Below are 144,179 nucleotides of genomic sequence, written 5' to 3'. Positions count from 1 at the left end.
AGAGAATTCACATATAATCATACATCGTGTATACATGTTCAATTAAGTTGTGATCCACCAGATATCTTTATGTAGCTTACCCCGAGCAAAAATGACCACATTCAAAGAGGTCCTGTGTTTGGATCTCCACATTAAAATGCTAGAACTACATTAATTCAACATGAGAATCCACACATAAGGTTTGTATTATTTTTCTGTCTATCGTTATCCAACACTTTTTGATTTTACTAAATTATATATAGTATACTTACATATAGGGGCTTTCAGCCACCTCTCTTCAGTCATTGGTCTGTTGTGTCATTCACAATTTGCTTCCCCCCACTACAGCATATAGCACAGGGCAGTGGGTCAGCCTATTTAAGCCACTGTTTAACTTAAGTTTGAGTGACTGCAATTTGCTCTCTCACAAGGAACACATCCTCACATAAGCTAGTTCCTTTCAGTGCCAGTGTTTTCGTTTTTACTTCATGATTACTCTATTATAGCCTCTGTGTTTAGAGCCTTTGATAGCAAGATGCTTCTGATGCACATTCCATCTTTACCAGATCCCATGTCCTAGCAACGCTGTTGTAAATTCGTTTTGGAGGGTTTTGCTTTTCAGACTGCTGCTCTTTCACAGCATACCAGATTGTGTCCATGTGAAGCTGTTCTGTATTGTTATGCTCTTCTTTCTTTGTTTGTTTCTTTCTTTGTTTCTTCTTTTCTTTCTTTGTTTCTTTCTTTCTTTCTTACTTTCTTTCTTTCTTTCTTCCTCTTTCCTTCTTTCTTTCCGCTATTTTCTTTCCTTCACATCTTCTTTTTTCCTTCTTTTTCCTTCTCTCTTTGCTTCCTTTCTTTCTGTGTTTCTTCCTTTCTTTCTACCGTGAGACAGATTAGATCAAAAACCCAGCATATAGACTTCCTGACACGAGAATCCAATACAAAGCTAAACAACAAAGGAGTACACATCAGGGACTCCTAAGGTGGTTGAAGAACATGACAAAATAAAGGGGGTTCAAAAGCACTGAAACACATCCTTGGACAGATGATCTCAAGCAACACAAGCTTCCACCTTCAGTGGGAGCAGATATAAACATTACCAAATCCATCTTCTCAGGAAGGCCCTTTTATTGCAGGTGCCAAAAGGGAAAGTGATTGACATTCTCCCATGATCCATCTTGTGCCTCTGACCCTCCATACAATGATGATCCTTTTTCTGACTTCTCAGCCTAGTTTTCTGCACCATTTGCAACCAAGTTCACTACCAGCCAAAAGTCTTTGAGGTATACAGGGCTGCAGACACATGGATTGTGGTCATGGGCACACGAATTGCGGTCATGAGCAAACCAGATAGGGAATCCTTAATACATAAACTTAGTCTGCTGAAGAGGGGCCAGACGACCATCCTGCCACCTCCACAGACTCAAAGCAGCTCTCAGAATTCCATCTGCAGTTGTAGAAGAATACACCCTCCAGTAGCTCCTGGGTTTATCAGTAAGATGCTGGAAGATGCAACAAACCAACAGGGACGCATGGACTAAAGAAGCATCTTCCGAAGAAGTGGGTATTCTTTCTGATGGATCAAAAATTGAAGACGACCATAGAAGATAAAGGAGTCTCAGATTTCTCAAACCTCATATTGAGGTTTACCTTGTACCATGATGGGAATTGGTTCAGAATGTAAATTAAGGAAAGCAGAACGGCAGAGTAGATTTTCTAAGCAGATGGTAACAACAGTTAAAAGGCCACAGAACTGAGTTAATGAATGATGAAAAAAGTACCAAATATAAGGAACACAGAAGTAGGCTTAGAGTTTCAATATCCCACTAGCAGATAGCAGAAGGGGATTGTGAGTTGTATTCCTGTAACCTTATGGCAGACCAGACTCTGGGGTCAGTTGTTTGGGACTTCTGGGGCACTGCAGGTGGCAGTGCTCTTTAGGCCATTGTGAGAAAGTGGTTTATTTGTTGGGGTGGATTTGTGTCCACCACAAGTAATGAAGTTACTATCTCATTGAGTCCAGTCAAATGGTTCCGTAATTTAAACCTGAGCACAAGCCCTGGTTACTATGCCACAGAACAGACAGCTTAGAAAAATGTGTAAAGTATTTATAAATATCAAAACTGTCAAAAAGTCACAGATACAGCACAGTAAATATCTATTTTCCAAAATGTTAAATATAGAAAAATGTAATAAGCAAAATGTTACCAAACAACTAAAAAACAATAAGTGAAAAAGGACGTGTGATTTTTTTTTTAAAGAGTTAAGAGAAAAAAAAGCCAAGAAGTCTAAAGTGCCAAGTAGATTCACACTGCTAGGGCATGAACGTAGAAAGTTCAAAAAAGTTTCTAAGTCCCAATCTGAAAAGGGAATCTGATTCTACATTGGTCGCTCCAATTGAAGCTCTGGAACTCTGGAGCAAAAAGTTTCTAAAAAGTTCACAAACTTACTTTGGTGTCCAAAGAACCACAGGAATCCATTTCCAAGGCCACCAGGGCCTCCAGATGAATGTTTAGAGAGCCTTTCAGTATATAATGAAGAGGGCAACAGCAAAGTTGAGTCCAGTTGCCGCTTGTCAGTTAAGATTCTTCACAGAATCTTCTACACAGTTATGTGTCTGGTCCCACCCAGGTGATCATCCTTATGATCCTTGGGGATTACTCTGCATTTGGATTTAATTTGGAAGGTTTGTTGAATTTACCCAGGTCCTATCTACAGGTCACGGATGCCAAGTGCAGGAGGTTCAGTCCCCCTGCTATCCTTCCCTATGCAATTAGTCCTGGTAGTGAAAAACTCCAAAATTAGTTTTTCTCTACTGTGAGGCCTACCCATCTTATAAGTTAACAATGGGGATTCCTGCAATCTATTTCTTATCAAAAATACACAAACATACATTAAAACCACCAGGCTGTCCTATAGTTTACAGGTGTAACTCCAGCCTTAAGCCATTGACACAATACACCGACTTTTTCATAAAACCTTTCTCCTCCAACCACCCATCTTTCATTAGAGAGTCTACTACAGTCTTCAACTTGATTGAAGGCTACTCATTTGACCCTAATAATGAGATAGTTGTCACCATGGATATTGAAAGCCTATACATGAATATACTTCAGAATGAGCTCTTGGGGGCACTCCTAGAAAGCAGACCCAGACCCAGTCTACATCAAGTTCCTACATCATTCATACTCAAATGCACTGAACTAGCGCTTACTCAGAATTTATTTCATTTTTGAAAACCAATTTTATCAACAAATAAAAGGCGTAGCAATGGGGGCAGTTTTGGCACACAGCATAATGAATATTTATGTGGGCAATTTTGAATCGCAATTCATTGAAAATGAACAACACCCTTTTAAATCACGAATCAGGATATGGATGCTTTACATTGATGATGTGTTCATGAAATGGGAAGATGACTCACAAAAACTTACTTGAAAAACAATCAGAATGCCAATCTCAGATTCACCATTGAACACATATGAGTATGAATTTCATTCACATTACCATTAAAATAGAGGTCAATAAACTATATACTACTCTTTTCACCAAACCTACTGCTAGAAACGCATTACCCAAATATGACAGCCATCATCCAAAAGCTCTCAAAGACACTCTTCCATTCAGACAATTTTTCCACCTATGGTGCAACTTTTCTGCCTCGTTACAAGAAAGATGACTGTTTGCTTGAGGCACATAAACTTTTGGGGAATGTGCAGTTATTCACACAAAATACTTAAGTGATCGCTCAAAAGACAGTGATACTGAGATAGGGAAGCTCTTCTTCAGACAAGTGAACATCTAGTCTGTCTCTCCATCTTTGGTACATTCTCTAACAAACTCAAAAAGATAATTCACAAACACTGGAACCTGTCGGCGGCAGATCCCACATTTGGGGGAAAGCTGCTGTTTGCATTTGAGAGGAGTTCTAATATCAGGGATTGCCTTTGTCAAAGCACAAATAAACTCCCGATTAAAACCATCAAACAGATTTTTAATTTACTACCCATCATGAGTCATTATAGATGCAACAACTGTAGTGCCTGCAGCACCACCGCCACAGTAAAACATTTCAGTATTAATGGACTCAGTTTCACAGCTAAATATTTCTCAAATTGCAACACCACCAAAGTCATCTACTCCACAGAATGTCCCTGTGGGCTACCCTACATAGGGAAAACAACACAACCAACAGGAAACACATTGTCCAACATCATTCTAGAATAAGATGTAAGGTGGAAAATGCTTTAAGGTTGAACACTTTGTACAATGCAAGCATGGATAGAAAGATATCAATTGGTAGGTCACTGACATTATCAAACCCTCAGTGAGATCACCTAATGTAGATCACTTATTTACTATCAAAGAAAACCATTGGATCTGGAAAGTTGAGTGTTAAGAAAGGACTTGGGGGTCATTACGAGTTTGGCAGTCACAGGACCACCATGTTGGTGGCGGTGGTCGTACTGCCAACAGGCCGGCGGAGAAGACTGACATATTATGACCCTGGCAGTATTCACAACTGAATAAAGCCAATCCACTGCCGACACCACCACCGTGGTCAGCCCGACACCGACAGTGGTAGCCAACTTTAGGCCAGTGGAGACCATGTTCGTGCTGGACTGATTATGAGACTGCACACCGCAGTCGCACCACCACAGAAACCGTGCCGGAAACCAACTCTATAAAAGGAGACACCCACCTTCAGGAACACATACCTTTCTGGAGCGGCCATGGAACGTGAACTGCACACCCTCCCACTGCTCCCGCTCGCCCAATGACTCCGGAACCAGCGAGTAAGACACCAACCGTAAGTACACATACTTACCTGTCACTGTTGTAATTTGTGAAAGTACCTATGCACACACAGCATATACGAACGGGTAGTGAGGGCGACACACACACACACATACCCTCACACTGATATGCACTTTCACACACAGCCACACACTCAGACATACTACACACATCACAGCCAACACAAACTTCCAACACACACAAACCAACCAGCAGACACACAGCACTGGCACAGTCAAACACAACACAACACAACACAACACCAGCAATTCACACAACTACACCACAACTGCAGCACCTCAAACGCATCGTCAAGCAACCACAATGCACACCTCCAGCTGACCTTACATACATACAACATGTAACAACACCTGACAACCAATACACAATCACACAACCATACAACAAAGCATACGTCATACCACACAAACACACCACACAACAGTTCTGATGTACCAATCACCATACACACATATGCACACAGTAAAACCACACAAGGGCACACAACACTACGAAAAATACGTCAACACAAAAAATACACCCAATATCAACATACATGCATGTTCCAAACACAAACATGTCCTTCAAACAATACACAGCCATTACTGAGGGAAACATGCTAAGGCCACACCCACACATGCTGCCCAGACACAACTGGTATGCCCAACCAACACACACACAAAAGTTGCTCACACACAAACCAAAGCAGGCAAGACCAAAACACTCATGTTGAAAGAAAGGCAGGACAAATATGTGACCAACAACTGGGCAGCCCAGATATATTACAAATATAAATGTGCAAATAACTAAGGCACTATCTACAAAATAAAAGGCCATAGGCCAGTCCAAACAACAATGTGCACAATCCACATATGGCTCATCAGTGTGCCCCTACATGACTCCTGACTGCTCTATGGCCTCCACTGGTTAAGGGCATCAAGGGGGCAGGCAGGCACCTCAAGGATTAGGAGGGGCAGGGGAGATTTGGGCTTTGGTTTGGGAGGGGGGTCTTTGGGCTTGGGCTTGGGAGGGGGCTTAGGGTGAGGTTTAGGGGAGGACTGAGAACACTTGGGAAGGGTTGACTTCTTCACAGAAGGAGGGGCATGGGTACTACCGGGGGGGGAGGTCTTGGAGGTGGAACGGCTGGACTTGGGGAGGGACACAGAGTGTTTTGGGGTATCACAGGGTGGGAGAAGATCAGGGAAGAGACTCTGAGAGGAATACCTTTTAGAAATGGAGGGAGAGGGAGTGGTTACAGGAGGTGTCTTGGTGGATGTCTTGGGTGAATATTTGTGCAAGGAATGTTTGTGGGTACTGGGTGTCTGTTGGGTGGGTGAGTGTGTGCGCTTATGTGTCTTGGGAGGAGGGGGAAGGAGGTGCTGGGAGATGCCATCATGGATGGGTGACTGTCTGTTGGGGTGGTGTCTTCAGGTATGGACGATGTGCTGCATGTGGGTGTGTTGATGGTTGTGGTGTCTGCGGATGTGGTGACTGGTGTGGATGTCTGCGGGTCTGTTATTATGCTGACTGTGGGTAGAATTGGAGTGGTGGATGGATTGGATAATGTTGGTGTGGTGTCTACAGGTGTGTCCAGTATAGTGTCTGTGAAGGTGGGGATTTTGGGAGAATCTGTGCAGGTAGTGGATGTTTGTGTGTCTGCAGGTGAGTGTTGTTTGTGTGTATGCTGGTGGTGGGTCTTGTGGTGCTTGTGTCTGTCAGCTGTAGCCTTGGATTTTAAGATTGGTGCATGCTTGTCTGTCTGTGTGCTTTGGCTGGGACGGGGAAGAGTGTTGTGTGATTGGGAAGAGGTAGGTGGAAGGAAGACAAAGGGTGACTGGCTGCCATCAATGTTGGGGCGAGAGCCTGAAAAGATCTCTGTAGGCCATCCAGTGCACTTTGAATACCCTCCAGGAGATACACTGCTCTGTTGTACTTGAGTTGCTAATCCCTAGATGGCATTCACGTTGGTTGATTGACACACAGAGATGGACCTCAAGAGCTCAATAGCCTCCTCACTGAAGGCAGCAGGGCTGACAGGGGCAGGGGCAGAGGTGCCTGCTGCGAAGGAGACGCCCACCCTCCTGGGTGAGCAGACACGGACTACTGGATGGGGAGCTACAGGTAGGGCGGCAGTAGTAAGTGGAGTGGCGGACAAAGATGCTGCAGGGCTGGTCCCAGAAGGGTCCGCCACTGCCAGGGAGTGTCCACTGGAGGAGGATTTCGAAGATGAAGTGGAAGATCCAGTCTCCCCTGTGGCACTCCCCTCGCCCTCCGTGCTACTGGGTCCCTAGCTGTCGCTGATCGCAGCACTCCGGGTCCCGTGGCCAGCAGCATCCCTGCTCACCTGTGCCCCGTCTCCTTCGCCTCCTAAAGCTGATGCATACAAATAGAGAGGGAGGGAGAGAAAGTAAGAGGGAGAGAGAGGGTTAACATATTCCTCACATACACAAATACACATCTGTAGGTAAACATCTCCTGGCTAGGCTATCTCTATTTGCATTACACACATCCTACATCATGTCACAACATGTCACTACTTGCCACCCCTGCATGTCAAGCCTCACACCCACATCAAATTCCAAGTAAGTTAGCACGACTGGAGTAATCCACATGATCACCAGCAAAGTCATGTCTGCAGGTACATCATGCCCCGGCTTCAGTACAAATGGCTACCTGATTCCTGAACATATCTCTCCATACTCCTACCACCTATTGGAAGACCAAGTGACTTAACAAAACACATCGTGCTTGTACTGGAACTACACCTGATCAGTCCATGTCCATTTGTAATGTCCCTTGAAAGTGAAGACTACTCCACCCACAGACCACACAGCTCCTGCCAGTCACATAACATGGCTGACCTAACACTCTGCGCAGAAATGCCAATATGGATCCATAAACCGATGTGGCCACTGCCAGTTGGACTTCCATACAGGTCACATCTGATGTGTAGGATACAAGTCTTGGGTACAGCAATGTGATTAGTTTGACCCAATCACAGAGGAAGATCTGCAGACACCAAACACATATACACCACAACTATCCAAACATCTATGTGCATCTACAATGGCCTACATTTCCCACATGATACAGCCACAGACAATTACTGAGTGCAGTGTCACAACTAATGAACTTCAGGAAGCCACTTATTACATCATAGGTCACCCACCATTCCACCTGACATGCAGTTACAGTAGTTTGACTTGACAACATAAGCAAACCTACATCACTCACACCATTCCTGATGTGTAGTTAAGTCCAGACATGTCAGACGCAAATGCCATTGCACTGACAACATATCCCACTACTACAAAGGGCAGCTACAGGAATGATGATACAACATAAAGTTCATATCACCATTTCAAAAGTCAAAGAAAACCTATCCTGTCAAAATTACCCGCATCATCTAGGTCAAGGTTAGCAGTCATTGTCCCACTTCTTCAGATGTGACCCCAAGTAACCATAGAGACATGATGTATGCTGCAACTGAGCTATGTTGCACTGTAATTTGTAGGGCATTGGCACACATGACATTGACATAGCACATTGTCAAAGGCGAGATCTCCCTAGGCACTTACCTCCTCTAGAACAAACCCAATGGGTTCAAGGAAATATCCCCACAAGTCGAGCACATGGAAATGGATGGTGAGTCCAATTAACCAAATCAGACACCTAAATCATATTAGCCTACTGTTTCTACCTTCACATCCCACATAGATTGAAGATGAACAGACAATGTGGATACAACTACTAAGCCTATACAGGACATATCTGTGGTGTAAATGAGATGGCTGCCTCACATGGAGTCTATACATGTAACAGTACTAGATGTCAATAGTGTCTGTACCAAAAATGAGAGTCAGCCACTTACAAATACATGTGATCAATACATATGGGACTGGACAGACACTTAATGCTCAAATGCTGATGGATGGACCAATGGGTGCTCCACCCAATGTGGACCCCCAGGGTCCACACTTGTTTGGTGATGGCAAGTCAGATCCCTTTCTTCTGATGGGCGTTCACCCCTGGAAGACACAGACAAAAGGAGAGAGTCATGTACACATGCACCATACCAACAGGGGCGGACACTACACATCTGTCACAGCAAGTGCCCACACATACCAATCCTTTCTGCTCACACTCCTTCACCATATGGCCTATTCCTGCATATTCTCCCTCACCAGTACACATGCCCAAATCAACATTACACGCAACCCCTATCACATTAGGCTGGTCCATTGGACTCACCTGTTTCTGTCCCACATAGCAGTTCATATAGGGGTAGGACCTCCTCCACCAGCTTCTCCACTTCTTCCAGGGTGAAGGCAAGGACCCTATCACCTGCAGGAAGTGGCATGATGGCTCCCAGAGGCAGTACACAGCAGCTCAGGTCGTAGCGGTCTTGCTAGCAACAGTGTCAGGAGTCAAGTATGCATGGCTGCAGAAAATGGCGATCACGGCTGCCACGTACAGGACCGTCACCGCCATTTGCTGCAGTCCACCACATGAAGCAAAGTTAACCAATGACAAGGTGCACGGGGTTGCGACCTCCTACTGCCATGCCGACTTCCATCAGCGGACTAAGGTCACTTACAATTATCCACTGCAGTAGGACAGGTGGCCACCATTTTGTGCATATTTAATCGATGGATGAGCCTCATTAAGATCGCCATACACATACTCGCCCAAATGGTGTAACCCTATGTTGTGCCATCATGGTAGTGCTTCAAATTGTAACATTCTTGACACAATGATGTTTTGAGGCTGTATAATTGTTAATAGCTATGTTTAGATACTCGGAAGTACATAGGTGGGGGCTATATATAGGTTGATTCCAATAATAAATGTGTGATCAGTGCAGGACAGCTCAGACAGCCACATATGTTCAATTACGCATGTGATATATGTCCTGTATGACTTACATGTAAACCAATGTGCAGCAAAGAGGGTGTTACATGCGCATAACCATCGCCGTTATTGTATATGTCTACAGTGCAGCACAGCCCTTATAGAGTTAGGTGTGAGCTAATATACCATGTGGTGCTTACATGTGCCTACTGCTTTACTCATTGTACATTCTCTCCTCTCAACATAGATATCCTGCCATGAGGAGTTTGAGACAACCCCCAGTGTACCATCCACTAGTTGACCTTGCAACCATGGAGGACAAGCATGTAATTCAGACATATCAACATGGATCTATGTACACAGTTACAGCAAGCTCTCTTGTAAGCTGTACGCAATCCCCATTGCATCCCTCCCATTGTACAAGTCTTGTCCGTGCTAGACTACCTGGCCACAGGCTCCTTTCAGAATACAGTGGCCTTAACAGCAGGGATGTCTCAGCCCATGTTCAGTCTTGTCTTGAAGGATGTACTGTGTGCTTTGTTAAAGAACTGGACAGCTACATCAGGGTCCCCCGATGTGCAGACTTGGCCCATGTGAAGGCAGACTTTTATGATATGGGACACATTCCTCATGTGATAGGGACTATAATGGCACCCATGTAGCCCTGGTCTCTCCAAGTGCCAATGAACAGGAGTATAGGAAAAGGAAGAACTACTACTCCATAAATGTTCAGGTGGTGTGGCTGGCAGACCAGTACATCTCACAAGTGACAGCCAGGTTTCCAGGATCTGTGCATGACTCCTAAATTTTGTGGAACATCATTGTCCCAAACATGAATGCACGACTACACACACAGAGAGGGCATGGCTCCTTGGTATGTATGCATATTATGGCACCTGTTATTTCACTGTTATGGCACCTCGTCACATTCTGGCCAATCGCTGAACCTATTATTCACATGTCCTACATTTGTGCACACAGGTGATTCTGACTATCGAAACCTTCCTTGGCTGTTGACACCAGTGAGGTACCCTGCCACGGAAGGGGAGCTCAATTTCAATGAGGCCCACAGGAGAACAAGGTGTGTAATCAAGCGCACTTTTGGCCTCCTAAAGGCAAGATTCAGGTGCTTGGACCTATCTGGAGGTGCCCTCCTCTACTCAGCCCGAAAGGTGTGCCAAATCATCTTTGTCTGCTGCATGCTCCACAATCTTGCCCTGAGACATCAGGTACCGTTGTTAGCTGATGAGGGTGAGGACGCTGGGCCAGTGGCTGGAAATGCTGAAATGGCAAGCCATGAAGAGCCAGAAGAAGAAGGTTCAGTAGACTGTAGGATAGACCTCATTAATCAGTACTTCCAGTGACATACAGGTATGTAGAGTGGGGGTTTTCAAGTCTTGAATGTCCACATTCAGAGGTGGATTGGTGATAATACTCCTCCTGACGTGATTCATCAGTGGGGGTGTAATGTGGTACTATCCCTATGTGTGAGTTGTGGAAGCTGAGTGATAAAATGTAAGCTGCACTGTAACAGTGGTTCAGCTCTGACATGTGTGTTCACTACAGTTACCTACATTTACTTCTCAAATGATTAGACCAGTATTGAGCTATGTTTGCTGCATTCTTCTGTTCTCATGCCATTCCACCTACTGACTGTGGTTTTTAATATCTGTGCCTCTGCTACCTATGGCTTGAGGCATTCATAGTCATTAGCCATTGCTAAATGATTATAGACATGAGGGTTGTATTTGACAGGTAAATGATCTGTGTGAATAGTCTATGACTGGTGATGTCTGGTAATATCTGGGGCACCCTGCTCAGGAGGTATTCTACACTGGGCACACCATCTATGACCTGCATATGTGCACATATGTACCTTTGGCACAATTCCTTACATCCTGATGGTACTCTCTGTCACTGTCTTTTTGCAGGATGGAATACTGACTATACTCTTGTGTGGCCCTGAATTTCTACCTATCTGACATCTGTCCCATATCTGTTTTTTGTCTCCTGCTGAGGGAACCTCCCTCTGATGTCCATTACACTGCCTGTTTGATGTAGGGGTGCATCACCAGACTGCAGTTGACAAGCATGACAAATTTTGCTGTTTTGTTAAAGTCACACATACAGTAGCTGTGTTCAATGGTAATTCATTGCATCTCATATCATAATATTGAAAGTAACAATAAAGCTGCGCACATTGACGTAAAGGTGATGAGTGAGGTCATGGTAGATGGAATCAGAGTAGCAGCTACAGCAGTTGGTTGCACAGGTCCAGTATCCAAGTGCCATGGGAACATGGAGTCATGTTTCTGAACAGTCAACAGGGCGTCTCAGTGGAACACAAGGGAGACAAATCAGGTGAAGTTCACTTCCTGGCAGTGGGTTTGGTTCTTGGCATTTGCTCCAGCCGGATGTCTCGGCGGATGTCCACATTTGCGGGGGTGGGGGTTATTCTGCTACAGAGGGAGGGGTATCTGAGGCATGTGGCAGGGCCTCCATCCCACTAGCTGCCGCTGATGTAGAACGTTGCTAGCGGAAGGGGCCTAATGGTGGGTCAAGGAACCACACAGGGTGGTGTTGATATCCCTCAGCACCCCTTCAAAGGAGGCCATGGTGGCACTGTTAGCCTGCCACTGCTGTATGACCTCTTGGTGGTATTCCCTCTGCAGCCTTTGGTTTTCCTCCAACATGGTGATAATCTGGCCCATCCTGTCCAGAGAACTTTGGTATGCTCTCAGGACTTGGGATATGGTTTCCTGGTCGGTCAAGTCCCTTGGCGGTCCCCTCCTCTGGCCCACAGCTTTCCTCCCACACCCCCTGCCCCATGATGCCTGTGCCACTGGGACATTGTGCCCACTCCAAGGGTTAGCAGGATCTTCATTGTCTGGGGTGTCATGGATCGACTCAGGTCCCTGTACTGTGGGGCACACAATAGTTTGAACAGTCCTTGGGACACAGGTTTGGAGATGAAGGGTTGGCTGTGATGTTATAGCAACATGGGGGGATTGATGTGGGCAGGGAGTTGTAGACTGACCTGGTGTCCTAGATGGGCCAGGTAGGTCGTCACTGTCCAGACATCCAGGCATTTTGTCCTCACTGGGGCATTCATCCTGAGGAGGGTTGGCATTCTCTGGTATCCTCCCCATGGTGGCACTGGCAGGGATACCTGTAGATGGAGTGAGACACAGAGTTAAAAATTGAAATTGTGTTTGGTTATCTCTTTGTCAGATGCATACAGTGTCTTAACATGACTCCCAGCTATGACAATAACAGATGCTGTACAGCATAACTTTGGTGGTACATACTGGTCTGTGACATGTGTTTCATACTCCATGTTGGGTGCTGTCATTCAGGTGGGTTCAGGTACTGTCTGATACTTCACATGACTGTTCAGCACTGTTACCTAGTTAATAGACAGGCTTGCTAGATGTCACACATAATGGCTGGACATTGCACCATGGTGTAACAGTGGGAGGACAGTTTGTGAGTATGCACAGTAAAATTTCCTGTCTCTGCTTGTTTTGCATGTGCATGGAGTCTGCCATCTTACATTCAGTACCATGGTCAGTCCATTTCAGGGTTGGAGATCTAGATAAGTGGCCATTTGGATTTCTCACAGAGCTGTAGCTGTGTTTAGCCTTTGTTTGCTATTGTGGTGTGCCAATGCATTGCTGTCATTGCCATGATGCGGTCCTCAGTCGTACCAACTAGTTGGTGTAGCTCGTACAATAGTCATACATGCAAGAGATGTGATGTCATGTGCACATTTCAGGTTTTCGCGTAGATGGGCTAGCGCATTGTGGGAGTCATAGTGATAGCATTAGCCAATTCTATCCGTACCTTTGCCAAGGGCTTTGGGGTCAGTTGGGTTGGGTGGCGGTGTGGCATGCAAGAGAGGTGCATTAGGTTTATAGGTGGGAGGTGTAGTGAGAAATACAGTGAATTAGGGAGTATTTGGGTGGTGAAGAAGCATGCAGGACACAACAAATGTTTGACATGGAAGTTGTGGGTACTTGCCAGAGTCCAGTCCCCGAGGTATTCCAGTCAGGCCCTTGGGATGCAGGATGTCCAAGACCTTCTCCTCACAAGATGTGAACTGTGGGGGAGGAGGTGGGAGCCCACCACCAGTCCTGTGCATGGTGATCTGGTGTTGTAATGCCATGGAACGTACCTTCCCCCGTTCGTCCTTCCACCTCTTCCTGATGTCATCCCTTGTGTGTGGTTGGTTGCCTAATGAGTTGACCCTGTCGACGTTTCTTTGCCAGATCTCCATTTTCCTGGCAATTGACATTTGTTGGACCTGTGCTTCATACAGTTGTGGCTCTACCCTGACATTTTAATCCACCATGACCCTCAACTCATCATCTGTGAACCGTGGGTGCTTTTGTGGGGACATGGATGTGGTTGCGTTGAGGGGAGGAGGGTGTTGTGTGTGTGTGTAAGGGTGCAGTGTTGGGTGATTGATGGGGTGTGAGTGGTGCATTGTGTGTGATTGACGCTTGTCGTGATTTGTGTGTGCTCATTATGTGTGTTGCGTGTTAGTTGTGCTAGTGTGTGTTGTGTGATGCGTGTGGTGTGTGTGTGTGCCTATGGTGTAAGGGTGCATTTTCTCTTTGGCTGCCTGCTCTTGGTGTATGTGAATGTTGTTTTTGTTGCAAAGAATTGTGGGTTGTGTCTGGGTGTGTTATGTAGTGCAGGGAGTAGGTGTGTCTGGTCTGCGAATGTGTGGCAAATGTAGTGTTCTGACAGTAGTGGGTTCTGATGGCAGTGGTTCGCACCACCAGTGGTTTTCCATCATGGAAGAACTGCTGTGGTGATTTGTGGCTCGTATTGTGGTGCTTGGATTTGTGTCAGCCTGGTGATGCTGGAGGTTGAGCTGCTTCTTTCCTGCCCTCCAGTGTCGTGGTGGTCTCGGATTTTTGGCTGTTTTTTGGGGGTCTTCACTGTGTGACTCTTAATACAGCGGTTGCTTGATCGCAACATGGTGGTCTTTTCGTGGCCACCATCGTGGCGGTCTTCTGAAAAGACTGCCAAAGTCGTAATGAGGCCCTCAATGTGTCTATTAAATGCAGACCTTGTCAACATGGTAACATCTGTTTTTTCAAATACTTAAAGATGTCTGTATTGTATGTTTAAAACAAAAAAACATGCAAACAATGCTGTTTTTATGATTTTATTCTCCAAGCAGGGAATACGTTTATTACTTGTGAATTGATTAACATACACTGTATTTTCTGTATTTTGTATTCTTTAGCCCCGTGTATATAATGTATGGTTTTAACTTGTGTTCATTTCAGAGCAATATGCCCTATCAAGCATCAAAGAGGAAGTGGTATGCACGACACTGTGACATGACGTCCATGCTGCAACATCTTTTAGCGTAAGTCTGCTCCATCTGATAGAACTTAGCACTTCTCTTTCTTTTTGCTTTTTTCACTTCCTTTCTTCATCTGTCAGAATTTCACCTTTAAATTTTATATTAACTGTATGGATACATATTAACACAGATCCATTTCAGTTAATACCCCCATTTCACTATCATGGCTGCTGTCCAGTGTCTGCATTGTTAATCAGTAGTTATCTCCCATCATGGCTGATCTTGATTTCCAGCCGAGTGATCAGTGTGCTTTCCATTTGTTCTTCCTGATGGCAGTTTTAACCTTCCTTCCATATAGCTGTCTTCGGTCAGCAGCCTAGTGGTTCAGATATTTAAATACATTCTGCCACCCATACACTTTGCGCCAGAAGTCACAGAACACCAGATGCACCACCCCATTACTGGATGATTGAAAGTAAAGCAATGCCTCCTAACAAGTAAGAACACCAGTTTGCAGCCTTTCCTTCCTGGCTATGGCCACAGATTCATTTTTCCTCTTTTTTGTTTATAGACTTTAAAGAACCAAGTCCCTCTGGAACGGCAGTCATTTAATTTCTGAAGTAAGTCTCTAGTACGCCTAGTGTTCATTATGAGTAAGTGCATTGCACACATGGATGTAACTTATTTCCTTTTGATTTTTCAGAATTATTCCCATTGGGCTTGTATTCAATACTCACACTCCAGTAAGTCCAATCTTTGCATTGCTGTTGTCTTCACTAATTTTGGCAAATTGCAACTATTAGTGTTGCGCTCTCCCTGTTTTATGCAACCCACATTTTAGTAAGTGAGTGTATCCCATTTGATTGTTTTTACTATATGCATCTGTTCACCAAGAGTTCCTTTGCGACTTATTCTTTTCCTCATATGTAGCTCAGTGCCCAATACGGTTTCAGGTGATTTCATATAAGACACTCCTACTTGTGAGAAACCTTGCTGACATCACTAACTGTAGTAAGTTACTACTTGTTGCCAATAGAACCATATCAAGCAAATCGTGCCCTCCTGTTTTCTTTTAGCCGAGCGCTGATGGGTTTTTAGGGTCTTACAGTAATTTCTGTCACCGGCATGAATTCGCTCAGACACATGTGACCGTTACTCTCACTGCTTCGGGAATCTTTTCCTAAAAGCATGAAGCTTGAATTGATTTTAATTAGGTGATGTTTTTTTCTTTTTCACCAACATTAGAGCTGTACTTTCATCTTCACTGCTCTGTTCAGCACAGGGGTGTTTTGTGAGAAGTAGGCAGTATTAGAGCCTTCTTTCTTATCATTTAGCATTGGGTCCTCTTTCTATCTATGCATAAACATAGTACTGATAATGGTCTTGTGTATACTTATCACTTGAGACTGATATGCTGATGCACAGCCCAGCTCTCCATTGAACTACTTGCATCACTCCAATAACTTTTTGTTTCAATACTTTGATGGACATTCTTGGGTTGATTTGAGAGAGTGGGCTACCAGTACATCTCCAAATGTCTAAAAATTGCCTATTTTATTCGCTGTTGTAGACAAGCGTATTGTCAATGTCCTATGCAATATTATTTATTTTGAATCTCATAATGTTTATATGTTTTCAGTACAATGTGATTTATTCAACATCTCATTTCAATGTTCCCTTTGACTGAATACAATAAATCAAGCAATCATGTCACTTTTGGGCATCATTTAATAATGGTTTATTTACTTGATTATTGTTTGCTAAAATAACTCTTGCAGGCACCTTTACTAACTTACTTTTAGGAAGTTGGGATTTTACTGTTCTTAAGCCCTGTGTGTCTGCAGCTTGTCTCCAATACATGTCTGGAGTGGGGTGATAACTGGGCTTCGTGCATTCCCTCTAGACAGCCACACACAACGGGAGCTTAGGTTTGACTGATGGACAATAACATCCTGATGGGCCTTCCTGGGTGGGATGGTAGAGAGGAGTTGGGTCCAGCCTCACACTTACACCTGAATAGGCAGTGTCCTGTCCCACAAAAAAGGGCCTAATAACCGCCTGTCTAGAGTGAGGCAAAGAAGAAACACCCTCTGTGCACTACAAAGACCCTTCTTTGAAGTCACCACCCCCATTTCAAAGGCAAAACTAGATATAAGTATTGGACCTCTGACCCCAACAACTCTATACACTTCTGGACCTGTGGATACTCTACCAGGAAGAAGGACTGATGTGCTGCTACAAGGACTGCTACTGCTACTCTGGAAAGCTTGCTTTCTTGCTGTGCTGACCTGTTTGCTTGGGTGAGAGGGACTGGACCCACATCACTTGAAACCAGAAACAGTGTAACTCCAAGGGCTTACTAGCTTGCCTCCTGTTCTTCTAAGGTTTCAGGGATAGAAAAGACTTCCAACTTATCAACCACAGCTCCTAGACCCACCTTCAACAAGCTCCTGACCTCCAAGTGGTGCCTCTCAGGTCCTGGGCCCTTGCAGGTGGTTTTTGGGCTCCTGAAGTCAAGCTTTTGGGCTCGCCGCGACCCACGAGAATGGGTCTGTTCGCTCCAGAAATGTGCCCCTCACCTGAAGAATTTGCACAAGTTACCACAGGTTTGTCTCTGCACAGCAAACATTGCCGCTCACAACCATGAGGCTCAAGTCTGCCCATCCGGATCTTCACACCCGCAGACCATTGACATCAACACTCTCCTTGTGCCCGGTGAACTTCTCTTGCCCCAATTCTTGAGAAGGTATAACTTCAGCTGGACTTGCCTGGGACTGTACCCAACCCACGCTCCATCATGGTTGGCCTGAACTTCTGGAGTTAACCAGGTCTAGTGTGACCAGAAACCCCCAGTGGGTCCTTATGCTTTAAAGCACCACATTGCAGTATATTCTTTGAAAATTCTTATCTCGACTTCTACTTGTTGGATATTTGTTACTTTGGTCTTGTTTGGCTCATAGAAATATATAATCTGTTTTTCTAATCTTTGGGGAAGTCCTTTTTTAGTGTTTTCACTGTATTAATGTTTGCAGTGTTATACACATACTTTACACATTTTCTTAAGTTAAGCCTGCCTGCTCTGTGCCTAGGTTCTACAGATTCTTTGGAATAGGAATATATCTTCTAGTAAAATTGTATTGTGGCTTGATGATTAATTGTACACTGTCAGTTCCACAAACATTATAGGTTTTTGTAATTAGCCCAAATTTCCTTGCTGCCTATCAGCAAATGTCTCCATTTGGGCGAAGCCATTTTCACAGCTAGTAACTCCCTTTCCAGAACTGAATATCTATGGCAAAATATGAAAAAAATAGTGTTCGAAATTACTGTCTTTTGTGTGGAAAACCCCAGATTTCTTCTTGTTCAACTGAACCTTTTTTTGTTGAACACAGGACTCTGCACACTATACATCTGCTAACGCGTGGTAAAGTGCTTGTGCTCTCACTTTTAAACATGGGAACATTGGCATAAGACTAATTGGCAAATGTAATATACTTATACGTCCCTAGTATATAGCAATATGGGTACCTAAGGCCTGTAAATTACAGGATACATGTGGGCTGCAGCACTCATTTTCCTACCCAATTAAGGAGCCCTTTAAAAATGTCTCAGGCCTGCCAATGCAGCCTCTGTGGGCAGATTTAAACTGTCATTTTGACCCTACAAAATAAACCCTTTGCTAGGCCTAAGTATTCATTTTTAGTACTTATATGTCACTCTAAGGTAGCCCCTAAATCTCCATAGGGCAGAGTGCATGAAGTTTAAAATGTAGGACATGTGTAGTAATGCTTTATAGCCCTGGCAGTGTGAGCCCACCAAAGTAATTTTGTACTGCAGCAAGACCGGCTCTCCAATAGAAAAAGCTCTTGGTTACATTATTATAATAACCGATGACGCTTAGTTCCAGATTGGGAGCAGATAGAAAGGTGATTCAAGGACTGCTTTTAATAGTAATTTAAAAGTCAACTTAATAGGGAAGCTAGACTTTGCAATACTATTTTGAAAATGACACTTTTATAACATTGTCATGTTGCTGCTTAAGTCAAATGTTCCCTTCTGACAATGCCCAAAATCACCTGACTGTTGAATAGCTTCCTTATGGTGAGATATGAATTGCTCCCAGACAGTGAACAGGAATTATAATCTTGTCACACACAACGAATATTGCACACATTCTATTATCAAAAATACAGGAATATTAACAATTTGTAAAATGAACAAATAACTATCCAAACTGACCAGAGAATATCCGATGTAAGAGAGCAAAAGCACACCTTTCTTCTTCTCTTTCAGAGAAATTGGGGTTTTACCTAGATTCTTTTGAGGACTTATATAGCACAAATGGGCAAATGTCCAGATCTGCCACGGTGTAGGCACAAACCTGCATTTTGTTTTTCTTCTTCCATTCTTTATCAGAGGACTCTGGCTGCCTCAAATTCCATAGGTTCCTCTTGAGGCGAAGAGTCACTATTCTTTGTGATTTAGAAAGAAAATGGATTATAGTACAGCCTATACACCCAACCCAAAAACTCTTTCTTTCTTTCACTTTACTTTCTTCAAGTCTATGTTCAATTAACATGGATATAGCAATGAGTGCAGAAAATGAAATGGGACAAAGAGTACTCATGAATGCATCATTGATCTCTTTTTATACTCAACATCAAAAAATACAATTGGCAAATAGTCTTGGGTTCCAATTGGGAAGAATGATTGACATGTGGCAGTGCATCCATACTACCTTGCTAGATATCACAAAGAGCAAGTAAAAAGGTAGCGCAACTCTAGCGAAGTGGTAAGTAATGGTCCAGTGAAAGCAGGTGCAATAAGACAGCCAGCTGTCTACCAAAACTTGCCCCAATCACGAGCATGGACAGAAGTTGTTTATAAATTATGTGTTATCCACTTAATGCATGTAATATGTAATTTGTCCTGTACATAGGACTTTTTTCAAGGTAACAAATAGGCAAGAAGATCAAGATTGTTTCTCATGATATTGTCCTTCCATTGCACAAGTGGGATTATTAAAAGATAGCGACATTTACTACTATTGTAATGTTGTTATGAAGTTAATTAGAAAATTACTCCTGATTAGCATGACTCTGGCCTATAAACTCCACCTAAACTGACACGAGGTTAGTGCTCTATTGTGTTAGGTTGGTTGATTCCTCAAGTTAGTTATACGCTCATATTTAATACATCAGTCACAAAGCTTCATAATAAGATACACTCTTTATGTCTCACCGGTCATCAACTCATCAGGCATTCAAAGTTAAGGTCATTAGTCAACAGTGCTGGCCGAAATGTAAAATGCACCGTTAGAGAATCCAAAACTTCTGTCAGTTTCTTGGGATCCCCAGAAAGGTGTAGCTCACAGAAGGGTCTAAAAGGACATCAGTAGATCTTTCTGCTGAGCTCTGTTTCTAGTCCGTCTTTTTAAGGCAGCGCGTAACTCTTGAGCTAGGTCCTGGGATGGATCGATGACTAAAGCAGACATATGAAATTGTTGGTGTGACTATCTGTGACACAGTGAAGGTTTCTCTCGTTCCTTTCTTGAGTGAAATGGGTCACTCCTCGCAGCAGCAAACGTGCCTCCTTGCAACTAATATGCATGTGATGACTGTTATATGATTCCTTAAAAGGAGTTCGTGTTAGAAAGAGATGAAAAGCCAGACAATTTATTGGTAATATTATTAGTTCTTAATTGAGGATGAAAAATATTAAATGAGTTAGAAAACTGAACCCAAACATTTTCCTGCCTCAAAACATAGTGTTGCATGTATGTATTTATAGAGGGCAAACCTAGTTGAAAGGAAGTGGAGTGCTACACAGGGTACAAGGCACAGGTGTTCTCATCCTGTGACTTGAGAAGTAGCAGGTTTCTAAGAGCAAAGGTGAATTGTTACTTCACCATGATGTACCACGAACAATCTGTCCCTTTCGCAGGTTTTCCAATATACTAAACTCTGTCTATTAAATCTCCCCATATCTTGATTCTGTCAATCACTAAATAAAAGAGGTACAGTCACAGATTACTTCCTGCGTTTATTATAGATGTGCTCACACGTTTGTAAACCAGACCTGTGGCGTGTTGAATGGTAATGCAGCCATGAGCTTGCAATAATATTTTTTACTACTTGTTACTGGGGACTAACGTGTGCACCCACAAAAAGGTATGACAAAAAGCTCTGGAGTCTGTACTTTTGATCACTGCTGTTAGATGCAGGCATTCTTGTCCAACACTCGCCATTTAAAAATGTTGACCTTTATATAATGTATGCTCATTCTTTATTGTGGAGTGAGTCTCGCTTGTATCTGCGCATAGACTGTGACATCTAAACACTGCCTTTTAAAACAACTACAAAATGTCTTGGATATTTTCTAAATGGAAAAAATGAAAATTCACTGCTAGTTATGCGCATTTTCTGCAGAGTTGACACATACAAATGCACAGAGATGCTTGTTGTGTTACCTCGACTATACTTACATTGGAGCAGCTGAGTGATGCCCTCAGAAAATAATCCACTCTCAAGCCATTCATCATAAACATGAATGTAGCCAAAAGCAGTTAAACAGTGATTGTCCCGATGCCTCACATTTGCTCCTAAAACACAGTAAACAGAAAAGCACATAGGACAGTTATTTATGAGCATTAGTGCAGTGATGCAACAAGGGCTGTGAAATATGTAGCTGTCATCCACATGCCTGCAAACACAAACATGTCTTTCATCATGCCAAATGATGCTAGTATATTAGGGTATAGTTCATTGTGCATCTCACAACTAATAATGATATTGGGGAAAAACACAGCATAATCCCTGGCCTTCAGGAGGGGATGCTCGGTTCACTGTGAGGGACTTCGTCAGCATTCTTCTTTCAGACTCAACACATAATTTCCCACCATTTGAGTAGCAAACACTTTGGCCACTCTTAATGCTCTACACACCAGCTCTTAATTACTTCCCTACGAGGCAGTGATTATTTTTTCTATGTGAGATTAGGCCAGCAGTACAGCAGCTATTGCTAGGGGAATGACTAATAAGTGGCTTTCAACTACCCATAACAAAGGGAATTATTGCTCTAGGACAGTGGTTCCCAACCTTTTGACTCCTGAGGACCCCCAATGAATCACTACTGGAAGCCGGGGACCCCCAAGCAATTTGTACAATTTACATTGCAAACATTAAAACAGTAATTTGTTAAAAAAAATACACAAGCAAGTACACATCAAACAAATACTCGAATTACTAGATATATAATTATTTTATATGGAAAAAACATGCTAAAATCGAAAAATGTTAATGGGAAGGTTGGTGCCACATCGTGGTGACTAACTTTCAATGTTTGGTTTAATTTAGGAATCCTCAGGTCAGATTCTACATTTCCCAAGCAATTTCTGTTTTTATTTTTTAGGTAGATAAGATCTGAGAAAGCTTTTTCACATAAATTTGTTGTGGGGAAAGAAAGTAAAATCAAAAGGGCCTCTCATCTCTCCACATTCTCTCTCTCACACCTAATTCTCTCTTTCCAGTGTAGGGTGTCGAAGCACTTTACAGGGGACTATAGGGTGTGGGATACATTTTCTAAGAGTACTTGGTCTGGAGAAGCACAAACACAGAATTCAGAACATAACACAGTGGTTAGCGTTGACTTTAGCATTGAATTTAATAATAAGAATGCATGTCTATCTAAGTAAACCTTTTTTTAGCAGCATAGGGATAATGAAAACTGGGGAAAAACATAACTTTCTAAGTTGTGCCATACAGTTTGCATGCAGCTCTTTGATGGCAGTTCATAGCTCACTGTGCTAGATTATGATTACAACCTATGGACTGCACAGTAACAAAATAATCTCTGTGACAAAAACAGATAACCCACTGTGCTATGCACATAAAATACTGTTCTCATGCATGATGCACATTCTTTACAGCAGGCATATTAACCATCTGCATTACCTTAGATGAGTCAAAACTGCCACTAGAAACAACTTGCATCTCTCTCTAGCAGATACATTAATCACCAGAGTTATCGTGACGCTTTTATTTTTGTCCTAAAGCTGCTGGATTTACAAAGAACTTTGCAGTGATTTTACAACTGCTGCAAACTTGAAGTAACAAACATGAAAACACACACGTGTTTCTGTCCAGAGGCCCCAGATGGAGAAGTGCCTTTTTGTTGGCCTAGGCCTGCAGACTCCCTGGGAATGTATCATGGACCCCTTGGAGTCTGCGGACTACAGGTTAAAAACTGCTGCTCTAGAATGTCCCATTGTTTGACTGACAGAGAGAGGTATTTTATCAGCATTAGAAGAAGCGTGTAGCAATCAATTTGCTTCCTAGCATAAAAGACATCACAATCGGTAGGATTATGATGGAAAATGAGAAAACCAACTCACCCTCCTTCATGGCAGCACCATGCAGAGATTGGTAGTGCGGGCACAATTAATTGTAAAAAGAGGCACAGTGAGGAAAAATAAGTACCAGAAATAAGGAGAAATGGGGCACATGCTGGTGGCAAGTGGCTAAAGAGCTGTACTTAGCCAAAGCTGTGGCCTAAGCAATTGGTAAGGATTTGCGTTCTGTAATGACCACACGTGCACTGGAGTCTAGAAATAGACAATGACAACATGCATGTTGCATAAGAAATTACCACTGGTACTGACCCTCACTTTGCAATAACTTGTCATCTGAAGTCTACAGGAGTGTCATGTAGAAGGCAAAATTGTTCCACCAGCACTGCCCCAGTAATTGAACAATGATTGCTTCCATGTTGTAATATCCTTTTCCAGAGGCAGCTCCTCTGTTAGGGCGGAGAAGTGTCACCCCCCCTGCCAGCAGCAGAAGCTGCAAAACCTTTAACAAACTAAATGATAATAACCCATGTTTATCATAATTTCATTTGTTAAAGGAGCAGGGCCACGGGGTGATGAGCAGTGAGGGGAGTGCACTGTGCACTCCCTTCACTGTGCATGTATGTTTGGCCGGCCGTCTCAGGCCGGCCAAACACTCATGCGCAGTAGGCTTTCTCCAGCCCAGCAAAACAGTTGCCGGGCAGGAGAGAGCCTGATTAGGCTCCCAGTCTGCCTGTGAGCACCCTGGCTGGGAGCTCACAGCCAATCCTGGCATTGCTTTAAGCCTGCATCAATGGGAGCAAGAGGAGCAGCACAGGGAGGGAGCAGAGCAGGTGCATTTTTTATTTAGTTTTTAAAATATTTTAATAAAGTTTACCCCCCTACCAACCTCACCACCCCACTGCGCCACACCCGCCCCTTTTGACTGTAGTGAGCCGCTACTGTCCTTTTCAATGTAATTCATTTTGTTGCCTCATGCACTCTTTCGCACATTACCACTGTCTTTTTCTCTACACCAGTTAATGCAGGGTCAGAAAGCAAATCCTTTCTGATTGCTTCACTACAGCTTTGAATACGTACAGCTCTTTAGCCACTTGTCAGAAGCAATCACGTGCATTTCTCCCTGTTGCTGGTACTGATTTGCCCTCCCTTTGCCCCTTCTTAAAATTATTTGAGTCCACATCACCAATCTCTGCACGGTGCTGCCATCAAGGAGAGTGAGTTGGTTTTCCACCATAATCCTTACCAATTACAACACAGGGACTTCTCTTTTTGTTTTAGTGACCAGCTGGTGATTCTTTCCCTCCTTTGTTTTTCCTATAAATTGAGTCACACATGTTTTCAAAGAAATTGGTGTGACAGTATTTCTAGTATGAATGCCCATGTAGTCTGTTCAAAGATATGATCTATATAGTTAAGGTGGGCAAGCCAGGCATGGCTCGTACCTCGCTTGGGCTGAATGTCAGGCTCTCACTCAGCCCTCATTCCTTGAGGTGCGGAGAGCCAAAATAGAACTAAGCTAAGCATTAGTGTATCTACGTTTTCCCTCCCCATTGCAGATTTAAAGGACAAAAGCCTCTATACACATGACGGTTGAGCACATAAAATCCCACATATGATTTCCTACTCTGTGTTTATTGTAAATATAAGCTGCAATTTGAGTATGTTTCACTGAAGACCTTTAGGAAATCAGTCCTCTTTATCTTGTTGATCAATATAATTGTTGTACTTGAGTTGCTGACCCTCTTCTTCTCTCTCTCTATATTGCTTTCTAAATCAGAGAAAGAGAATGAGATTAACAAAATTGGCAGCACCAGGCTGTGTCACTTCAGAAATGCAGAGATGTGCTGTATTTACAATAATATGGTGTACCCCTCGCGCTGGCGCTAAATTTAGCTGCCTAGCACCAATGCAGGGACCCTCGCACCATAGTGCAAGGGTGCCTGCGTTGCAGGGAGTGATTCTTTATGAGCAGTAAGGTGTACAGAAGCAGCAAATCGTCATTATTTAATGATTGCTTATGCGCAGATAGGGAAACCTTTCTGCACATGAACAATCATTAATGGCCTTTTTCTCTTTCTATGTGTGCTGCGGAATGCAGCACACATAGATAAAGCAAAAACTAGGAGAAATAAAAGTATTTCTCCTTGTTGCACCATTCTAACACCACCCCTTGGGCGTTGTTAGATTTTGGCACTGCCTCAGATTTATGTTTCCTTGTAAAACTGGGGCAGTGTCAACAGCAATGAGGGTTGCATGGGTACGCCCACAGCCATTGCACGCCCCTCTGCCATCAGAAAACTGCATCAAGGGCCCCATATATACAAGGTGGCGTTAAGCCATGCATGGTGGCTTAACACCACCTCATAAATATGAAGAGGGCACAGTGCCACTGGAGCATCACAAAAAGTGATGCTCCGGTGGCACTAGGGGCTTGTAAATATGCCCCTGTGTTTTCACCCATGAGATAGGCTACTTCCTTACTTTACCCTGGGAAAGAAAGCTATTTCTCTAGGATTTTAAAGATTTTTTTATTTTGTCAACTTCACCCCCTAAATATAGCAAGGGAACATTCCCTTTCACCTTGCTATACAATACAAAGCTAAGTTGTGCATGGTAGGAGAGTGACCTATGAGCAAAAGATTAACCAGGAATACAGGAATGTACTAGGGAATACATGGACTCAGAATAATGAGATTACTTGTAAGCAATCAAAGCATTACCAACTGTTTACTATATGATGATATACCAAGCTTTCTGCTAATCCTCCCTTATCAAATGCATGTAGAAGTCAGAAGCAAGTTCACAGTGAAATGTGAAAACCTCATGCAAACTACATCTACAGGCTTACCCCCTACGGACTACCACTTGAAAAAACCTGACACCACAGAAAAACCTCTTCACCAGGGCATCCTATGCCCATAGAGACATGACACACCCTCTTTACAACATAAAGCTGAGAATGAGGCTCTGCCTTTAGGGTCTCAGTCTCTCATGGAATCAATTCTGAGCAGAAGAAACATTGCAAAAATGTGATCATAATACAGAACAATCTCATAATAGTAATGTCTTCCACGTAGGACAATAAGCCCTAAATAGCCAAAATTCTATTACATAATTGGTTACCTCTCACACCCACTGGGCACTGTAAAGCTTCTTTTAACATCTGCAACTCCACGTTGCTTTAAGTGAAACTTTAACTGATCCACGTTGCTTTAACTGATCATGTCTCTTGTGGTTCTCTTTGACAATCTCCCACTATTCATGAGGTTTCGTATTAGAACCCACCAGCAAAACCATATTCTCATTGTTGGAAATTGGGGGACTGGTTGAGGGCAGCAACCACAATTTCCTTCCGGGTGAAATTCAAGCAAACCCCAAATTAACCTGTGCTTTACCCTCTAATAGCTTGGCACAAAAGCAGTTCGGCTTAACTTAGAGGCAATGTGTACTGTATTTATGCAACCCTTCAAAAAGTAATACAATGAAAAAACAACACAGGAAAAATCCCTTCCAATTAAGAAAAATATATTATATTTTAATAATTTTTTTTTTAATGGAACAGAGGTATGCAGTTTTTGAGATTTAAGTGAAAATAGTGCCCAGAAGCACAAAGCACCAACTGTGGTTATCAGGCCGTGCTGGACTGGGACAAATCCACAAGTTCAGGCTGACTGCGATGGAGCCAGATACAGGGACCTGGTTAAGCCTGTTAAACAAAATCCTGGTTTGTGGAGAGTTGTGAGACCCAGCGTCGTGGATGCATCCCACAGCAGCTGTTACGAGAAGCTGCTGGGCTGCAATGTGAAGTCCTGCATTGTTGCTGAGGATACCGTTGATGAGGGGCTTGCGATGCAAAGTCTGCATCAAAGATGCATCGTGCACCGGAGGTTCTGTGGAAGCTGCTGGTCTGTGAAATGGGGTCCTGAGTCGTGATTGAAGTCACTGTTGAAGAGGGGCTTGCAATGCAACGGCCTGTGTCGAGGATATGTTACACAGCGACGGTTCCGAGAGGCTGCAATGTGGAGTATTGCATAATTGTCAAGGATGTTATTGACTAGGGGTTTGCGATGTGAAGTCCTATGTCAAAGATGCGCCATGCATGTGAGGTTCCAAAGAGGCTGCAGGTCTGCGACGCTGGATACTGTCTTGTTGTCGAGGACTCCGTTAATGATGGGCTTGCAATGCAAAAGCCTGTGTCACAAACATGTCGCACAGCAGCGGTTAAGATGAGGCTGTGGGCTGGAATGTGAAGTCCTGCATTGGGGATGCGTTGCACAACAGCTGTTCTGAAGCGGCTGTGAGGAGATGCATTGTGTTGCATTGGTTCTTGCAACCTTCAAACCCGCCACTAGATCCCTCCACAGCCTCATCAGGTCCACCAGGAAATCCACCTCGCAGGACTGCATCAACTCCATCACACACAACACTAAAGAACTCTTCAATGTCATCAAAGAATTTGCCAAACCACAAGCCAAGACCACCAATATCCCTCCATCTCAGGATCTCTGAGACGAACTGGCCACCTTCTTCCATCAGAAGATCAAAGACATCTTTGACAGTTTCAGACCCCAAGACTCTCTGAGCTCACCAACAACACCATCACAATGGATGAGATGCACTCCATCATGATCAGCATTCACTCTGGAGCCCCGACCTACCCCTGCCCACACTACATCTTCAACAAGGCCAGCGCTTTAATCATGCCCGAACTCTGCAAGACCATCAACTGCTCCATAGAGTCAGCAACATACCCCGAAGGCTGGAAGCACGCTGAGATCCGCCCACTCCTGAGGAAACCCACAGCCGACCCAACGGACCTCAAGAACTACCGCCCCATCTCGCTGCTTGCTTTCCCAGCTAAGGTTGCTGAAAAAGCAACCAAGACTCAGCTACACCAACACATCGAAGACAACAACATCCTGGACGTTTCCCAATCAGGATTCAGAACTAACCACAGTACTGAAACTGCCTTGCTCACTGTAATAGATGACATCCACTCCCTCCTTGGCCGTGGACAAGCAGCAGCCCTCAACTGACCTTTGAGCCGCCTTTGATACAGTGTCTCACCGCACACTATGCACCAGACTCCATGCAGCAGGCATACGCCACAAGGCCCTTTGATGGATACACTCCTTCCTGACAGGCAGAACACAGAAAGTCAGGCTCCCGCCACACCTGTCAGAACCCACTGACATCAGCTATGGAGTACCCCAAGGATCATCGTTGAACCCCACGCTGTGCAACATCTACATGATCCCACTCACCACAGTCATCATGAACTACGGTACGAATATCGTCTCCTACGCTGATGATACCCAGCTGATCATCTCCCTGACTGAGAACCCCTCAACAACCAAGAAATTCTCAGGGACGGGATGGGAGCTGTCACCACCTAGATAAGGGAGAGGTGCCTTAAGCTGAACTCTGACAAAACCAAGATCCTCATCTCAGGACCCTCCTCATCAGCCTGGGATGACTCCTTGTGGCCATCAACACTTGGAAGGCCCCTCATCCCTACAGACTATGCACAAAACCTCGGCATCATCCTCGACTCATTGCTAACCATGACCAAACAGGTCAACTCCATCGCCTCCTCCTGCTTCCACACCCTCCGACTCCTAGGGAAGATCTTCAGATGGATACCAACGACTGCTGGAAAACAGTGACACACGCCCTAATCACGAGCAGACTTGACTACAGCAACGCCCTCTATGCCTGAACTTCCAAGAAGAACCTGAACAAGTTGCAACAAATTCAGAATGCCGCTGCCAAACTTGTCTTAGACATCCCCCAATGAGAGCCCATCAGAGAACACCTGAAAAACCTCCACTGACTCACAGTTGAGAAAAGGATTGACTTCAAAATCCTCGTACATGCCTACAGAGCCCTCCATGACAGCGGATCCAGCTTCCTCAACCACCACATCAGATGGTACTCCCCTTCCAGACCACTATGCTCGTCCCAGCAGTAGCTTGCCAACTTACCCCACATAAGGAAGTCCTCCGCTGGAGTAAAATCTTTCTCATACCCGGCAGCAAAAGGATGGAACACTTTACCTTCTCACCTCAGACAGTCCGCATTGCTGCCTCAGTTCAGGAAGGACCTCAAGACCTGGCTCTTCAACTGATCTCTGAGGACACACCCCTCAGTACCTTGAGACAAAATGGGTGAGTAGTGCGCTCTAAAAATACATGATTGATTGACTGATTGTTCACAGGACCACAGCTGGCCTCGCAGAGCACCTTCTGGACCACTTCAAAGAGTGTAGCACTGGGATGGCAGCACTTGAGGTCAAGACTCACATCAGACTGAGTCCAGGTGCAGCCAACCAGCCCTTGTAGTCACTTCAGTGTCCCTGGGATCAAAATGCAGGTCCAGTCCTTCAACTCAGACAGCAGGGCAACAGAGTAGCACTCCTTCTTACAGAGCAGCACAGCAGTCCTTCTAAGACTTCCACAAATACAGAGGTACACTGAAGAGTTGGGGCTGAGGTTCCACTATTTATACTTTGTGTTCACTTTGAAATAGGAGAAGATTCTGGGGGTTTCCACGCTCAGAGGTGTTTGGAATTTCCTACCTCCCAGCTTTGGTCCCAGCTTGTCTAGAATCATAATAGACCAGTGTCAACCCCTTTGTCAGTGTGCTCAGACAGAGTCTTTGTGTTATGCAAGTGTGTGGACAGCTCCTCCCCCTTGGCAAGTAAGAGATGGCCCAAACTGCCAACACCTATGTTCCTTTTTTACATTTTCTAGGAGCAGCACACTGATGCCAGCTACCAGCTACACCTAGTTGTGTGACCCAGGATCCAGGCAGCATACACCAAATGTTTGGCACAAGAAAATCTGACTTTACCATTAAAGAGGGCTTTAAATTATAATTTTATAGACACTAAACTTAACATTCCCACCTGTACCCAACTGAAAGTTATCATTTTTTTAATGTAATAAGGCAAACCAATGTTATCCTATAGGAGAGGTAGGGTTTGCAGTAGTGAAAAATTATATAAGAGTTTTTCACTAACAGGACTTATAAAAGTTAAAAGTGCATGTCCAATTGTTTAAGTAAAGTGCACTCTGCCCTTTCGGCTGTTTAGGGCCTGCCCTAGTGATGACATATGATTATTAAAAAGGAAGAGGTATGCCTGACAAAAAGGTTTATTTTGCCAGGATGAAATGGCAGTCAAAAACTGCAAACACAGTCTGAAATGGCAGGAATGTTTTAGAGGGCTACTTAAGTGAGTGGCACAATCAGTTCTTTGGGCCCACTAGTTGCATTTATTTACAGACCCTGTGTACATGCAGTACCACTTTACTGGGGTTGTACAAGCAAATTAAATGTGCCAATTGGGTTTAAGCTAATTTTACCATGGGTAAAAGAGGGAGCACATGCACTTTAGTACTGGTTAGGAATAGTAAAGTGCACAGAGTTCTAAGGCCAACAAAAAGGAAATCAGCAAAAATAGTGAAATTAGGAAAAATGGGGGAAGACGACCCTAAGGCTGACAGGTGTAACACTCATGCAAACACCACTACCTCTGAGTATGAATTTAAGTTGTAGTCAGGACCTGCACTTGATTAACAGTGGGATCACAAATTCTCCCAGTGTTTAGTAGAATATTGTTGTCTAGACAACCAATCAGAATACTTTTTAGCTGGCTATAGCTACAGGTATTGGCCTGATCATGAATCATCCTCTGGCTGCCAGCTCCCTAGGTGAGTTAGTGTGGGTTGGCCCTGCACCACTGGGTCAAGCTAATCTCCCAATGGCTTTTCCCTTCCCATTTGAGTGAAGGTACCTGTGATTCTGTTGCTCAGCTATAGCATAAAGTCACTTTTCTGAGAGGTACCTCAGTACCTGCTTCTTTCCTGGTAGTTCTGTTAAATGTAAAACTGTTTTCCCGTATCAACAGAAGTGACCAGTTGAAACACACTACATGCCATTGTATCAACTTTACAAATTAATAACTACTATTTTTCTATTTTCAGAGCTTTCCACTCCTAACCACTCAGTACAACATTTAATGATTTTTACATCAACCAAGGATTTTATTCTATTTTTGCTATTTCTGTATTATGGTGCATTTTGCTTGTTCTTGCCTTCATCCCCCAGCACCTCCAGTGTCCTGCTTCATAGCCTAAAGGTGAGCCAAAGAAAATCCTAGAATGCTTTTAGCATGCCTCTCCTTGTTTAGCATGCCTCTCCTTGACAAAAGTTGGTTTGGTTGTAGTGGGAACCAATGCTTAATTTTACTAAATAAGTGCCAGGGCTGTTGTCTGGAGGCTATTGTAGCTTGCACCATCCATTGCCCCAGGCAACACTGCCAATAAAAGTACAGACACAGCTAACCATCATACTCCTACAAGTGTGACAATTTGAAATTTTAAGATACATTAAAAATGACTGCGTGCCAGGTATTAGTCATTTAAATGTATATTGTATTATTAAACAACTATTGTTGTGATCATCACAAATTTAGACAAACACCACCAACATGTGGTAGGCTGACATAAGTGCCAGTGTTAACAAAGAGCCTGTGCCAAGCAACAGAAACCCCTGGCTCAAATTAAGCACTGGTGGGAGTTCAACTAATGTGGGTGAAGCTAGGGGCTATCCAGCTTGCTATGACTTACAACAAATGGAAACAGTAAGGCTCTGTAAAAAAAAATGCATTTTTAAGAGCAATGCCAATGTTCATGTTCTAACGCTACATATTGTTTTAGCTTGTCATTTACAAATCCATGAACTTAGATGGTAGAGCAAAAAGCATAATAAGAACAGAGGGATATTTTACCTTGCTACCTATCTACAATGAAGATAAATGGAAATGTTTACAATGAAAAAGAGGCGACACACTTGTATTATAACGTAATAGCTTTTTAAAAGTATTTTTAGAAAACAAATGAACATAAATTTCTCTACCGTGATCAATCAAAAGTCGTGCACCGTGTAGGTTTGATGCGAATACAGCGTAAAATAACGGAGTGCGGCATTCATCATCCTCTATGTCCACTTCAGCACCGCAGTCAAGTAGCACAGCCAGAATGTCATAAAATTCCAAGTCTAATGCAGCAAGATGCAAAACACTATTGGTCAAAAAGCAGAAACAAAAATAGATCTTAAGGTTTGTAAAGCTTCTTAGTAATAATACAGCAAGTTGATATGAATTACTATTTTAATTTTAATAATCAATTGGAGGTTTACCAATGGCACCAACATAGACAAATGAGGTTTTAATTGAGGTTTTAATTGCCTAGGCCATTGTTAGAAACTGAGTTACTCGTTGACTGAGCAAGGCACAAGCAAACTCTAAATTAACCTGTGCTCAACCCCCTGACAGCTTGACTCAAAGCAGTCATGCTTAACTTAGAGGCAATGTGTAAAGTATTTGTGAAACACTTCAAACAGTAAAACAGTGAAAACACCACACAATAAAAATCCTGGAAACAGAGAGCAAAATTTATTAAATAAAACAAGACCAAAATGAAAACAATCCAATCAGTAGAACCGCCGTTATGAATTTTTCAAGAATATATATTGCCTAAAAGTGTAAAGCTCCAACCCTTGGCTCTCTGGTCACACTGGACCAGGTCAAAGACAAAAGTTCAGGCCAATCACAATGGAGCATGGGTCGGATGCAATCCCAGATTAGCCTCAGTGAAGTTTTAGCTTCCATATTTTGTGCCAAGAGTCCTATTTGCATTGGAGAGGGCCACGAGCAGCAAAGGGAGTGTCACAGGCGGCACTCAACATGGTGCGAAGAGCAGCTGGGCATCACAGATGGGCAGGCTGGATTTTCATGTTGGCAGTACCCCACGGGCTGAAGATGCTGCTATGTGAAGAGACTGAGGGTGGCTCAAGCTGAATGTCAATGCCTGAAGTGCACTTCCAGTGCTAACAGGCCAGTTTGCAGTTTTAAACAGTCACAAAAAGCTTGATGTCAACAGCTTGAGAGCCACACCAAAGGTCCAGGATTTAAGAGGCACCACATGGAATCAGGAACTCGCTGAATGTGGGTCCAAGTGCTGTTGGGGAGGTTGTTTTGTCTCTGATACTTAGCTCAGGAGGTCAGCAGACTAGCCCTTTGAGACACTCTGGGGTCCTGAAGCTGAAAGTCCAGTTCTTCTTCCTCAGGCAAAAGGGCAGCAGGCATCAAGTCAGCGCAGCAGGGTAGCAGTTCATTTCAGAACAGCAGTCTAGCAGAGTGGCAGTCCCTGTAGCAACACAGCAGTCCTTCTTCCTAGCAGTGTATCCACAGGCCCAGAAGTGTACTGGAGTGGTATTGTCTGAGGACCTTTTTTTATACACAGCTGTTCCTTTGAAGTGGGAAGAAACTTTTAGAGGCATGCCTTCGAAATGTGCAGATGACCTATCTTGACTGCCCTGACTCCAGCCTACCCAGATTGGGTATGCAGGCCTTTGTGTGGATACAGGACACAGCCCATTCAAGTGTTAGTGAGGTAGGGCCTAGCTCTTCCTTTCTATCCTGTCAGTGATGGCCCATCCAGTCACACCTAAGTTCCCATTGTGTGTGACTATCTACGAGGAATACACAAAGCCCAACTGCCAACTACATCCAGTTATGTGACCAGAAGCAGGCTACAGGTACCAAATGATTAAGGCAAGAAAATACCAACTTTCTAAAAGTGGCATTTTCAGTCCAACTTCACCCTAAGTTAGGATTTTAAATTAGGGGTCCAGAAGCACCAAACATTAACCAGTTATCTCTTCCCATTTGGAAATTACACTTATAAAATGTAATAAGGCAAATCCAATGTTATCCTATGGGAGAGGTAGGTCTTGCAGTAGTGAAAATTGAAAAAGGAATTCAAGAGTTTTTCACTACCACGACATTTATAACTTAGAAGTTCATGTCCAACTTTTTAAATACGCTGCACTGTTCCCTGGGGCTGTCCAGGGCCTACCACAGTGGTGACATATGGATTAAAAAGGAAGGTTTAGCCCTAGTAAAATGTTTATTTTGCCAGGCGACATGGCAGGTCAAAACTTCGCAGACATACCTTGGGGCACGTGTGGTGCACTTTACTTTGGACTCATAAGTTAAATAAATACACCAGTTCCATATAAGCCAATGTTACCATGATTTGAGGAGAGAGCACAAGCAATTTAGCACTGGTTCATAGTGGTTAGGTGCAAAGACTCCTAAGGCGAACAAAAACAAATTCCGAAAAATAGGAGGAGGAAGGCAAAAAGTCCAAAGATGACCCTGAAGAAAAGACCAGCTCCAACAGTTGTGCTGTGGTTTGGGGTCATGAGACCAAGGCACTGGCTTCAGTAAATGGCAAGACTGTATTATTTAGTTCAATTAAGATACTTTGTAATGGCCAAGTAAATGAACGGATGTATTCAGTGAAGTATATTTCCTTCTGAGTTAGTATTTTTTAATGCTTAATGTTGATCAGAGATGGACAGAAATCATTATATAGCATAAATACATTAACGCCATTTCCTCCCTGCCACCATTCACAATGCATGTGTTACAAATTTCCCTCATACAAGACAGAAATGATGAAACTAAAGAGAAACACATTGTTACGTTTCATTACTTTAGACAGTATTATTAGATTATGGATAGACTCTAAATGGGAAAACTCAAAAACGATCTTCTAAAATTTAAAATACATTATTTGGCTAAAATAACTCATCTTAAAACAATCTAACAAATTACTACAGCAATTCAAAGGGATGGCCTCTTTCTGAAGACTTTACTCCATTCTGCCTTACCTCACTTAGGAGATGATGTCTCCCCATTTAATGAGATTTTATATTTAATAATACCATAATGTGACAGGGCTAGCAACAACAGGGCTTATAGGGATGGTGAAAACAAAAAAAATGGTGCCTGTCAACAATGGGCAAGCAATGGCGTGGGAGGGGGAGGAGGGAGATGGGCGAGACAACAACAGAGCTAGTAAAACAAGAAAGCACTGACATGGGAAGGGTACTGGGAACAATCAACAACAACAATGGGAGAAGAAGAAGAAAAAAAATTCTTCTAACAATGAGTACTTGGTCCATGGGGAAAAAAAGAGCAGCACGTGAAGCCTGCGCGCACTGACTAATCAGGGGCCAGAAAATAACGGAGACAATGAAGCCAACGAATGGTATTCCGTGAACAGGCTCCAAGCCCCCTTTTAGTTCACAAAATGTTTTGCAAGTTATAGTGCATGCACTGTCTCAGGCGAAACCTAAAAACGAAGGATGAACATGAACTTTAGCAGTCCTTGTCTACAATACACATTTCTTGGTCTTCAATGCCACTCTCTTTTTGATTCTCACAGTCAAGCTTTTAATGTGATAGAGATTCCAGATGAACCTATTTATATTGAATCAAAGGATGTCGGTAAAACTATTTAAGATGTTTCTAATTTCAACCATCTCATGCCCCGTAATTTGCAGCTATGATTGACATATTAATGTAAGACTCTACGTATATTAATTTATTTAATGGCAATACACGTTAAAGCATTGTATACATCAGAAGACGTGTGTATCCACATAAACCTAAGGTTTAGATAATGCTTCTCGTTTTGGCATTCAATATTGATACATTGTAGTTATTTATTGGATCACTTGATTATCCTTACTTGGTATTGATTTTATTGTCGGAGTTTGCTTTGTAGTCTCCCTACATGAGCCTGAGAGGCAGAATAGATTCGCTATTCTTCCTTATATCTTTTTTCTTCATTTATTTATTTGCAGCGCGGCTTAAAAACACTTGCCTTTATTATCAACAATATTATTAGAATGAAAAAGCACAGGGGAAGCATGACTGTCCTTCCGAATTTTGTCTAACGACTTGTGTTAGTTATTAGCAGGGTATATTGTTGTTCTTCAGTTCCAACCCACGCCACTAAAGTTTTTTTTGTTATATTCTGAGTTTGTTGAACTTCCGAAACTGGTGGATAATTATTTCTAACAGCTAAAGGCTGCAAGTAAACATACCAATGAAGATGAAAGATACATTAACAGTGACTTCTTTACAACTGGTTAAAGCCCATTAAAACACTGCTCACAAAACTGTAATATAAAGTCGTTTACCACCGAAATTACCGGCAGGTTATAAATGCTGCCTTTTACTTCAAAACTAGAGTACCAGTGAATTGTGCAAGCCAGTGATGGCACTGTGACCCTGCTACACCGAATACAATTTAAAGTGATTACTGTATTATCCAAAAAAGGGTGCATTGTGACGTCTACATTCCAAAAGTCACCAGCTCCAAAGTTCACAATAAAGTAAAAAACGTTCAGTGCTGTTTACACTTGATAAATTATAGCTCATCTTAATCCTCAGCAGATAGAACTATATTGTACCCTACGATTCTATACCTTCATGCCATCAAGAATGAAGGTTAGTGTTCAGTATTCCACCCCAACTCTTCCTCTTCCATCACTCGTCCTATCCGCCCCCCACTTCCCCTCTTCAAAGCTTGTCACACCAAACCTTTCATTGGGGTACACAGAATTAATTGTTGGAAAATGTCACACCAACTGCTTTCCACCCCATGTCTAGAAACAAGAAATCTGCGACTTCACTTCCCTTATTCCTTGCATTATTTGTCTGGTTGGCCTGCCTTCCTACACAGATAAAATCAATTTAAACGTCTAAAATTAATGATGTCCTTTATCCGCTATTCCCTTTTTCCCCAATAATGAAACTGCATTGTGGTTTACCGGTCATGACATGATAACATCTGCATCCGCTCCCCACTGTCAGGCTTAAGCTTGTGGATTTCTTTGCAATATCTATTCCGTGCGCTACAGTTTCTCTAGTTGTGAAGGATTTATATAAAATATCTTCTTTTATTGATAGTCGGTTCCTTGTTTTTCAGTACAATGATCAATGTTCAAATACGAGGCGAGGGTATCCACCGTTCGGCCTCACCTCACAGGCAAGCAACAAGCCCATATTTATTAACGGGGGAGAAGGGAGATGAGGTGATGGACAAATCATCGCATCCATAACGCACGGTCACAGGACAGCCATACAGACTGGCTACTGGAGACAGATCAGAAGCCAAGTATAAATAATGCGCAGTCCGTAACTACCTCACAGGAAGCCCTAAAGGGCGTATTAAAGCGTTCTCCGGGGGTGTTGTCAGATATTACTTCACGCTGCTCTTGGATTAGCACTCCTTGTTTGATGAAAAATAATTAGGCTCAATGCTACATGCTCATAGATCTGGAATCGTGCGTGGATCATGATACATGGCGCAGTATCATGCGTCCTTAATGTGGTGCCCTTTAGATGCGTAAGTGATACCATTTCTTCCTAACTACGTATTCGTTTTCTGGGGTTTTGTGGTATTTTCATTTTGACACTGCGTTGATTGGTTAAAAAATAATCGTGCGCCAACAATAATTTTCCACAGCAGACCCGCTCCCCAGAAAATATTCAGAGCCATTTGGCACGTCCACGTGCACAGCCTTGCTTGTGTACCATGGTAATGTATTGCATGTTTTATTTGAGGTTCGAAAACTATAAAAGCAAAGGTAGGATGTATAATTTAAGTAGGTAGGGAGCTCAGTGAGTTAAGCAGTAGCTTTTGAGAAGTTTGTGCAACCTTTATGGCACAGCTATAAGTTGTAGCAGGGCTGACTCAGGACTTCATTGTTTATGAGTGTGATAAATTAAGATCCGTGGATTTAGTAGTGAGAACATTTTAATGATAGAATTGCAAATCAGCAAACCTGAGGTAGTGTGTTACTCGTATATTAAACCAGGACGAACCAAAAGAGATAAACTATGTTTTTCTTTATGTTTTTAAAATAACTCAGTGTTAAAATGTCATTGCAAGGATCTGCATGAATTCCGCAGGTGACAAGCTGGATTCGAAGCAGGGGCAGCTCAGGCTTTGATTCTGAGCACATAGAGTGTGGTAATGATGTCACCTAGGTGCCAAGGGACAGGTCCGTTTGAGCTGCTTACAATATTAACATTCATCACTATTAGTGTCTAGGTGTCGCGAGTTTTAAGTCATAGGCCTATATAAGGCAACAGCCTATATGTATGTAATATATATATATATATATATATATAAATATGTTACCTACTGGTTCTCACCAGTAGGAAGTTATAATTAGGACCATGTTCCCATAGAAAATGTGTTTTTTGACTTGCTTATATATTTGGCAACATTTCACGAATCTTCACAAAATTTTCCCAGAAAAGTGTCCCAGTGATTCTTGGTGCGCATAGAAAGTTTTGGGGTGATCCGCCAAGCGGGAGCCGAGAAAAAGGGGCCTAAAAAAACCTTGTGTTTCCCATGTTAATTCAAATTGGATCTTTCAACACGCCTACAGCCCGAACCACTGGACAGAATTACACCAAATTTGGCAGATAGCTGTCGGTACGCAGATTGTGATTTTTTGTTAAATGGTGTAAATCTGTTCAGTAGTTTTAGAGCAATTTACAGAAATTCAAATTTGTATATCTTTGGCCGTGAAGTATTCGCGAACAAAGCCGAGCTTGAGAAGGGAAATGCACAGCTCTGATTGGCTGCCAACACTTAACCAGGAAGTGTTGGCAGCCATCCTGGTACTCGGCTTGAGCCGAGTGCCAGAAAAAAAGTAGAGAAAATAAAAAGGGTGAGGGTAGTGATACTCTGACCCCTTAGCACTGGCGGGAGCAAAGAAAACATTTTTTAAATTATTTTTTTGCTACGAGTTCACGAGATTCGAGAATTCTGGACAATTTTTTTTTTAAAAACAAGCGTGGGCCAGGTCCTGGAGGCATTAAAAATGTTGTGTGGGTGGCCCTCCTGGCCCACCTCACAGCTCTGGGGGCCACCACCTCCCCAGAGCTTTCATTTTTTTATATGCAGGGGTGGCACAGCCCCCTGCTGCCCTTGGACTGCGATCTCCCCAGGGCTTCAATTTTTATATATGGAGGGGCCTGCCGCCTCCTGTGCCCCAGGGACCACAACAACCAGGCTTCTGTTATATCATATGTATGGGGCCCACGCCCCGCTGCCCTGGGGTCCACCACCTCCCCAGGGCTGCATTATTTATAATATGTGGGGGGGGGGCCCGCATACCACCACTCCCTGGGGCATTGATGAAAGTATATGCTGGGGGCTCATGGCCCCCCCGGGGACCACCACCCAAGGGGCTTCTAAATAAATAAATGCAGGGGGCCCACAGCTGCCCCCATGCCCCAGGGACCCCTACCCCCCCACCCCCCAGGGCAAAGTGTAAAAAAATGAAAGAGGGGTCCCAAAGGGGCCACCACCCCCTGGGGCTTCTAATTCAATACATGCAGGGGGGCCACGGCCCCTTCACGCCCCAGGGACCACCACTCCCCCAGGTCAAAGTGTAAAAAAAAGAAAATAGGGACCCCCAAGCCCTGAGGAGCACCACCTGCGGGCTATGTAAACACTGGAGGGGGACCACACAACCCTCCTCGAGGAGCCTCTGATGGGCCTGGTGACCACCACCCCCCAGATCCGGCTCCTGCTCTGTCCTGGGGTGTCCACCCTGGGACATAGCTGTTTGCTATGGCTTGGCTGCAGCGGTGCAGCCAAGTCACAGCAAACACTTCGGGTTTTGACAGCGGGACCTTAAAGCAGGTTCCGCTGTCAAAATCTGAAGGTTTCATCTCTGTCCTTGCACAGCTGCAGGGGACAGTGATGAAATTCGTCAGCAAGCACGGAGCTGCTGTCAAAACAGCTCCATGATTGCTGAAGCAATGGCACTGCTAGGGAAGCCGTAAGGCTTTCCCCACTGTGCCCCATAGCCCGTAAGGGGCTTTTGCTTATTTTTTTTTATTTTAAATAAATTATATTTAAATACAAAATACATAGGGACCGCGGGGGAGCCCTTGAGGGCTCCCTGTGGTCCCTGAAAGCCCATAAAAAATAAATTAAAAAATAAACCCCCATAGCTGAGTGTGAAGGTCGCAGACCTTTACACTCAGCTATGGGGGTTCGAGTCCAGCTGGACTCATTTCCGTTTTGTTTTTTAAATGAAAAAAAATATTATATTTAAAAAAAATTTTTTATTTATTTATTTTAAATTAGAGACAAATAACTCATTCTAAGTATATCAGACATCAAAGCCTAAAAAATCTATCTCTCTCTCTCTCAGTTTCTTTCTTTCTTTCAATCAATTCTCCCACTCATACACCCACTCAGACACTTACACACCAACTCATACCTACTCAGACCCGCATGCACTCACTCACAGCCCTAGTCAGACCCTCAAGCACCCACTCAGACCCACTCAGACAGTTGCACACTTACTCACACACCCACTCAGACCGTCACACTCCCACTTTGGTTTTGTACGAGTAAATACAGAACCCAACAATTACGTCCCTGTAACCTTTGTTTTGTTTCAGTGAATAAATATATATATTTATATATATATTTATATACAAAACAGCACTCAACCAAAAGATGACTGTGAGTAGAAAAGTAAAGTGTAACAAAAGCCTACCTTGACATCATGACCATCTGGTATTTGAATGATCTAATATCACAGAACGATGTAGATGTTCTAAAATGCTCCTATATCAATGCCATTATTCCTCTAAATATGTTCAAAGCCCTAACTAATTGTGAACAAAAAAAGGTTTTATGCACACAAAATCAAATATTCCAGAAAAATTCTAATGGGTACCATCATGGAAAATATACTTTGATATGACCACACGAAATGAGCATGACTTACTGTGAGATGCATCTTTCTTGGGCTTGATTCTTCTCAAAGTGCATGCAACACATGGCTGCATCCTTTATTTAGTAATCTATTTTCAGCACAGTAGGGGAAGCAATTCTGAATGTGTAGTGCCCCAAATGCTCTGTGTTATTATGGATGACCTCGTGTGACCATAACAGTGCAAAAGACCATAATTTCATCAAACACAAACTAATGTGCTGGTTGAAGGCACTAGCAAATTAATCAAATTCTTCTTTAGGTTGTGGTTTTGTAGCTAAAAGACTCTCCCTGTAAACATTATGGATATATACCATATCATAAGATTTCTCCTGGTCACTTCTGCAGCCGTCCCAAAGACTAGTATGACCCACATGTTTATGTTAAGCATCCAGTCCTATAGGCTATAAGGCACACTTTAGAGGTGGCTTAGCTCACGTATGTACCTAGGTTTCTTTGATAAAGGTGTTTTTCCCTGCCATGGGTCCAGCAAAGCAGAATGTTCCTCTCCAAACACATATACTTTTGTCATAGATTTGGGTGATGTAAATATAGCCCATGTATAACATTTACTTACGATTGGTGCATATACTGCACCTTCTTCCAATCACAGTGCACAAAGTCATAAAACTAGACAAACCAGACAGAAACAAATGTGGTGACCACAATAAATTATGATGTCCTTTCTTACAATCTATACAGATGTTTTTTGGGGAGTTAATGGTAGTATTAATGGTTTCGTATTTTATTCAAATTACAGTTATATTTTATCTCCAGCAACACCTTAATAGTTGTGTGTGTGTTTTGTGTGCATGTGTTTGTATTTTAGAGGTGTGTGAAGTTGCAAAAAAAGAAAAAAGGACTTGTGCAACATCAGGGATATCCCTGCTGGCACTCAAGGCCATAAATGTGCAACCACTGTTATCACTGGTAGCTAATATTAAACCTGAAAATAACAAAGTCCCCTGCTAGAGACAAATAGGTGACCACCAGATGACAATCAAAAGAATTTTAAAAAGCTCAGATTTGACTATTTCACACATAAAATGAAAACAATATGCAGCTCTTTCTCTTTGCACACCCTAGAGCCGCTATCTTCACCTGCATTGCCACCTATTTCCCCTTCTTCTTTTAGAATTTTCTCCTCTGTTGAAGAACTTATGTCTTCCATTTAGCCTCCTTAGTGTATGTTCTTTGCCATGGTAGACCTTTGGCCTACCGGGCATTACAGGCTATCTGTGATACATCTATTTTGCCTGCTTTTGACACCTCTTCCATGTAAGCATGCTTTAGAGATCCCCTCCTCAAAAGACCTACTCTTGCCCTTCTATTTTGATTTTTTTTGTCCCATTTACATTTAGCATTCAAAATTCTAGAAAAGGCTATCAATAGGATCGCTCAAATCTTAAAATATCTGGGAGCCTATTTATAAACCCTTGCACCACTGGAGCGTCATTTTTACCAACGCTCCGAGGCGCAATGCCTTTCACCATGTTTACAAGGAGGTGTTAAGCCACTTCTTGTGGCTTAATGCTGCCTTGTAAATACAGCCCCTTTACATGCATCACTTAGCGTGAAAGGGTGTGCAATGGGTGTTGATGTGGGTGTTCCACCGCAACGGCCATTGTATTTTGAGGCTGTGAAATTGTAAACCTGAGGCAGAGGCAAAAACTAACGCCACCCAAGGGGTGGCATTAGCGTGACACAACAAGGAGAAATACTATAATTTGTCCTCGTTTTTGCTTTCCTATGTGTGTTGCATTCTACAGCACACATAGAAGGAGCAAAACGCCATCAATGATTCTTTTGTGCAGGATGGTGTCCCCACCTGCACATAAACAATTATTAAATAATGACAATTTGCTACTTCTATGTGTGCTGCATTCTGCAGCACACATAGAAGTAATAAATCACTGTCATTGATTGTTTATATGCAGGAAGGTACACCCTCCTGCACATAAATAATAATTCCCTGCAACGCAGACACCCTGGCACTACAGTGCCAGGGTGTCTGCGTTGGTGCTAAGCAGCTGACTTTAACCTCATTGCTAGGGGGAGCACAGGGGTGCACCATTTTTCATAAATAAGGTGCGTCCCTGTGTTTCTAAAGTGATGCAGCGTGGCGCTGCCAATTTTGGCGCAGCACCACACTGCACCACTTTCTTGTAAAAGAAGCCCCTGGTATTCAGTCCAATTTGGTTTCCTTCCTTTTCACAGCAATAAATCCGCCTTGATCCCTGTCTTTGACTATCTTCATTTGCTGGTGGCCCAGGTATATTTTATGCACTGGTCCTCTTGGACTTGACTGTCACTTTTGATATAGAGTTGCAAGTAAACATTTTTAAACACTTGACTGAGGCTGACATTCAGGGCAGCACCCTGGCCTGGATCAAGTCAAATCTTTCCAATCATGCACAAGCTGACTAGCTCTCCTGTTTTTATCCAAAGTTCATACCCTTTCAAATAGTGTCCCTCAGTGGTCATCTCGAAGCTCCACACGTTTCAGTCTGTACCTCTTCCCCCTGGCTCAGCTTATTCACTTTGTTGGGTTCATGTGTTATTCTAGTAACATACTGATTCCTATTTCCCTAGAACAGCCTGATGGTTCTAGTGCAAAACATCAATATTGCATGTTGATGGATGTGGAGAGGATAAGTGGCAACTCCTACAAACGTTACACAGACAAGGTTGCAATATTAATAGTTTTAGGTTACAATAGCCCTTAAGCTTCAATTGTTCTAGTTTCTTTGGTATGCAATTTAGACATCCATCTCAACCAATATCTCTCCATAGCCACCCAAGTCAACAAACGTTCTTCTATTTATTTACTCCTTCTAACTGTCTTTAGTCATCTTGCCTACTATAATTCTCTTTTTTTAGGTTCACCTGCCTATGTATTACAGTGCCTTCAACATATCTCAGTCTTTTCAACCGCTGTTTTTCTTCAGCCATCTAAAGCACTTTTTAGGCTGCCATTTGTCAACATTATTATTTTTAAATCCAATTTGGCCTTATGCCATTACTTGCTACCCACAATCTCAGATATTTTGCTGCACATCTCTGAGTTGTTTCCAGGATTTGTTGTGCATTTGTGGGTGGTAAGGTATTCTCACTCATAGCTGCTAAGCAATGTAACCCCTTGCCTAACCACCTGCGAGATATAAATCAGTTGACACCCTTTGCAAAGTCTTGAAAATCTGGCTTTTCACTGGGTAATTGCATCGGTATAAGTAATTTCTCAGTTTCTCTGACTCATAGCACCAGAGCACCTTATAGGGAATCTCATGCTTTAGTAAAGCTGTATAAAAAAAGAACAGGTGATGGATGGAATACTGAACAATGTCAAACATTCAACCCGATCACTGATCTGGACCTCAATCCATATTTTTTTTGCTCAACACACCATTTCCGGTTTGGACCCAGCCATATGCAAATCAGGCTTGACCCTGGTCCCTATGGAAACAGTCCAGCCCAGTCTGTCAGGCCAGGTCCTCCCTCAACTGGAAACAAGCATCCTGGGACTGGTTTTGGGGTATTACCTCTCATCAGCCAGGTTAGTTTGAATCCAGTGACATTTCGGGCCCAGGACCCACGTCTGGGGATACCTTTCTCACTTAGAGCAACAAATGCTAAAAGAAAAGATGATGGACAGAACGCTGAACAAAAGCCAAACACTCACCGCCAGTAACAGATCTGGGCTTAAATACATAATTTTTTTGCTCGCCACGCCATTCCAGTTTGGACCCAGCTATACTCAAATTAGTCATGACTCTACTTCCCCATGGGAGCAGTCCAGCCCAAACTGCAAGGCCATTTCCTCCCTGGACCAAAAAACAAGCATCCTGGAACCAGTTTAGGGGTATCAACCCTAATCAGCAAGGTTAGCTTGAATCAAGAGGTATAGCGAGCACAGGATCCATGTCTGGGCATACCTTTCATACTTAGTGCGACAAATGCAAAAAGTACATATGATGGATGGATTGCTGAACAATATCAAGCATTCAATCCCAGTTACAGATCTGGGCCTAAACCCATTGTATTTTTGCTTGCCACACCATTCCAGTTTGGACCCAGCCTTATGCAAATCAGGCTTGACCCTGGTCCCTGCGGAAACAGTCCAGCCTGAACTGCCAGGTCAGGTCCTCCCCAGACCAGAAACAAGCATCCTGGGGCTGTTTTTGGGGTATCACCCCTCTTCAGACAGGTTAGCTTGAATCCGGAGGCATAGCGAGCGAACACAAGACCCATGTCTGGGCACACCCTTCCCACTTAGGTCGACAAATGCAAAAAGAACAGATAATGGAAAATGCCTGTTTTTGTATGGTCACTCGCATATATTTGAACTGATACTGTGGTTTTTGTGACTTTGTGCACTGGGGCATTGATAACCAGACCCAGCGCAAGTTCTCTGGCCCCCCAAACATGGTTAAAATGTTGAAATTGGCTATACTCCTATTGGCCATAATAAACATATCTATAAGTCCCTAGCATGTGATACAAAAGTATCCCCAGGACCTGAAAGTTTAATGTCACTAGTGGACTGCAGCACATATTTTGTCATCACTAAAGTGACAATGAAAAACATGAGCCAGACATGCCCTTGCAGACTGATTGTGCTGTTTTAAAACTGCTTACTGCACCTGGCAAAATAAACCTTTTGCCAGGCCTAAAACTTCATTTCTAATATTCATAAGTCATCCCTAATGTAGGCTCCAAATGCCCGCAGGGCAGAGTGCAAGTAGGACAAGTACATTTTATATTTCACATGTCCTGGCAGTGAAAAACCTTAAAAGTCATTTTCACTGTGGCAAGGCTTACTCATAGGAAAGCACTTGGTTGCAGGTTCCCAAAACTGAGACAAAGGGAAAGTGGTTCACCTTCCACTGGCAGGATGGGCATCTGGGCTGTGCTAAGAAACTTATTTAACTTCAAAGGATGCTTACCCTGTCACTGTCGAATGTATCTTTCATTTGAGCCTGCCCTCATCTATGTTTTACTATCCAGCCAGGCAGGAGAGGAGCTACCCCCAACGCTCATCTGGGATGACCACAAGGGAGGGTTTTTTCAATTTGTATCATAAACACATTTCTGGGTGGACATAGAGAATTCTGCACAGGAGAAGAGAATGGTTTTATGTGGAGAGGGGCACTGTGGGTTAGTTTACCATGCTGAAAATGTGGGTAGGGTAATCTCTGAGAACATTTACCCCACTGGTAAGCGAGTGACCAGGCGATTGATCTACCAACAGGCTGGCACTGTGCATAATTGTGGCACCTTGACCTCAGAACACTGCAGGACCCGTTGTAAACTGGAAGGAGAACCCTAAGGGCAGACACGTTCCCATTTGTACTGAAGAGTTAAGTAATCTTAGATTTGCCCTGAAACATTTACTCCTTTTGGTCAAAGAGAGACTAGGAGTGTCTAAGGTGTTCCCCCTTTCTCAGGCTGGTGAACCCTGCAAACCTGGGCACTCACCCAGCCTTCCTCACAACCCTTTCTGGACCTATGGAAGAATAGAAGTGAAAGAGGAATGAACCTACTGTCTATGACCTGAGAGGAGTGCTGAAGGAGTGGAAGGTCTGGGCCTGATCCTCCTACTTCCCGAGACAAAGAAGTGGAACAGAAGTTTTGCAGAAGATTTGCAGACATCTTTTTGGTATTATTTCTATGCATTTCACATTTAAACCACATACTTTTGCCACTGACCATACACAAAGTTGGATACATAAAAAAATAACTGGAAGTACTCTGACCTGGGCAACTCTTTTGGTAACAGGAGGAGTTTGATTATTGGACTTTGTCTGGATTCCTGTATGCCTTCAAAGTTGAAGCATATCGACCTGTTGTTGCACACCATAAAGTGCTTTGTAGTGCCTAAGAAACTTCTAATAAATTTGGGCAGGCTCTTTCAACCTAGTTTCAGTTCCATTATCAAATAGGAAGATAACCGTATTCTGCGTCTGACACTCACGCGTCTGCCAGGCTAACAATATCCTGGCATACTCGCTCTCCTCATACACCTTTTAAAGATAGGTTGGATTTCCTACATAGCTGCTCTCATGATAATAATCTTGCATGTTCGCTCTAGCGAGCTTAAGCACTGCTTTATTAGTAGCTCCCTTATTAGGGAATATGCCAGATTTGCTTGTCGAAGAGTGGTCACCAAACTAGCCTGACGAGCGCCAAGTGCCCTTTTATGCCTGATGCTCCGTAAAGTTATTTGACTGTGTATTGTTGCCTTAAATGCTTCCCAGACACAATCTACACTAGTGGACCCAGCATTCAGTGCAAAATAGCTCATTATCTCACTGTTTATTTCCTTGCACCATTCTTCATTCTCAAGGTTAACCTTATCAAAATGCAACCTCAGAGTGGGCCTCTCAACCTTTATTCCAAGGATAGCCATCTCCACGAGGAAGGGGCTGAAAAACTATTTGGAGTCTGGATATAGTTACTTAGTTTCAACTCACAGTAGAACAAAAAATAATCTAGTCTAGCAGAGAAGTTATATTTCCCCTAGACAAAAGAATACTCGGGTTTTGTTGCATGCTTCCCACGCCACAAATCAGTTAAACTCAACATTTTCATGCATTCGGATATATGTTATGGAAACTGTGGATGATCTATGTGAACTGATGGTCCCATGCACTGTTCAGATGACGTTGTTTAAGGTATTAAAGGGTACAGGGTATGTTCTCTTACTTTAAATGGCCATAGAGGTGCACCTTAGGACTTTAAAAGAAGGTGGTCTTACCTTGCCAGATTTGAAATTACATTATTTTGCTAATTTTGCACATTGCTCTTATAGATTTTTCAAAGAAACTCACTGTAGTGTGAGTGTAGACAATTATTTGGTTAATTAGAGTTTTCAGGAGTGTAAGATTGTGGATTTTCTGCACCTCACAAGATTCCCAAAAAAGTTAGGTATAAGACCTTTGGGTGGCTTCTTAAATGTAAAGATCAACTGTGTAAACATTACAATATTCCTGTCATTAATGGTACAACTTGCCTGGCCAATATTTGGGTCAGGAATCATCTTGACCAGGTGAGATTCCAATGGATATAGTAAGGTTTTAGATTTATTAAACTCAGCAAGCTGGAAAACTTGGGAGGAACTAGAGCACTCAATTCGATACTGATGCAAGGGTCTTTTATTCGTATACAACAGTTTCGAAACAATTTAGACATTAACAAAATTTGGGACACCTTAGAGTTGGCTAAAGACTGGATAATGGAATAGGATAAATATGCTAAATTTTACATTAATAAAAGGAGCTGCATTTCATAGAATGTAGTTTTACGCAAAGTGGTTACTTTATAGATCTTCTGTATTTCTGCACAGAATAAATTCCCAGATATCTCATAGACGCGTAGGTGCTTAGCGAAGAACCGAGCCAATTGGACTCATATTATCTGGGGGGGGGGGCGTGTCCTCGAATAACCTCTTTCTGGGCAGAAATTCAGATGCACTGCTCACACACTTCAGGGTTAAATCATGATATAGATATTTACACTGCAGTCGTTGTGTACTTTCAAGATATAAATATTACACTTTGTTGAAAAAAAAGATTGCTCATAGGTGCATTGTAACCAGAAAATTAAAGAATTAGGACATCGGTATGCACTTAGATCTGGATTGCTGAAGAACTTTTGAAAGTATATGAGAAATTTCGGGCTAGGTGATATAGTGGCAATATTAATGTGATGTCTATTGGATGCTGTGGACTTGTGCAATTTGTTCTTTGAGGTAGTCATTCATTTTATTCCTTTGACACTATACTATTTATATTATATAATGTCATGATGCTGTTTATTCTTCTGCAACACTATTACCTTCTTACGCTATATGAATTCTCCCCCCACCCAAAATCTTGAAACTAAAGAATTACAGGCATGTTGAAAGATTAACATTTGATTTGATAGTAACTCCTCTTCATCTGGTAATTCTTGACATAAATTGGTTGGCTGTTCTTAATTGCTTCAATAATTGGTCAGCTAAAATGTTCTTTTTCGAATTTGAATTCAGTATACATCATTGCATTTGTATTGGAGAAGGTAGCCTGATTTCAATGCAAACAAACAGTATGTCAAAATCTCTGCAAATTGTAGCTCTCTTGAATGATGATATTCTGACAAAATATAATGACTAGATGTCATTTCTAAATCAGAGAATATAACCTTAACTGCTCACACAATATTGGACCATGCAATAGACTTAGATCTTATTTCTGTTCTTTTTTATATGTAAATCCCTTTATCTCTGATCCCAGCAGTAAAAACAGAGAGATGAAAAGAAAACAACAATACATTACGATATCACTGCATTGTTACAAGAGGCAACAATATCCAGAAACATCCTGTCTCATGGTTGTTCCTACCAACAGATAAGCTCACTACTCAGCACTTTCCTAAAAACTACATTTTCTGATACTTTTCATTGTTTGTTTTTATTCTCCCTTTGGGAGACTTTATCCCTGTACATTGCTATTTCCTCCCTTTAATCCATTTCTCACATACTAAATGTTTGCAGTTATTTCACAATTTCTATTTTGTACTTTAGAAGCTTTTTATTGGGAGAATTGTCAATCTCTTCTTTATTTTAATTATTTCTATTAAACTCTGTAAATCTCTATTTTGCATGTGAATGTTGAGTATAGTAAACAATCTTCTTTGGGCACTGAACGTTTTTTTCCTGATATTATAGTAATATGCTGCAACATCCAACACTGCCCTCCCAATTTATAATACCCATATTCATTGAAGTAGATGGATCACTAATTGAAGTTTGGACCTCCTATGCCTCAAATTCAAAAGCTTTTAGAGTAAGTAAGTGAATCCAACCAAAACTAGAAATTAGGATAAATGTCTTTTAGTTCTTCAGTGATGATGTTATTTCTAGTAAAGCAATTTTGTCTGATTATTTCTCAGTGAAAAGAGTGTTTTCACATAATTTATCCAATTTTGAATTATTGTACAGTGGTTTCATAAAACACAGCTGACTCATGTTTCGCCCCTTACATGGCTGAAAGCCTAGGGCTTTCTCAAGTCTCTAATTCCAGTAGACAAGTTGTATTTCTCATTCTTATTCCGTTAATAACTCCATAGCGAACGAAGATTCATGATTCAATAACACATTAGGGTCAGAGCCATATCTGAGTTAGGTACATCTAGTCCAGAGCTAAATCCAGAGTTAAAAAAAAGGGAGCACACTGCCTCACACTCCAGCAAAAAGTTGGCCCCAATGCATCTTGGTAAATGCAGTCAGATTCGTTTCACATTAACAAAAGTAATCAAAGTCTTTCACCTTAGTCGGTGCAGCAAGTGCTGTGTATCTCTGGACACGTGTTTCTGGGTTTTGCCCGTCATCAGCAGAGAGCAGCATATTTTGTGGGGTTGCTTGAAATGCCACCAAACGTCTTCTCAGGTTTATGTACCACTCTGGTGCGCAGGTGCCTCACCAAGGCTCGTCAGCCTGTTAGCTCAAGGGAGCCGTCATTCGACACAGTGCAAAAAAAAGGGAGCACACTGCCTCACACTCCAGCAAAAAGGTGGCCCCAATGCATTTTGGTAAATGCAGTCAGATTCGTTTCACATTAACAAAAGTAATCAAAGTCTTTCACCTTAGTAGGTGCAGCAAGTGCTGTGTATCTCTGGACACATGTTTCTGGGTTTCGCCCGTCATCAGCAGAGAGCAGCATATTTTGTGGGGTTGCTTGAAATGCCACCAAACGTCTTCTCAGGTTTATGTACCACTCTGGTGCGCAGGTGCCTCACCAAGGCTCCTCAGCCCGTTAGCTCAAGGGAGCCGTCATTCGACACAGTGCAAAAAAAAGGGAGCACACTGCCTCACACTCCAGCAAAAAGTTGGCCCCAATGCATCTTGGTAAATGCAGTCAAATTCGTTTCACATTAACAAAAGTAATCAAAGTCTTTCACCTTGGTAGGTGCAGCAAGTGCTGTGTATCTCTGGACACGTGTTTCTAGGTTTCGCCCGTCATCAGCAGAGAGCAGCATATTTTGTGGGGTTGCTTGAAATGCCACCAAACGTCTTCTCAGGTTTATGTACCACTCTGGGGCTCAAGTGCCTCACCAAGGCTCGTCAGCCCGTTAGCTCAAGGGAGCCGTCATTCGACACAGTGCAAAAAAAAGGGAGCACACTGCCTCACACTCCAGCAAAAAGTTGGCCCCAATCCATCTTGGTAAATGCAGTCAGATTATTTCACGTTAACAAAATTAATCAAAGTCTTTCACCTTAGTAGGTGCAGCAAGTGCTGTGTATCTCTGGACACGTGTTTCTGGGTTTCCCCCGTCATCAGCAGAGAGCAGCATATTTTGTGGGGTTGCTGAAAATGCCACCAAACGTCTTCTCAGGTTTATGTACCACTCTGGTGCGCAGGTGCCTCACCAAGGCTCATCAGCCTGTTAGCTCAAGGGAGCTGTTATTCAACACAGTGCAAAAAAAAGGGAGCACACTGCCTCACACTCCAGCAAAAAGTTGGCCCCAATGCATCTTGGTAAATGCAGCCAGATTTGTTTCACATTAACAAAAGTAATCAAAGTCTTTCACCTTAGTAGGTGCAGCAAGTGCTGTGTATCTCTGGACACGTGTTTCTGGGTTTCGCCCGTCATCAGCAGAGAGCAGCATATTTTGTGGGGTTGCTTGAAATGCCACCAAACGTCTTCTCAGGTTTATGTACCACTCTGGTGCGCAGGTGCCTCACTAAGGCTCGTCAGCCCGTTAGCTCCAGGGAGCCGTCATTCGACACAGTGCAAAAAAAAGGGAGCACACTACCTCACACTCCAGCAAAAATGTGGCCCCAATGCATCTGGGTAAATGCAGTCAGATTTGTTTCACATTAATCCAGAGTTCACGTAGACCATCAAACGATCGATACAGACAATATTGGTTTACTACCAATAAAATCATCACTGAAGAAGTAAATTACATGTATCCTAATTTCTAGTTTTGGTTGGATTCACTTGCTTACTCTAAATGTTTTTCCTGACATCTTTGGTGTAATTTCTCCTACATTTCTACCTATGTCCTTTCTTGGTGAGCAAATCCTTGCATTCTTAGGCTGTCTAGGCAATAGCTTTGCAGCCCCTTTCACAATTTCTTTTTTTTTTTGTTTTATTTTATATTTTGAGGAGTTTCAAACTGAGAGTTCATAAATATACACAGGAAAAATAATTGATTATATATTTGAAATAAATTAAGCAAATCAAATAATCAGATTGCCCTTAGCCAAATTACGCATCTGATAGGCACCACCCTTTCACATTACCAAAATCCATTAATGTAACTGTTGCAGTGCTATCTGCCCTCAACTAGCAATACTACTACTCAGAATCCATTCTGTCAATCCAATCAGCCACTGGTGCCTAGATGAGAATTTTCATGCTTTCTAACCTTGCTGTCCTTACAGTGATATAAATTATTCTGAAGATTATACGTATACAGTAATCTAGAATGCCATTGATGGTATGTAGAAGGTTTGGGGTTCAGCTATGTTGCAGCAATGCAAATATGAGCCATCACCATAGTTACATAAATGAAATAAAGTCCCCCTTTATCGTTCACAAATTACTCATCAATTCCAAACAACATCAGCCCAACTGCTTCTGTCCCTAAAAAGCACCAAATATCTTAAAGCTCTCCTCACCCTTTTATATTCCCATATAAAATTAGTGCCTATGACCTCCATTTTGCTGAACCATTGCTGCTCAGGCTCTAGTGGTACAGCGCTACATAGATATAGGACCTTTGGCAATATCAACATTTCTATTACGTTACACCGGCCTGTGAATGTGAAGCACAAGTTATTAATCCTCATTAGATCCTTCCTGCCTTTTCCCAACATTGCGCTAAATGTTAGCTCTGTTATGTTTTCCACTTTGGCTGCAATAATTATCTCCAGATACATTGCTCTATGGACTGTATGCTCATCTATCATTTGGATCCCTTTAATATACACTATTTGTTCCTTTATTCAAAATTATAACCCACTATTTTACTGAAAGTTTCAGCCTCCATTTCTACCTCTTTAATGGCTCCTTCAGAGTCTGATATCACAAGCGCAATATCATTGGCATATGGCAATATCTTAGTGTTCAAATCATTCACTGTCACTTATTAAACCATTTCCCTTGAGCCGGGCTATAAATGGGTCAATATAAAGTGCACATAAAAGAGGTGAACATAGACATCTGTGCCTTATTCCTATAGTACTGAGATCATATCAGATTCCCTCCCCATTAATTGCAGTCTAGCAGTAGGATTGTGATACAGTGTCTGTATCACTGTTATAAAGCCAGAACCTAACCCCTTTCTCTTGAATATCTCCTATAATTAGCTCCATGTGACCTTGTCAAAAGCTTTCTCAGCATCAAGCAGAATCATAGCCACTGGATTCACTAATGCTTCTGCTGCGTTAAATCACTTAATTACTTGCCTAATGTGGTCAGTGATCCTGTAACCAGGGATAAACCCATGTTGCCAGGGTAAGACCAATTTGTCTATAACCCTGCCCAAATAGGTTGCAAATAACTTTAAATTGATCTTTGCATCACTATTAATCAGGGAGATTGGTCTATATGAGATAAGATTCAATATAAGCTTCCCCCTCTGCCTAAACACCAGAATATTAGTAGATGTCCATAAAGCTGGAGTTAAACACCCTCCTTGTGCTTTGAGGAAGATACTAACAATGTCCTTAGCCAGTACAGAATAAAATACCCTGTAAAATTCCAGCGGTAACTTACCTGGCCCTGCCGCATTTCAGGTGCCAGAGAATTGAGGCTAGCTTCACTTCATCCAATGCAATCGAAGAATGCAGTCACCTCCTCTTTTTCATCCAGCCCCCACCATGCACTACATCCAAATATAGTTCACCCAGCAAAGGAGACACATCTTTCCGATAGAGTTTTTCATAGTAGTCCTTAAATACTCCAACAATGTTTTCTGGGGTACAAACCAATTGTGCTTCCTTGTCCATTATGACATTGCTACTGCTATGTCTCTCTTTCTGTCATATACGCAGTGCCAAGAGCATGCCTACACTGTTATTATACTAAAAGCTCTCCTCCTTGTAAATCTGCTATTTCTCTGTCATTTTCCTAATATAAAAACCATTGATGCTAGGCTTAACTAGTACACTCCTTCCACAGATCAGATCCCCCTGCCCTCCAGCAATCACCTTAATGTGCAGGGATTCAAGTTCTGTGAGTTCATTATAGTACTCCTAGGTAATATTGGCCTGCTTCCTCTGATCATGGAGACTAAAACTGAGTGTCTCACCCCTAATTTCAGATTTTAGTGAATCCTAAACTATTCTCCCTGGAGCACTACCACTATTAAAATCTATACAATCTATACAATATATATATGCTACCTTGGCCCTCTTGACCTGCCATTGAAGCCACCGACATTTATTGTACAAATATGCAGTTTTCTTGTTTGTATCAAAATGTCATGGCATTTAACAAATTTCCAAAGCCTAACATAGACAGGAGCTAACTTCACCACAACCTTAATAACTAGCCCCCTTACTTAATAAGTAGCCCCCTAACCTCCTCACGCCACCTGGGCGGTTACCTGGGCACCTTTCATTAAACATCCTTCACCACTCATGACATCCAAGCTCTTTGTTGTACTTCCATTTTCCCACCCCATGACACCTTGCCCTCTACATCAATCCTACCCCACCCCCAAAATCACTTCATCCCTTCTCTACTATAACACAGAAAAGGAAGAGAGAAAAACATATCCTACTGAGAGATACAGCTAAAATCAAAATCAAGCCAACTTCTTTTATCTTACTCCTGGATATCTATGACATACTACTCAGTTCATAGTCTCAAGGAAAACAAATTCCTTCACCTTTATCTCTGACAAGTAAATATGAGTTTTGCCATTCTATGTTATTTTAAGTCTTGCAGGGTTTACTAGAAAAGATTGTGCTCCTTTATCCTGGAATGGCTTAGTCACTTGCCTCAACATCCAGCATCTATCAACTGTGGTGTGGTCTAACAAAGAAAGAGTACCCTTCTGCATAGTGCCTAGAGTCTTTCCAATCACTGCCTGTCTAAGGAAGAATTTCCTAAAAAACACCAAAATAGGCCTAGGTTTTGTACTTCAGTGTTTCTCCTGTTTCAGCATAAGTTGAAATCTGTGCGCACTTTGAAAGTTGTGATCTCAGTTCCACCCTTCTAACTCTGGAAAGGCACTCCAAAGTAGATTGGCAACAAACCTTCTTACATCGCTACCCTCTGCACTCTCCTCTACATCCAAAATCCTTAGGTTGTTATGACGTTGCTAGTCTCAAATTCTTCCAGTTTTCACTGAGTGTCCATTAACTGTGCCTAATGTGCTACCGATTGACCCTTCACTGAGGTAAGGACCAACTCCAACACTGTAGCCTGACTCTATTGCTGACACCCTATCTGAAATTTCAGAACACATTTTGGTGATCCTGCACATTGCCCCTCTAAACTACCAGGTCGGAACCCTTTGCTCACCGACTGTCAAAGCAGGATTTTACCTGATGAAACATTGTCCCTTTGTAAATGGCATTAAGGGCTGGTGCCTCAGCTGTCAAAACAACTCCTGGACTTTGCGTTTTCGAGTCCCAACCAAGCTCTCAGAGATATGCTATGTTGTCGCATAATGCCATTTTAAGCACCCCAGAGTTACCTGACCTCTCTGACCTGTCTGACTTTGAAAAAAAGCATTCCATTACCTCTGGTTCTGAGCCAGTCTTAGTAGGAATTGTGCCTTCCTTCTTTCGATTTCATAGTTTTACCCACACGGGTGGCCCATGGCCACGGGTGCCCACCTTGGCTGCGAAATCCTCCTCTCCTTGACCTCCACCATTCATAACAGGGGGCGCTCCTGTGTGGTTCTCTGTATCCCCGGGGGTCCCCCCTGCAGCCACCCATTCACATCTTTAGGACCTTCACTGGCATGCAGACCTGTACTGATGGTGAAGGAGGACCAGTCTCGTACCAATGCAGGAGGGTGAGTAGGGTCACTCGTCTGTAGTTCCTTCATTAAGACCAGCACCCCCTCCCAGGTCATAATCAGGGTCTCGCCAACAAACATAGTCTCTGCACCAAGCAGTACCTGCTGTGCATGACCCAAAATTCCTTCCCCTTTCTGTTTTGGCTTGTTGGTCACGTATCCAGGCTCGTGTTCCTGACTTTCTGTCAATATTGTTGGGGTGCCTGTCTGCTGGGGTGGATCACCCTTTCCAACTGATGTTTGTCTCTGCTCACCAGCAGACATCCTCAGCAGGTCTGCTATAGTTGATCTGGCCCACGATCACAGGAGCCCCCATGAGCCGGTTTTGGCCAACCCAACAAAGCTTTCCACATCCTGACCCTGGCCCTGGGCAGAAGAGCACATAAGCCTTCAAAATCTTCTTTTCCTGCTGCTACTAGTTTCTGCGCTCCAGTAGCCACAAAGTACAGGCATTTGTGCTGCTCCTGTAAGAGGATGCCCCAGTGCATATTTGTTCACCTCCCAGAACCAACAAGCTAACCACCACAATAACATCACACCCAAATCTCATATCTGGGAGGGAAGCTTCATCTGAAGCTTTGACGGCTTGTCAAAAAATAGCTACCTTAAAATCGGCTCTGGAGGGGAGAAGGGCTTGCACCCAGCTGTCTTATGCGGCCACCATATTGCTTCCTGCCCCTTTCACAATTTCTACTTTATTCTGTTGTTCTATTTGGTCGAATCTACTCTTTGTCCATGAAAGAGCGAAGGGTCCACAAGGATTATTTAGAAATAAATTTAACAAATTGACTAATTGTTCCATCTAAATCCACCACTGAAACATCTCTATTCTTTATTTCAAGGAATATTTCATTTGAATAATGTCCATGCATTGACTAATGTGATCGTAATCAAACTACTATCAAATGTAGTTATCCTGTACCTTTGATTTTTGATATTTTTAATGCACTTCATGAAGTCAGGATTCACATCAAACTTGATCTTAGGTTGACGGATTATCCGCTAAGAATCGGAGATTGAGATGAGTGGAAAACAGCTTTCACAAACCCTTTGGGTCATTTCGAATTTAGGGCCATATATTAAAAAAATTGCAGCTACAAACTGACCAAAATGCAGAGTCAGCCTGCTTGTGAATCCCAAAAAACATTTTGGTATGTATGAATTACAAATTGCAATTCAGTAGCACATTTCTGAATCACAATTTGGAACTGCAAATACATGGGCGGTCATTAAAAAATTGGCGGTAAAAGCTGCTTACCGCCGTGCAGAAGACCGCTAACACACCGCCGCGGCAGCAGAATTCCGCCACAGCTATTATGACCCACATTTCGGAATCTGCCAAAATTCAGACACCCACACAAGTCCGCCACACCAAAGGTCAGTGATAAACTGGCGATAACAAAACCACCGTCACGCCAACAGAAAACCCCCCACACTATCACAACACACAAATCCACGCAGCGGTCTTTCCACCGCGGTATTCCATTGGCGGTACACATCGCCGCGCTGCAAATACCCACTCTTTTACAAAACACAGCCACATTGGACAATTCCAAATACACACACCTGATACACATACACAAACCACGCCCACACACCCATTACAATAGAAAACACACACCCATATCACCCACAAACCCTTACGACAAAAAATTCCAAAAGAAGGCCAGAGAGAAACAGAACCAGCAAGAACAACAGCATCCACAGGCACACAACACCATCACCCACAGAACTTCCACGCACCTCACACAACACACCACTACATATCACCACACTTATCACCACACTCATCACCTACACCACCCCATGGCACGGCAAAGACACCCCAGGTTCTCGGAGGAGGAGCTCAGGGTCATGGTGGAGGAAATCGTCCGGGTAGAGCCACAGCTATTCGGATCACAGGTGCAGCACACCTCAATTGCAAGGAAGATGGAGCTATGGCGAAGAATAGTGGACAGGGTCAACGCAGTGGGACAGCACCCAAGAAATCAGGAGGAAATCAGGAAGAGGTGGAACCACCTACGGGGGGAAGCTGCATTCCGTGGTCTCAAGACACCACCAGGCGGTTCAGCGGACTGGCAGCGGACCCCCACCTCAACCCACAACTAACAACATGGGAGGAGCAGGTCTTGACCATTCTGCATCCTGAGGGCCTCGCAGGAGTAGGTGGAGGAATGGACTCTGGTAAAACAAATCTTAATTATTACATCCCCCACCCTACCTGCATGCCAGCACATACCCCCACCCTCACCCTCACCCCCAGCACCCCAACTCCTCACATATGTCCCAACATCACAAACCACCCATCCCAACACCAAGCCCTGCATGTAACAACAAAGCATGGACACCAATCACTAAAGCATGCCCACTGCACATACCCATACACCCCCTTAAACCATCATAACACAAGGTCCCACACAGGAATGCAAGCACTGGGGTACACGGTCACCCACCCATTGCACACCATGACACACACAGATGTAATAACCATCCTTTTATACCCCTACCCAACGTCACTGGACAGGAGGGTCCACACATGTCCACACCACCAACAGAAGAGGCCCACAGTGATGACAGCAGCTCTGTCCAACTGGATCTAGATGACCAGCCCGGCCCATCAGGGACCTCGGGACAGTCGGTTCCCATCACCCAGTCACAGCCCACCACAGACCTTCCCCTCTCTGGAAAAACCAGCACAGCACCCACCCAGCGGGCCCATACCTCCGTCCCCAGGACACGTCAATCAGCTGTGTGTCCACCACTACAGGGAACCCAGGATAACCCACCACCCCAACAACAACAGGGACCTGGGGTCAGTGGCAGTGGGCACACGGTCCAGGGGACGGAGGACCAGGAACACAGGGGAACTGGGAGGGCTGCTGTGCGACAGGGGGCGGACAGGCCAAGGGAACCCACTCTCCACGAGGCCCTCTTCTCCATCATGGGAGCCTACCACCACTCCCAGGAGACGATGGCAATGGTGCTGGCCAAGTTTCAGGAGACCCAGCGCCTGCAGGAGGAACAGTATATGGGCTTCAGGGAGGAACTCAGAACCATCAGCTCCACCCTTCGCACCACCGTAGGGGTGCTGAAGGAAGTACTCAACACCAGGAGGGACACTGTGGCACTACAAGGGGCCCCTGACACTAGCATGGACGATGAACTGCCCACCAACTCCGCCGGCGCTAGTGGACAGGACGGCCCGCCACAGGACCACCACACCAGCACCCCACCCCCTGCAGAGGGAGAACCACCCCGCAAATGGTCCCTGAGATCCAGGACAAAGACAGAGCACGATGCCAAGACCCCCGCCAAGAAATGAGAACACCCTGATTGTCATCCTACTGTCCCACTTTGTCACCCTGTCCATACTTAAACTGCCCCAGCTCCACTTCTTATGCCCATATGGGCAATGCACCTGTCAGGCCAATAGACTGGACTCTGCCATGGACATTCCTCCACCATCACCCCTCACCATTTCACTACCCCCTCCAATAATGACCACTTAAATAAACACACTTAAAGCACAAAACAATCTGGAGTGTGTCTGTGATTTCGAAATAGTGTATTAGCAATTACAGTGACAAAATGCTCTTTCAATTGTAATGTCAACATACCTATGTCACACAGCTCTAGTCCATGAGGAATCTAAGCAGATGTCACACAGTGGGACCCACATCTGTGAAATCTTAAGGGAAAGTGACAACTCAGTGACCATACACTGGGTGAAAACAACAGACAGTAGAGAGGTAGTAGTGTTTAAGTACATGTAGTAGGCAGGTCTGTACTCTTACCTGTGTCTCACTGGAAATATTGCTGGATCACTGAGTCCCTGTTGCGCATGTCTTCTTCCTCTGCTTCCTCGTCTTCACTGTCCACAGGCTCCACAGCTGCCACAACACCGCCATCTGGACCATCCTCCTGCAGAAAAGGCACCTGTTGTCGCAAAGCCAAGTTGTGAAGCATACAGCAGGCCACGATGATCTGGCACACCTTCTTTGGTGAGTAGAATAGGGACCCACCTGTCATATGGAGGCACCTGAACCTGGCCTTCAGGAGGCTGAAGGTCCGCTCGATCACCCTCCTAGTTCGCCCATGGGCCTCATTGTAGCGTTCCTCTGCCGTTGTCCTGGGATTTCTCACTGGTGTAAGTAGCCATGACAGGTTGGGGTAACCAGAGTCACCTGCAAATGGCGAGGGACAACTGTTAGACACACACTAACCTGTAGGGATATCCCCAGACAACCATTCCCACTGACTTGCTTCCAGGTGCTCACCTAATAGCAACACACAGTGCCTCTGGAGTTGACCCATCACATAAGGGATGCTGCTATTCCGCAGGATGTAGGCGTCATGCACTGAGCCAGGGAACATGGCATTCACATGGGAGATGTACTGGTCGGCCAAACATACCATCTGTACATTCATTAAGATGATAACTCTTCCGGTTTCTGAACACCTGTTCACTCCTGTGGGGGGGGGCCAAAGCCACATGGGTCCCATCAATGGCACCTATGATGTTGGGGATGTGTCCCAGGGCATAGAAATCACCTTTCACTGTAGGCAAATCCTTCTCCTGAGGAAAAACGATGTAGCTCCGCATGTGTTTCAGAAGGGCAGACAACACTCTGGACAATACCTTGGAAAACATAGGCTGGGGCATCCCTGATGCTATGGCCACTGTTGTTTGAAAAGGCCCACTTGCAAGGAAATGGAGCACTGACAGCACCTGCACTTGAGGGGGGATTCCTGTGGGATGGCGGATTGCTTACATCAGGTCTGGCTCCAACTGGGTACACAGTTCCTGGATTGTGGCACGGTCAAGCCTGTATGTGATAATCACATGTCGCTCCTCCATTGTCGACAGGTCCACCAACGGTTGGTACACCAGAGGATGCCACCATCTCCTCACATGTCACAGCGGACGGTGCCTATAAAGGACAACATCGAGCACAGAGTCAACCAACTCAGCGGTACGTACACACAGTTTACACCGAACACCATTAAGATGGCCTGTATGTGTGTAGAGTCTAGGCCTATGTGTGTGTGACGCAGTTGAAAATGAAGCCAATGTGACCCCTGAAATGGCGGCTGCCTGACCTGTAAAGTGGGACAATGGGAAGTGAGGTAACTGCACTGGCGGTGTACACCGTCGCGGTAGGCGGTCGAAGACCGCGGCGCAATGCTGCATTGGTTATCATTGGACTCTAGGGGTCCCAGGAGCCAATGACGATGTACGCCAGCGGTGACGGTACGCACCGCCGCGGACGTGACCGCCATTTTCTATCTGTTCAATCACTCGATACCTGATCTTCGACGGGAGAGGACCTACACTGCAAGTGCTGCTGTGACCTCGGTCTGGAAGAGACAATGGCTCGTGTGTCTGGGGAAAGGGCCCCTGCCTTCACAACGGAGGAGTTGGAGAAGCTCGTGGATGGGGTCCTCCCCCAGTACACGCTACTCTACGGTCCTCCAGACAAACAGGTAAGTACACAGGGAGCATGTTGTATGGGCTATGCCTGTGTGGAGAGGGCTGGATGTAAGAAGGAAGGGGGGAGAGTGCTGCGTGCATGAAAGACGGTGAATGCATGTGCCACATGGCAGGGGTAGAGATGGGGGCCTATCAATTTGACGGTGCAGTTGGTAATAACTTTTCTTTTTCCCCTGTAAACTTCATGTAGGTCAGCGCCCACCAGAAAAAATATATTTGGTGTGCCATCGCCAAGGATGTCCGGACCCTGGGGGTCTACCACAGACGGAGCACCCAATGCCGGAAAAGATGGGAGGACATTCGCCGCTGGAGCAAGAAGACGGCGGAGGCTCAGCTGGGGATGGCCTCCCAACGTGGGAGGGGTGCCCGTCGCACCATAACCCCCCTGATGTTCAGGATCCTGGCGGTGGCCTACCCGGAATTGGATGGGCGCTTGAGGGCATCACAGCAGACACAAGGGGGTGAGTACACTCTCATTCTGCTGACTTTGCGCGCAGTGGAGGTGTCTGGGTGGGGGAGGTGGGCTGTGGGTTTCCCTAGGCCAGGGCGAGTTCCGTAGGCAAGGCCCCTCCGTAAGGCAGGCCATGTGGCACCCCACCCCACCTCTGTAGAGTGACAACTACACCTAGTCATGCCCCTGTGTCATCTATGTGTGCAGATGTCGTCCATAGCCTTGTAGACCATTTCCCAGGAATTGAATAGTGGACCCCATGAGCGCGGCGTAGTGGAGGGGGTTTCTGTGTCTGTCGTGTCCGCCAACGGTAGTGGTAATGCATGCACTCAACATGTCTTTCTTCTGTTGTCCTCCCCTTTTTGTGGTCTCCCTGTTCTTGTGTGCATTAGCATCATCAGGCGGAGGAGCAGCAGCACCGGAGCACGAGGGAGCTGCATCCCACATGGCCCTGGAGGGCGAGACTATGGACTCAGAGTTCACCAGTGGGACGGAGGGCGAGGGGAGCTCCACGGCGGGGACAGGAGCTGACACCAGCAACACAGACTTGTCCTCTGATGGGAGCTCCCTTGTGGTGGCGGCAACATCTGTGCCCCGCATCTACAGGTACAGCCACCACCCCCCCACCAGCACTGCCCTCCCAGCAGCTCCTCAGCCTTTGCCCCGTGCCCGCTCACCCAGGAAGGCGGGCATCCCCTTCGCCCCAGGCACCTCAGCCCTTGCCCCAGTCACCCCTGCTGCCTCAGTGAGGAGGCCATTGACTTCCTCAGGTCCCTCACTGTTGAGCAGTCTACCATTTTGAATGCCATCCAGGGTGTAGAGAGGCAGTTGCAACAAACAAATGCATTCCTGGAGGGCATTCATTCTGGTCAGGCGGCCCTTCAGCAAGCTTTTCAGACTCTGGCCTCAGCACTGATGGCAGCCATTGTCCCTGTCTATAGCCTCCCCCCTCCAACTTCCTCCACCCAGACCCAATCCCCTGTACCTCAGCCTATCCCAAACACACCTACAGACCAGCATGCACACACGTCAACGCACAAGGGAAGCCTTGGCAAACATAAGCACCACACATCCCACAGGCACTCACGCAGCATCACACACATGCAGACACACCAACATCCACTGCCTCCACTGTGTCCCCCTCCTCCCTCCCAGTCTGGTCTACACTCACACCTGTATGCACTACCTCTATAGTCACTACGTCACTCTCCAGCACACCCACCACCACACCCCGCTCACGTGCAATCACCACCCCCACTACCGTTCACACATTCCCTGTGTCCTCTCCCAGTATGTCTGTGACGCCCCCTCCAAAGATACACAAACGCAGGCACACACCCACCCAATAGCCATCCACCTCACAACAGCCTCCAGCGCATGCACCTTCACCAAAGTCACCAAACGTACAGCTCCTACAACCACCACCTCTTCCTCAACTCCCAAACCCCCTCCAGCTACCCATCCCAGTGTGTCCCAAAAACTTTTCCTGTCCACCCTTGCCCTCTTTACCACACCTCCCCCACCACGTCCATCTCCTAGGTCCTGAACTAGCACCTTAGCCACAACATCTCTGGGACCAGTGGTGCCTGTAGTCACCGGAATCTGGAGTGCACCGGCCACCAGGGCAGCCAGTGTGGCACGGAGCCACAGCACAGACAGACCCCCACCTGTGAAGCATCAGAAGTTGGCCAGTGCCCGGCGGGAGAGGGGGAATACTCCAGCCACCAAAGCCGCTTCCAGGGGTCCCGGTGGGAGTGTGCAGTCAGCTGTGACACCTTCCAAGGTGGGGAAGGGCCACAAGAAACCCGGCAAGTCTGGGAAGAGCAGCACAGCAGAGAAGACCGCCATCATCCCCGCTGCCCAGGACAGGACCGCCAGCACCAGCCCACCTGCAGGCCACCGCCAGCACCAGCCCACCTGCCCAGGAGGCCACCGCCAGTACCCTGCCCAGGAGGTCACCGCCAGCACCAGCCCACCTGCCCAAGAGGCCACCGCCAGCACCAGCCCAGCTGCCCAGGAGGCCACCGCCAGCACCAACCCACCTGCCCAGGAGGCCACCGCCAGACCCGTTGGGCCATGAAGGACCGCCAGCAAAAGCCCCGCTGGGCCATGAAGGACCGCCAGCGAAAGCCCCGCTGGGCCATGAAGGACTGCTAGCAAAAGCCCCGCTGGTCCATGAAGGACCGCCAGCAAAAGCCCCGCTGTGCCATGAAGGACCGCCAGCAAAAGCCCCGCTGGGCCATGAAGGACCACCAGCAAAAGCCCCGCTGTGCCATGAAGGACCGCCAGCAAAAGCCCCACTGGGCCATGAAGGACCGCCAGCACATGCCCCGCTGGGCCATGAAGGACTGCCAGCAGCTGAGGCCCTGCAATGCAGCACACCATCTCAAGCACCGCTGAACAGGGCACCACCAACTCAAGCACCGCTGCACAGGGCACCGCCATCTCAAGCACCGCTGAACAGGGCACCGCCACCTCAAGCACCTCGGAACAGGGCACCGCCAACTCAAGCACCGCTGAACAGCGCACCGCCAACTCAAGCACCGCTGAACAGCGCACCGCCAACTCAAGCACCGCTGCACAGGGCACCGCCGTCTCAAGCACCGCTGCACAGGGCACCGCCGTCTCAAGCAGCGGTGCACAGGGCACCGCCATCTCAAGCACCGCTGAACAGGGCACCGTCGTCTCAAGCAATGCTGAACAGGGCACCGCCATCTCAAGCACCGCTGAACAGGGCACCGCCATCTCAAGCACCGCTGGCCCATGAGCGGCAAGGGCACTGACGCAACTGAGTCCGTCACGGGGTGAATGATGCACTCTGGGCACCATGCCCCCTCCAGAACCAGTGGAGAGATCCATCCACTACCTCTGTCCTTAGCAGGATGAAGTACTCTGGGCACCATGCCCCCTCCAGAACCAGTGGAGACTGTCATCCACTACCTGAGTCCTTAGCAGGATGAAGCACTCTGGGCATCATGCCCCCTCTAGGACCAGTGGTGACTGTTATCCACTTGAGAGACTGTGGCTTTGCACTCCCCAGGTTGAACAGTGGGCAACCCACTGACTGTAGAGACTTAAGAGACTATGGCTTTGCACTCCCCAGGATATGGCAGTGGGCTACCAACCCACTGTATAGACTTGAGAGACTGTGGCTTTGCACTCCCCAGGATTGTACAGTGGGCAACCCACCCACTGTAGAGACTTGTGAGACTGTGGCTTTGCACTCCCCAGGATTGTACAGTGGGCAACCCACCCACTGTAGAGACTTGAGAGACTGTGGCTTTGCACTCCCCAGGATTGTACAGTGGGCAACCCACCCACTGTAGAGACTTGAGAGACTGTGGCTTTGCATTCCCCAGGATTGAACAGTGGGCAACCCACCCACTGTAGAGACTTGAGAGACTGTGGCATTTCACTCCCCAGGATGGAACAGTGGGCATGTGGCCCCCTCGTGGATTTGGCGTTGTGCACTCAACCGGCTGAGGTGCCCCCCCTTCCCTCCCCCTGAGGTGCCTGTTTAGTTGCTGTCTGATGCCCCTGCAGTGTTCTCTCCGTCATGGTCGGGGATCTTGTGTGGGCCTCGCCCATACCGTGTGGTCCCAGTGTTCCACTGACTTTCTTAGAGCACTACCTGGACTACTATGCTTGGTATATATTATGTACATGGTGTATATATATATTTCTGCCTACTTGCTTTTAATATATTACAATGGTTACACTCATTTTCTATTGTCTTTGCATTCTTTCCGGGGGGCTTGGGGGTGTAACTGTGATGTATTGATATGCATTAGTGTGTGTGTTGTAGTGGGTGAGGGTGGGGGTGTTGCATGTGTGTGTCCCTGTTTTTTGCATCCCCGTCCCCTGTGTTGTAGGTGCAGTACTCACCGTGGTCTTCGCCGCCGGCGTTCGTGCTCCTGGTAGAGGAGCAGGAAGACTATTGCAGGTAGAATTTGGAGTTCCGGGTCCATGCCGTCCTCGTTCCTTCGGGATTCCTGTTTCCGCTGTGTTTTTATCCGCGGTGAATCCGCCCCGGAAAAGGTGGCGGATTGGCCTGTCATAATAGTGTGGGCGGTACATTGTCTCCCGCCTGTCTGTTGGCGGTGACCGCTGCACTGTTTGTTTGTACCGCCGTGGCAGTCGGAGAGTTAAAGCGGCTGTCTTTGTTGGTGGTTTCCGCCACGGTTGCAATTGCAAATTTCTTACCGCCGCTTTAACACCGACCGCCAGGATTGTAATGACCACCATAGTGATTTTACAGAATTCATGTTACAAACCGTTACTATTTTACCAACACCTTGAAGGAGATGGTAACTAAAGTTGGGCAAAACTCGCAGAGTTTCACTCCATGGAATTCCACAGAGTTACCTGAAAACTCCATGAGATTCCATGTAGTTCTGACCTGCTGCCCACCTGCTTAAGTGAGAAGGACTGGACCTGCATCTTGAACCCAGGGCCACCAGAGTGACTCCAATGGATGGTTGGTTAGCCCCCAGATCAGGGACAGAATAGGCTCCAACAACTTTGAACCAATCACTAGGCAAACCGTGAGTCCTGCCCTCCCAACTGGTGTCACCCAAGTCCTGGACCCTTGGAAGAATCAGTGACATAATATCGATGCATACAATATTGAAACACAAAAACATCTGAAATGAAATATCAATCCTAAGAATATTCACTTCCTATTTGCTGTACTTAACTATTAAACCACATCTATCCACAACACAATTATTGCTAAAACCCTCGATTTTTACCTATAGCAAAAACAACAATATATGAAACAAAAATATTGTCACGCTTACATAAATATATGTGTCAAAAATATCAATTCACACAATATTGACTACAATATTATGGGCAAAAAAAGCTTAAAACAATTACTTCAAATAAAACCAAAACATGTCATACACATATTTATATAAAATAGAAATATATTACAGCAACACAATATTTGCCATACACCCCAATAAATTATATAATTGAAATATTAAGAATACAACTCCTAAAAATATTAGCAGCAACTACAAACATTTAAACACCAACAAAAATATTAATATATAGATATATATATATATATATATATATGCATATATATATATATATATATAAACTAAACTAACCAATACAATAAAACTATAAACAACTTTAACCAATAAATCAAAAACAATTAAACCAACAATAAAAGGCACAATAATACCAACTGTATACTTCAAAAATGACAAATACTGCAAGACGAGTAAACTCTGCCAGATTCTCTCACCAGACCATTAAAGAAAACATATATATATATACCTGAACGATTAGCCACCATAAATACCACACCTATCCCTAGAAGATACTAAGATATACACATATCTGAACATTTAACTATTACACATAATGAGGAACCTTTCCTTTTACGTGACAACCTGAATAATGAAACTAATCCTAATATTCTCTTCAGCAGTTAACTGTAGCCAATATCAAGCATTGATGATGGATGGGGCCTTCAAAATGTGTCCCAAACTATTAACACAGATATATACCATACATGGTGAATATCAAAACACAAATATCCCTTTAATATATGCCCATGTTAGGCCGGTCAGCCTTAGGGTGTCTTCCCCCAAATGATTTGGCTACTTGCCTCCAATGTTTGATAGATTTGTGCTTCTGTTGGCCTTGGGACTCCGTGCGCTTTACCACTGCTAACTAGTGCTAAAGTGTCTGTGCTCACTCCCTTAAACATGGTTTGATTGGTATATACCTAATTGGCATCTTTAATTTACTTGTAAGTCCCTTGTAGAGTAGTATACCGTACACCAAGCAGCACGTATTGTGCTACCCACTCAAATAACACTTTGAAACATGTCCCAGTCCTGCCATTGCAGCCTGGATGCAGTGTCATACTGCTATCTCAACCTGGACTTTAAAACCATTTGCCAGGCCTTAAACTCCACTTTTAATTCATATTAGATACACCTAAGGTAGGCCCTAGGTAGCCCATGGGACAGGTTACTATATAATAATTATTACATTTAATAAGCTGTAATTCTTAAATTAGCGGAGGTAGACGTCTCATGTTTGGTACCGATGGAACCTATGGAATTGTATTGGTAAACTCACTTTATTGGTAGAGTCAGATTTATCACTACAATTTTGAAAATAACCAATTTTAGAAAGTTGGCATTTTCCACCCCTTAGCCCTTTTTTGCCTGCTGCCTGTTTTGAGTCACATGACTGGGTGTAGCTGACAAGTAGACTATGTGAATTTCACCCAGGCAGTAACATAATAGTATGATTAGTTGAGCCTCAGTGGGCCATCAACTGGCCAGATTGGGGGTGAGAGGGTGGCTCAGAGCACAGCTCCATTTTCACCTGAAAAGACTGTGTGCTATCCCCTCACAAGAGGCCTAACAACTATGTATTTTTACTGCAGCCAGCTTGAAGCCAGGGCAGGAGAGACAGAAAAAGAACTTCAAAGAACCTTTACAGGAACTTCTCCCACCTTCGAGGAGCTGGGCATTACGGAATGAAAATAGGACTATCAGACCCATAATTTAGTTCACTCCTGGACCTTTGGAAGGACTCTCAGAGGAGTCTGCTGCTGTGATCTTCTGTGTACTCTGCCAGACTGCTGCTGCTCTTGTAAGGACTGCTTTGCTGGCTGGAGCCTGCCTTTAACACTCAGAGACCAGCCTGCATCTACACTGGCACCCAGAGCTTCCAGAAGTGAAGTCATGGGCTAGTTTGCTGGCTTCCTTTTCAGAGCCACAAGAATATAACAGGCTCAGACCTTCTTGAACCTGCCTCTGAACCCAGACTGAGTGAGTCCTGAACAACCAAGATGTCTCCATCCATTCCTGGACCCTTGGTTATTGTGCTAAATGTGCCCAGATGACCATTTTCCAAGACTGAGGTCAAAAGTTGGCCAAAAGTGCTCTGAGAACCCAAAGGGGACTGGGACCAGTCTCCGCACCTATCCACCAGATGTGTATCACTGATCGGATTGACTTCCAGCCTCTCCCACTATGTTCTTCTCCGCAGCAGCTAATCTGTTTCAGCGGTCATTTATCAAAGGGGTACCCACCCTTCGGGAACTGTCTTCAGCTTCAGCCTTCTGCTTCGCCCCGCTGGAGATTTTCAACTTCCATTTCAACAACTAAGTCAGAAGGTAAAAATCCACAGCCATTCAATGATGACTCTCCCTACTCTGACGCTCCTTTAGCTTTGCTCTGCTGAACTGCTATCTTTTCAGACATTTTCTGTTTAAGTTCAAAGATAAGTGTGGACCGGGCCCAATCCACTTCTTGTATCCAAACCGCACTCCATTACATTTGGCCTCAACTTTCGACTTTGCACTGGTCTTGCACAACCAGATTTGCGTGGTTTGCGCTTTCAATTTTTATGGGCAATTTTGAACCTTAAAATTTAAAAAATCATAGCTCTGGCTCCACCAATTGGATTTTTGTCATATTGGTATCAAATATTTAAAATGCACTCTATCTTACTAAATTGGTTTGGGATTTTTCTTGTGTTGTTTTTTCACTTTATTACTGGTTGGGTGCTGCTTAAATAATGAACACATTGCCTCTAAATCAAGCCAGCCTGTTTTCTGTGCCAAGCTACCCAGGGTTAAGCACAGGTTAATTTAGTTCACCCTGCAAGGGATTGAGGCAGTTGTTTAACCAGGGCTCACAACTCAGTCAGCCAACAACCCAATTATCCACAGCCCTTTTACCAACTAAACAAAGTAGCACCTTTTATGACCTCTTAAACCATAAAAAACAAATAACTACTACCCCTCAAAAATAATCATAGACTTTGAGCAAGCCATGACTCAAACCATTGCAAAAATGCACCCTCACACAGCCTTAAAGGACTGTTGCTATCATTTCAACATTTCAATCAAAGTATATATGGAGATACGTCCAAATAGCTGTAGAACATTTGACAGCCAATCTACTTTTGAAATTAAAAAAATATAGCACTAGCCTATTTCACTGTCACAGATGTAGTCAACCACTACAATTTACTAATGAAAGCCCTTTCTACCAACAAAATTAAAACAATCGTAGGGCCTCATAAGGAGTGTGGGGGTCCGAGTACTGCCAAACTTGCATTGATGGTTGGACCGCCACATTCCGGACGGTCTGACTGCCCAATTACAACCCTGGCAGGTGGACCCACCAGGCGACCGGCATCCCCACTGGGAACATGGTTCCCAGCGGCATGACAGCGGTCAGAGTTGTCCTGAGCCAGGGCAGCGCTAAACTCAGTGCCGCCTGGCTGATCGCAACTCCCCTCGCCGCCAGCCTTTGCATGGCAGTTTCACAGACATGGAAAGGCTGGCAGTGAGGATGTGTTGGGGTCCACAGGAGGGCCCCTGCACTGCCCATGCCCATGCTTTGCAGACAGTGCACATTCCAATGGTGCTGGTAGGCCCCTTCTGTGTTATGAGCTAGCACTCGGCTCCTGTAAGGGAGCTGAGTGCTATCTTGTGACACTATACCCATTGATCGGACCGACAGGAATGCTCTATTTCAATACTGACCGTCGAGAATAGGTCAGGAGGGAGGATGCCACCGCCATGGCGGTGGTGTCCTTCCCGCGGCTTTGGCGGTTCCGTGGTGGGACCGCCAAAGTTGAAATGAGGCCCTATGTCCTCTAATGGTCTATTTCAAAGACACTCAGGTTAGAAGACTGCATCGCTCCAGACACAGACACCAACTCAAATCCCAAATACCATGGTGGAATGTCTAACAACTTGGCACAAGAAGCCAAAACAAACAACTCATTAGAAGGATGGCACAATACCTTCCAATTCACCCTAAGCAGACCCCAGCCTCTACTCTACAAATTGATAGAAGCTTTACAAAAAGATCAAAGCTACCAAGAACTACGAATGGAACAATCTGTTAGTCAAACTGGCCTTAAATGTAGCAAACAAACCAAAAGGATATGTGAAATGTTACAATTTAAATTCAAACATAGCCAAAATCATATTAGAAGTAAATAGTAACAAACCAACAATATATTATCACATGTCCCACCCAAAAAAAGAAAATTAATAAAGCTTACTGTTTTGTAGCATCTGATCACTGCAGAGTATGCAAGATCGCAGAGGGGAATGCATGCTGTGCAGTGATTTTGTAAACAGGGCCGGAAGCGGGAGCAGTCTCTCTATGTTTAAAAACCATAGCAGAGTAAAGTTTAATCTGCAGTGATTTTTAATCATAGAGGGACTGCTCCCTTTTACATCCCTCCTTAGAAACAGTTTACTGCAGTTTAAATCCACCGGCTGAGCTGCAGATTTTATAAGAAATACAAAAGTAAAGTGTAATTACCAAATTCCTCATATTCCAGCAGTGGAATTAAGAATCCTGCTCAGGCCCACACATAACCACAGTTGGCGCATTGTGCTTTGTAGTGATATTTTCACGTAAATCTCGCACATCTCCTGTTCTACGAATTGTATTTTTGTCATTTTGGTCTTAAAATATTTATTAAATTTTACTCTGTTTCTAAATTGGTGTGGGATTTTTCAGGTGTTGTGTTTCACTTTAGTACTGTTTGAAGTGTTGCATAAATACTTTTCACACTGCTGCTAAGATAAGCCTGACTGCTTCCGTGGTAAGCTACCAGAGGGTTAAGCACAGGATATTTTGATGTTTGCTTGTTGCTTCACCCTGACAAGGTTTACAATGATTGTGGTTGCTATTTGAGTAGAGTTTCACCCCTCTCAACCAGTAAACCAATTTCTTACACTAGTTAAACAATACAGTTTATATTTTGCTTACAATCCTGACAGATAAAGAGTGATGTTTCTCTACTAAATTGGCTGAATAATATATATTAAAAAAAAATTGTACACCAGGCAGATTGCTAAGAAACACAGAATCTCTGTTATTAGCCCAGCCGATTAATGAACAATGCAGAATATCTGATATAAACTCTTGGCCACATTTTTCCAACAGCTTTGGAAAGAGCAAAGATTATATGCTATTGAATCAGGTACTGAGTATATATCCTGTAATACTGGCCAGCAGCTAATACATCAGAAATTCTCCACTACATGTCTAATACCTGGACAAATAGCAATGAAACATTAATATTAAAATGGAGGCCAGGTTACTAACATAGATATTGTATTGTTTAGCTGGTGAACAGATAAATAGTGGAGATTTTGTAATATTACTGTATCTCGAAGAGATTTGGCAAATGTTACTTATTTGATGGCCACTAAATATCAGACATTTTCTACTAATTGTCCAGTGACCAGGGAAACACTGGAAAAACCTTTGTGTTTTCATGGAGTATTGTTGAATGCTAAGGAATGGATAATTTTTAGCCAGAGATTGGTGTTCAAGTGATTTCTTTTTCTATTTACTAGTATAAATAGTGTAGAATAAATACTTTTCAGTTGGCCTAGTTACCATTCAAACAGTACAGAATTACTGATATTAGGATTGCTCCTGGAACACAGTGACCTGTCTTTGCTATCTGCAAAGTGGTTGGTAAAATCATGCATTATTTTGCAGGTGTGTAAATAGTGCAGTTTAATTCCTGATCTTTACTTTATTATTTACATGGCCAACAGCCAAAGAGAGCATGATCTCTCTTAATAATTTGCCAACAGATAGGTTAATAGCAGATTTCTTTGCAACCCCCACAGCCAATGCCAAAATGTGCATGTCCCCACACTTTAGCCAGCAGTGTAAATAGGAAAGGTTTGTCGCTATTTGCACAGTCACCAAACAGATTGGACATAATGTCTTCAATTTAGCTAGTGGCTGATTAGTGAAGTCTACTTGTTTTTTGTAGGCTGAAAGGCAAATTGTGCTCTTCCCTACTTAGCAAGCACCTGAGTATATATCAACATGTTTATGCTATTTGTGAGGCCGTGACCCAAACAGTGCATATTCTATCTTTAAAATGTACTATTTTTGTGGCTGTGGCCCAAACAGTTCATACCTTATGTTTACAATGTGTCATGTTGATCAAGTGGAAATAAATGGGAAGTGGGGGGAAAGAAGTTGTTTATCATCAACATTTAGGGCCTGATTACAACTTTGGAGGAAGGTGTTAATCCGTCCCAAATGTGACGGATATACCACCAGCCCTATTACGAGTCCATTATATCCTATGGAACTCGTAGTACGGCTGGTGGTATATCCGTCACATTTGGGAAGGATTAACACCTCCTCCAAAGTTGTAATCAGGCCCTTAGACTTCACCGCTATTACAATGTACTCAATGCACTGCTATTACAATGTATTCAAAGCAGGGCACCTTGTCTTGTTTTTAATCTTTCTACTAATGCCTCCCAATGTCTTTGAATATTCTGGTTTATTCTGGCAACAGAGTTTGTTTTCTAATTTTATTGAGCCTCTGGCTCTGAATGCTTCAGTATGTATTGTTTTAGGTGACTTTAATATGTGGGTAGATGCTCCTACTCACCCGGCTCCTAGAAATATGATGTAGGCATGTGTTATTATATACCTCACTCGGGCGGCCACCTCACTCCGCATCATCCTAGTCATTATTTCCAGTTCTGGCCTTTTGTTTGGCACTCTACTGCATTCTGGGCATGTTAGTCTGGAGGTACTTCAATTGAACCAATCAAATTAATACACTTGATAGCTTTGGCATGTATACTAACAATTCAGGTTGGGTACAATGCCCATAATAATAAGTCAGATAATTACCTATTCCGCACAAAAAAAATGAATGTCCACATCCCGGGGCACTGCAGTTCTCTGCCTGCAAGTGTGCAGCAGTGAGAACTTTATCTCCCCACATGAGCTCTTGCAGGTAGGGAACACAGGTTTGCTCCTGTGTGGTAGGAGCAGTAAAAACCTGCTCCTGCCAGGGGGGCGCAAGCCACTACTTCCAGCTAAAGCTGCACCATGTTTGGTGCTGGCAGGGTAGGCAGTAGGTGCCACAGGGACACTGGAGCTCCTCCTTAAGGCCCATGGGCTCCTATTGATGTGAGTGTCCCTGGTGGGTACCAGGGCACCCACAGCAACTTAAGTTGTTTCTGCTCTGGGGGATGAGGTCTCTGGGGCCCTGGTGTAGGTCAGGGAGGAGGAGCTCAATCCCTCCTCATTAATGAAGATGTTAGCCCCAGAATGTGGTCTTCAGGGCCCTTGTGTGGCTCAGGGAGCATGGCCGCATTTCCTGTCCTCATTAATTAGCATGTTGGCCCCAGCAGATGGGATCAATGGGTCGTTTAAAGGCTCTGAGAGGGAGCCATGACACCCCCTCCTGATTAATTAACAGGCTAGCCTGTGTAATGGGGTCCCTGGGGCCTCTAGAAGGCCTAGGAAAGGGGGCCACATGACCCCTCCCAAAAAAACATTTGGTTGATCCCCCTAGCCCTGTCCGACCCCATGGGGATCACAGATTTAAAGGGGGGGCTGCTATCTTTTTAATTGGTGCTGTGAATTCACAGATCCTCTGTGGATGTGCGGTACTGATTAAAGCAAGATATTACTGTTTTTGGACTCTGGTACCCCCCCCCACCCATCCAGGCCTAGAAGGACAGGGTATCCCTATCTGCACCCCCACACGCTTTAAAATCTTTTTTCTCAGGACAGGAGAATGAGTTCCAAAGTCCTAAAATGGCAGCCGCCACATCTTTGTTGGTGTGGTGGCAGTCAACTGGAGATCTGAATTGATTTACATAAATTACACAAAGCACTGTCCCTAGACCAAGATCTCGCTTTCTGCCTAATTTGGATTCATTCCGTTAAGCAGTTCTTGAGGTATTTTCATATTGAAAATTGCATGAGGAAAACATGTTTAGGGATTCCCCCTTCCCTCTCACCCTACTTGACATATCATCCCAAATCGTTCCAGGACGTTGCTGAAGTGGATGACCATTTGTTTTGGAAGGTTTTGTGAAGATTCTTCAAACAGTGCCCAAGTTATTAGCAAACCAAAAAATGCTTTGCCTATGGAAATGTGGGGAACTATAACTACCCAGTGGTGCCTGCCACAGGGTCATATATGAGGTGTTAAGTATAATAGGCCTATGTTTTCCTATATCACTATATCTTGACAATATTTTGGTTTTTAGTTCTTTTGCCACAATCTTTTTGGCTCTACGATAATCTATAGTAGATATTCTAGTTGTATATCAAGTGAAGTAAGGCAGAGAAAGGATGTGACTAGATGAGTGGGGAAGACGTTACTAAGAGAAAAGAAAACCATTTTAGGGAGTCATTAAGGGAATAGGTGTAATGGAAGGATAGAGTTGGAGATTGGTGTGGCTATGGTGCAGGGAAATGGTGGAGGTAAGATGTTTTAGTATACAGTCTTGAATAGTATCATAAAAGAAGTGTAGCATATTACCAGTGTGATGGTAGCAGCATGGTTTAGACAAGTTCAAACATTAGTCCTTGTTCCAAAATGTATACCTTTTCCCTTTTTCATTCAGAGCATTTATGTTCACTCCACTTCTAAGCAGGAAATTCAGACCCTGGACTTGGTCTTCCCTGTAACACAAAATACAAATGTTGATAAAAAATGTTATATATATAAAAGAAAAGTGCACTGTATATATTATGTGTATATGTAAATATGTATATTCCCAGAAGGAATGACAGCAGCATTCTAGAATTACTTACAATGCAATTTGAAGAATTATTTTATTATATAAACTTGCTTGTCATTATCCTTAAAGCTGTGTATGCTTGAATCACACAAATTGATAAATGTTTCTTAGTCTTAAAACACCAAAATAATCAAAATGCCATCTCAGTTTACAAATGTAAAGTCAGTTTTCCTGTTATCTGTTATGGGACCAAATCCACTCAAACCCATATGGGTTTAGAAGGCCACAATATTTCTAACATATCTATTGCTTTTGACCAAGTGCATATGCCATTGGTCTTTGTATTAAGGTACATCTCAAATATATTCTGTTACTAATTATTCTATTTGATTAGCATGTGTTTCCAACAGTTCATATTTTCTATTCCCAGTTGAATACATTTTGGCATCTCATGACTATCCAATCATTTATTCCACTAGGTTTCCAGTGGAAGTAGTAAGGCTCCACAATAACAAGTTCATCTCCATCATAATAATGATTATTGGGAAATTCTTTACATCACATTAATTACCAAAACATCAATGAAATAAAAGTAAGTTATAATTAGTTTATGCATATTTTTCTTTGTATTTCTTCTCTTTCTTCCCTTCCAGGAATCAGATGCATTAAAATACGCACATGGTTTAATGAATTCTTTTTATACTTGCCCCAAGGCTTGAAGATGAGTCCAGACTAATGTCCCACATTTTTTTTTAAAATACATGTTGATGTTCATTGATGTTGATTGTCTGTTACATATTTACAATTCATATTTCTTACTTGTGAACAGGCTGTAAATTGTTACGAGCCATTAGAGTTTCCCTTTTTCACTTCATGTTTGTTCAGCCCCATTACATGGAAAGCTGCATATTTATTGTGTGAAAAAATGTCTTTTTTCTGTGGTCACCCCCATTGTACTGCTAAATTGTATTGATGGTTTTAGAGTCTGTACCCTGGGCACTGCTGTGCAATGCCCACTGCATGTGCTCTAATACCCATAAAACATGTAGGGCCTCATTATGAGTTTGGCAATCTTTTGGCAAGACCGCTGAGGTGGCGGCTGTCAAAAGACCGCCATATCGGTGGTAATCCGACTGTCATATTAAGAGTCACACTGTGAACTCTGCCCAAAAACAGCCAAATTTCTGAAACCACCAGGACACTGGAGGACAGAAAAAGGCGGTCCCACCACCAGCGCTGCCAGCCCAACAAAAATCCTTCGATCAGGTTACGATCCACAAGTCCCAACAGCGGTTCTTCCATGGTGGGAAACCATTGCCGGTGTGAACCGCGGAGGTCTCAACTGACATCACACTGAACACAACACCACATTGGATAGTTTGAATACCCCACACCAGACACACACCTGACACACCTACACACTACACTACATAATACACCCCTACACAACCCACAATCCTTTGCAAGTAGAATACCACACACAGCCACAGACAAGCAAAATATTTTTCAGATATAGAAAAACCATCAATAGGCATCCATATACATTTCATCACACATATATCCCACACCTGCACAACATACACAACACACATTTTACTACCACACACAATCCACAACAACTGTCACACACTCACATCACAGTACGTACACCTCACCATTTACGTTTTTCTGCAGACTTTTTCTTTGAACACTACCACAGCGTCTTCACCACCACTACCATGTTCCCACAAAACACCCATGTTTCATGGATGAGTTGAGGGTCATGGTGGACACAATTGTCAGGGCAGAGCAACACCTGTTCAGAGCACAGGTCCATCAAACATCAATTGCCAGGAAAATTGTGTTGTGGCAAAGAATAGTCGACAGAGTCAATTCTGTAGGCACCTATCCACGCACAAGGGAGGACATATGGAAGAGGTGGAACGGCCTCAGGGAGAAGGTATGTTTCATGGTATCAAGGTACCAGCTGGCGGTAATAAAGACTAGAGATGTACCCCCACATCCTCCCGGATGTGGACATACTGCATCCTGAGGGCCTGTTAATAATACCTGTGGGAGTGGAGTCGGGTAAGTCCCCACAAAACCCATTTCACCCAAGTATTATGTCCTGCATGCTCCCTCACCACCTTATCCCACCCAATTAACATACCACCCAATACACCTCTGTCCCAATGTCCTAATACCCCTCTCTGACATGCCGTATGTCCACTAAACTCACCTAGCTCCACAGCCCTTGGAAATGGCACATGAAGTACTGGCAACTCATACCACTACAACTCCCAGAATGCAATATCCCACCATTGTAAAAACCTGAACAGTGCAGCAAATGTGAGATGTCATGCATGTGAAACTAACTACCAATCTAACCAATCTTTAACTTTAATGTTCAAGTGTGAAATAGTTTATGGCAATGACAGCAATGCAATGGCCCACTCCCACTATCATCACAAGCAAAGCACAGCTATAGCTGAGTGCCCAATCCTAATGATCTTAGAATAAAGATACCTAATATTGAAAAGTACTCACCTGGGGTGCAAATCTAGATGCCAAAGTGGATGCAAATGCAGTACATCCAGACACAGGTCAAGGTCTATTGCTTACTCCCATACTGTGTCCCTGCTCTGACACTATTGTGCATTGTACAGCTCTTTTTTGTGCCATGTATCATTCCAGACACTTCACTAGGCAACAAAGGTGAACACCCATGCCAATAATCAGACAACATAAGATGGTATCAGCAGTTCAGTCACTACCAACGTAGTTTAACAGCTTTAAGAATGATGTATGGTTTTGAAATTACAGTCTCATGTTGTACTAAGTAAGATTGTGCAGCAGCTGTCATTGTCATTTCTGGGGACCATGTTAAGGCACTGTCTGCATCTCACACAACATCAATAGTACTCTAAAAGTAGCATCACTTGAAGTATCATTTACAGCAACTCTAAGTTCCACTTTTCCCACAGATTAACTTGCCATTGTCACCATGGACAGGATACCAGAGACTGTCACTACCCCTCTGGATGAAGGCCCCAGTGAGGACAACACCCCTGGGTGTGTGGACACTGAGGATGAAGCTGGCCCATCAGGGACACCTGGTCAGTCAACAACTGTCAGCCCTGCCCATATTGTCTCCTCCCAGCCCTATTTCAGCTACATCACAGGCACCCATTCGCCCCTAAACCTGTGTCACAAGGACTGTGCCATCCATTGTGTGCCCCAAAGTAGAGGTACCTGAGTCTCCTCTTGTCACCCCTGACAATGATGGTTCTGCCACCACTGGGAGTGGACATACTGTGACAGGGGCACAGGCATGTGGGGGTTGGGTGCGGGGGAGGGAAACTGTGGGCCAGAGGATGGAGGCTCAAAAGGACAATACTGACCAGGAAACCATCTCCCAGGTCTTGGGAGCCTACCAAAGTTCCCAAGGCATGATGTGCCAATTTATTGCCATGTTGGGGGAAATTCAAAAGCTGCAGAGGAACAACCACCAGGAAGCCATGCAGTAGTGGCAGGCACAAAATGTCACCCTGGCTTCCGTTGCTGGGATGCTGAGGGACATCAACACTACCCTGAGTAGGTCTGCCACAGAACATCAGGCCTCTTCCACTAGTAATGAGTCATCGGGCCCTTCAACATCTGTAGCTGCTAGTGGAAGTGAGGTCGTGCCAGGTGAATGACATGCCTCAGACACCCCACCCTCTGTAGCAGAGGAACCCCTCCGCAAATGTGGATGTCCACCCAGACATCCAACAGGAGCAGATGCCAGGACCAAACTGAACCTCTCCTGGCTGGTTCCCCTTGTGTGCTACAGATACACCCTGTTGACTGTTCTAAAACCTATCTCAATTTTCCTATAGTGCAAGGACACTGGCTGAGTTTCCTAATGGTGTAGCAGCTACCCTGATGTTTTCAGCCACCATGACTGAACCATTCACTGTTTACTTTGTGGTTTTTATCATTACTAATCACACACATTGTTTTACTGTCCACAATAAATTGCACTTAAACACAGGTCCTGGCTAAGTGTCATTTATCAACCATGTACAACTGTTATGCATGCCAACTCTAGTACCAATATGTCCCTATGTATTGTACAACTTTTGTTATGGACATCACATGTGGACTCTATCAGAAGGAGACTCATTACATTGGGACTGTAACATGGACAGAATCCAAAACAGGAGTGTACTACATCTACACACATTTATTGCTAGATTTGCAAACAGCAGATAGAGTAGTAATGACATTAATATCAGAATGTCTACTTAGGTGTCATATACTACTAAACGACAGAATACAGAAGTTAGGGACATGTTAGTCTTCTTACAACCCACGAGGCATACACATTGGTCCTTTGTGTCACCAGGTAAAGCCTTATCACATACCCATACCTTAGCTTCCTAATATTCATACCCCATTTCTCTTACATTGGTCACATACTTGTAGGCTTGCCACTCACCTATGTCAGTCCACAGAGAAATGTACATTGGTCTGCAAAGTAGGAACATTCTGACAGCTCTGTACAAGGTAGGTCATTGTGATGGTAGAGGCTATGGTTCAACATTTTCAAATGTGTCACACACACACATGGCATCATTTGACTACCTCCAGTACGAAACAGGTCATCTTGATGTGAAAACACACTTCCACCCCAGTGTCCTGACAGTCTGGCCATTGTTAGTTACTCTCCACATACTCATGGCAATTAGTCTAATTCTCATATCTGCTGCAATTCCCATCTGCCCCTGACACTATCTGTGACTTGCCAAGGATGATGAGCCAAACAGAAACTCAGCAAATCTGTGATTGACAGAGATTCGGGATAGGACATAGCAGAAAACATTCATCAATTCTGACAAGTCATGTTCACAAGTGTGACTTTGCATGTGCATTAACAAATACACTGTAGACCACTCTGTTCTGTACACAATACAAAATTACAATCTGCATGCACAACTCACTCATTGGCATTGGAGCTACCTAAGACTTCACAGATGATAGTAAAAAGGAGGTGACATGCTACCCATCAAATCTAGGTCACAAAATGAAATCTCATTGTTAAGAAGAAATCACATTACATGAGCCAGTTGAAGTAATGATTGATGAGATCCGCCCTGAAGTCTCCAGGTTCATCTTCATCTGGCTCATCGTCACTTGGCAAATCAGCATTTCCAACCACAGGTTCTGCTGCCTCCCCCTCATCTGGTATGAATGGCATCTGACGTCTCAGGCCAAGATTATGGAGCATGCAACAGGCAACCATTATTTGACATACCTTGTTGTGTGAGTAGAGGAGGGCCCCTACTGATATGTCCAGGCAGCCAAACCTTGCCTTCAGGAGCCCAAACATCCGCTCAACAACATACCTTGTTCTTCATTGGTCCTAATTGTAGCGGACTTCCCTTGGCATGTTTGGGTACCTCACTGGTGTCAACAACCAAGGACAGTTTGGATAGCCAGAGTCCCCTGTAAGGAATAGGTAGAATAACACAAACATATATCGAGGACATGCACATTTGTGATAGCAGGAGCTAAACTTTGCAAACACACATGTCAAACCCCCGACTTACCAGCCAGTCAGGCCCTCTTTGTGTAGAGTGGTGTCATCACCAGTGGGATATTGCTGAACCATATGAAGAAGGAATCATGGACTCATCCTGGATACTTTGCACTGACATGAAATGTACCGTTCTGCCAAACACACCACTTGGACATTGATGGAGTGGTAGTATACTTGTTCATTGGCACTGGGAGAAACCAAGGCTACATCTGTGGCTCCAACCACATATAGAATGTGTCCCATAGAATAAAACTCTGCCTTCACATAGGCCAAATACGCATGTTGGGGATGCCTGATCTGGCTGTCCAGGTGTTTCAACAATGCACACAGTACATCCTTCAAAACCAGATTGAACATGGGCAGAGACATCCTTGCAGTTACGTCCATTATATTCTGAAAGGACCCAGTGGCGAGGAACTGTAGCACTGATGTGACTTGAATGATGGGAGGTATGCTACTTGGATTGTGAATGGCAGGCAGGCATCAGATCTGGCTCCAACTGATCACAAAGATCAATGATTTTATGTCTAATTCATACATCATATTCTACAGTATTCCTCACTTGACTCCTGACACTGCTGCTAGCAAGACTTCCACTACCTGAGCTGCTCTGTACTGCCTCTGGGAGCTATCATGCCACATCCTTCAGGTGATAGGGCCCCATCCTTCACCCCAGAAGAGCTGGGCAAGCTTGTGGAGGAGGTTCTTCCCATTTATGGACAGCTATATGGTGCACCAGAGGAGCAGGTGATCCAATGCAATACCAATGTGTGAAAGTTGGGGTATATGATGGTGCACCTAAAATGTAAAGTAGTGAAGGTTTTGCCACCATGTCTGGTTGTATGGAAATGTGTACATGTGCATAGGCAGGCACACAGTAGTGTTACATGGTAGATAGTGTGTAACCTAACTTCCTTCATACACAGCATACATTGCAGTTTGGACAGCAACGATGGTGTGAGAAATGGTTTTGCTGACACTCCATGTTGTGGACAATCATGTGGCCTGGTCATATGTGTGTAGTCAATACCCGGCACTGATCATGCATGTTGTATGGGACACCACTTCACAGATGAGCTGCCTGCAGATGCTAAATTGTGCATGAGTGTGAACTGAGAGGATGGAAATGTTTGCCTACTTGCTGTGACTGAAGTGTTCTGTCCACTTCTGTTGGCATGGAGCATGGGTACATAATTTTCTCCTTTGGTCTGTGTCATCTATGCAGGTCAATGCCCATCAAAAAGAGAGGCTCTGGGTGCCATTGCCAAGCAAGTGTGGACCCCAGGGGTCCACAGCCAGTGGAGCACTCACTATAGGAAGCAGTGGGAGGACCTAAGACGCTGGGCCCGGAAGACCGCAGAGGCCCAGCTGCAGATGTCCTCCAAGGAGGGAGAGGTGCCCATCGGACCTTGACCCCCCTAATGGCCTGCATTTCGGTGTTGGCCTACCTTGAGTTTGATGGGCATTTGAGGGCAGCACAGCAGCCACAAGGGGGTAAGTACTGACTACACACATGTACATGCCTCTGCCAATTAAGTGTATGATATCTAAGTATCTCAGCTGTGACAATGTGGTAAGTGCTACAGATAAAGGATCTCCTAGGAAGACATAGTACTGCAGTTGCCACCATTGATACACAGATGTGGACATTGTAATGTGTATAGGGACATATTACTCACCTATGTTAACCACATTGTAAAACAACATGTGGTGATACACATGTGACTATGTCATATGTGTCCCTCTACACTGCTATATACTGTATATGTGTAACCTGCTGTCACATCCTTCCCACCTACTGATCCACAGTCCATATACCAAATTGGTGAGTTGTCTCTAACCATTCCCATTGCTGTGGATCTAGCTCTATGTGCAACATAGGGTCTGACAGATGAGTAACTGGGCCAAATATTTCTGTGTTCTGAAACAGATGGAAACTTCATGTAATGTGTTATGCCAATCAGAAATTTGACACAGCATACTTACTACACTCCTTCTGAGGTGTGAAGTTGTGTCCCCATTGTTATGTCTAAACTGTAAATTGGCAAATGTGATGTTTGATGAGGGTGGACATCCTACATGATGGCAAGCATGGTTGTCATAATACATTCTCAGTACCAGAAATCTCACTTGACGTGTGTTCAGACAATTTGTACCATTTGCATGGTATTGAGAAGGTAAGTGGCTAGCCTGCTGATCCCTTAGGTCATATATTTTGTCCATGTGCATAGGGAAGGACCATACCTATATGGATGCAACGTACACTGATTTTTGCCTACATCATGTGTTGATTGGCACTTTCTCCCTTTTATATGTTGAGGGATCTACTTTGCCATAGTTAGCTTTGCTAATCTGAGTCTGCATTGATAGATTTTGAAAAGGATCAGCTCATTTTAGCCTGATCTAATTGAGTAGCTGGTGTTCTAGTTGACATTCACATGTTGGTGGAATGGGATATGTTGTCAGTCAATTTGCTGGACTTTAGGTGTATGTGTCAATCATGGTTACATTAGAAGTGGTTTATGTCAGTATAACTTTAGTCCTCGGACTTTAGGCTACACATGTCTGGACAGTTGCTAGTGATGTAGGTATTTTGATGTCATGTAGAGGTTTCTACTCATCATAAATAGTGGAATAGTATGTGGCCTTTATGCACATGATTAGTGTCCATTGTATTGAAGGTATTGGTATGCTCCCTGTGGTTGTCTGTGGGTGTATCCTCTGTGCTAAGTAGGCCCCTGTTGCTGGACATAACTTTGTTGTCTAAGTGTCAATGAGAAAGATAAGTAGATCCAAAAACCCTGTCTAAACCTTTGCTAAACAAGTTTTCTAGATATTTTGCCGACATGGTACATACATTTATAAGCCTCACAATTTGGGTATGCCATATGTAGTGATTTCAGCTGAGGTATCCGACATTGTGAATGTTTATGGACAGAGTCACATGGTAGGTATGTGATTGCAAAGCAACATGTTGTGTTGTACTTGAAATGTGATGAGTTTACTTTCATGGAACATGGCTACTGGTGATTGACTGGGCAAGGATTAGGGGTACGCATGATATTGTGATGTCAGTTAACACTATTTGCTAAGGATGATTTGTTGATACACAGTGATGATCTGTATGGGGAGAGACATTTTATGTTGCCAAATCATCTTGTGCATGAATAGTTAGTGTTACAGCTGAATTGATAGGATGGTGATGTAGTGGTCAGATGGTTAGCTTATGTTATGGGTGAGACTGTTGTCATATAGGATTGTTGGAAGTATGTAGTTGTGGCATGATGTAGGCTCTAAATGGTTCCTACCTGGGGCTTTCTTAGACATAGATGTGATGTTACTGTTGTGTATGGTGTAATGTATGTGTATATAAAGAATGTGATGACCCTACCTGTCTCTCTGTTTCTCAGCATCAGTGGATAAAGGAGACGGGGCAAAGCCAAGTGGGGAAGTTGCTGGCCACGGTACCTCCAGTCGTGACACCATGGACACCAAGGGACCCAGTGACCTGTAGGAAGAGAGGAGTGCCATGGGGGAGACAGGATCCAGTTCATTATCTTCGGAATCCTCTTCCAGTGGACAATCCCTGGTGGTGGCGGCCGCATCTGGGAGTACTTCAGCACCATCTAAATCTGCCACCCCCCTTACTATCACCGCCCTCCCTATAGCTCCCCACCCAGTTGGCCGTGCCCGCTCACCAAAAAGGGTGGGCGTCTCCTTTGATGCAGGCACCTTTACCCCTGCCACGGTCAGCCCTGCTGCCCTCAGTGAGGAGACTATTGACCTCCTGAAGTCCATCTCTGAGGGTAAGTTGACCATCATGAATGCCATCCAGGGAATTGCAAATCAGACCCAACACAGTAATGCGTTCCTTGAGGGCATTCAGAGTGCAATGGCTGGCCTACAGAGATCCTTTCAGGCTCTGGCCTCCACACTGACGGCAGCCAGTCATCCTTTGTCTCCCTTCCTCCCTCCGCCATCCTCTTCCCAATCCCAAACCACTCTTTCCAGACCCAGCCAAAGCACACAGACAGATAAGCATCCAACCACCTCAACATCCAAGGGTAGCTCAGACAAACATAAGCATCACAAGACACACCACCAGCATGCAGACAAGTAGCATACACCTCCACACAGAGCAAAAGTCACAACCTGCCCTGACACCCCCACCATCTCCAGCACCATTGACAGCACACCTGACACACCTGAAGACACCACACCAACATTCATAGATCCAGACACTATACCTATCCTACCCATAGACAGCACCACAGCAGACTCTCAGACATCCAACCCAGTCACCACACCCACAGACACCACAACCACAGACACGCCTATATGCAGCACATCCACCATACCACCGCAACAGACAGTCACCCATCCACCAAGGCATCTCCCAGCACCCCCACCCCCTTCCTCCCAAGACACATAAACACCCTCACTCACCATTCCAATAGACACCCACCACCCCCAAACACAACTTGCACAAACATGCACCCAAGACATCCACACCAACACCACAGACAACCACTCCCTCTCCCTCCACACCCAAACCCTTTTGCTATGACTATCCCAGTGTGTGTAAAAAGTCTTTCCTTTCTGAGTTTGCCATATTCCCTTCTCCTTTCCCACCCTGTGATACCCCTAAACGGTCTGAGTCCCTCCCCAAGTCTGGCCCTTTCACCACCAAGACCTCCCCTGTCCCTCCTGCAAGTACCCATGCCCCTCCCCTGTCAAGAAGTCTACCCCTCCACAAAAAGCCAACCCTCCTCTAAATCTAAAACCAAGCCCAAACCACCCCTCCCAAGCCAGATCCCAAAGCCCCCCCTCCAAAACCAAAACACAACCACAGATAACCCCTGAGGTGCCTGCCTGCCCCATAGATGCCCCTACCTGTGGAGGTAACATGGCAGTCAGGAGTTAAGTTTGGGGCACACATCTTTGCACTGTGTGCATACAGAATATTTCCATCAAGGACTGGCCTCTGCCCTTTGTATTTTAAAATAGGTTTGCTAAGAATAATAACTTAAACCAACATGTAGTTGGTTTCCTGGTTACATCTATGTCATACATTTCTTTTCCTAGTATGGAGTTGTTCCTCACTGACATTAATTGTGTGTCTGTATGTGTGTGTGTGTTCTGCTTGGGCTATGTGTGTTGTTTAGGCAGTATGTGAGGTTGTGTGCAGTGCTTTTGTCTAAAAGTGGTAGGGAGTGTGTTCTGTAATGGACATTTGTATGTTCAGGAGTTGTTGTGTAGGTATTGTGTGTTGTTTGTGTTGAGATGTGTTTGTTGGTGTGTTGTGTGGCTTTGTGTGCTTTGAGTGTGTGCATGTTATGTACATGTTATGTGCATGAAATGTTAGATATGATGTTCTGTATAAGTTAATCAGTAATTAGTTTTGATGATGTATTTATATGTATTTTTTGCCTGTTGGTGTTACGTTGTGATGTATGTGTGATATGTACCTGGGTAGTGTCCTCTGTGGGTCTCTGTCAAGAGACTGGAGATGGTGCGGTTGTGTTGTGGTTGTGATGTGTTGTGGTGTTGTGTGGTACTGTGTGAGTGTAGGCCTGTGCAGTGTTTCTGTGCATACCTGTGTGTGTTTGTGATGTGTGTGTGTGTGTGGTGGCCGTAGCATGTTTGTTGTGTATATGCTCGTGTGTGTGTGGCTGTATGTGAGTGTGCATGTTAGTGTGCTGTTATGTGTGAGTGTCTCCCTCGCACCCCCTTCCTGAATGTATGTTATGTGAGTGTACAAAAATTGACAAAATACAACAGGTAAGTGTGTTTACTTACGGTTGCTGTTGTCGTCGCAGATCCCGAAGTCATTGGGTGAGCAGGAGCAGCGGGAACACATCTAGTTCTGGTTCCATGGCAGCTCCGGGCAAGTATGGCTTCCTGAAGGTGAGTGTCTCCTTTTATGCAGTTGGTTTTTACCTGGGTTTCCGTGGTGGTGCGACAGCAGTGGAAACCTTGGCGCTGAGGAAGTTCTTAATCGGTCCGGCGGAAACATGGTCTCCGCCGGCCTGCGGGAGGCTACCGTAGTCCATGGTGGCCAGACTGCACTGGCGGTTCCAGAGGTGCTTTGGCTGTATTCTGTTGGGAATACCGCCATGGTCATAATTTGGCGGTCTTCTCCACCAGCCTGTTGGCCATAATTTGGTGGTCCTGAGACAGACAAACTCATAATGAGGCCCATAGACATTGTCTAATCCCTAATTGGCACATTTCACTGTATAAGGCTATAGTATATGGTGTACAAACTGCACCCATGGCATGGAATGTTAAATGTGACCTGTGGACTGCAACGTTTATTGTTCAACTCACTAATCTGACAAGGAAGACATGGATTCAGACCTACCTATGAAGCCCTGCTGCTGCAGTTTAGATCTTGAATGACTTGTTAAATTTACCATTTTTGACTGGTAAAAACCTCCCTTTCAAATATTAGTAGGTCACCTCTATGTAGGCTGTGTAGCCCTGAAGATAGGATGCAGTATTTAAATGTCAGACATGTAGAAAATTAATGTTAACATGCCCTTAAAGTGACAGGACTCAAAAAGCTATTTTCGCTATGGCATTTCATAGAAAATTAGATTAAAACATTAAGGGGGTCATTACAACTTTGGCGGTCTTTTTACAAGACCGCCGAGAAACCGCCGTGTGAAAGACCGCCAGTAGTGGCGGTTTGCTGCTTGGCGTATTATGACTGTTGGCTGCTCTCCGTCCTTTTTCCGACGGAGAGCCGCCAACAGCCATACTGGCGAGCGGCGGGGAAGTGGAGGTTGCTCCACCTTCACCGCCACGCCAACAGAACACCGCCCACCGAATCACGTCCTGTGATTCGGCGTGGCGGTGTTCTGTTGGCGGTGTGGTGTCGGCAGAGCAGCCCCCATGGCTCCCATCCCCTCCCGGAGGATCGACGGAACAGGTTAGTCGATCGTCCGTTAGGGGATGGGGGTGGGGAGGTGTTGTGTGGGTGCATGGGGGTGTGCGTCTGTGTATGTAGAGGGGGTGTGTGAGTGCGTGTATGCTTGCGGGGGTGTTGCGTGTTTTGGGAATGAGTGCGTGTATGTCTGTGGGTATGTCTGTATGGATGTGTGCGTGTATGTTTGTATGTGGGTGTGCGTGTCTGACTGTGTGTGTGGATGTAGGCATGTATGTCGGTGTGTGTGCATGTGTGTGTTGGTGGTGCCTGCGTGCGTGTAGTGTGTATGTGAGTTCTGTGATGTTGGGGGTCGGGGTGGGGAGGGGGGGCCCTGCCACTTTTGGGGGGTGGCAGGGGTGGTGGGGGTGTAGGGGAGGGAGTTGGGGTGGGGGAGACCCCTATGAGTGCCAGGGAAGGAATTCCCTGGCACTGATAGTGCTTACCGCCATGGATTTCATGGTGGTTCCAACCGCAGGAAATCCACGGTGGTAAGCCGGATCAAAATACCGCCGGCGGTATAGTGACGGCCGGCGGGCTGGAGACCAAGGTCTCCAGCCCGGCCGGCGGAACGGAGAACTGGCGGATGACCATAGCGGTAACCGCCATGGTCATAATACAAAAAAAAAGACCGCCAGCCTGTTGGCGGTCTTACAGCCGCTTCTCCGCCTTCCGCCAGGGTCATAATGACCCCCTAAGGGCCTTATTACGATTTGAACTGACAGAAAAGCCTGTCCGCCGAAATCCCAACGGGGAAGTTGCCGCCATTGTGGCTTCCTCCCTGCCAGGCCCATTACGGGTTTCCCGCTGGGTCAGCAGGCAGAAACGTCAGTTTTCAGCTACTGGCCCAGCGAGAAACGCCCTACAGCATTGTCTCTGGCTCATAATAGAGCCGGCAGCAATGCTGTAGTGCATAGGGGTGCACCAGCATCTTTGCAATACTCATTGTCTGCAAAGCAGACAGTGAACATTGCGATAGTGCTGTCCAGGGGGGCCCATGCCAAGTGCGATGGCAGTGCGGGGGCCCCATCGGCCGCCTGCACCTGTTCTCCACCAGTCATTTCATGGCAGTGCAACCGCCATGAAATTGCTGGCGGAGAACAAAGTCGCAATCCCCAGGGCAGCGCTGCAAGCGGATTAAGACCGCCACCAGCGCCAGACTGCTCGGACGACTAATCCTGGTGGTGCTGGCAGTCTGACCACGTTGCAACGGCGGCGGTCGTAATGTGCCGCTCGGACTGCCGCATTGGCAGCGGTTCGACCGCCACCGCAACCCTGCTGGTCATAAGACTGCAAGGTTCGCAATGAGGCCCTAAGTCTGCTTTCTTGGGAATGGGACGAGCTAGAAAAACAATTAAATCACTATTGTTTATAGCTATTAAAAATCCAATTCAATGGTTAAGTCAGATAGTTGATAAAGAGTAAAGAAAAGTAACTTTTAAAAAGTGACTTTTTCCCTGCCTAAAGTTCCTAGAAGTTATTTGCATTAGCTCTCTAGCTTCTCTCAGCCTGTACATGACCTGAATAAGGTATAAATGAGGTTTGAAAGTCCTTCCAGGACCTACACAATAGATCACTATGATTGACAGGTTGACCTGAATGGGCAGGGATCACTCTTTGGAGCCCTGCAACAGAGTGAGGGCAGAGTGAGGGCAGTGGTCCACCTGTTGCCACCACAGTGTCAAATCTTGCAAGACAGGCCCTGTGACAAGGGACCCTGCTTTTGTCTTACTGGACCTCTGTCTCCTGGTTTGCAGTATGTTCAGGGCCCACTTTAAACTGAACTTTAGTGTTTAGTGATGTTATTTCCACAGTCCACTCTCTTACACTTCCCATCATAAAGGGCCTAAGTTTAGTGTGGTCGAAGAGTTTAGCTGGCTTAGATTTGCCCTGACACATTACATTTTGGACCTGTTTGCAGTAAAGCAATTCAAAACAGGAACAGCTAAAAAAGTAGGTAGACCATGGCCTGACAACATTTGCTCCTTTGGTCAGAAAGGGACTATGAGTGTCTTAATATATCCCCCACCCACAGGATGGTGAACGCTACATAGCCTTCCTCACAATACTTTATGAATCTGAGGAAGAACAGAAGAGGGCTGGACCTGCTGTCCATGGCCTGAAAGACAGGAAGACAGGAAGAACTGGGTCCGCAAGCTCTAGTATCCAGGACAAAGAAGTAGAATCCAAGGGTCTTTTGGATGACCTTCTGTGTGGCTGCAAAGATACAACAAACTGTAAGAACTCCAATTTTCAGTGGCACCTGGAAATTGGACTGGAGTTTGCTAGTGGCCTTTACCTGACACCCTGAAACTCTCTAAGTACCCCCTCTCCCTGCCAGAGTTCTTGGGAGCCATAGAAGTATACACCAGTAGTTGTCTGGGCATGAAAAGACATTTGAAACTTTTGAAAAAGTTATGCTTCAGAGCTTCAAAGGACCTACCACAAAAGAAATCAGACTATGAGCAGTGGGGCTTAAAAACCTTTTCAAACAAACCTCCAGAGCGCCAACCACAACCAACTAACTTCACATATCCAACCTTCAGTTCCACTACGGCTGCTGCAAATTCTGCTTTGTTCAGAGCAAAGAACAAATTTTCTTCAGAAAAACAACAGTCTCTTTTTGGATTCGGTCTTAGCTTATTTTTTTTAATACTTTTTCAACTTTCAGGCTGTAGTGTGACCAATTTTCTTGGTGCATCTGAACTAGGCTCTATTGCAGTTGAACTCAAATTGTACCCAGGGCCCAGTGTGCCCCGACCACTGACTACCATTGGTTCTTTGAGCTTTTTGGTGCTATTTTCACTCAAATCTTTAAAAATTATATATTTGCTTCCTCTTATTGGATTGGTTTTATTTTGCTTATTACATTTTGTCTCTATTTTAATCAATTGGAGATGGATTTCTAGTGTATTGTGTCTTGTTTTTTTAAACTGTTTTGTTACTTCTAAATGCTTTACACAGCTTTGTTAAGTTAAGCCTGTCTTCACTGTGCCATAGCTACCAGTGGTTGAGCTACAGTTTAAATTCATGAAACCTTTGACTAGACCTAACAAGTCTGTGACTTTATTACTTGTAGTGGACTCCCATCAACCCCACCTAAAAATCCACTTCCTCACATTTAAAATGTCATCAATACTATCCTTGATCCCATAAATGTGTTGTGAGTATTACATTGACTGATGTAAATTGTCATGTCTCTTCCTTACACTTAATAATCTTAATAAACTACATATTACAATCTGTACATATGAAAATAAAATATATTATACATTATATATTACATATTATTGAACGCTATGAAATATGCACAGTGTCCCATGGATCCCTATGATATAAATGTTTTCATCATGATGATCATAGCCCATACTAATCTCCACTGCCTCTTTTTAATCAACATTCTGCTAATGAAAGGTAAACAAAACGTGAATATTATAATTACAATGAGTTTCCTTAAACAGAATATCTCCAACAATCTCTCCATTCTATAGATGGAATGCATTCCTTTAACAAGTCAAATGTTTTTTTCTAGTAGTCCACATTCTTAACTACAAATTTAGGCCTTCAGTCTCTTTGTTTAAGACGTTTCAGTGGTAATATCATACTATATAAAATGTTTGTTTGCTTATATGGGACGAAAAGTAGTGGTATAAAACTCATATTTTACAGGGATGCGAAATGTGAAAAAAGGTTTTACTAGACCATGAGAAATATGGAGTACATAATTATAAACACAGCCCCAAGCCACTCTTTAGTGCTTTACCACTAGAATTACACAGCAATGGAGACCAAATTATGTAGCATAATGATCTAAAATATGGGGGGAAAAGGCAAATTATGCAATATTATGCCACACAATATATTTTTAACGTTCCTGTTTGAAAAGGCATCTTTTCAAGGTCCATACCTTAAAATAAAAATGTGATCACAAAAAGCATAATGTGTAACCTGGATAACATGGTTTTATAATGCTGTCTCATGGTTCTCATTACATTTTCAAACCACTTATCTTTGGCCTCGTGATTTATTATCTCCGTAAAACTCCTCCATTGCAATATTAAACCATAAAACGCTGTTACTCATTATGAATCCTCTATATATTATATAGATGAGTGCGTGTACTGCACACCATACAGTGATATAAAAACTCATATTTCACAAGGAACTATGAAATAGAGAAAATATGTTAGGGTTCCTTCTGATATACGGATTCCATCATCGTTATGACAGCCCCCACACCACTCTGGAGAGGTTTAGCATTGTCAGGGCTACAAGGTGTATGCAGCACTCAGAACCAAATCATGCAGTGAAGTTATGGCACATTCTCTGTCCATAATATTTATATCCATGTACCCTAGAAACAAAAACATTTGTGAAATCTACAAATTATACTGTAAATTGTATGGCAAATGTTATAAATTCATTATAATGCAGTAAACATTGCAGCCACGAAATCGCATATATCCACTGACCCTCACCATTGGTCATTATTTTAAGAATTTATTCATTGAACGTAAGCATAAACGTTCTATTTCTAAGCAGTGCTCATTATTAGTGGAAATGTAAACAAAATATTTGGTTTCAAGATAATTACCCCAAAATAAACATGTAACATAAAAATACTAAAAACAATATAATGTGCAACATGTGTGATGTGGTCCTATTTTGCTGCATCAAGGTTTTGGTGACATATATAAACAGCTCAGCCTTCAGCCTCATGGTTTATATCAATACAAGGAAATTTGACATTCCACTAGCAAAGTTTTTGAATCCCAAGTGTCATGCATATCAGTACGGATCCCATAGGAAATGTTGCTCTCCGTTACCTTAATAGCTGACCACTGAACAGATTTGCACCACATTTGGAAATAAAGTAGAACTTCACTCAGAAAGTATTATTTTTGCATTTTTCTGTAAATTAGTTCAGTAGGTGTTGATATATTTGCATTTGAAAAATATTTTGGGTCAGCCATCAAATGTTTCATACTTAGCGATCTCTTAGCCATTAAACTTAGGAGTTAGAAACTCATCAGTTCTGTCAATTACAGTTCATTGTTTCATGAAAGGAAGGGCTAGTACTATTTGTTTCACCATCTTGAAATTTGCAAATTCTCAGAAGTTGTGGGTTTTGCACCAGGGAACACAATTCACAAAGAAAAGGGTTGATGCAATGACAGTTTCAGATCACATATATGGGTCAAAAGGCCCACAAAGAGGTGGGAACAATGCTCAAAAAAAGAGAATTGCTTATTAGATTGACCACTAAACGTGTGAAATCCAAAATTATCAAAACCAGCCATCAGTATGAATATGGGAATAGGTACCATAATCCTAAATTCATGGGTTTCACTGAATTCGGAAATAAAATGGGTAATAATTCATTAGGCCTTTTATGGATGTATATGTGTTGGTCACAGAGTTTGACCACAGGGAGGCCCCATATTCAACCCCCACAGTACAGAAAATAAGGCCATAAACAGAAAGGTTTGGAAGAATCATCAGTTGGGCGCAGTTGTTTTGGTCCTGCATCTAAGTCTGCTATAAACATCTAAAGGCAATGTGCAGTGTTTGTCTAAACACACATAGGTAGCTCTTCTTATAATCACAAATGATCTTAATTCTGATTACAAAATCAGATATTCACTAAAACAAACATAAAAAGTTATGTTTCAGATGGAGCAAAACCTGTAAAATATGGGGAAAAATATAAGAAATTCAATGAAAAATTTATAGTTCTGTGATGTAAAGTTTAGTTATAGTCAGGTGTTGAAATGAGACAAGAACTAACATTAGAAAAACAAAAACACTCAAATATGTTAGATGTAGTATAGTCAATAACAATAACTTGAGCCTCATTATGTACTGCGTATGACTATACCTAGGTGGTCATTATGACATAGGCGGTAAAAAATCCCTACCGCCGCAGTGAAAGCCACCAAAATACCGCCACCGTGGCTACCATCTGTCTGCTATATTATGAGCACTGCCAGACTTCCGCCACAAGAAGGGCAGAAATCTGGCAGTGTTCATGGTGGTGGACGGTGGTAAGATGGCGCTGCTACTACCAGCACCGCCATGCCAGTTGAATGCAGCCAGCAGTATTATGACAATTCCTAGGGCCTGGCAGTGTTCTGCTGGCAGGGCACTGTTGAGCTTCCAACAGGAGAGGGGGTTGTGTGTGTGTCTGAGTGTGTGCATGAATGTGTGAGTGAGTGCGTGAATGCGTCTGTGTGTTGTGTTGTTTGCATGGTTGTATGTGTGTGAGTAAATGCATGTAAATGCATGTAAGAATGGTGAAGTGAGTGCGTGTCTGCATGCCAGTGTGATAGTTGTAAGAATGTGTGTGAGCATGTCTGAATGTATGCGTATATGAATGCGTGTATGCCAGTGTGTGTATGAATTAATGTATGTATGCCACTGTGTGTATGAATGCATGTATGCCAGTGTGAGTGTATGCATGTCTGCAAGTGTGTGCGTGTATGGGGGGTGGGAAATATGTGTCTGAGGATCAGAGGGAGTGGTGGGGGGTCTAACGATCGGAGGGGGCGCGGGGTGTCTGTGAGGATTGGAGGGGTGGGGGTGTGTGTGAGGATCAGAGGGGGTGGGGGTGTTTGGATGGAGAGGGTGTCAGGTGAGTGTTGGGGGGGTGGGGAAGCTGCCTACCAGTGACAGGGAAGGAATTCCCTGTCACTGGTAGGGCCTACCGCCATGGTTTTTGTGACATTGCTAACACCACAAAAACCATGGTTGTAGGCAGGCTCATAATGCTGCTGGCGGTACTATGTCGGCCGCAGGGCTGGAGATACACATCTCCGGCCCGGCGGCTTATACCACCATGGCAGTGTGAGTGGGGAAGTGGATGGTTGACTGCAGCCAAACTGGCCAATCTCATAATGTGGTGGTATGTACCGCCAGCCTGTTGGCGGTCATACCGCCAGATTAACACTCATCGCCGGGGTCATAAAGACCCCCATGGTCATAGAAACAATATCATAATTTAAATTGAAAGAGTGATATCATCAATTATGTATTTTCCATAACATTAGTAATTTAATATGTGAGGTCATAAGCAGTGCATGATGGGGGTACACATTAAAGTTAATAGACTAAATTATAACTAGTTTTTGTCTCATTTCAACACACAACTACAACATCACTTTAACCTTATGTTTTTCAGTGAATCTTTGGTATTTTTTGATCATATGCTGAGTTGCATGGCATCCAACCCTTCATGATCAGCCAACTCCACCATGTATTGCACAATGGTGATTGCTGCAGTGCCTGCTGGCACACAAACAGTACTGCAACCAGCCTTTAGCCAAGCACAGAAGGGGTTGTCTGCAAGGCCTGAACTTAACCCCCAAACGCAGCCAACCCCAGCTGTGCAAAGTATCTGTCTGTGCACGCAGGACTTGACCACTAGACTTGCACCCAATCCTGTGCAGGCTCCTGACCACCATTGTGCCCGAAGACTGTCTACCAAAATGTTTGCTATTTAAAATTTAGGAAACTGTTAAGAGACTGAGAAAGTGGGTAGAGTAAGTATACAGGTGTAGAATGGAGCTACTGTACTTATGCAGATGCCCCCTCTTAAACTATGTGTAGTCTCTTTAAAAATACAGTGTGTCACAAATTATAAAAAAACACCTATCCTAACATTTTTAGCCCACTGGTATCATACCTGTATTACGATAACAATGTTCATTTACTTCAGCCTTCTGGAAGGAAAGCTTTAAATTCAACAGCATTTATAGCAACAAAATGGCATTTAGGAATGCCTCACGTTTGTCTTGAAAACAACATGTTAATACTTTAGTTGTTCTTTTGAACTCTGTGATGAAGCTAAGGTTGATCACTAGGATGATAAATAGACTGTTGCTGGTGTTGGAAGAATATGTTTGACTCTGCATGCCAGAATGTTTTCCTGACATAGACAAGGTAGATATTTGAAAACTCAGAGATAATTTGTCCTGGTTATAATTTTCTAGAGCACTAACTTCTATGACACAAATAAACCTCTCATTTATTTTCCTGATTTGCTGCAGTATCCTCTGTAGGAAATGTTTTCAGTATTGCAGCTTTAATGTAATTATCATGGGGCTCAAATGTGCCACACTTTTGTCATAAATACAGAATGTTAACACGAGTTGTTCTTAGGAACAATGTGTTACAGCTGCAGTAGAACACTCAGGAATCACCTGACAGCCTGCTGCTGCAATTGAAAGTTCATAATTTACTCAGACTATCATGCCTTGTTTTCACGTGGCTGAGGAAGATAGTGTGAAATATAGCATCTGGGGCACCTTACATAACATCTTTGAGAAAATCATGAGGGAATGTTTTTCTCAGACATGGTTCTTCAGATCCCAGCAAAGGGTCAGCATTTTTTACTGGCTAAAATCCCCTTAGAGCACAGTTCATTAAATGAGCATGGTAACACAAACAAATAACTTACATTGTGACTAAAATCTGTTATCACCCTTCCTTTATGTGACTCCCAAAAACAGGCTTTCACTACAATGCATTTCAAAGAGCACAATGTATCCGAATTCTTTAATGTCTGCAACAACATGTTGTCAATGTTGTCCATTGTTGTGGCCAGCCAATCAATAAGGGTTCCCTGTAGGACCCCCGCACATGCCCCTAGGGATCAGGGTGTGCTCATCCAGGCCCCATATATGTTTTTTAAAGTTCATTTTCAAGATGCAGCGACCATGACCCCGAGCCCTGTAATGCTTGACAGAAAATATTGTTTGTATTGTTGTCAGCCAATCAGGATTTACCAATCCCTTTTAAATGCAATAAATAAGAGCATACCTGTACACAAACGGTCAAGATTTCACTAACCTCAGCTGGTGTTTAACCCCTGCATGCTCACCCAGATAATCTTTTTAAATGATAATTTCTCAAAAACTACTTAATGGATTTACACAAAATAATGTGAAGCAGACTCTTTGTGTAAAGATCTAACTTTCTGACAAATTTGGTGCAATTCCATCCACACGTTTTTTCTGTATCGGAGAGTAAACATTCCTATAAGAATTAAAATGAGAAATCACCATTTTGGGGCTAACCTTTTTCTTGCTCTTCATCTGGCAGATCAGTGCAGTACTTTCCATAAAAGAGTGAAAGTGTATGAACTTGTCTCTAGAAAGTTTTGTGCAGATTCTTTGAACGTGCTAAAGTAATTAAGAAAACAAAAACTGCCTTTCCTGTTGAAAGTTTGGCCTAATTATAACTACTTGGACAATATAGCTGCCAGAGTAATATATCTTGTGATTGTCCCAGGCACTACCTCCTGGCAAAGATGTTTAATTTCAATGCAACATCTCAGGATAAGCTTCAGTGTTGGCCATCTTGACGAATTTGACCTGTATAGAAAAGATTAAGGGCATGATTAAGGTTTGGTGGACAGGATACACTTCTGTAACCACAATGGAGTATCCTGCCCACCAAACTCTCTGTTCACCCACCCAAATTTGAGCAGGGCAGACTGCCAGGTTTCCGCCAAGGGAGTAAACTTAAGTCCATTGGTGTAAATCTTCTTCCAATGGACCGAGGGTGTACAAGGCATTAGAGGGTGGCGATCTGACTGCCTGCTCCATTTACAGTGGGTAGTTGGATGTCTTTTTTTTTTTTTTACTGTCCAGCACTGCCAGGAATTCCCTGGTGCTGAGGGACAGTAAAAAAATGTAAAAATACCCCCATACACAATTAGAGAAAATTCCTATGTTGATGGGGCTATTAGTTTTTACTTTTCCAAAAACAAACTCCTGATTGTATTTGGAAAAATACAAACTTTTAAACAGCCTTGCATATATTGATATGTGTAGAGTTCACTGGTAGGCAGGAGATGTAAAGGCAGGATGGGGGACGTAAAGTCTTCCACTACTACCTGGCTGCCTTTGCCCTGTCCTCCAAACTCTATTTTGAGCCTTTATTCTAAAAGTAGATTTCTTGGCCAGACAAAAGCACAAAAAGTATCTATCCAACAAGAGGACTTTGGCAGCTGTGAAATTTGAATTTCTTACAGTTGGAGCTCTTCCTGCCAAAACTAAAAACTTCAGCAGGGCATATCCAGCTTTGAGAGGATTGTGGCAGTAAGAATTTCCAACATTGCCCCATTGGAGGATTTCAATTTCCATTAAAAAGTTAGAAGTTATAAACTCTGACAGGGTCAACTCACTTAATGTATCCAACCTGTTCTGCATTGTGGTTGGCTTGAAATTGCGCCAAGGTCCCAGTAAGCCATGAACAGTTATATATGGATGGCATATTGAATTTCCTGGTGCTTTTTGCTATAAAACCTTTGAAAAAAAACTCCTGTTCTCCTCATTCAATCTTTGCTGTTTTGGTGTCAAAAACTTTAAATAAGTGTCCTGTTCCCCTTCTTAGATTTTTGCCTTCTGGTATAATTATTTTTATTAAATTAATGTTAATTTTAGAAACTGCTTATGGGAATTTTATTGAGTTTTGTTTTGACTGCTTGACTGCTTTAGTGTTGCTAAATACTTAGCACATTTTCCTGAATTAAGCTTGTATGCTCTGTTCTTAAGTTTCTCGAGGGTCATCCAGGTTTAAATTATTGAAACTGCGTGTTTCACCTTACAAGAGATATATTACTTGGATAGGGCTCACATCCTCTAAAACCAACAACCCATTTTCTTACATCATTTGTGTTTTTCACCTAAATAAATAACTTTATTGCATGAAATGCAATACATTGCAAACATCTGCAAATCCAGATCTGATTTTTGTTCATGATATTGTAAAATTTACAACACTATTGGCCTGGTTACAAGTTTGGCGGTCCCGTGACTACCATGTTGGCGGTGGCGCTCCAACTGCCAATGGTCTCGTGTAGTGATCTGCCATAATATGAGAATGGTGGTAGAAACAGAAGACTGCCAGCAGTCCGCCAGCCTGCGCAGACCATCACGGTCACCCAGAAGCACAAACAGGCCGGCAGAGCCTGTGTTTCAGCTGGAATAATTACGAGGCTGCACAATGCTAATGTGACCGTGGCGGTCCAACCACCTGGGACTAGCTGGTGGAGATGGACAGTATAAAGGGAGACACTCACCTGCAGACAAATGCACACATCCAGGAGCCCTGGCAAACATCATGCCGCTGCTCATGCTCAACGAAAGACAACAAAATCAATGCCGCTGTGAACGACAGAAACGATAAGTACACACACCTACCTATATCATCAACCTAAAAACAGCTTGTAGTGCTGCCAATACATCATGGGGGGGATGCCACAGGCAGCAGACACACATCTCAAACCACACACACTCACTGACATACAGCAACATGGACACCTACACACTCACAATGCACACACGTTGGCCAGCACACTCACACTGCACTGCAACAATACACAAATACACATGGCAACACAGATTTGGCACAGAGACACTGAAGGCTACACAACATAGCCACACACTGCAACAAAAACACACCTACAACACATATACAAATACAAATCACACACTCACATACAACAATGGCTAGGGACTGTCCACACATAGAACACACATATTAATTGATGTTGCATGGAATATATACAACACCACAAGAAACAACCCTGCAATGGACACACATTTCACACACATCACACCACAATGGAAGCACAATGGCATGCACAATAGACAGAGAGACAAATAGATAAAGTGCATGAAACCAACAATACCTGTACAGTTGGGATGGGAGCATCAGGAGCATGCATGGAAGGAGGCTGCACTGGGACAAATGCAGGGTGAACAGGCCCCTCAAAAAACATGCACACAGGAAATGGCCCTACATAGATCTCAGGGACAAACATTACCCAAACCAATGGTCATGCACAGCTACACAATGGGGAAGGGCAAGTCAAAATAGCACATACAACTCCAACAGCATGGGACATGCCTCCACATGAACTAGCTGCAAGGGACACCCACCTAAATGGACACATAGACACCCAAATGGTAAGCAACTATGCTCAAATTGAAATACTCCATGTTTGCAATAACAAAACTCAAGAGTACACAAATCACATGTATAGAACAGCCATATCAGGGGGACAAGTCCAACATCATACCTGTCCACATTGGAAAACACAAAAAGAAATACTAACCATACCAAACAGTGCACCATGCCATGAAACCAACATTGCATACACACACACCTAACACATAACATATACCCTTCCCTGGGGGGAAAACAGCACTGCACACAAACTCACACACTGCAGACAACAGCACATGCAGCACCAAGCAGGCACAAACAAACACAACTGGAGGCACACAATCAAAGTCATTCAGAAACAACATCAACCTAGGAAAGGAATTGCAGGACAAAGGTATTCAGAAAAATCAACTCTTTGGCTTTAGTGCCAACAACAATGATGGCCCAAAAACGTACATTGGCCATTGACTCTTGACTGCCATGTAACTTCCACAGTAAGGGGCATCAAGGGGGCAGGCAGACACCGCATTATTATCCAGGGGTGGGTGGGGCAGATTTTGAAGAGTGGGTTTGGCGGTGAATGGGGCTCCTTTTTGGAGGGTAGGTCTTCTTCTTGGTGGGGGGGGGGGTGTCTTTGTGGGGGCAGGGTAGGCCTTGGAGGTGGAAGGGATGGGCTTGGGGATGGATGCAGGCCTTTTGGTGTGGTATGAGGGAAGACTGGGGTAAGGCCAAGGTCACAAAGGAAACATTTTTAGGTAACACGGGGAAGGTCGTCAGAAGGGGATCAGATTTGGAGGTTGATAGAGTGGTTTTCTGATGTGTAGTTGTGGACGTCTTGGGTGCGTACTTATTGGAGGCATGCTTGGGTGTGGTGGGTGTCTGTGGGGTGGGTGAGTGAGGGTGTTTAGGCATTTTGGGCTTAGGGGGGATGGAGGTGCTAGAGGATGCCGTATTGGGTGGGTAGCTGTCTGTCGGGATGGTGGGTGCAGGTATGGTGAATGTGCTTGATGCAGGTGTGTCAATAGCTGTGTCAGTAGCTGTGATGTCTACAGGTGTGGTGTTTGGGGTGGATGTCTGGGGTTCTGCTGGGGTGGTATCTATGGGTAGGATGGGTGTGGTGGCTGAGTCTGTGGCTGTTGTGGTGGTGCCTGTAGGTAGGCTTGATGTTGTGTGTGTGTGATGTTGGGGGGGCTGGGGGTGTCATGGAAAGTAGTGACTGTTGCTGTGTCTGTGGGTGGATATTGTTTGTGTGCATGGTGGTAGTGTGACTTGTGGTGCTTGTGTTTGTGTGCGCTACCTTTCTCTGTTGAGGCAGATGCCTGAGGATCAGTTTGTGTAGTTTGGGTAGGTAGGGAAAGGTGGGATTTGGGCGGGGAAGAGGGAAGTGGAGGGGGGTGGAAGGTGGAGGATGACTGGCTGCTTAAAAGAGCCTTAAAAGATTTCTGTAGGGCAGCCATTGGACCATGAATGCCTTCTAGGAATGCAATGGTCTGTTGGAGTTGACCTGCCAATCCCTGTATGGCATTCACAAAAGTACATTAACCCACAGAGATACGTCTCAGAAGGTCAATCGGCTCCACACAGAGGGCAGCAGGGCTAACAGGGGCTGAGGCAGAGGTGGCTGCAGCAAAGGATATGCCTACCCCCTTCGGTGAACGGGCATGGCCAACTGGGTGGGGAGCAACAGAGAGGGTGGTGATAGAATGAGGATGGTGTGGTGGACAGGCATGGTGCTGGGAGGGTCCCTGATGGGTCTGCCACTGGTGGAGGGACACGATGATGTTTGGACTTCTCTGTGGCACTCCCCTTCCCCTCCAGGCCACTGGGTCCTTCTGTGTTGGTGGTATCTTGACCCGAGGTCCGATGGACAGATGCTTCCCCACTCAACTATGCCCCGTCTCCTTCTTGTGCCTGTGCTAATGCAGCAAAAAGAAAGATAACATGTACCTGATAACACTTCAACCACAACTCTGAATGACAAAGAATACCATCAGGTCAAGTAAGCCTCAGCAAAAAACTTATACCTAATGGCACATACATGCGACATAACATATGCTTGCATACCATCTGGATTCTCCAAAGTAACCCACAAGAAAATCAGGATGTCAGACTACTACAATTGCATGGATGAAGTCTGGCAACCCCCACAACCATATTACTACTAGCTGACCTCTCCATCCCCAATGCTGTGCCACATGCAGCGGACTCCAGTTAACTTTTAGCCAACAGAAGTATCCTATTGTAAAGTACACACCTATGTTAACACACAAGTCTGTGCACACATCCATTTTTCACTTTCATGATGTACCAACAATTTGGGATGAAGCCAATGACACCTTGCTGACTCTGATACAAAAGTTCAATATCCTAGAGCATGTGAAATTATAATTTCCATGTCCTAATGGACACATGTCAACAACGTACAGATCTACAAGTGCCACCTGCCACAATAGAGTCAAGGAGGTACTATCAGTGTCACACAGAGAGGCCTAACATGTGTCGATGAAAGGAACACCAGTGACGCCAGGTTCAATATGTCAGGGAGTAATGTCACAAGGATACATACATCAAAGATTCAGTAAACTTCCGGATAGTCACCACTAATGTCTGACACCCATAAAAATGACAACATCTGAGTGTGTCAGTAGTGCATATCTGTCCCTTGAATGTTATAGAGACACAGAACTCACAGTCACAAATAAGACTCTAACCTGTTGTCCAATTAAAAGCAACATCACTACCCACATCTTGGACATGGTAGCTATCTGTGGATGAATCAATAAACCCAAGCACATGTGATATCAACGTCAATGCAATACACTCCATGATGCTTGACAACAGTCAGGGAACAATCCTCAATCAATACACATGTGTGGTATACTCTTCAACATGATGCCAAATCAAGAGCATAGATAAATACTGATTGGTCACACAAACGTGGGCCACATGTCACATCACTCATTGCTACAGCAGTTCTACATGCCAAATGACATACCATGATGCAAGGAATCTGTCAGTCAATACACAATGCCAACACACTCCTGTAACACAAAATGAATGTACCACCATATTAAATCTACATTCCACAAACAGTTTTCCTAGCACATGTATGTGAGGGGATATAGACATCATACCGTCAACATGTCTAGGACATGCCTGAAATTTCAGATAATGAACATTTCCTAAAAGGAAAAGGGCACATGTTGACATGTAGGCACATTGAATGTTGGCAACAGTCATGGGACATTATTCATGTCAATGTGTCACTTACAAAGGGAAAGTGCAATCAATTATCCATGTAAGCCATGTCACATATATAATGGGCACCAACACAGCACAGACTGCAGTGAGGCACCAGTACTCATAATATACTGAGGACGATGTGCTTTTGGGCATCAGAATTCTACATACGCAAATGCCCAGACACATGGCACAGGACACTGATCCATAATACAATTAATTTTGTCTGTGACATTCAGGGGAAGTGATTATTAGCTCAGAAATAACACCCGCTACAACAAAAAATAGTATATGAATGAGGAGTAGACACTGCAATTTTCAGACCCTGCACAGTAAGTGGTTTGTGTGACACATAGCTCATCCCCATTGGTCAGTGGGAGCAGTCAGTACCCCCACACAATTCCCTGGCAATAGGACAAGCAGGAATTCTCTGTGTTCTCATTCCCTTGTGGCTGATGTGCTGCCCTCAAATGCCCATCCAGCTCCGGGTAAGCCACCACCAGAATGCAGGCCATTACAGAGGGTCATTGCCTGACGGGCACCCCACCCACGTTGGGAGGACAGCCCCACCTGGGCTTCCAAGATCTTCTGGGCCCAGTGTCTCAGGTCCTCCCACCTATTTCTGCAGTGAGTCCTCCACCGGCTGTGGACCCCCAGGGTCCTCATCTTCTTGGAGATGGCTCTCCAAATCCCTTTCTTTTGATGGGCGTTAACCTGCATGGATGCATAAACACAAGATAGGAAATTATGTTTGAATATCACATACTAAATGGCATAGTCACATACATGTCAGAACACATTGCAATGAACAAATAGTTTAGCCCAAAATGCCTCAGTGGGGCACATACCAGTTACTGAGTAAATGGAAAAGATTACAAACATTTCCTAATCTGCAGACCAAACCACCACCCTGCTTAGGCCCGCCACTAGCTACTTTGGTCCACTGACATCTTGTGGGATATGCCCTGGTATTCTGAGAGAGACTTAAAAAAGTGTGGGACACAACAAATCTCTGTGGCTTCCTAAGCCACAGCGACTGTAGCTCCATGGCCTTTACTACACATTTGGCCACACATGGGTACAATCTAGCCTGTGAGGTGGGAATATATGGTGAATTACAGGGAAAAAATAGTGGACATGAGGTACCTACTTGCTCCTCTGGTGCACCATAGAGCTGTCTTTACAGAGGTAGAACGTCATCCCCAGCTTCTCCAGCTACTGCGGGGAGAAGGCAGGAGCCCTATCACCTGTTCAAGGTGGCATGATTGCTCCCAGAGGTGGTACACAGAAGTTCAGGTTGTGGAGGTCTTGCTGGCTGCAGTGTCAGGAGTCAAGTGAAGGATTATTCAGAACATGGTGGTCACGTCTGCCACATATGCAGCCATCACCACATCCATTGGCCCAAGAACACCACTGGCAACAACGATAGTCTATGGCTGTGTCCGCCATGTTTCCAACTGCCTAGCACCATGTCCACTTCCACCTGCAGAAGTGGGCAGTTTCTAGTGTCCAGTGGAGCAGGTCAGGCACCCGCCACTTTAAAAGCACTTTATGTGGTATTTGGCCAACAATAACTGCGTCACAACTCCAAATAATTGTCTAAACAACTGATATACGTCATATAAGTCCTTCTACTTTGACAGCGTTTTTATACATTGCCAGCAAGAATATTTCAGCTACAGACACCCCCCACAGTAATTTCAAGATTGGGAACTAATGTCACATTGGTAGAAGCATGTTTCATAGACAAATTACTTGCTGTCCAGATAGGTGATAGACAGTTGTGGTAAAGCACTGGGGAAGCATGTTATTTCTGTGAAACTGACATTGGTAACGTGTACTGAGCATCATGGCCTGTAAATCATGCAATGCCTTGTCACAGTATGCCAATAACATGCATTATGTATGTTGCAAGAAAAAAATTGAACAATGGCCATACTCCTTTTTTGTCCCACATAGGTACCGAGGGAGGGGAAGGATCAGACATCCTCCTGTCTACCATCCACTGCCAGACCTTTAGGGCATGGAAGACAGATGCATCATCCAGATTTACCATCTGAATATGCAAACAATTGTGAATCTCTGTTGTCAGTTGGAGCCAGATCTACTGTCTGCCATTTGTCATCCAAATAGCATACCATCCATTCTAGAAGTTATGGCAGTGTTGCACTTCCCAAAATACAATGGCCCTATCTGCTGGGATATCCCAGCCTATGTTCAGTCTTGTACTGAAGGATGTACTCTCAGCAATGTTGAAACACCTGGACAGCTATATCTGGTTTCCTCAATGTGAGGATTTCGCCCATGTGAAGGCTGTCTTCTATGGTTTGGCACATATTCCACATGTGGTGGAAGCCATTGATGGTACACATGTTGCATTGGTTCCACCGTATGCCAATGGACAAGACTATCAGATCAGGAAGATCTTCCATTCCATCAATGTCCAAGTTGTTTGTTTGGCGGATCTCTACATTTCACAGGTCTGTGCCCGTTATCCGGGTTCAGTCCATGATGCCTTGATCATGCAGAATAGCGCAGTCCCACAGCTGATGTCACGACTGTACCCAAAGAGGGCCTGGCTGGTTGGTAAGTCATATATGTCATGTGTGTTTGTATCAAAAGAGTGCTGCAGAAGAAACAATGAGAGGGAGTAATGGTTGCACATATGTCCCATTCCATTACAGGGAATTCTGCCTACCCAAACCGTCCATGGTTGTTGACACCGGAGAGGAACCCAACTATACCAGAGGAAGCCCGCTTCAGCAATGCCCATGGAAGAACACAGCATGTTGTAGAGCGGGTTTTTGGGCTCCTGAAAGCCAGATTTAGGAGCATAGACGTGACTGGTGGAACCCTCCTCTACTCACCCAAAAACATAGGTATGATCATAGTGGTCTGCTGCATGCTCCACAACCTTGCTTTGAGGAGGAACATCCCATATATACCAGATAAGGGGGAGCTAGCAGTGCCACTGGGTGAGAATCCCAAAATGCCAAGTGAGGATGACAGAAATGAGGAGGAAGGTGAAGACTTGCAGGCAGATCTCATCTATAAATGCTTTGCTTTGATTCTGAAGATTTTATGGCAAACTGTAGTTGACAGGATGTGTTGACTGGGCATGTTTTTCACAAAGGACAGAGTATCTCACGTCATGCAGTGTACAGCCAAGGTGTGATTGCAAATCCAGACTGAAAATGAGCTACGACCATCATTATCTTATTTGTGTCAGTCTCATGGAAATGAATGGATCTACTGAAGTCTAATATGAGGTTAAGGTGGTCTGTATGTATTTATCCTGCCTAAACTCCTTGAATTGTGTTTCATTCAGGTCTCTTGACCATGCCATCCTTATGTGGGTATTTCAGAGTTGTGACATTGGCACGTAGGTGTTGCTGTCATGACATATGAAGTGAACATGGATAGATCCAGGTAACGTTGGTCACAGATTTGGGGTATATAAGTCCTTTGCCAAAAGAAGCTAAGACAGTGGGTGGGTGGAAATCTGAAGTGCACAATACATGGTGTGGTGTGTTGATCCAATTGTCTCATGTGTGTGATCATATAGCTTTGATACATGTTATCATCTTGTGCAATCCATGCATTCTCCCTTCACATTATGTGCCTGCGCCACAACACTGACCTATGTTTGTATCGTACCACCAAATGCTTGTTGATTTTTAATAGAATGGGCTTATGATTAGGGACTGTAGTACTGCCCCCTGTCTGCCTCATGGAGTATGTTAAGTTGGTATGCCTGTTTTTGGTATGTGATAAGGCTCAAGCTGGTGACAACATCGACTAATCTGTTAGCCTATTCTATGGGACAAGGTCTGACATAGCCCTTTCTTCTTTGGTCTGGGGGACGTCACCTTGAGATATCTAGCCTGACTCAACAGAGTACTGTCTTTCTTGACTATGACAGTCCAGTAAGTTTGGAAGCCTATGTGCTGTACAGTACAATAAAATGTTTGGTGTGATTAGTCACTTGTGTCATTGTGTTAGTTGTAATCCTCTGCATGCCACTACCTGTAACAAATCCCTCCTTCCATTACCATCTTATGTATTCATCATTGGCATCACATGGATTTAACATTCAAATTCTCCCAGTGATGAAAAATTACTATTAGGCATTGTATTAGTGTTAGGTGTGTTTATCTACATGTGCGCGCGAAAGAAAGGTAAAACCCAAAAAACAGAAATGGACAATGTAGGAATCAGTCATGGTGGATGTAATCATTATGATAAATACCACAAGATTTGAAGTCCAAAGTCCATTGTCCTCTAGCGTGGAAAAAGGAGAGTGGATGTAAACAAATCAACATAGTGAATCAGTGGCACACAAAGGGGTTTCATCAGGAAGGGCTCACTTCCTGGCAATGGCTTGTGTATTGCCATCCGTACCTCCTGGATGCTTGGTTTGACGTACCCGCTTGTGGGGGGTGGGGGAGGGGAGGGGTTCTTGATCTTCAGAGATCTGAAAGCAGGTCCTTTCCCTGGTAGAGCCTCCCTTCCAGTGCCTGCCACAGATGTAGAAGGGGTCGGAGTAGACTGGACAGTGGAAGGGGTCTGCTGTTGTTGCCGATCTCAGCTCAAGGTGGTGTTGATATCTCTCAGCACCCCTGTTAGGGAGGCCATGTTGGTGTTGTGCACCTCCCACTGTTCACAAATTTCCCGATGGAAGTCTCTCTGTAGCTCTTTGATCTCCCTGAGTTCGGCAAGTACCTGGCCCATCACGCTTTTGGATTGTTGGTATGCTACCAAGAATTGGGTGATGGTGTCCTGGCCAGAACCATCCCCAGCAGCCAAATGTTGCTGGCCCACACCATCTCTCCCACACAAGCTACCCCCACATGCCTGCCCCCTTGACACAGCTTGCACCCTACTCCTGGTTTCAGGACCATCATTGTCGGAAGTGTCTTGCTTTGATTCCTTCATGGGGGTAGTTGCAGTCTCTTATGTAATCACTGTGTTCCCAGTGGTTGGAAGGCCTGTTGATGTGAGAGATAGAATGTTACTAAGTGTAGCGTGACATCTACAGCCAATAGTTAACAGTGACATTTGACTAAGGACATGTACACATTGGATTTTCCGAATTGTCTTTTGTGACAGGCACACATGCTATCAGCTGTGTCGACCTGACATTTGAGTAACATACCAATTAGAGTTCAGTCAACTAGCTTTAGGATGTCTAAGTGTATTAGCACTTGGAGGGGTGGTCATAAACCTATATCTTGTCAACAGTGCAGTGAAGACAGTAGCTGGGCAGGATGTGGGTTAGGCTAGCTTTAGTCCTAGCTGACTGTCATGTAGGCAGATCCAGAACCTTGTTAGATATGTAATAGTTGCCATCATGTGCTCAGTGCTTTGGGACCTTGTGTGCTGCCAATACCAATCAGATGATGCATTTTAGTGATCTGTATTTAATTTTTTTGGGCACACAGTAGTTTGAGCTGTCCTTCCTGTCCACATTGTATGCATCTTGATATTGCTGCTCAAGATGGATCCAAGTGGTTAGCCACATCACAGAGTGTACCCTGATCTGTAACTTGGTCCATCCCAGGAGGTAAACTTCATCTGTGAATTCACAGGTACAGGCAAATGCACATTGTCATATGGGCACTGGCCTTTTTTTTGAAGTTACAGGCACAGGACCTCCTTGGATATACATTAAAGGTATTTCAAGGTATACACACAATATACATGAGTCATATTCTCAGGTGAGTACAGTTCCATATCAAGCTAATATACAGTGTTACTTGAACAGATGCACAGTGAGCTGATGTTTGGCATTGGGTATATAGTGCTTCCTGACCTTTACATTGCTGTCAAGGCCTGTCGTGCACACAGACAATACAGATGACATACTCTCAGGAGAGTACAGTGCATTGGTTGAGAACAGGGAGAAGGGTCATAGTGGCAGAGGATAGTCTTGTGGCTAAGTAGAGTGAGAGTAGCAGTGCCTATTGGCCTTAGCATTTCTGTGAGTGCCTGTCCTACACACAGATTATACAGCTGCCATCCTCTCTGGTGAGTACACTCCAATGTGGAGTTAGTACTAAATGTAACATTTGAGTAGGCTACACTGTTCAGGCTTTAATGATGTTGGAACAGTGCCTGTTACGATTTGTAGTGCTGTCAATCCCTGTACTACACCCCCAGGTGAGTCTAGTTCACATGTTGGAGGCCAGACAAGAGTCTATGGACAGGTAGACACTGGACTGTTGAGTTGCGCGACAGTGAGGGTGGCAAAAGGTGAGCATGCCATGTTCATAGTTGTAACTTACCCAACTCAACTCCCCCAGGTATCTCTGTAAAGCCCTCAGGATGCAGGATGGCCAAGACCTTCTATTCCCATGATATGAGTTGTAAAGAAGGAGGTGGGGGCCCACAGCCAGTCTTCTGTAGCTGCAGCTGGTACCTGGAATCCATGGAATGGACCTTCACCCTGATGTCGTTCCACCTCTTCCTTCCCTTGTGAGCGGGGTGAGACCTACAGAATTCACTCTGTTTACTATCCTTTCCACATTTCCATTTTCCTAGCAATAGTAGTGTGCTGAACTTGGGCTCCAAATAGATTTGGCTATACTCTAATGATTTTATCCATCATGACTCTTAACTCATCTTCGGTGAAACAGGAATTTTTCTGGGGTGATATGGTGGTGAACTTCAGTAATACATGATAAAGATAGGTGCTGGTAAATAAGAAAGTGATGAGTAGTAAATGGAGTGGAGGGATGCAAATGGGTGTGATGTGGTTGTGTTGAGGGTGTGAGATACTTGCTCAGTGAGAGACAAAGGGGTGCCAATTAAATTGAAAATGTCCCTTTTTTGGGTGCTCTGGATGGTGTATTTTGCGTAGGAGTTGCAAAGGATTGTAGTGTGTGAAGGGGTGTGTTTTATAGTATGGTTTGTAGGTGTATGGGGGTATGAATGTGTGTCAGCTGTGTATTTTTTTTAAATCATCCAATGTGGTGTTGTGTATTACTGTGGGGCACATAAACCGCCATGGTTGGGACTGCCACGGCATGACCTTCACTACAATTTCGAACTTGTAATATGTTCCATGGTTGGTTGACGGGCTGTCAGTGCTGGTGGTCGGACCGCCTCTTTCCCACCCTCCAGCGTAGTGGCAGTGTTGCTTCTTTGGCTGGGTTTTGGTGGTCCTGCCTGTGTAACTCATAATACAAGATGGTGGTCTTTTGGTGGCCGAAACTATGGCAGTCTGGCGATCCGACTGCCAAACTCATAATGAGGCCCTATATCTTCTTTTCCATGGTGCCATCTTTGCTGCACTTGAACACAAATAGTGCAAGCTACCATGCAGGCATTAAGGGCCAGATGTATCAAACTATTTTGCATTTGCAAATGGTGGAAATTACAAAATTCAACCATTTGCGAATGCAAAATAACCTTTCACAATTTATGAAAGGCATTTGCAGTACACTTTTAAGGAATCTCTAACATAGTGATTCCCTAAAATTTTGACTCACATTTGTGAATCACAAATTGCAATTCTCTAAAAAGGAAATCGCAAATAGGAAATACCTACTTACAATTACCTATGCACATGTATAATGCATTTCCTAAATGTGAACTGGGCATTTAAAAAATGCAAATACCACCAACTCCAACTCGGTGGTAACCATGTGCAATTCTTTTAAATGCATTAAAAATGCATTTTTAAGAGTGCCATGTAGTGCACACATGCCCATGGGGCATGTGTGCACTTTAAGTGTACACAATTTGTTTTGAGAGGGTGCATCAAAGGGGGCCTTAGGCCCCTAGCACATCTTGGATTTGCATTACCTAAATTGTGGATTCCTAAAATGAATTAGCAAATTAAGAAATGCAAAACCATTCGCACCTATGGGCCTTCAGGCCCTTAGGGATGAATGGAATTCCATTCCCTTATAATGATTCCCTAATAGCGATTGTGAATTTTAAGAAATTGTTATTAGGGATTCGCAATTTTTTTACATACCATTTTGCATTTCTCAAATAGCAATTTCTTAAAATTATGTAAAAAAGTACTTTGATACAACTTGCCCTTCCTGTCACATCAAAAGTGAGTAAAAATAAAATAATGTCAAAAACTTTTGGTGTGCCTTGTCACTGGATTTGAAAGTTGTATGCACTTTGGTCACTTACACTTCCTCATAATTCTAATGGGCAGGAGTTGCTTGACTTTCAATTGAGCATCCTGTCTTCTACTTCTACTGTCTCTAATCCTGGGATATTTTCCTTTCAGAAAAAATAGCATTGTCCTTCTGAATATCTGTGGAAAATTGAAATGAAAATTTTGTCTCAAAATGGCGGTAGCCTAATAAAATAAACTTTTATAAAGTGTGGCATGTGTTTTACTTCTAGCTAATCTCATCTATACACATTTTTTCTGGTTCTCAAAGTTTCACTGATGCTTTGAGAAACCTGTCACTCTAAGAACATGAGACTTCCAGTGGCTCTACGAAATGTATTTTCCTTTTTTTATTTTTAGACTTCCAATCCTTATATGTTAAAATGTACTACATTACATGTTTTAAAGCACTCATGGTTGTTTCTCCAAAGCACAGATATCTTTACTTGTTTTTTCAGAAAGTTTTTCCAGGTGAAGTTTAACAATTTGCTTTTGGAAAATAGCAGTTTTCAAGTGATTGTTAAGGTGGGACATCCTATCCAAGTACTGTAATACCAAAAACGGCCACTGCAAACGCCATCATTTTTTTTTACTGTGAAGTGTACTTTGAAGGTATGCATGAGTGTAATGGTACTTGTAATTAATCACTACTCCATCTTGACCATTGACTCCATTTTGTGCTTAGCTTAGCTTCACACACCGTCAAATTGGCGCCCATGAGATCCATTCCGATTATAGACTCCATTTTGTGCTTAACTTAACTTTAGCCACTGTCACGTTAGAGGTGCAGGAGGTGCAGGTAGTTTTCCGCGCACAGGTTCTGCAATGTGTTTTTAGCTCATGTTTTCACTCTTAGGGGGTGATTCTGACCGCGGCGGTCGGCGGTCGCCGCCCGCCAAGCGGTTCCCGCCGAAAGACCGCTCTGCGGTCAAAAGACCGCGGCGGTCATTCTGGCTTTCCCACGGGGCCGGCGGGCGACCGCCAGAAGACCGCCGGCCGGCCCAGCGGGAAAGCCCCATCAACAAGGAAGCCGGCTCAGAATTGAGCCGGCGGAGTTGAAGGGGTGCGACGGGTGCAGTGGCACCCGTCACGATTTTCACTGTCTGCAAAGCAGACAGTGAAAATCTTTGTGGGGCCCTCTTATGGGGGCCCCTCGACACCCCATACCGCCATCCTGTTCCTGGCGGGCGAACCGCCAGGAACAGGATGGCGGTATGGGGTGTCAGAATCCCCATGGCGGATTCCCATGGGCAGCGGAAAGTCGGCGGTACACCGCCGGCTTTCCGCTTCTGGCCGCGGCTGTACCGCCGCGGTCAGAATGCCCGGCGGAGCACCGCCAGCCTGTTGGCGGTGCTACCGCCAACCTCCGCCCTGGCGGTAATTACCACCAGGGTCAGAATGACCCCCTTAGTGTTCTTTCTCACCAAGGGCTAGAACATAATATGGGGGGGTAAAAGTAAGATAAGGATGTACCAGGATGATGTTTATGGTACGGCAGGGAACAGTTTGGTTGGGATGTGGCCAATTCACAATGTGCCCATTTCAAAACCAACCTGCTTTGGCCAGTGTTTGAATAATAACTTACAGGATGGGAGGGGGATTTCTAGAATTCTCCTCTTTGGCTTGTTTAAGGTATATAAGAGACATAAATTAGATGACTGTGGAAATATTGAACTCAGGAGGGAAAGGGATGCCTTTGACCCCTGCCACACTCCCTTCAGGGTAGTGTTCTCTCTCTTCACGGTCAACTGGGTTTACGGCCTGTTGTTGGCAAGGAGATGAAGCAAGCGAGCCCCATGGTGATGAATTATTTTTGATTATTATTTCTAGCTTTGCAATGTGAATGAATATATAATCACTCTATATGCAGATATATAATCCATGATTAAAGTAGTGTATTTTCATTGTTTGTTTTTATAAACACTATTATTCTACTACTGTGATTATTTTTGGAAGTGTATTGGTGTTGCTGCATTTGACCTACATGTCTCCTCTATTCTAACCCAAAACAGTGCTTTAATAAATGTATTACTCAGACCAAGAGCTCTGTATTGGTGGAATTCCTTTTATTCATGTTTCCTCTCAGTTTAAAGTAAAGCAGTACACTTTTATTTCACTGCAGTGATTTTCCTCAAATGTGCACTTGTATTGTACATCAGTGACCATTTTATTCAAACCTTGAAAAGTGCCTTGATAAATGTGTTTCTCGGACTGAGAGGGTTACATACCAGAAATTCCTTTCAGTATTTGTGCATTTCTTCTTAGTCTGCAGTAAAGTAAAACAATGATATATGTAATACTAAAAAGTCACAAATCTGCTTTTATATTTTTGTACATCACTAAGTATGTTGTGTATTAGGTGCAATAAATAGAACCTTTTATGTGTTCATGGGGAATCAAATGGGGGTTTTGGTGTTTATCACACCAAAATCCACATGATACAGTAAATGATGCATGTTTACCCCTGTTAAATTTAAGCAGGTTTCCCCCTCACATCTCAACTCATACCCTCATGCTCTGATGAAAGACAGAGAATATGTAGTCACGGTCTGGAGACTGAGACACCCTATAAATCCTAAAACAAAGATATCACATTTGATTGGGTAAACACACTTGCCAATCTCCACACTTTTCTGTTTAGTATAAGTGGACCTTACTTAGGACAGTCCTAGCTTACCACTTCCATTTATTTTTTTCCTATACTGCAGCTGAGTTCGTCAAGCACTTATGATCACTATAAGTCTGTGTAGAACCTTTATGATGTGTGGGACCCTGTGTCAAAAAGCCGTTTTTAAAAATGTTCTTATGCAATTCATCAATATATCCTACTAAATGGCCCATCTGTACATCCTATGTGGCAAAATGGAGGAAGCACACAAAGCTAGTGCAGCTTGTAAGAATTAGCTCCTGTTGTGAACCCACAGGAATCGTGATGATTGGGAAACACAGCAGAGAAGGTAAGGTGCCTACTGAAGTAGAAAAACCAGGGGACTATACGGAGGTACTAGGCAAAGTACTAGTTGGGAGTCCAGGGTGATGTGTCTTCCTCTTGTATAAATGTCTCAGTGCAGCTTAGTACTGGATATTATAAATGATTCAGATAGCAGAAAAATGTAATTTAAAAATCACTAAATGATTGTCGTTCATTAAATTCATTACATTAATTAAATTCAAACCTGCCCTTGTAGGCTAAGAGGTAATAGAATGGCAATCACAGCTACCAGTCTGAATGCTGGATGCCTATAATGGCAAACCTCTTTCTATATAGCTATGCATTAAAGCCCCTATTCAGACTTACAAAGAACCTCCTGTTGAGGCTTGGTATTGACCCCTTACAGGCCACTTAAGTAAGGTAAGAAAATGACACTGTACAATGCAGAGAATTGTAGTTTAGCGATGTCAACGTCAGTTGATTCCACTATTGCAGTAGATGTACAACTCACAGAAAGAATGAGACTGTCCAAGAAAATCATAGGATTGCAATATAGTTTCCCTGATGAAATGGAATGATCTATAACCTTAGCCACAGATAATAAACTCTGGTTGTGGCTCAATAGTATGACAACAAAGAATACTGAAGACCTATATTTTGTTTTTTACTGTTAACAGTTATGAAACATGTGGAATAAATGTACACTTTTAATAGTTATAAACTATAAACACTACATTCCTCTATATGGAGGTATTATGAGATATTGGCACATTGAAGCTGCTGTGTAACTGTTGAAGGTTACATTTTTCCACTAGGTACTGGAGTCACATAGAATCTTTTAGTGTTATTGTAAGATAAACAGTATCTATGGAAGAATTGTGGATGTTGGATCTGGAAAATCCTTACATCCTTCACTGCAGGAACTCACATTGCTCTGTATCCGTATTGGAGAGAAATACAGTATGCTCTGAATAAAAACTCCACTGTCTGTGCTACTGTACTCATAGGGCTCCATATGTAAATATTTAGTTTCAGTTTTCAAAATTTTGCAATTTATTCTTTTAAATATATGTTTCCCTTTTGAACTCAAATATGAAAACATAAAAATGTAGCTTAAAAGTTAAAAAATGTACGTTTGTTATTATTGTTTACTTCAAAAACACTGAGAAAAATATACAGGATCAATGTTTCCTGTATGAAGTATTGCATCCATTATTTAAAATAGGATTATAAGGTCCTCTGGATGATGTAACTGTTATTAAAAGGACATTTCTCGAACTAGGCCTTGGTTGAAGAAAAATAAGTATTGAATGATCTGTAACATATAGTGAGAAACAGAGAATAGAAACATTGATATGATTATACAGAAGGTCCTGAACAACTTTATTATCTTCACTGCAGTTCTTAAAATGTAAATGCTTTAAAAATTGTATTGTTTTTTTTAAACACACATTGTAATCAAATGTATATAAATAATTGTTAATAGGTTAGTCTGAAGTTAAACATGTATATACATTTCTGCATTATTCATTGTTTTTCTTTCATTCTTTTACAATACTCAGATGGTGCCATAGTGAGGAAGTCATCCTTTTGGCTCTGATCACCCACATTTTTGACGGATATTGGTGGTTACTGATTCTGCTGTGTACTGGGCTCTGCTAGCCAGCCCACGGCCAGTTTTCTGTTTAAATGGTATGTGATAATTAGGTGTAATTATAATTGGTTTTGACAGCCTACCTGTGAGTCCCTAGTATATGGTAGGGCATGTAGGTTTAGGGAACCCAGTGGAGTTAAGGCACTTATGGATGCACTGTTGTGGTGTATGATATAATTTTAAACACTTCCCTGGCTTGCTGGCTGCTTTTAAAACAAAATTCGGCTCAAATTTGACTTTGGAATTAAAATTACTTCCAAAGTCTTAAACAACCTTATGTTTACATATGTCACCCCTAACATCTATCATAGGTGCCCCAAAGGTAGGGTGCTGTGTAATCATAGGCAGGGACATTATAAATGTTGTTTTATAAGCCCCAGTGAGCCAATTTAGTTTTTCCCCATAGTACTAATTTGGGAAGACTTTATTTCAAATTAATAAAGTCTATCTTTTCATAGGAGGTAGCTAAAAATATCATTCAAGGTCTCAACTTAATAGTTAGAATAAATCCAACAACTTGACAATGTTAGATATATTGTAACCATTACAAGGAACGAGTTTTAGTTACTTAAAATCAGCCTGTAGTAGCCTTTCCTGATCAGTTAGCCTTTGACAGGCTCAGCCAAGCTACCTTAATGACGTGTGAAGTGGGCTGGGCTGAGACAAAGAAAGCATCTGGTGGGAGGAGAACTTCAGCAGCAGATGCGGGGCTGGGAGGCCAAAGTGGCCTTTAAAGGAGGGAATGACAGTTGGGACAGAAATGGGATCTCCCCAATTTCCTGCACCCCAGCCGATAGTAATCAGATCAGGAGAGGGGCTGGAAGGGGAATGTAGGGGAAAGTTAACCACACATGTGGATGAGCTTAGCCAGACCTGAACCTCCAGGAGAGATTTTCTCCATCTTGAATTTTTGACAAATAGTGCTTTTTGGGACAAAAATGTGCTACACTTTGCAAGAAGTGGGCACCACAAAGGGTTGCACACTGTACCCTAATGGTCAGTGGGTACCTGCTTGCCAGTCCAGAAACCTCAATAAATATGGAAGAGCAGCCCAGCAACTCAAATCCCCGATGGAAGAAATCAGAAGAGGGACTGCCCTACTGCCCACTCAGGGCTCCAACACAAAAATAACTTTGCCTTGCATCTAAAGATTCAGGAGCGGACACCCTATAAGCAACAGGTATGAGGAGCTACAAAGAGTCCCCTGCATCAAGTCCTGCAAGAAGATCTAGCTGACAAGCATCCAATGGACTTTTAAGGATTTGACCAGGTGCATTGTGGGAATTATAGTCCCAACTCCCAAGGAACAACACAGAGCTTCTGGAACCTTGGATTGTGGTTGTGGATACTTCAAGACCCCGAAATGACCTTCTGGAAGAAGAGCCAGAATACTGGGATCATTTGGATACATTTTGTCAAAAAGCTCCAAAGGTGGACCAACCTGTCGTCGAGAATCAAGCTGGCGATGTCGAACCGCAACCCGGCCTAATTTTCAGGTTTGCACCGCTGAAGTTCTGGAGCTTTTTGTTGTAAGCAAGACTTCCAGGAGTTGACTGAGGCATTTCCTGAGCCAAGCCACCGCAGTTCAACCAGAAGCCGGCCTGAGGAGGATACCCGCTCGACATTGAGAGAAAAAGAACTGAAAAAAAGACTAAGGGACGGATTAAGATCTTGGCGGACGAGTTACTCCATCACAACAGTCACGGATATCCCATCCACCAAAATATAAATTCAATAGGATATAATGGGATTTATGTTTCGGGGGATGGGATATTCATCACAGTTGTGATGGAGTAACTCATACCCCAAGACCTCAATCAAGCCCTAAGTCCAAACGTAAAATTTTGACGGAGGCCTACAGCTCAGTGTATCCGACTTGGGCTCCATCAAATTTTGACCCGGTCAGCTTTTTGCTTTAAAGCACTAGAAAGCACATTTTCTTTTATTTAATCTTTAAAAATTCATATCTCTGGTTTCCTACATTAGATTTTTGTCATTTTGGTGTTTTTGTAAAGATACATATATTTCCTATTTCTATAAATTGATGTTGGATTTTATTGTGTGTTGTGACTGACTCATTTACTGTTTTGTTGATATTAAATGCTTTACACACCTGTCTTCTTAGTTAAGCCTAACTGCTTGTGGGCCAAGCTATCAAAGGTTGAGCAGGGATTAGTTTATTGATACCTTGCTCGGACCTTATTTGTGATTGTGGCCTTATTACTAAGTGAAGGTACCTACCTGCTCCTAATAATAAACCACTAGTTTCAGATTTAGCCCTATTTATGACTACAGAACTCCAAAGAAGTCAACATAAAACATTCATAAAACAAAAGTATACTCCAACGTTAAAACATTCAATAAAATATGGATCTATATCCAAGCAGTACTTCATGAATTAGAATTACCAAAGACTAAGGGGGTCATTCCGACCCTGGCGGTTATAGACCGCCAGGGCCGGGGACCGCGGATGCACCGCCAACAGGCTGGCGGTGCATCCAGGCCAATTCTGACCGCGGCGGTAAAGCCGCGGTCAGAAAAGGGAAACCGGCGGTTTCCCGCCGGTTTTCCCCTGGCCTGAAGAATCCTCCATGGCGGCGCTGCAGGAAGCGCCGCCATGGGGATTCCGACCCCCTTCCCGCCAGCCTGGTTCTGGCGGTTTTGACCGCCAGAACCTGGCTGGCGGGAACGGGTGTCGTGGGGCCCCTGGGGGTCCCTGCAGTGCCCATGCCAATGGCATGGGCACTGCAGGGGCCCCCTAACAGGGCCCCACAAAGATTTTCAGTGTCTGCATAGCAGACACTGAAAATAGCGACGGGTGCAACTGCACCCGTCGCAACCTTTCCACTCCGCCGGCTCCATTCGGAGCCGGCATCCTCGTGGAAGGGGGTTTCCCGCTGGGCAGGCGGGCGGCATTCTGGCGGTTGCCCGCCAGCCCAGCGGGAAACTCAGAATGACCGCCGCGGTTTTTGACTGCGGTACGGTCTTCTGGCGGTTCCCGCTTGGCGGGCGGCTCCCGCCGCCCGCCAAGATTAGAATGACCGCCTCAATCTTCCAAAGTTTCCCAAGCTATTACAACCAAACCATCAATATAAATTTAAGAAATATTTAAAATAATAAAAAATTCTGTAACAAAACATTTCATTGGTGGTATATGAAGTGACTGCAGTGTCTCAGAAGATGAATGACTAGAACATTGCAGACACAGGTTTTAACCATTTCCGTCCATTGTTACGTAAATTCCATACCATTTTGCTAGAAGGGAGTTAAGCAGAAGCATCCCCAGCCTCAATAATATCCAAAATCGTCTCAACCCATAATTTAAATTCCATGCAAAGTAGGGTTGCCCTCTCCTCACCATAATTGAGCTACTTATATTCACAAAATCCCTATTTTTACTACATTTCTCTTTATCCAAGCGAAAGCTTAACGCCCAGGTTGCCTGTTTCAAAACAGCTTTTAGGTATGCCACCTAAATTGTCACAGCAAAGTCGGGATATATACTCAACTTATCAACCACTAAAAGAACATTTCTATAAAAAACAACTTATCCTTTCTTTCTACTAATAATTATTTCTTCATTTAAACCCTTAATGCATCAACTTTACTTCTTAATATCACTACAGCCCAGCATACCACTCGGGCCAAGCCCTGATCATACATGCTTCTCACCCCTATCTTGAGGCGCACGGCCGCTGCTGAGATCGACGAGATAGCCGAAGTGAGTTTTCTCAGCAAATGGCCTTCCATTTTGTTTAAAAAATCCCATTTAGCCATCTCAATTGTCTCCAGGCCATATAGTAAGGTATCTGGAATGTTTGCCCGGTATACTTCCAAAAGATAGAGGAAATGTCTTCTACCCGCGACCCCATATATAGAGCGCCCAACCCTTTAGCCTGTGCCCATGTCTTATTTTTATTATTATCTATATGGGGCCTATCACTAAGGTTACTAACCAATATCTTCCCCAAAAATGTATAAAACTTTACACATTCTAACTTTTGAGAGCCCACAAACCAGAAGAAGTTAGTATATTTAGGTCTCTTCATACCATGGAAGCACATAATTTTTGTTTTAGCACTATTCATCTTTGGCTGGTGGATTGTGAAAAAATGCTGCAGTGCTTTCAGGTGACTGTTTAGGCCTTTGGGAGTGAGATCTAGGAATATTTTATCTTCTGCGTATACCAGACAAGCTATTTCTTTGCCACCAATCATTGGCCCTATCCCTTCACCCTAAGATAAATGGCTTGGAATATCCAAAATATATAACAAAAAAAGAGTAGGAGCTGGAAGGCATGCTTGCTTTAAACCATTTTGGGTGGTTATTTTTGCAGAAAGGCCTCGATCGCCTCCTGATAGCACTCTACACCATGTAGAGGTGTGAAGAGCGATTGTCAAATCTAAATGTTTATGAGGTATTCCCAGCCTTGCCAGCTTCCTTCCAGGATAAACAAACAAGTGTACAGGAACAAATTGTATTCCATAAATGTGCAGGTGGTGTGTCTTGCTAACCAATATATCTCGCAGGTTACAGACAAGATCCCTGGTTCTGTACATAACTCATACATTCTACAGAATAGCAACGTCCCACACATGATGGCACAACTACAGAGGGACCGGGCCTGTCTCATCGGTATGTATCCAATAGTATGTGTGCCCCTGTAATCTTACCTCTCTTCACAATCTGCCCTGTGTCACAACCAGTATTGAGGTGTGTCCTACCTTTGTGCACACAGGTGACTCTGGGTACCCCAACCTTCCCTGGCTGCTGACACCTCTGGGATATCTAACAACAGATACTGAAAAGCATTTCAATGAGGCCCATGGCAGGATGAGGCGTGTAATCGAGAGGACCTTTGTTCTACTGAAGGCCAGATTCCGCTGCCTACATGTCTCCAGAGATGCCCTACTCTACAAACCACTTAAAGTCTGCAAGATCGTTGTTGCCTGCTGCATGCTGCACAAGCAGGCCCTGAGGTGTGACATCACATTGCTGGATGTAGAGGGGGTGGCAGCTGGACCAGTGGCTGATGAAGGGGACATAGTGAGTGATGAGGAGGAAGATGATAAGGATGCAGCTGACTCTAGAGCAGAGTTAATACAACACTACTTCCCATGAGAAACAGGTATGTGTTATTTGTTATATATGTTACCTGGACTCCTTTCTGCATTGTGCCATAGTGCGTGCCATAGCTCCTCCTGGTGTCTGTTATCAGTGGAGGTGCTGAGTGCAGCTCGCCCTCTGGGTGGGTTTGGGGGAGGACCATTTTGCCCACCGGAGGAGGTGTTACAGTTCAAATGTGAGTGCTATTTCCACTCTGCTATTGTGTAGCATCACTAATGCAATTTGTTGTCCATGTGCTATGTTCCTGTCCTGCTTTGCCAAATGCAGTTATCTTGCCAAAGATAGTGGTGTCATCAGTATTGCTATTCATCCTCACAGTCCACAATGGGAGAATGTGCAACCCAACTGTTACTGACTGTCGAACATGCCTTTAGTTGAGATTTGTCAGCTGTTAGGGAAGGACAATAGGGTATGGATGTCTTGGAAATGTAGATCTGACATGGTCATATGGTTTGTGATTCCACATGGCAAATCACACTAAGGATTGAGACGTTGTACAGCATGTGTGTTGAGTGGCCTACACTGATTCCTATTGTGATAGTTGTCCCTGTCTTGGTCTATTTTGCAGGGCATTCATGTCGTGCAACTCTGGTTCCTGCTTTGCCTGGTGGCTCCCTTGACACAAGTATCCAGAATATGTCTGCTCTACCATCAACCTTGCTGTATATTGCTCCCCTTCTGTCTATCTCACAGACGTTTGCAGAACGATGGTTTGACTGTAATGACATGTTATTCAAATGGAAAGCTTACTCATTACAATAAAAATACATAGGCAGTAGCTGTGCTCAAAGGTGTTTAATATTATTCACAAGTGCAATGGATGATAAGCGGGTCATGGTGGGTGTAATCATCAGAATAGTTGTCCCAGCTGTAGGTAGTCCAGGTCCGGTATCCAAGGGGCCATGGGAAAATGGAGACATGACAGTGGACAGTCAACAGGGTGTGGCAGTGGCAGACAAGGGAGAATGTTCAGGAGAGGCTCACTTCCTGGCAGTGTTCTTGGTCTTGGCATCAGGTCCTCCAGGATGTCTGGTAGGATGTCCTTGCTTGCATGTAGGTTCCTCAGCTACAGTTGGAGGGGTGCTGGTGGTCTGCAGGCCCTCTGGCACAGCCTTCATTCCACTTGCTGCTGCAGACTTGGAGGGCTCTGTTGGAATGTGGCTAGTGGAAGGGGTATGCTGGTGGGTGGAGGATGCATGCAGGATTGTGGTCAGTTCCATCAGTACTTCTGCAATGGAGGCTATGGTGGCATTGAGGGTCTGCCACTTTTGCATGGCCTCTTGGTGGTATTCCCTCTGCAGCTTCTGGTTCTCTTGGATGGTTGGGAGGATCTTGCCCATAGTGTCTTGGGACTGGTGGTATGCTCCCAGAACTTGGGAGATGGCCTCCTGGCCAGTCGTTTGCTGTGGCTGCCCCATACTTTGGTGCCACAGGTGCTCTCCCACTGCCCTGGCACAGTGTGCCCAGTTGCACCAGGACCTTCATCGTCCTGGGTATGTGGCCTTGACTCTCGTCCCTGTACTGTGGGGCACACTTCTAATTGACCTGTCCTTGGAACACAGGTGTGGGGATACTGTGCTGTGGCAGCCACATTGGTGGGGGGACTCCGATGTGTCCAGGGTGGGACTTGTGGTATTGGACTGAGCAGTTGTCCCAGAGGGCCCAGGTAAGTCATCAATATCCAGACATCCACTGGGGCCTCGATGCTGGGGACGGCTGTCTGTCTCTGGCATCGGCTGCCAGGTGGCAGTGGCAGCGGGACCTGTGGATGGAAAGGGAGGGTGTTACATTGCGGAGATGTACTTGTTCATTTCATCGTCTGATGCCTGGAGCAGCTTGACTTGCTTCCCAGTGATGGCAATGACAGCTGCAGCACTGACGATATTGCTAGCGTGTAACACATTGTGGCATTGTTTCAACTGAGCATTGAGGGTTGGGGATTGTGGGTAGCATTGCTGTCATTGCCATGTGTTAGTAGGCAGTTGAAGAATCCAGTTGGTGTGGCATGTGCTATGGTTTTCCATGCAGGTGTTTCACTGTGAAGTGAGACTGTGAATTCTTGATGTGTAGGGAGTGATGGATTGTGTGAGTTGCGGTGCTTTGCATTGTGATTGATATCTGTGCATTAGGGAGGGACTCTGTGGGGATAGTAGCAGTGGGGTGGTATGGCATGCAGGGGAGGGGCGTGGTGTGATGGGGCTGCATTGTGAGATGGGGTGGATTAGGGAGTGATGTTTGGTGGGGACCCATGCTGTCCAGGAGTGGTTGATCCCTGCGGAGTGTTGTTGACTTGGCAGAGTCAAGTCCTCCAATGATTCCAGTCAGGCTCTCAGGATGCATCATGCCCAAGACCTTCTCCTCCCCCAATGTAAACTCAGGGGGAGGAAGTGGGGGCCCACAGCCAGCCTTGTTGATGGCAAGCTGGTGATGTGATGTCATGGAACCCATCTTCCCCCGTAGGTCATGCCACCTCTTCCTGATGTCCTCCCTTGTGCATGGATGGGTTCCCACTGAGTTGACCCTGTCAAAGATCCTTTGTCATAACTCCATTTTCCTGGATATCGAGGTTTGCTGGACCTGAGCTTCAAACAGTTGTGGCTCTACCCTGGCGATTTCATCTATCATGACCCTCAACTCATCATTGGTGGAATGCGGTTGCTTCTGAAGGGACATGGTGGTTGTGTTGTGGTTGGGGGTATGTGTTGTGTGTGTAGGGTTCAGTGTAGGGTGGTTGGTGGGGTGGGGGTGTTTGGTTATGTGTGCTGGTGGTATATGGTGTATGTGTGTATTGTGTTGGTGGTGCAGTTGTTTGGTGTGTGATGGTTGAGAAGTGTATTGGTGCCTATCGTATCAATGTGCAGTGTCTTCTGTTGGTGTGCTCTTCGGTCTCACTGTTGGTAGTTGTGGTTGCAAAGGATTGTGGGGGTCTGTGAGGGTGTGTTATATAGTACAGTTATCAGGTGTGTGTGGTGTGTGTCAGGTGTGGGGTATTCCTACTATCCAATGTGGTGTCAGGTTCTAGTGAAGGTGATTTTTTGAGCGTGGCAAATTTGCACCACCAATGGGTTTCTGCAATGCAATGACCCCCATGCTGATTTGTGGGTCGTAATATATGGGTGGGGTGTTGTTGGCGTGTCGGTGCTGGGCCGTTTGGGCTGTGTGGCTGTCTTTGGGCAGTCTTCAGTTTGTGACTCGTAATACGGCGGTCACTGTACCACCATTACCGCCGGTCTTTTGGCAGCTGCCAGTGTGGCGGTCTTGGCAAAATACCACCAAACTCGTAATAAGCACCTAAGTCAGGATCAAAAAGAGGAATAAAATCCAATGTTCTTGTCTCAACATTGCATTGCAGATGGGCTGTAACTGCGGATAACCGTACATCCCCAGATTGCTTCTTAACATTAGGTGCTATAAAACAGTGAAATCAATGGAATCAAAGAGGATATGATCCAAGGAAGAGACACAGCTGGAGAAGTTTCTCCTGACTCCTCTCCGTGCCCCAAGATCATGGAATTACCAGAAGACTGAGGAATATTTATTACTGACTCCAGCTGTGAGGAAGCAGGGCAGTTCCTCCAGACCAGAAAAATAATGAGGAATTTCTAGCCCAGGGATTTGTTCAGGCCTCGAGTGAGAGGTTACTTCATCCCTAAAACTGAGTTTGTGGTGACCTCTCTTTGAGGTTCCCCTTTTGGTAGGTTTTTCTCCCTTTTGTTTTCTGGATTTTTCTTTAGGTTTTGTCAAAACAAAACTGGGTTTCTGGACAACATGGGGATTAAGCATTTATCCATGCCCATGCTTTCTATTGGCCCTCCATTAGAGGGAGGAACTTCGGCATTCATCTCAAATATATACTTCATACAGCAGATTGGACTTAACATGATTCTCTTGCTTCCTGACTTTACAGAGTAGTATGCCAGCCTTAGAGCCAACATTGATCAGGGTCCTGCCCATCCTGAAATAAGATTTTATATAAGTTGAAGGACTATCCACTAGAACCGTAGACTTTGTCCCTGCCCCTGGATCTTCTACTTTTTTACCATCAATCAGTTCCTTTAATATAGCTGTAACTACTTCCAGCATAGAGTCAGATCCCCCTACAAATGTTTCCAACAGAGATAAAATGGATGATAATAGTCTCACCAGATTAAGTAGAGTTACTGATAACTTCACCTCACGATCCGGTGACCTAACCAAATGACTTCCCCTTAATTGGTGGGTAGTCTCCGACAGCTGAGTTAGTAAGGGAGATTGATTTGACTGGGTACTGCTAAGTCTTTGCAGGCCAGTGGGTAAAGCTGGGGGTACGAAGGGTGAAGACTGGGTTTTAGAAACCTCATATTTAAACTCATATCTCCTACAAGGATCGAAGTTGATATCAGGTAGCATAAAATCTTCCTCCTGGATACCCAGGAATGCACTTTGTAGGAGACTCCCAGGCAGGGGCAAAAATGGCCCTTCCTCTGTACCTGGACCTGTATCTAAAAGTTTAGAGGGAAGGGCCGACTCAAAGGATGAGCAGCCCATATTTTCCCCTTGGGGCTGATTCTCATTGTTTGAAGTTATAAAGTTAATTTCCCTTGTAGGTGTTCTTTTCGGGCCAGGCCCATGATAACTCAGCTCCTTCACAGGTTGACAGGTAAGGCTTCCAGATGGTTCTACAGTGCCCTTATTGGCCTCCTGTGATGTGTTCTCCACTTCCCAAAGAGGATAGAATTAAATCTTGCCTTTAAAGACCGAAGTCAAGGAGTCTCTGTTACGAATGGGGTTAGCTCTAATTTTTACACACAACCGCCCATTCAGTGTACGCCTTGATCTAAACTTTTTTGCTGTCATTTCTTCTTAGCATTTTTCCAAATATCAGGTGCAGGATTATATTGTACTGCTTCTTGATCCTTCGTGGAAAAATTAATTAGGACCCCAAATAAGCTAACTGAACCAGATCTTAGCAACTGGCCCCACATGGGAAGAAAATAAAGGCCCATTTATATCTGGCCACTTAAGGGAAGAGGGTGTGAACAGAAAACAGAATAAGAAGGGTGCGGGGGCAGCAAGCCACACCACATCCAAGAGCAGCTGCCTCTGCTACCAACGCACTTTCCTCTAGGTGAGAAAACGGGAGACTACTACAGCATTTTTCACCACTTGCTCACCTCGATCTTTTCAGGTTGCACCAAGCTATTAACAGCAGGAGAACTTTCACACCAAAACCTGCCCAAACAGGTGGCAAAGACAACTCAGGTCTGTAAAATATCCATCGGACTCCAGAGATGCAAGGTAGCGAGCTTAATGAATGTGGAAATAGCAATCAAAGTGGGGCACACCAGGAGGCCCACAAGCTGCACACAGTCTGACCAGGACGCCTAGACGGGTCTCTGAGGCACACCCCTTTTGTAGCAGCCACACGGGCACCACACTGATGGTACTCGAACACAAGCGAATCCTGAGGAGTAGACACTGTGCAATGGAACACTTTCCACTTCAGCAGTTCACTAAATCAGGCGCTGCAGCCCTCCCTTTAGACAAAACTTTGTAGGGCTTATAGCATTTAGGGTCCAAAGCATCTCACTGACCTGCACTTCAGAACTCCAAAATCAAGACTGGAGCACCCTACGTCTGTGGACTCACAGGACAGTAAGCAGGCCAGAACTCTCAAGACTGCAGGTGGGCGGGGGTGTAAAAGATCAAATATAATGCTGAACCCCACCTGACACTACTGCCTCCAAACATACAGGGATACGCTGCCTCACACAGCCTCAAACAGGTGCTCTGCATTCACTGGCCTTCGCGCGCCTCACCCATCACCGCCGCCACCGCCTTCTGAGTCAGCTACGCTCCACAATAGCGTGTGACGTCAGATGCACTTCAGGAGGAACGACTCACAAAAACCTTTAAAATAAACCCCTATCCAAAACCCATTGAATCAAAAATATAACTAAACAGGGTTCATTACAATATACATGCTCCCAACAACTATTTACTTAATCATAGGACAATGGGGAAAGAAATTCCCAACATACAAAAACAAACAGAAATAATGTACACTGTACTTTCCAATAAGTGGCTTTTGAAAAACTTGTATAACGTCAGTCTTTCACACTAATATTACAAATTGCAATGAGAGAAGGGAAATTACTTTGTCATAAGACTTATGGGGCTCATTATGAGTGTGGCGGTCTATAGACCACCACACTCACAGTGGTGGTCTGGACAATTGCTAATGCGGCAGTCCGACCGCCAAATTAAAATCCTGACGGTCGGACAAGCGTGGAACCGCCAGCACTGCCAGGTTCTTGTATCCCGGTGGCTTGTAGGTGGAGGAGAGCCTAATGCTAGCCGGGCTGCCCTGGGGATTATGACCTGGTTTTCTTCCAGCCTTTTGAGATTATGGGGGTCTTCCCCTCCGGAGTCATTAAGAGATTCCCGCTAGGTTGGCAGACAGAAACCTAAGTTTCTGCCTGCTGGTTTAGTGGGAAACAGACCACAGCATTGTCGCTGAGTCATAATCGAGCGGTGCAATGCTGTAGCGAGCAGGGTGCACCAGCAGCCTCGCAATGTTCACTGTCTGCACAGCTGACAGTGAACATTGTGATGGTTCTGGGCGGGGGGGCCTGCACTGCCATGACAAATGTATGGGCAGTACAGGCCCCTCCTTTGGCCCCCAGCACCTGTTCTCTGCCAGTTGCCGGCTGCCTGGCGGAGAACAATGTCGTATTCCCCAGGGCAGCACTGCTTGCAGGATCTCTGCCACCTCAAGACCTCTGGGATCCAAGAGCCTGGCAGTGCTGGTGGTTCCCTGGTGGTCCAACTGCCAGGGTTGTAATGTGGAGGTCGGCCCACCACATTGGGGGCGGTCCAGACCGGCACCGCGAGTGTAGTGGTCTACAGACCGCCACACTCGTAATGAGCCCCTTAGTTTAGAAACTAACATTGCATTCTATATTTTCAAATAATCTACTCTGTAGTCTCTAAGAAGCTTGCATTTTTCTGCCTAGACATATAAGATATGATTTCTTTAGATTTGTAGGTACTGTATGTATTAATATAAGATGTGTTAAGCTGTGCTGTTTGTTCAGGTAGTCTGGTATTATTATCAGATATCATCAGCTATTATTGTGAAATAATATGTCTACACTGGTATATGTCTTTCAGCCAAAGTAGACTGGCCCATAATTTAAATCTCTGACTACCTAGTCAACATCTCTATGGCATTAAATCGTTCCACTTTGCAAATAAATTGGAACACATATCTCCTTTGTAGTTTAGAAATGTGTGGTTTGGACTGCATTCTTTTTGCAATCTTTCATGTTCAAATATACAAATTGCTCTGAACAAAACACTTTACGGGAAGAATGACCACAGTTGACATATTCATGTTAACAATTAAGGGCCTGATTTAGAGTTTGGCAGTTAATCTGTCACAAATGTGATGGATATTCGGTCCACCATATTACGATCTCCATCAGCTATTATGGGATCGTAATACGGCAGACAGATATCGGTCATGTTTGTGATGGAGTAACCCCTCCACAAAACTCTAAATCAGGCCCTAAGTCTTTAACAGAAACAGATTTGTGCTGTGAAATTCCTTGCACTATGTTTAACAACTCTTGGAAGTCGTCTTGCAAATTTAAAGTAAATTGGACTTTTCCAAAGCAGATGTCAACGGCATCCCCAATTGAAGCTGCAGATTGTTTTTGCAACATTTGTTCATAAGTTACTAAAAGCGCTGCTGTCAGGAATCAGCAGGATGGTCGAGGTTTTGGAATGGTTATGAGAACAACAGTGTGGTGTATCGCTTTAAGGCTGTGGCATAACTGCCTATGATGACTCGGGCATCATGAATAGCTAGACAGCCTGGGTCAAGGACAGGACATTAGGAAGCTCGCTGGCAATTCAAATTGTTTTGGCTCTTCACGGTTACTAGTTTGTTCATTGTTACAATAACTCACTTTTGTTATATTTTTGGAATCACGGATTCTCCATAGCTTGACTTCTTTACCTGTATACTTTGACCATGATGGATTGTTTCAACTTTGGTGTACTAATGTGAAACCACCCTTTTCTGCTCTTTAACCTTTTGCCTATTTACTCTGACCTTGCTCTTTAGATGGTGTTTTAGCTTTGGCATGCTACTGGGGATTTCCATTTATAGCTCCCTGACTTCCTTACCTGTTATGCTGACCTTGCTCTCTGGTCTTGGCTTTGTTGTCTGGCTGTGTCTTCTCTGTTTCCTTTCCCTTCTCCGAAGTATTTTGATTCCCCTCCTGAGTTCGGGCTTATTAGATTTACTTTCAAAGTAGCCTGTGAGTATTAATTCCTGTTTTATGTTTATTCTGATTATCATATATCTTTGATTAATACAAAGAAACCTGCAGGTACATTTTCTGATTAATGGGTTGCTCTACCTCCTCAGAGCCTCAGAGTCTCAGTCCGTACTGTGACCAGAGACATAACACTAGAGGTAGCTGTACAAAAGAACATTCAGGCATGCTTGTCCCATTCCCCTCTCTCTCTCTCTCTCTCTCTCTCTCTCTCTCTCTCTCTCTCTCTCTCTCTCTCTCTCTCTCTCTCTCTCTCTTTTTCTCTCTATCTATCTCTGAATCTTCTCTCTCTCCCTTTCTTCCACTCTCCCACACCTCTGGTGCTTAAGCCTGCCCGGTGCATCCTGATTGGTAAGGGCAAGGAGACACTTATTTGGAGTGAGGAGAGTTTGATGTCAGAACTCATCAGGTTACACTCACAAAAGTTGGAACAGCAGTGTCTTTAGGGAAACATCTGTTTTTTTACACTACTCATAAGTCCAGTAAACTTGTGACTTCTTGCACTCAACTTGTATACTGTGTTGTCATAGCCAAGATGCTCCTAATTCCATGTGAATATTAGGAGTATCTATAAGATTGAAACAAATAACCTCACAGCAGCCACAAATAAGTTTTATGTTTATTTGTATCCATCTCCTAACTGGAGTGCAATCAATCCCTTTGATGGATTCACATTTTTCCTTTCCTTGAGTAGGAATATGATGGGATTCAGCAATCCTAATGTCCATGAAGCAGACTACTGCTCCTGAATCTAACAAGGCCAAGCATTTTAATGGCCCTATCAGAGTTGCAAACGTAATTTTCAACAAGAAAAGGGAGACACTAGATTTCTATTCTAAAGATGATTTAGGCTTGCTGCTTCTCTCTCTCTCTCTCTAGGCGTGTACAAAATATGCATAGTTTGCTTTTGCATAATTAGGTGAAATTTCAAAAACGTTACATGCAATTACACAAAGTGTAAATCTGTCCTTTAACACTATGAGGGTCATTCAACCGCCAAATGGCCGCTCCGCGGTCAGAAGACCGTGGAGGCCATTCTGGCTTTCCTGCTGGGCCGGCGGGCGACCGCCAAAAGAGCGCCCGCCGGCCCAGCGGGAAAGGCCCTGCAAATGGAGCCGGCGGAGTTGCAGGGGTGCGACGGGTGCAGTTGCACCCGTCGCGATTTTCACTGTCTGCTAAGCAGACAGTGAAAATCATGGTGGGGCCCTGTTAGGGGGCCCCTGCACTGCCCATGCCAGTGGCATGGGCAGTGCAGGGGCCCCCAGGGGCCCCACGACACCCGTTCCCGCCATCCTGTTCCTGGCGGTAAAAACCGCCAGAAACAGGATGGCGGGAAGGGGGTCGGAATCGATTCAGCCCATACAGGGGAAATCCGGCAGGAAACCTCCGGATTCCCTTTTCTGACCGCGGCGGTCAGAATGGGCTGGGAAGCACCGCCAGCCTGTTGGCGGTGCTTCCGTGGTCCCCGGCCCTGGCGGTCTTGGACCGCCAGGGTCGGAATGACCCCCTATGTTTTAGCCCATAATGCACCCTTGCATCAATTTCTGACGTGAAGATGCATCATGCTCTAAAAACTAGCATGTAAAACACAACTGCTATGAACAACAGCCACTGGAATTTTTGTTGTATGCATTGTTCCATAGTATAATTTAGCCATGAACTGTTGCCAAATTATGCAATATGGTGTAATGACAGAATTTTGCATACCAAGCACACCATGTAATTCTTGAAATTACTTGAATTATTCTGTTGTAACTTCCATTTTGCCCGTGCCTAATCAAAACTCACAAATCCCAACATCTGCATAACAACTTGCCAGACTTTTGCTGAATCTGTTTCATGACAGGAGTTAAACGGAAAATAATATTTGCTGTTACACATCAATATTAGTTCACTCCAGATAAGTTTGTAAACTGACACCTTACACTAATGTCTTGAACAAAGGATGTAATAATTTGTTCTTAAAAGATCTGTAGTGACCAAAGCTATCCCTTTTTGCATTGTTTTACTGTCAATCATTTTACAGAAAGTCCATGTTTTTCAGGTTTTGTGTATTGATCCACATGGGGAACATACTGAATTCTCGCTGTATTGTATTCTTTGATTCAGCAGCATTTTCTTTGCTCTCAACAAATTCAATGTGCAAACCTGACAATTACCTAACATGTGAAAATGCCACACATGACATTCCTTCATCGATATCTTTATGACCAAAGTTCACCAAAGCGACATCCAGACTCGGGCCCTGCGGTACGTGGATGGTGATTGTTTATAGAAGACACAGTGGACATTGATACCTGGGTACATATAAGTCTTTTATCAGAGGTAATCGAACACTACCACATGCAATTTGTTATGCTTTATATTTTATCAAACTTAACCAAACTGTTTCAAAGTTGTCTCTGGGTATTGTTGAACTGAACCACATTTTTCATCCATTGCACGATTTATTTGACAATCCTCAGCATGTATTGTAAAATTACTCAGCAATGTATAAAAAAAACGAAAGATTAGCCTAAACCAGCAGTGTGAAAATTACTATTCTAACAAATCTACTTTATTTGCAAACTTTTTACAGCATACCAAGTTTAGTCCTTGGTGTCACGTTCTACTGATAAATTTGAATCCAGTAATTTTATTTTTCTGAATTAACTTGGTGAATTAAATTGTGCAAACTCATCCAGTGTAGGCATGTTACACAGTTTCTTTTTTGTCTTTAAGCAGCTGCTCGACTGTGCTTGACTTGCACATGATGTTCAAAACAAGCTTAGACAGTTTTTAATACTCGTTTGTCATTTTCTTTGGGAATTGCAATGCAAATACCTTGCAGAATCTTCATTGTTCACATCTGTACCCTGTCCCATGTTTTTGTTAATTCAGCATATTATATATTTAATAAAATGTTCACATTTCTAGTGCTGCCTAACGACTTGTGATTTAATGGTGTAATGTTGAAAACTGGATTGTCTCTATAACGAGTCAACTGAACAATGCCACCACATACAAAGAAATGTTTGCTCCCAAACAATACTTCATAATCTGCTCTAACAACATCTTGCATTCCCATATTAACACAAGCTAACATCAGATTTGAAATTGTTAACCTCAGCAATGGCAAGCACTTGTATTTTGTGTAGCACTGGCACTCTAAGAAATGCATCACAAGCACCACCATACAATTTATGTCACCATGTCCCATTGGTAGCATCAGAAGATGATGCAAAACTTTCTTTGATACAGTGAGCAGCCAAATGAAGATGATGTAAAGGTGATGTCTTTGAAACTGTGAGCAGCCACCTCATTTCGTGTAATAACAATGCACAAAAACTACAGATTATTTTTGTGTGCATTGACTGTGAACAGTTAAATCGGGAAACTGTTCCTAGTATCTGCTTGTCCACTTTTATACAGGAGTTTAAAGTCGAAGCTCATACAGTTGCACTGAGAAGTTTCATGCAAGATACAATGGTCCACTGAATCTGTGATGTTTCAGAAAATGGCAAATTTATTTTCATTTAGTTGTGCTTTGAGAGCATCGAAGTCTATGGATTCACTTGTGGCTGGCTTTTTCTACTTCATTAATAGTTCCCTAAGTGGATTGCAATTCCCTATCCTGAACTTTACCTGCCTTCATGCTAATTATTGTCACTGCATAGAAGTGAAAGACAGCATAACAGATGTATGTATTAATGTTAAACTTTTACAATAAAATAATTTTAATTTAGGTTTTCAGTACAGTTATTACCAATTTATGTTCACCGTTGCACTTGATTTTCAATAAATAGTACAAAAATCTTCGAAGCAATTTTCTAGCACTTTCCTGGCCATAAGTGTAAAAACATGCTTTTATTTACAACCAGCCCCCTCCATACGAATATGCCACTTCACCTATACAGTGACAAACATAATTTGCTGCTTACTATAAGGACACATTTTATTTAAAATATGGCATACTGCACTATTATACATTAAGCACACTTAGGGATCATTTAGTATAGGTATAAAAGTAGATGTATGTCCATGCAGTACAGCTTCTCCTGAAATTATTTACTTCTGTTTTAAACTGCAGTCAGCCAGACTAGAATGGACACTTGTAGGGTGTGTAAATTTACACTTCAGCCGACATGTATCATTTAACTTTCAGGCCACTGTGAATTTCCTGCACCAACATTCTATGGCCTTACTGGATAGTTCAATATTCCTGTTGGGTATGTTGGGTATAAGCAATTTTACACCTGTGAGACTCAATAGCAGATTCACAGTGCCCAAAATCCTAATACCAGCAACAATATGTTTTTAAAGACAAAAGAAGAAGATCAAGCAACTATTTTAATGTGAGTGTATAACTTTATGTTAGCCTTAAAGCATGATTAGATCTGGGGACATTTTCTGCTAGGCCTCTGAATTGTCATTGGTTTTCCATATATATTTAGGTAACCTGCAAATATTTATGAGTTACTTAAACTTATATATACATGCTGTCTTTTTTCCACTGGGACGTGCATGTCCCCAAAAAGAAAAACGTGTGTGGCTTTTTTAATTTAAATGCTTTGTAATGGCGAAGTATCCCCCCATAGGACTATGCGTGAACCCGACCAGCAGCACTGCACATAATTTATTGTTCAGTCCAAAACGTTAACCCAGACACAAGCATATGTTGCATGCCCTCTGCACATTACAGCACTGTACATACCATTTTCAATGATGTGCACCCCTCCCACAAATACTGTGTTTTACTGTCATAACTCACAATTATGCTCAAAAAGTTTGTGATTAACACACATTTGGATATTGCACTGCTTTGTTTTATGTTCGTAATGCCCACACTTGTCACTGCACCCTTCTTTAAAAATAAAACAAATCGTGTTAATTGCAGGAAGGGAACAAATAATGATTTAAGGTCTCCCCTGTGTGGCTAGTTTATCATAGATAATTTAAAAAAAAGTATAAATTATGTTATGAGAAGAAGAATAAAGTGCAACAGCTGAAATATAAATTAAATTGCTACGTACACCTTCAACTCATCCAGGAGGATATTGAATATCAGTTCTTCCTGCTCCCCAGGCTTGAAGGTAACTGCCTTTGAAATTAGCCTGTAAAAATAAATGCAATACATAATGCTAAATGTGTGATAGAGATATGCCAAGTCAGTATTGATTTAGGGAAATTCATTCTACTTCACTTCTATGTTTTGATGTACTTAAATAGTACATCAAAATATAGTTTTGTGATTAGTTTAAACCACTGTATACTTTGATTCTATAACACCAATGTCAGGTCCTTTAGTGAGTGTCAGGATGTTACCATATTGGTATTTCGTTGCCTGAAAATGATAGCAAATAGGTTTGGGTGTAGTGATGAAGTCTTAGGAATTTCTCAATATTAGCAGTCTTTTCATCATTATATTATCAACACTCACACTATCACTTCAGCATATCAATACCTGATAAAGTTATTTAGTGGTAAAGATATTGCACTGTATATCACACTTTAGAAAAAGTAGGCGCTGTGGACCTCCAGCAAGATAGGAAAAGCTTCCCTTTTTACAACCCAAGGGCAACTCTCTTCATCAATGCTTAAAAACAATGCCAAAGTTTATTTGTGGAAACCTATTTTAGAGTGTAAATCTATGAAACAAATCTGCAACACTTATTTTAACATACTCTATTGTACTACCTAGGAGACAAATAGTTACTTATCTTAAATGATAGTTAACCTCACAAGCAGACTCTAAATTTGAAGAATCTATATAAGTTCTCAAAGTGTGAGAGTTGTGGAAAACCTGACAAGTTTTAAACAATTATTACACTATAACACATAGCCATTGTATTTCCATTACCGGTTTAAGATTGTTTATGGTATTTGTATTTGCATCTCTTACATCTGTGGTGAGGTCAAAGACATTAAATTGGGTGTGTGAGTTTCTGTTGAGAAAGATGTAGAGCTAACCATAACTGGAAAATGTGTAACCATAACATCACATTTACTGTGATTTTTAAGTGAATTTCAATTTTGTTTTAGAAAAAGTTGCTTTAGATAATCTGTGAAAAAATATGAAATGTGGGGTAGGGATAGGTGGGGTCTTAGCTGCCTGAGGGATGTTGCATGCAGGGCCTGGCTAGAAGCCAGGCGCTGGGGTAGGTAGGCTGAAGGGCCTGGCTGAAGCAAACCCGCTTCCAACCCTCAGCCGTGCACAGCTGGAAGCCAAGCTCAGCATGGGGAGAGGGGGTTGTTGACTGAATCTGGTAAAAAATGGAAATACACTGAAAAAACACAAAGGTTAAAGTGATGTTATAGTAATAACATCTTATCATACATTAAAAAATATTTGGAAATTGACTAAAAAAAAGGTTAAAGTGCCATTAAAATTAGACATGGAAAAAAGATCATAGGTTATGTTTTAAAATCCCTAGAAATTCACTGAAATAAACACAGAATAAAGTGACATTCTAGTTAGGTGTGGAAATAAGATAAAAACTAAAATTTAATAAACAAAAAACACTGATTTTCACCAGCTATAGTTTACTGAGCTCACAGTAACTTGATATGCTTATGACCTCATATATACATCACTCATTGATAACATCACTGATGACATCTCGAATGACAGCCCTCTATCCTGACCACACTTCCAACCCCTGCAGATGCCCCATCCCCTGTGAACACACAGTCTATGTTTTGTTTTTATTTGATTTATTTTTTCAGATTCCCTGGCACTCCCAAAGGTACCCTGGGGAGGCTTGCATGGTACTGGGCAGCACAGGGATTGAGCCTGAGCAGCAGCTCACGCAAGAGTAGCACAATACTGCACAGGAGGGCTGAGCTGGGAAAGATTTATGTATTTTTGGGAGAATGTATACGCAAACAGAGGTGGGAAAAGATCTATATTCCAAATTGGTGACAAGATATAAGCCCCTTAGTTAATGCAATCACAACATAATTGTTTCTGTAACATTGGGATAATGTTATTGTGCATTGGCATGTAGGCAAGTGTTTTGTCAAGTTGTCTGCTATTCAAATTTATATAGTCAACACTATTCATAATATCTCTGTAGCTCCCTTTGCCAGCCTCTTCGATGATGACATCATCATTGTTCATCAGAGACTCTAGAGCTATATGTTCTCATTCCATGGGCATTGGTCATCAAAGTAAATAAAGGGAAGTTTGTTGGAGTCATCCTTCAGTTTGTAACTTTCACTGACCCCAGTTTATAAAACAGGTCAGTATTGTTTCCCATTGGTAATGGTAGAATAAATGTTGATTTCAGTTTGAGGCCACTTTCAATATTGAGGTCAGATGTAATATCCACGTCCTGCAGTAGCATTTTCAAAGACAGTTCTGGGGGGGTCTATCTTACTGATTGGTAATAAAATATGTGCATTTCGTACTTCTTGGATATACATAGTACATGGTATTGTGGTTGGTGGAAAATCAGATTAATATTCTGGATTTCTTGAAAGCATTATGGTAGTTTGATCTTATGTACAAAGTTGAAGAGATCTATGTGTACCTTTTCAAGTTTACATTTATTGGGAGGACAGAACGCCAAACCCTTCTTCAACGGGTCATATTTCATCAGTAGTCAACATTCTGGAAGAGAGATTTACAATATTGATATCAGAATTAGTTGTCATATTGTTGGATACCTGCACCTCGTGTGTTTGTGATGACATTTCATCTTTGGCTGTCATTTTTATACTTTGGTTCCAGATATGGTCAACTTCCCTCCTTATTTGATATCTGGCATTTCTTTTTTGACCCTGGCAGGTTGGTTTATGCCTCCCCCCTTGTTTCTCCCCACCTTTCTCCAACTATGTAAATATCAGTAACAACAGTAATATTGTGTAGGGTGCAACACCACCACCAGACTACGCTGCTCTACCAAAGAGTGTATCTAAAAGAATGGAGGGAAACCATCTCTCATGACATGAACAAAGCATGTTGGTACCACACCAGACGGTGAGTGCAAGTACAATATTAGCAGAAGAATCAAAGCCATTATAATAGTGAATTCTGTGTAAAATCACATGTACATTTTGTATTGAGTTATATGTCTTGGGTAAAACATCAGGAACTTATATTAGCGCCCTGGTTGGTGCCCTTTATACACCAATGGCATCATGTCCAACAGGTGGAGCTGCTGCCCGAGCTGCATGGTGCCACTTTATGGAGCTAAAGTGCTACAGGTGGGTGAAGCTTTTGCAGACCAGTGTGACACCTGGGGATATAAAATATAATTACCCCAAGTAAGTAACTTTTACTTTCTGCAGTTCTCATTCTCTGTTGCACCTTTTCTTTGTGTGGTGAAAAATCCATAAATATTCCTCTATCTCTATTGTGACTGTTCTGGGTGAAAGGAAAGCTTGCCTGGTAGCTAACTGTTCTTTTGTAGAGTAAAGCATGTACTGCTCCAACGAGGATTGTGCCTCAGTATTTAGGAGGTTTGTATATCTTTTACAGCACGCTGTCCTAAATATTGAGATTTAAATTCACAAATTAACCCAGTGAGATCTGTGGCAAGTGCTTGTTATCTGTAGCTTGAAAGCTCTTTGGAATCTGAGAGATAACTGTCTTAGGCCTGACATGTAATCTATTTTTGTGCAACTGTCTGATTTGCTGATATGTACAACCTTAGGAAAATTCAGCATGTACTGATGGATTAACTTTATTTTCGAAGGCAGAGCCCCTTATTTCTTTCATGTGGGGGATAGTTTTGCTGTCTGAAATGTTTGAGGAAGAGGATGTAATGTATCTATAGTTCGTGCAATAGTTGCTTGATACGCTGTCAATCTAGATATAGCTGTAATATAAGGGGGACCTTTTCCGTCACTCACCTGAGTCTGCTACCTGAGGCGTAGGTCTATTGAAATTGTATTTCGTAAATCAATGTTTTAATTTCGTAAATTCATATCTTTCATAAATTGTTATATTTTAATTTCTTTGTCTTGATATAAATCAGTTCGAGTTTTTTTTTAACAAAGAAGTGTTTTTTAAAGTTGGTATATCCACAAAATCACTTCCAAAGGGAAGCATTATTCTTAATCTCCCAAAAACATACCTTTGGGTTTTAAATACATCATTGTTCTGTGGCGATTGTATCTTTACAGTTTTTGCATTAGTCCATGTCTCTGTCTCAAATAAGTCCTTTCATGCCCTTCCTTAGATTGAAGACAAAACCATTAAAGCATTTTTGAGGATGACAGCTTTCTGACCAGGAGCAGGTCTCTGCAGGTCTCTGCAGGCTTCATAATAGTGCAACTTTTTACAAGACATCTCCTTTTCATACGTTTTCAAAACCTACTTCCTTAAATCTGCCCCTTTCTCCAGAATAGTATGATATGCAATACGGGTGACTACATATTTTTTTATTGAATTCGACTTATTTTTGGAAGTATTGTTACAAAGACTATTTTACCTTCTCAGTAAAAGAGTCAATGGTGTGATACAGCACCGCATGGTATTTAACGTCTTATAATGTCCGGTCATTTCTATCACAACATTTAACGTTTGGAATGAGATGTATTATTGTATATATCTATGTTGTGATATGTCGACATATATAGGTCATATGGCTGCGGCTACGGCTCATACGTCAATTTTCTAGTCACGTTTAAACAGATGAGCACAAAGTTTCCTTCTACCTATGCAGTAAACAAAACGCGCAAAAAATATCTTACCAGTTTGCACATTTTAACTGGTTGTTTGCAACTGAAAGGTAAAGGAGGCTTGGGGTGTCTCTTTTATCTGATATTTCGGTTATTTTATTTCTGGGGTGTGTATCAAAATCCATCAGTGCCTGTATGATATCAATTCGACCTTGGATTGCAGAACAGTGTATCGGAAGCAGGCCTTTCTTGTTCCACTTTCGCCTTGAAGCCTTGCGAGACAACTGTAAAAGAAAATATGCACTTAGGCATCTGTCAAACGCTCTGGTCAAACTAACATGACACAAAAACTTCAAAGTAGTTTGTAATATATGTTTTACACATTTCGTATTATTTATATATATTCCATTGGATTAAAATTAAGTTTCTTCAGGTGCGAGATCATCACCACTTGGGAATGGCTTCGTCAAATAACCACAAAAGCTTAAATAATTAATCTGTAATGCATGATGAATGAGTAATTTAGCTCATAGATCAATTTTGAATCCGCTCAGTAGCACTACTCGGAATAAGAAAAGAATAGTAAGTGGTGATAACCCCTGTAAATGTGCATGATTTTAATTGAGTCACCAGTATTGTGAACTGTGCTATGGTGCATAAGACACTGTTTAAGGTGTTCTTTGCTTTTATTTAAACAATGAAATGATGTGGAACCTTTAAGGGCGTGAGGGTCATGATTTAGGAATGAAATACAATCCAAATGCTAACGCTGCAAAAATGTAAATATAATGGAGTAATGTTTTTATACTTGGAATGGGTAATAACACAGTCTGTTTTCCATATCAATGTTTTTAGTAATAACGTGGGTAGGATAAAAAGTGGTGTAATGGCACTGCACGTGACGTGATCGAAGCCAGCCTATGGCCGAAACGTGTCATGGCAGAATAGCACAAATAAATCAATGGTGGTGAAGAGAAAGTGGACTGCACCTGGTTTTTGGTGGTGGAGAGTGGCTTGAAGAATAAATATATATCTATGTGTATACATATATAGATAGTCTGTTAACATTAACTACATAATAAAGTTTAAAAAAAATAATTCTGAAGTCTTACTAACGCCATATAACTAGTCTATGATACCAAATATGAACAAACCTATGTTTGGATGAGTACCTCAGAAGATAAGCCTAAAAACATGCGACATGGGTGGTGCTTCTTCAGTACTAATAATTATAATATATTATCGCTGTAATGTAAGGGAAAGTCTGGGAAATAATTAATTTGCTTCCTTTTGCCTCTTAGTTAGTACAAGTTTTGTGAAATTTACCAGCAACATGTCATTTGTTTTTCAAAAGTATTTTCCTTGTGTAAAGGGTTTGGTGAAACTGACAAAGACCAAAGTCCTGTAGAACATGAAGAACCTGCTGAGAGTACTTAAGCCCCACATAGGACCTGGTTAGGAGTTGGACAGTGGTAGTGGAACAATTAATTTGAATGTGAATTTACTATTTACTATTAGTGACGGGTAAATCTGTTGTAAAGCCACACAGAGTTTCCAACTCTGTGGGGTTTAAAGCATACCTATCCTACCTGCTCTTAAGAGGTTGTACATATATATAAGGACCTCAGTCTGGGGTTGGGTGGGATGAGAGAATAGGGTGGGAAGTGCAAATTTACTGATTGGAGTTACCAGACAGGAAATTTGTGCTAGGTTCTCCCAAACAAGAAAAAACTGGCTGTGGAAAAACCTACCAAACCAGAATCAGGTGGAGCAAACTTCCATATGGTAATTTTTCTACACTTGTCTTGGAATCAGGGCTATAGTAACCACTGTATGCTTATGCAAACTGACCATCAGAAAAGGCATAAACATGTTATGGGAAATTTTGCAATCTTTGTTTGAACTAGTAAAGAACATCAATTGGCCTGATGTGTGCTTGATCCCCCCTTCCGAGTGTTAGATTGTCAACTTTAGGAGGTTGACATTAATATGTGGCAAAATCCCTGGACAAGTGAAGCTAAGAGGTAGAAGTCATAAAGAAATTTTGGGGTTATCCCTCTGTAGGCAATCCATTATTTCTACATGGTCACTCCCCAGTATTTCACATTTCTCTGGACTGCAGATTTGCTGGTATTAGAGTATTTGCAAGATGACACTGCTAATCTGTGCCACAGTGTGAGTAATCTGACCCTAAAATGGCACTGTCTAAAATGGCTTCGACGAATTGCTTTATTTACCTTTCCTGTAAGACCATGGTAGATGACAAAGATATTCACATGTGGGTGATGTCAGACCTGCCTATAGACCAATCAGTCAGTGGATAATAGTCTGGTCTGGCAGGTCATTGTAGGGCTAGTTGTTATGGTCTACTGAGGCATTGTTCACTGTTGAGTTCCCTTATGTTAAAACAAACATTGACTCCAGTAAGTTCAAATCCATGCAGCCTTCCATACATTACAACACATTTAGCGTGTCCTTACAAGTTCCAAACTGCTCTAATTTGAAAACATGGATCACTTTTGCTAATGATCTAACTCACCAATAGGGGACGCTTTTATTTTGGTGCTCTGGTCTATATGTCCCAGTCCGTCGCGGTATGTGGGTGCAGTGATGAATTACAACACCTGCATATATGACCAAAATATATGTCTGTCAGGAACACCACTGTCCTCTAGCTGAGCTACATTGGAGTCACACATGGGAAGGAAAAGTGTCTTTGCCATATAGGACAATCTATTTTTAAATATTAATAAGTCACTCCTGAAGTGTGCAGTGGAGACTGCAGGGTCTCAGAGGATGGCTGTATGTTGAAACCTATTTTTCCATCTTCATCAAGAAGTTTTAGTGCTAACCACTTGCCAGTTTTTGAAAGATGTGAGGAAGGAGATGGACAATGATTGCCTATCATGCCCTTTGACTTTTACATGGTTAGAGTCCTATCTAATTAATATGGCCACCATCTTTTTATGAGCTCTGCTTCCTTAATGGACAATTTTGCAATCCAAATTCACTTTTGAGTTAATGAGAGTCTGCTTTCTGTCAGGGCTATCTCAATTGACACAACCCCAATGCTGTTTTGGTTACTGGGGGCCTGGACTGCTACTGCCGGCTACACTTGTGGCAGGGGGAGGCTGGCTGCCCTCCCGCGTTACGCACCAGGAGGTGCTTATTCCTAACATCCAGGACCCCCTGCATGGGATGCTGTTCTGGTGACCAGGGGGCCTGGACTGCAACTTCCGGCTACACTTGCGGCAGGGGGAGGCCGCCCGCCCGCCTTTTGCGCAAACCGACATTTATCCCTAACATCAAGGACCTGCTGTGCAGGATGCTGTTCTGGTGACTGGGGGGCCAAGACTGCAACTCCAGACTACACTCGTAACAGGAGGAGGCTGTCCTCCTGCATTTCCCACCAGGAAGTGCTTATTCCTAACATCCAAGACCTGCGTCCGACGCATGTGGGGTGTACCCGGACAAAGACCAGGCTAAGAATGGGTCCGTCTTCCCCTGGTCCACAGCCGACCAGGCTTGGCTAGGCCCTCTCTCTTTTTTTTGCACCTTAGGCACAGGGTTTGCATGTAGTGGAATGCTTAGTGGATGGTGCCTGCCATGGGGAAACGCAAGGCGGATGACAGACCTGTCACCGCACGCCCCTCTGTGTCTATCAATAGTATGCTGGAAAGGGCTGTTGAGATTGTGTCAAATGAGATAGCCCTGACAGAACACAGACTCTCTTTGGAACTTCAAGTGCCCCCAACAGCATCTACCAGCGATGATATCCTAGCAAGTAGCCTTATGTCTGGGAAACAGTTTGTGCACCACCCAACAAGTGTTTGTTCTGATGAGTATACAGGTCTGAATGTTGTTGCTGAGTCCATGTCTGAGCAGGGTAATCCCTGCTCTCTGCAGGGTGTTCCTGCTGTTGCTCCTAAACTCAAACGAGAAGCAGACAGAATAGCGGCTGTGAAGCAGAAACAGTTTGCACATTCCCCTTCCAATGATGGACTCTTGCTTACCTGGATTTAGCCCCCTATGTCATCACAACACCAACCCAAATATTTTACAAGCCCCTCTAAACAATCTATGACTTCACAGGCGATCAATCCCTTCCCTCATGATACTTCTTTGGTTGAATCTATGCATGTAAATCTATGCATCAAAAGGTTGGTAGTATTCTCGGTGAGAAATTGAAGCCTTTGTTTGAGCACTTGCAATGCATTGAGGGTCTGTTAAGTAGAATCTCCAGTTGCTCTCCCCCCTTGCTTACTTGTGAAAAGGGTAGTGCTTTACTGGCCTCTGATTCACAGCATAGGAGCAATACTACTCGTGTGTCCCATCAAACTGTTACCAGGAATGTCACTGGCACTGTTAGAGACTCTAGGGGACATCCCTTGATCTCTTTTGATAGAGAGTCTGGGGTTCATTCCACAGGTATTTTCTTACTGGGTTTTCTGACCCAACACACTCACTTGGTGGTGATATTGTTGCTGTTCCATCTCAAGTAACCTTAAGCCTTCTACCTTCGCCTTTTCCCTATGTGCTAATCCTGGCTGGGATTCCATCCCAGAAACCTGTCCAACAGGAGTCCTGGGCGCAACTTAGGAACAAGGCCGCACAAGCGCTTTAATGCTTGGGGGCCTAATGAGATAATCATGGTGAGGTGGGTCGGTTGGCTTAGCCATTCCACTCAAAGTATTATGGGGGATTGTATTGTTATTAATTTCCCCAGACCTGCTTGTGTCCGAGATATATTATGTTTAAAGGAATCCCACAATACAATTGACACTGATGTTGTTATTCTTTCTCTGGGATTCTTTTATAGACCCCATCTTCTAATTTGCATCCCCAACCTGTGAGTGTAAGCACACTGTGTGGTGTCCCCGGTGCTAATAGGTTTTCTACACTGAGCAACCTGGAAAAGGAAGATTGACTCCGCAAGTGTGACTGTCTTAGTACCCCAATGTTTCCTGGGATAATATGTTCCCGTGGAACCCTCTAGAAACCTTACTTCCCTTAGAAAGTCGGAGAGTGTGGCAAAAGGATATCACTTATTAGATACTCCCAATCTGGTGGCAACAGATATGGTAGATGAGTTTGAACTAGGGGCTCCTGAGAGGGCAAGAAGCAATTTCATGGGTAAGGATAGTGACTCCCTTAAAATTCTAAGTTGGAATGTGGCTGGTCTCAGATCTAAGATTGACCTGCCGGATTGGCTCCACTTTATTAGGGAGTATGATGTTAGTCTGTTCCAAGAAACATG

General features: G+C 43.7%; 1 protein-coding gene across 1 annotated transcript; it reads right to left on the bottom strand.

The window, feature by feature from the left end:
• Nucleotides 1-32,092: 32,092 nt before the first annotated feature.
• On the bottom strand, nucleotides 32,093-142,377 carry LOC138287166 (uncharacterized). Its single transcript, XM_069227527.1, has 6 exons — nucleotides 142,333-142,377; nucleotides 138,995-139,206; nucleotides 134,329-134,409; nucleotides 75,329-75,406; nucleotides 32,217-32,380; nucleotides 32,093-32,100 (listed from the first exon to the last, which is right to left on the bottom strand). Exons 1-6 carry the CDS (start codon nucleotides 142,375-142,377, stop codon nucleotides 32,093-32,095), a joined length of 588 nt encoding a protein of 195 aa, XP_069083628.1.
• Between the last annotated feature and the right edge of the window lie 1,802 nt (nucleotides 142,378-144,179).

Source organism: Pleurodeles waltl, chromosome 4_1, assembly GCF_031143425.1.
Source record: "Pleurodeles waltl isolate 20211129_DDA chromosome 4_1, aPleWal1.hap1.20221129, whole genome shotgun sequence".
In the NCBI taxonomy this organism is placed as follows: domain Eukaryota; kingdom Metazoa; phylum Chordata; class Amphibia; order Caudata; family Salamandridae; genus Pleurodeles; species Pleurodeles waltl.
This window is presented reverse-complemented; position numbering and strand designations above follow the sequence as displayed.

Excerpts from the sequence above, each read along its gene's own strand:
- LOC138287166 (XM_069227527.1), bottom strand. The coding sequence starts at position 142,377 with ATGCGTCGGACGCAGGTCTTGGATGTTAGGAATAAGCACTTCCTG. Across the intron at positions 75,407-134,328 it reads CTCCTGGATGAGTTGAAGGT|GGAAGACCAAGTCCAGGGTC; the intron begins GTACGTAGCAAT and ends TTTGTGTTACAG. Across the intron at positions 32,381-75,328 it reads CTGAATGAAAAAGGGAAAAG|TGTTTTGCATCTTGCTGCAT; the intron begins GTATACATTTTG and ends TTTGACCAATAG.